Here is a 113,771-nt window from a genome sequence, read left to right on the forward strand (position 1 = left end):
GCCTCGCTCAGCCCGGACTGGCACGCGGCAGCCTCTCCCTCGGCAGTCAGACGCAGCCGCCCGGCGGCACTCGAGCTCCGGCCAGCCACCCGCACAGGCTCCGGCCGGGTCCCGAGCTCCCGCCCAGCAGCAGGAGTCCCCGCCTGGCCCCTGCCCGCCTGGCCCCTGCCCGGACGCCAGCCGCTGTGCGGCCCTTTGCAGCAGGGGGGCGGGACGAGGGCACGCCGGGGCCGGCAGCGGCGCGGCGGAGGCCCCGGACCGGGTGGCGCTCCACAGGAGGAGGAGGAGGAGGAGGAGGAGGAGGAGGCGCCGCCGGCAGCCAGCCCAGCCCACCCAGCAGGGGGGCCCGGCAGGCAGGGGTGGGGGGGGGGGGGCCTGGAGCGGAGAGGTCAGGACCGGCCGCCTGAGGAAGCGCCGCCTCGCGCCCGGCCTCCCCCGCGAAGGCGCCTCCTCTTCTGCCGGGCCGGCCTTTGCCCACCTGCCCGGCCCGGCCCGGCCTCCCCCGTGGCTCTGGGGCTGCGCGCGGACAGCCAATGAGCGGGGCGGGCGGAGGCCTCCCGCCCCGGCGCTCGCCCACTTTGCCCCGCAGCCCCGTCTCGGAGGTGCTGCAGGCTCCTGCTTACGCTGCTGTGCCGCGGCGGCGGAGGCGGCGGCCGGGCGAGGGCAGCGATGTCCGGGCGGGGCGGGCGCGCGGGGCGTCCGGCCGGCGGGCAGGAGGCGGGCAGCGGGCAGCGGCGCCGGAGCAGAGGCCAGCAGTGAGGCGCAGCCCGGCCAGCCAGCCAGCAGCAGGCCCCGCCGACCCGGAGCGAGCGAGCGGGCAGCGAGCAGCAGCAGCCAGCCAGCCAGCCAGCCAGCCAGCGAGCGAGGCAGGCGGGCCGGCCCGGCGGGGCTGGCGGCGATGCGGAGGGCCACGCGGTGACGGACCAGCCAGGGCCCCGACGCACCGCAGCGCCCACGGGCGGGAGGGCGGGCGGGAGGGCCGCTGATGCCGGCGCGGCCTGGTGCGCGGCGGGCGGGCGGGCGGGCCATGCTGAGCGGCGGGGCGGCGGCGGCGGCGCAGCACGATGCCCGGGCCGGGCGAAGCCGCTAGCAGCGCGGCGTGCGGAGGCTGGGGGCGCCTGGGCGGGCGGAGGGGGCCGGGCCGCCGGGCCAGCGATGGCGGCGCCGCCGTTGCTGCTGCTGCTGCTGCTGCTGCCGGGCCGGGGGGGCGGCGGCGGCGGAGGTAGGTAGCGGTCCCGGGGAGGGGGCGCGGCCAGGCGCCGCCGCCGCCCGCCCTGGGCGCGGCAGGCTACCACGCCGGCCCCAGAGCGCGCGCCGGGGCGCGGATGCCCCCCAGCCAGGCCGAGAAGCCCGTTGCCGACGGCGAGGCGGCCCAGCGCTGGCGCCGCTCGCTGGCCTCGCGCCTCTTCCTGACCGTGCTGCTGTCGGACCAGCTGTGGCTGTGCGCGGGGGCCCAGCTGCGCGCCAAGGACCGGAGCTTAGGCGGCGGCGGCGGCGGAGGAGGAGGCGGAGGAGGAGGCGGCGGCGGCGGAGACGACCCCTGCCCGGCCCCGCTGGGCGCGCCCGCCTGCAGCCCGCCGGCCCCGCCGCCCTCCGCCGTGCCTCTGCCCTCCGCCGCCCGCCTGTGGGAGCGGCACCTGGCCACCTTCCGCCTGGCCTTCTGCGACGGCTACACGCTGTGGGACCTGCTGCGGGGCATGGCCGGCCCGGAGAGCCTCGACTGCAGCCTGGACGCCCTGCTGGGCGAGTGGCGGGCGGCGCGCGGAGGCGGCGGCGGAGAGGCCTGCAGCGGCTGCCTGGAGGCTTACCAGAGGCTGGACCACCACGCTCAGGAAAAATACCAGGAGTTCGACCTCTTGCTGGACAGGGTACACGGGCGAGGAGCTACTTCCGTCCCCGGCTCCTGCCTGGGGCCGGCTGCAAGGTAGGGCCTCCTCTGCCACCACCCACCCTGCTGGCTTGGCGCAAGGCGGCATCTGGCAATGCACCTGGACAGAGCCTCGCCCACCCACTCCGTCCACAGGCCCCCACCTGCAGCTTGGCCAGGCTCCCTCCATGAAGCACGTGTGCAGGCAAGCCCGGCCTGGCAACTGGCCTGGGTGTAGCAACAAGGCAGGTTGCATAAGCGCCGCCTCTGGCGCCAGGCCCTAGCAATGGCTGGGCGAGCATGGCTGGAGGAGAGGTGGGGGGGAGGGGGGGGCTAAAGAAACCTCCCCACCAGAGGGAGCTCCTCTTTTAGTCAGGCCGGTGAGGCAGGCCAAGCAGGGTAATATGGGCGTAGGCAAGGCTTGTGGTAGAAGCAGGACCGAGGAGGTGGGCTCTATGGGCCTCTGGTCCTGTTAGCCAACCAGGTGATGCTCAGCATGTGCAGTGTCCATTTTCTGACCAAGGCCCCATCTGCATCTGTGGAAGTAAATTGCTTTTATTCTGCTGGCCACAAAGAATTCTTGGAATTCTAGTTTGGGATGTTGGGATTTTTTTCTTACAAATTCTATGGGGCAGGAAGGGAAATGTCTGGGGCCAAACTGGTTGCAATGGATCTTCCCAGCACTTTCACTTTCCAGCACTTTCCCCACTTCAGATCAGGGCTGTGGTGTGTTTACAGGTTAATTCTTCCAGTACTGTGTCATTTCACCAACCAGAACCAGTCTGTGGTGTGGATATGTCCTGCCAAAAAGAGTCAGAAAAAATGTTGCTGGTTCACATCTTTATTGCATAGCCTGAGCATGAGGCGCTTCAGGTGCAGAGAACTTCCAAGGAGGTGCCAGGATGGCACGGGCAGGACTTTTGTGAAGTCCTAGCACGAAGCGTCACATCCAGCCTCTAACTAGGGACCATGTGATCAGTTACTGGGCCAGGGCCTCAACCCTGACAGTTAGCAGGGGACTTTCCTTGTGACTGACCATTCACATTGTTCCCAGGAGGAGGTGTTACTGTTGCTGTGCAGGGATAGGATGAGCACACACTGCAAACGCTGGGGACATTTCTGCTCTATGCATATGGTGCTTGGTGGCCATTTCTTTCTTCTCAATGTGTGTGTGGGGGGTGGGGGTGGGGGAGAACAGGTTCAAAAATCCAACAGCAGAGTACCTTGATTGGTACCATTGAAAAGCACAAATAATAAATCCTAGTCCTTGCTGTTTAAATTAATTATGGGCCAACATAATTGTTCGCAATTTTTTCCTGCTTCTAAGCTAGAAAATGGAATCTTAGAACTCTGGGGGGAAAAGTAGTTTTAAGAAGATTTTCCGAGTTGCCTTAGTATAAGTTAGACCTGGGGTCATGTTACCAGCAGCTGAATTCACCATTGTATCACATTGTTTTCACTGCTAACCCTGTGTTGGTCTAAGGTGAGGGGGGGGGGGTGGGACTTGGGTGCCTGATGCTAGTGAGGCCATGGTACAACACCACAAAAAATCTATGGAGAAAAGTCTGTTGTAAGTCTTTTCTTGTCTGAAGTCTTGATGTGTGTCCATTACGCGCAGTCATTCATGTTATGAGGAAGTTGGAAACACTGCACCATTTCAGTGTCTTATCCCAAGGAGCTGTGGGGTGGGAATATGCATGTTACAATGTATTTTTACAGAAATGTGATTAGTCCCCACGCTCAGTAGCATGCTAGCCTGTAAAGGTGTGCCAGGCATGAGCATGTATATAGTCTTCAGTAGCAGTCACAAACAATCGTGGCATCTTAATGATGATGGAGTTTCTTATGCTGGTTTTAGTGGGGCAGCAGAGCCTGCTTTGTCAAATGCATGAAATGTTATGAGAGGCAACACGATGCAGTGGTTCAGGTGTCAAATTATGGCCTGGGAAACCCAGGTGTGACTCCCCTCTCAGCTGTGGAAACTTTGCTGTGTCACAGTCTCTCAGCCCTGACCCTGGCTAGTATTTGGATGGGAAAACCAAGGAGAATATCAGGGTCCTGAGGCAGGCAATGACCCCTGAAGGTCTCTTGCCTTGAAATCCCTGCTGGGGGTGCCATGTTTTGACTCCATGGCAAAAAAGCCATATTTTTTAAAACAAAAAGTTTTCTGGAGCCGTGCAATCACACTATTTCTGTCAATGCTGGAATATTGTCCTCTTCCTCACAACAGTACAGAGGAGAAGGAGATGGTGAAAGGCTGCGTGGAATCTCAGTTGCAAGTGTGAATTGAGCAACAATTGCACCAGCAACTAGATCTGCACAGAAGAATTGTTTGTGTGGAATCAACCAAGAAGATAATGACCTCCTTGGCTGCACTGGGCCTCATTTTGCGTGCTGTGAGGTCTCCATCACGCCCATCACACTTCACTGCACCTGGAGTGTGCAAGGTGAGATATAGCTCAGCTCAGGACTTCCACACGCACCCCTTCACTGCCCCCACCGGCCTGCTGCAGGCTACCACAGTCTGTGTGAGCCATCAGGTTACAGATGTGCAAGGCAGGCTAGTCTGGAAAGAGAAACTGTGCACTTTTTCTTGTATGGAAGTGCTCTCTGCCATCTCACCAGTTTTGTGTCTAGACTTGAACTCCAATAAAACAGTCTATTCTGTGTGCATCATCTTGCTCCCTGGTTGTCATCCTCAGTATCTACAGAGTGGAGGTTTGGCCGGTTTGAGGAGGAGGAGGAGGAGGAGGAGTTTGGATTTATATCCCCCCTTTCTCTCCTATAGGAGACTCAAAGGGGCTGACAATCTCCTTGCCCTTCCCCCCTCACAACAAACACCCTGTGAGGTGGGTGGGGCTGAGAGAGCTCTGAAAATCTGTGACTAGCCCAAGGTCACCCAGCTGGCGTGTGTGGGAGTGCACAGGCTAATCTGAATTCCCCAGATAAGCCTCCACAGCTCAAGTGGCAGAGCTGGGAATCAGAATGCACCTGCTCTTAGCCACTATGCCGCTGCTTTTACTGGTGTTGTTAGGAGCAAAGATAGATTAAAAAGTGAGGCCCTTGCAGACATTTGGATGGAGAGGTGTGGGTAAGAGAGAGAAATAGAAATAGTGATGTGGACTGAATCTTTGCTTGCCTGTGGCCAGTGTCCACCGTAATTATTCTTTCTGGTGAAGATTTTAGCAACTACTTGCTAATAGTTGTTCTTCTTTGGTGTCATTCTGCAGGCTTTCTGAACGTTCAGTTTTGTCTCATGTGGCTTATAGAAAGGGCATGGCATGACTGGGGGGATGGCGTGGCTGGCAATGCAACGCTGTGCTGTGCTGACGACGTGCAGCTCTGCTTCTCCTGTTCATTAGAGTCTGGTGCCACCAGGAGCATCAGTTAGGACTAGAGATTGGGGGGGGGGGGGGAAGTTTTAGAAAAATTGAAATATATGCAGTTCTTGCTGTCCTGTCAAACCTAAACTAATTTTACTGCTATAACAACATAAAATGTATTATTTATACCGTATATACTCGTGTATAAGTCGACCCGTGTATAAGTCGAGGCTCCTAATTTTACCACCAAAAACTGGGAAAACTTATTGACTCGTGTATAAGTCTAGGGTGGTAACTCCAAAGCAGGTGGGAGAAGGGAAGAGCCGGGGTGCCCGCTCCCCACCGGATCACTCTCCCTGCCGCCTCCTGGATCCCCACAGCCGCCCCAACCCTTGGCTGCTCTGGTGTTTCGCTGCTTGTAAGCAAGAAAACGCCAGACAGAGCATTTGTCTGCTTTTGGAGTTTCCTTGCTTGCAAGCACAAGGAAACCCAAAAAGAGCTTGCAAGCAAGGAAACCCAAAAAGCAGACAACTGCTTTGTCTGGCATTTCCTTGCTTGCAAAGAAGGAAACGGCAGAGCAGGCGGCGGCAGGGAAGAGCCAGGGCCACCCATGACGCCGGGCGCAAGCCTGTGGGGCGCTCAGCAGGCTCCTGCCCACCGTCCTTCCCCTTACTCACTCAGCCACTCATCTTTTCCTTTCCGGCTCTGAGGCTTGGCTTTTCCTCTCCCCGGCCGCTCTGAGGCTTGGCTCCAGGGAAGCTGCTGCTCGGGCAGGGTGTCTCTATCATTCTCTTAAAAGGGCACTGCTTAAGCAATCTTTGGAGCTTTGCCCTTTTAAGAGAATGATAGAGACACCCTGCCCGAGCATCAACTTCCCTGGAGCCAAGCCTCATTGCTGGCGGGGAAAGGAAAAGATAAGTGGGTGAGTGAGGGGAATGATGGGCGGCGGCAGGCGGTGGTGGGTGGGTGGCTTGCATATAAGTCGAGGAGGGGTTCTTCAGCACAAAAACTGCGCTGAAAAAGTCGACTTATACACGAGTATATACGGTAACATAGTAGGCATATAAAACAGTAATATTTGATGCCATGGAAGTACAAAGTTCAAAAGGTCTTAGTTTTCTACAAGCAAAAATGCAAATCTAGTACTGGAGGGAAAATGCAAACTACTGTAGCCCAGCTCCCATAATTTTTGCTGTATGGAAATTAGAAAAAATAGGTGTCAAACAGAAAATACAAACTTTGAGGTAACTTACTTAAAATATATTATTTGGTCAGAGAAAGAGTCTCACAAAGGTTCAGTAGTAGTATTTGCACATCTAAATATAGTTCTGGTTAGGTGTTGTCTTTATTCTTCTGTGGCTACTAGTTAGGGAGCTCAGTTCTGAAGAAAACTTTCAGAGTTTTCTTTTGAGCAGGGTCTGCGTAATCTCCTTTGATCTTTTTTCTTTTATCAGGTTAGGGTAATAAGCTATTTGTTACCCTGTCTGTGGACATATGTATCACAGTGGTTTGAGAGAGATGTAAAAAGTTAAGAGAGAAAGAGGTGAAAAGATAGTTAAGAGCAGGGACAGTTCTTTTAGCTGACCTCCCTTCCTTCCCTTTTTCCCACCCATTAGCATCTTGTGACCCCCCCCCCCCCCCCCGCTAGATACATATCATAAATGATAACATCATGTGGGACCCATGATCAGGGTGCCATTATTGTGTTTTAATAATTACATGTTTTACTTATCTCTATATATGTTATTTATGGTTTTAATTGCATATGAGAGCTGCATATGTCTACAGCATGCCCATCTTTTTGTTAGAAGTACACTTATTGTGCAAGAGAAAATATTTCATAGGTGGGTTTTTTTTGGTAGTTCTCGAAACCTCCTATTTTTCCATCAGAAAAATAGGGGGAAAGGCCTTTTTCCAGAATTTTTTTTGGGGGGTGGGGGGGCGAGATAGTTTTGTCTCTAGTTATAACACAACACTACCAGGAATTATAGCCTTTAAGGGTATGGCTCTGCTGTGGATGGGGCTGATATTATATAGGGCAGTGATGGCGAACCTTTTTGAGACCAAGTGCCCAAATTGCAACCCAAACCCCACTTATTTATCGTAAAGTGCCAACACGGCAATTTAACCTGAATACTGAGGTTTTAATATAGGAAAAAACGGTTGGCTCCAAGGTGCGCGTTACTTGGGAGTAAGCTTGGTGGTAGTCGGTGGCTTTGCTTTGAAGCAACTGTGCAATGCTTCAAATGGGTGAATCACAACCCTAGGAGGGTTTACTCAGAAGCACACCCCATTGCCAGCAACCAAGCTTACTCCCAGGTAAGGATCATGCTTTCATTCTTCCCATGAAAATCAGTAGGGTTTAACAGCGCTTAACACTGCTTCCCCAAAACTAGGTCTTAGTGTAATTATTTCAGGGAAATTATTAGCATTAAACCTATTATCACATGACAAACTCTGTGCACGCGTGTCCACAGAGAGGGCTCTGAGTGCCACCTGTTTTATTTTCGGGGAAGCACGGTAATAAGAATTTCTCTAAATACATCTGGAGCAAGAAACTTGCCAGAGAAGCAGTTTGTTTTTATTGCATTTGTTCTAATCGCTTGTTCTTGAGCAGCGAGAATTAATCCTTCAGTTTCTTTTTTTAGTGTTCCAGATGTTAACCATTGCCATGTTTTGGCAACGTCCACTTTTCCACTTTAGCTACATATTGACCATGTAATGCTTTATTTGCCAGTTTTCTGTTCTTTCTTTTACAGTTCTACTTCGGTATTCCTTTTTGTAGCTGATACCTTTATTAAGTTCAGATTTTTTACTTCTTTCAGGGCTGGTTGTTGACTGCCCTTGATGCAATCTGCCAGAGCATACTTTTCTTCTTCTACAGTTTGTGTTACTTGCAGTAATCCTCTGCTGCCAATTTTGCGGTGCAGATATAATCAATCAGTGTCACTACGAGGATGTAAAGCATAGTGGATCGTCATCTATTTTGTGGTTTTTCTGTCCAAAATGTCTAAATCAGCTTGTCCAGTCAATGATGCCAGCAGTGTAACGAATTACAGGTATAGCCCAGGTGTTTATGGTTTTGATAGTGTTTCCACCATTTAATTTTGTCTTTAATGTTTTTCTTTCTTCTTCTTCTTCTTCTTCTTCTTCTTCTTCTTCTTCTTCTTCTTCTTATTATTATTATTATTATTATTATTATTATTATTATTATTATTATTATTATTGTAGATTCTGATATTCGAATTTTTCTGCTGAACACAGTCTTCACTTCCCTGTGCTTGAAGTTATCCAGTTGCAAAATGCCCAGGTATTTATAAGCTGCCTCCTGGTTGCACTTGATGAGTTGGCCTTCAGGCATTTCAATCCCAACAGTCTCAGTGATCTTGCCTCTCTATATTGCCACAGTAGCATACTTTTCCAGGCCAAACTCCATTGAAATATCTGTGCTGAATATTTGGACTGTTCAATAGTGACTGTGTTTGATTTCCCATACAGTTTCAAATCATCCATGTACAGCAAATGTGAGATTTTTTCCGAGTCTTTGGCTATTTGATAGCCCAACTTCTGTTTTCTCTAAAATTACTGTTAGTGGGATCGTGGCAATGATAAACAGTAAAGGTGATAGTGAATCACCTTGGAAAATTCCTCGCTTAATGTTGACTGTTCTGAAGTTTTCATTTCCGACTGTTCAGTTTTCCACTGTCTCATCGCTTTTTCAGTGAATACGCGAATGTTTTTACTGATGACAGTCGTTTCCAAGCATGTCATGATCCAGCTATGTGGCAGTGAGTCAGATGCCTTCTTGTAATCGATCCAGACCATATGCAAATTTGTTCTTCGATTCTTGCAGTTCTCCGTTATCATTTTGTCTATCAGGAGTCGATCTTTTGTACCCCTGCTCCTTCTTTTGTTCCCTTTTTGCTCCACTGGCAGGTTGCTATTTGCTTCCAAGTAGTCCATGATATTATCTGCTATTACTACGGTGAGCAGTTTGAGCATCGTGGGTAAACATGTTGTTGGCCTGTAGTTTCCAGGTGTTGTTCCTTTGGCTGGATCTTTTTGAATCAAGTATTTCTTCCCAGTTGTTAGGCATTCATCGATTTCACTATTTTGCATGACTTCATTGAACTGCTTGGCCATTGTCAGATGCAAACTGGTTAGGCATTTGAGCCAGAAGCCATGCAATTGATCATGTCCTGGTGCCGTCCAGTTTTTCACCTTCTTGCTTCGATTTATTATCATATCAGTTGTTATTTCCAGTTCTTGCCAAAATCTTTTTGGCCAACATCTTTCTCAAAATCTTTTATCCATTGTGCCTTCCTGTTGTAATCCTTCTCGTTTTCCCAAAGATCTTTTCAAAACTGAAGTATTGCATTTTTCTCTGTTTTTTTGCTTTCAACATTGATCTTTGTGTTGAGGCTTTGGTAGAAATGTCTTTGGTCTGATCGAAATTGCTGATTTTGTCTGTACTGGACGTTTCTTGCTTCATATCTTTCAATTTTTCTTGCTGTGGCTGTTATTGGTTGTTCGGTGATCTCCAGTGCTTATTCAATTGTTCTAGTGTCTAATTCTTTCATGATCTTGCCATTCTTTAATCTTTGACCTGACCTGGCCACTATGATCCATGCTACAGTCACCTCCAGGTTAGACTATTGTAAGTTGCTTTATGCGGGCCTGCCCTTGCAGTTGATTCAGAAGCTGAAACTGGTCCAACATGCAGCAGCCCAGCTACTCATGGGTGATTCGGTCAGGGACCACATCTCCCCCGTGCTGAGTCGCCTGCATTGGCTCCCAGTGGAGTTCCGGATCACTTTCAAGGTGTTGGTATTAACCTTTAAGGCCCTTTGTGGCCTGTGGTCCTCCTATCTGTGAGACCGTCTTACCCAGAGGTTCTCAACCCTTTAATACAGTTCCTCATGTTGTGGTGACCCCCAACCCTAACATTTATCCATTTTACAGATGGAGAACACTGATGCAGAGAGTCTTAGGTGACCCCTGTGAAAGGGTTGTTCAACCCCCAAAGGGGTCCTGACCCCCAGGTTGAGAACCACTGGTCTTACCCCATATGCCCCTACTTGGCCTCTGTACTCTGCAGAGGTGAACTTACTGGTGGTCCCCCACCCCTCCATGATGCGACTAGCCTCCACCGGGGCCAGGTCTTTTACTGCCCCGGCCCCAGCCTAGTGGAACGCTCTTCCTCCAGCTATTCAGGCCCTGTGCGATCTACATGAGTTCCACAGGGCCTGTAAAACAGAGCTGTTCCACCGGGCCTTTGGGGGAGCTGGTCACTGATTGTCCACTCTCCCTCTTCCCCCGCTGCAATATCCTTTCATACCATTCAGCCGATTGTTATACCTGTGTCAGCCCCTCCCGGCAGGAAGCATAAGGGCTCTGGGAAGCCACCTAAAATTTGGGGGTTTATCCGGATTAGATTTTAATGTATTTATTTAAGTTATGCATTCATTTTATTGTATTACCATTGTTGTTTTTTGTTGTAAACATCCCAGAGCCCTTTGGGGATGGGGCAGTATAACAACAACAACAACAACAACAACAACAACAACAACAACAACAACAACAACAATAATAATAATAAGAAGAAGAAAAACAAGAAAACTGATGACAATCCACTACTCATTACACCCGCGTAGTGATGTTGACAGACTTTACCTACCCAGAAAATCAGGAGGTAGAGGGCTTCTGCAAGTGAAACAAACGGTGGAAGAAGAGAAACATGCACTGGCAGATTATGTGAAAAACAGTGAAGAACCAACACTGATGGAAGTCAACAGCAGAAAACTGCTCAAAGTGCAAAAGACAAAGAGTGAATACCGTAAAAATACACTGCAAAGCAGAAGAGAAAACTGGCAAAAGAAGGCTCTCCATGGACAGTTCCTAGAAAAAATTGAGGACAAAATTGACAAGGAAAAAACCTGGTTGTGGCTCACAAATGGAACTTTGAAAAAGGAGACTGAGAGCTTGATTCTTGCAGCCCAAGAACAAGCAATTCGAACAAACGCCATCAAAGCCAGAATTGAAAAGTCAACTACAGATCCCAAGTGCAGACTCTGCAAGGAAGCAGACGAAACAATAGATCACATACTTAGCTGCTGCAAGAAGATCGCGCAGACGGACTACAAGCAGAGGCATAATACTGTTGCTCAGATGATTCACTGGAACTTGTGCCACAACTACCATCTGCCTGTGACAAAGAACTGGTGGAATCACAAACCTGAAAAGGTCACTGAAAATGAACACGTAAAACTACTCTGGGACTTCCGAATTCAGACTGACAAAGTTTTGGAACACAATACTCCTGACCTCACGATTGTGGAAAAAAAGAAAGTGTGGATAGTTGATGTTGCAATTCCTGGTGACAGCAGGATTGATGAGAAGCAACTGGAAAAACTTACATGATACGAGGATTTAAGGATTGAACTACAAAGACTCTGGCACAAACCAGTAAAGGTGGTCCCAGTGGTGATCGGCACACTGGGTGCAGTGCCTAAAGATCTTGAACGGCACTTAAAAACAATTGGCGCTGACAAAATCACCATATGTCAGCTGCAAAAGGCCACCCTGCTCGGCTCTGCACGCATTATTCGTCGATACATCACACAGTCCTAGATGCTTGGGAAGTGTCCGACGTGTGATGTAATACAAAATCCAGCATATTGATCTTGCTTGCTGTGTATAACTGTTTTGTATCAATATAATAATAATAATAATAATAATAATAATAATAATAATAATAATAATAATAATAATAATAATCAAAAGCAGAGATTGAGTCACTACTGAACACAGTGAGAGTCTTTAGCACTGACATTGCAATGGATTTTGGACTTGACAAGTGTGCAACTTTGGAACTCAGTAAAGGTAAACTTGCAACATGCGAGGGTATGAATATGCCAAATGCCATAGAAATAAAGAGCCTACCAGTGAATGAAAGCTACAAATACTTGGGGATACTGCAAGCAGAGAACATCAAGCATGCAGAAGTCAAAGGCGCAATTAGGAAGGAATATCTTAGAAGGGTAAGAAAAATTTTGAAATCAAAGTTAAATGGAGGAAATACAATAAAGGCAATTAATACTTGGGCGGTGCCTGTAGTATGCTACACTGCTGGCATAATTAACTGGACACAAGCCGAATTGGACATCCTGGACAGAAAAACAAGGAAAATTATGACCATCAATCGAGCACTGCATCCAAGAAGTGATGTAGACAGACTCTACCTAGCAAGGTCAGAAGGAGGAAGAGGGCTGCTCCACATCAAGCAATCAGTAGAGGAAGAGAAAAGAGGCCTGACAGAATACATCCAAGAAAGTCAAGAGCCAGCATTGAAAGAAGTCCACAAGGCTGAGATGCTGAAAGCCAAAGAATCAAAAGAGTATAGAGTCCAACAGTTTAAAACACGAAAGGAGCAGTGGCTAAACAAGCCACTCCATGGGCAGTACTTTAAGAACATTGAAGGGAAAGTTGACAGCAAGAAAACATGGGAGTGGCTCAGAAGGGGAACTCTAAAGAAGGAAACTGAAGGCCTGATTTTTGCTGCCCAGGAGCAAGCATTAAGGACAAATGCAATAAAGACACGAATTGAAAAGTCCTACAATGACCCAAAGTGCCGTCTCTGCAAAGAGGGTGATGAAACCGTGGAGCACATCATCTGCTGTTGTAAGAAAATAGCCCAAACTGACTATCTCGAACGTCACAATAGGCTAGCAGCAATGGTGCACTGGAACCTTTGCAAAAAGTACGGCCTGCCCTGTAGCAAGACCTGGTACGAGCACAAGCCAGAGAAGATCACAGAAAATGAAGAAGCAAAAATACTCTGGGACTTTAGAATACAGACAGACAGACACCTGGCACACAACACCCCAGACATAACAGTGGTAGAGAAAAAACATGTTTGGATCATAGATGTTGCTGTGCCAGTTGACAGCAGGATAGAGGACAAAGAGCTGGAAAAGATCACAAAATACAAGGACCTACAAATTGAAGTCGAACGATTGTGGCAAAAAAGAACAACAGTAATCCCACTAGTAGTCGTTGCTCTAGGAGGAATCCCAAGAAATCTTGAAAAACATCTGGAAAGCCTAAACTTGGACAGAACATCAGTCCACATGCTGCAGAAAGCAGCACTTCTAGGAACTGCACATATTCTACGCAAATACCTCTAATATCCTAGGTCCTTGGGAAGGACTCGATATTCAGAGATGAATTCCAGACACTTGTGCTGTGCTGTAATGTGTATAATAATAATAATAATAATAATAATAATAATAATAATAATAATAATAATAATAATAATAATAATAATAATAATAATAATAATAATAAATGTGCCATTCAGCTCCGCAATGACCTTAACAGCCACACCCCACAGACCAGTATTCCACCTTGACTGCGAATCTGCACAGGGACTTTTTGGCTCAGGAATGGGACAAAACTCAAGCACAGACTGTCCAGTAGAATGATTTAGAGAGGGTGACAAACTTATCCTGAACTTACTTCCATTTGTCTGGGGGTTATTGCAGAGCAATGGAAGGAGGGGTCAAGGATTTAGGAACCAAGTTGAGGCAGAGTCCTTTTTAAGTGGCTGTCACCGACCATGAGGTGCCTCAGCTCCAAACTAGCTCTTTCTCACATTTCTTGGGAAAATGGAAGGGGGGACTAACATCAGAATAAAGGGGATAGCAAAAGCCAGGTTCACCAGAACTGGCTCTGTCAAGCTGGATGCTTCTACGCCTATCCGTAAACGCTACTGATCAACAATACAGAGTCCATTTATTGCTTCAGGGATTGAGACCTATCACCTAACCAATTACAAGAGAACCTAATATGCATGGCCCCCTAGAATAATTACAGTCTACTTCCAGCAGCTGCAGGGATTGCCAGGATACAAACCGAATCTTGTCCCCTTGCGATACAAGCATGGCTCACTGATGATGCTAGTGGCCATGTGTGGGCAGCTGAACAAGGCGATTTTGGTGGTGAAGGAAAAACCTCCCAACTCATGGCAATTGCCACTAAATGCAAACGCACAGAAACTCACACACACAGGCTTTGCGGTTTCTCTTTACAAAGCATTTTTTTGTGCCTGTGCTATGGAATAGGTGCATGTCTGCACGAATACACCAAAATCTGTTATCTGAAGTGGTGGGAAGTCTCTCCCTTTTAGTGTGGGGAATTAGCATGAGCAGACTCTTGGCTTTGCAAAAGGCGGGCAATTATGCGTAGAGAAGCAGCTTTTCACAGAAAAACTCGAAGAAGAGTAGATGAAAGTTTAACATTTTTTATTTAGGGTCAATGTGGGTACACAAGCACACCATCAAAGCAGCAGAACACACATGCAGTCCTAGGATAAAAGGCAGTTGTGAAGGGAATACATGAGGAATAAATGGGGAGGGTCAGTAAAAGTTATAGTCACCTGGTCTTGGAGCGGAATGGTCCGATGAGCAGAACTGAGTGACCTGCGCTGTGGAACAGTATCACAGACAGAGAATTGTCCAGAGATACTGAATATTGGGAGAATGGGCTTATAGGATGCGGCATTGTGTTTAGAAACTGGACAGTCAACCTTAGAAACAAAAGCCTGGTTGATAACTTTTAGGTTCTGGTTACATGTCAACGGGACCCTTCAAGTTATTTATATCTTATGATAACAGAATCCAAATTTTCCAACTGCCTCACATTAATTACAAACAAAATTGAGGAAATTAGCATTTCTATTGAATCCTTGGGTATGTTTCCCATTCTGAAGCCTATAACAGTTTGAAAGAAAGATTATGAGAAACAGAATCTCAAAACCTATTTGCAGCGGCATCCAAAACATGTTCACCACTTAGCTCCTCAGTACCATTTAAACGGAGATGCATAGCACTGTATACATTCCTGGCCGCTTCCGGGATATGGGGCACAGTCCTTCAGTGGATTGTCTCGTTTCTCCAGGATCAGAGTCAGCAAGTGTGGTGCAAGGACCAAGCCTCCCGGAGGTGCTCGCTTCATTGCGGTGTGCCCCAGGTGGCACTATTATCCCCGCTGTTTAACATCTATATGCGACCCCTTGCTCAGTTGGTATGGAGCTTTGGGCTGGTCTGTCACCAGTATGCTGATGACACTCAGCTCATTCTGTGGATGGAGGGGGGAGCGGTCGCTGCCCCTGCAGCTCTGCAGCACTGTTTGGAGGCAGTTGCTAGTTGGTTGCAGCAGAGCAGGTTAAAACTGAATCCATCGAAGACGGAGATCCTTTGGCTTGGCCGCGAGGGGGAGGCTGGGAATTTTCAGACGCCGGTGTGGGAGGAGGTCTCATTGGCACCAACCTCCTCCGTCCGCAGCCTTGGGGTCCACCTGGATTCGTCTCTTTCAATGGAGACCCAGGTGGCCCATGTGACTCGGGTTGTGTTTTTCCATCTTCGTCAGGCCCGGCAGTTGACTCCCTTCCTCTCCCAAGCAGACCTTGCTGCTGTGATCCATGCAACGGTCACCTCCAGGCTAGACTATTGTAACGCAGGCCTTCCCTTGTGTTTGATTCGGTGGTTAAAACTGGTCCAACATGCGGCGGCTCGCTTATTCACAGGGGTTGCCTTTCAAGACCATATGCAGCCTGTGTTATGCTGCCTGCATTGGCTTCCAGTTGAGTTCTGAATCACTTTCAAGGTGTGGGTTTGGAAGTCATCCAAAGTAGATGCCTGGCCTCTAGAAATAGTGTCTTCAGGTTATGTGATAGAGTTCGCATCCCTTCCACCCAGCCGGTTTCTGTTGTCCCCCTCTCCTTAAACCCAGAAAAAAGAACAGGGAGCAGATTTACCAACCTTCAAGTCCCCCTCATGGCTCCAGGGCTTCCCTTCCCCGCCAAACCATCAGAGAAAATAAAAGAGCGAATCCCACTTGGCAGACCAAGGCAGCTCTTAAAAAACCTAGGCTGAGTCCAGCCCTTGGAGCAGACGATTCCTCTGACTCAGAACCACACAGCAGAGAGGAGGGGGGAGTCTTATCAGACACTGAGGATCTCAAAGAGATCCAGGTTACAGAACAGGGCAGAATTTTTTGGATCAGTTCGACCAAACAGATTTCCTCCGATGCAAGTATGATTGGATGGGGCACAATGCTGGAGGGCGTTCCCATACAGGGGATATGGTCCAAGACGGGGTCCCAATTTCATATCAACGTATTGGAGTTGAGGGCAATTCGACTAGCACTACAGCATTTTCAACACCAATTACAAGGGTCTCACATTCTAGTACGGACGGACAATGTTGCCGCCAAGACATATCTGAACAGACTGGGTAGCTCAAAATCCAAGATGCTTCAAAGGGAAGCTGTTCTTTTTTTCGGTGGGCGGAGACGCAGGTACTGTCTATTATGCGGCCTGGGACCCTCGTACCTTCGGGACCGCATTACCCCATATGTCCCTGCTCGGCCTCTGCGTTTGGCAGAAGCCAATTTGCTGGTGGTCCCTGGCCCCTCAATGATGCGGCTGGCCTTTATGGCTCTGGCCCCGGCCTGGTGGAACACTCTTCCTCCAACTGTCTGGGCCCTGTGGGATCTTGGTGAATTCCGCAGGGCCTGTAAGTTGTTCCACCGGGCCTTTGGAGAGACCAGCTGTTGAGGAAGGGCCCCCTCCTGTTCTTATTACACCAGGGGTTCCTTAGCATCAATTGGACCCACTGTCTCTCCTCTTTGGGTGGGGTTTTTAAATTAAGAATTTCGCTGGACGCCATTTTATTGTACTAACTGTTGTTTTAATGGATTTTTAGTTTTTATAGTTTCTAGTAGATGGCGCGTGTGCATTATTATCTGTAAATTATTTATTGTATGTAGCTATCTGCTCCACCTGTTTTTTGGAGTTTGGGTTTTGTTTGTATTTTGTGGGGAAACTTTGGGCTGTACATCGCCCTGAGCCCTTTTGGGATAGGGCGGCATATAAAACTAAATCATACATACATACATACATACATACATACATACATACATACATACATACATTCTTGAACTGTGACAGGATTTCAGATACTCAAAAGATCTTATACTTGCTAAATAACCCTGATTTTGTAGTTTGTGAATTGGTGGTCAAGTTTTTACTAGAAATTATGCACCCTAAAGGATAGTTCTGCTTTTTAACTTCGTTGTGTCACTCTGTTATTAAGAGATTCTTTGTTATCATTCTCTTTCTTGATTGTTTTAAATCTGGTTTTTGTTTTTTGTTTTTCCTGTATTTTCTCTGTATTGTCTTATATGCCAATAAAGGTTTGGTGCTGCTGGCTTATTATAGGGAAAAATGGACCCTTGGGGTTATGTAGAGTGATTTTTAATCTCCCTAAACAAAGAAAGGTTCTGCCTTTCCTGGGAAGGACAAGGGACAGACATTAACCTTAATGATTGGGCCATCGATCTAATTGGTTGAGACATCAGCCTGATGTTTCCAGACTCGGGAGTGTCTCTAAGGGGGAAGCCAGCTGATGAAATTACAGTTATGAAACAATTAGCACTAAAGCCTGCTGTAAGGTAAGAAATACAATGGGCATAGATTAGATGGGTGTGAGGGCAGAATGTAAGGAACTTTCAGAAGAACTTGAAACAAAAGTAACTTTAAGCAGTTCGTTTATTCCAAAGCTTCTTGCAGTCTCCAATACCACCCAGCTTATGCGAGAACTGGCCCCCCTCAAAAGCAGCTAGCCTTAGCCTGCTTTTACGAGACAAAAACACAGCCCCTCCTCCCATGCATAGTTCTCAAGCTCAGTTTCACACAGGAAAGCAAGAAAAGCAAAAGTGGCATTGAAGCATAGATGATAAGCAATACAAGGTCATTTCCCTGGGCAAGCAGCCCGAGACGGCTGGATGAGCGGGCTAGCCCCCACTCTTACATGCTGCCTCCTCTAAGAAAGCCCCCTCCCCCCCAGGTTTGCGAGGAAAAGCTTTATGAAAAGCCGCGATTAAAGGGGGGCATCTATATTTTCCACATAGATCCACTGATTATGCCCCGAGGGATATCCCACCCAGGAGACCAAATCCGGGCCATTGCAGCGATTTCTGCGAACAAAGCGAGAGTCCAGAAACAGCGTACCGATCTCAAACATTAATGCTTGTGGGCCACTCAATCTATCACCGGGCGGAGAGCCTCCATTGGGCGTGCCAGACATCTGGAAGCGGGGAGCCTGCTTGGAGCAAACTAGAGTGAAAAGACAAGATGAATGTTACTAAAAGGGTTAGAGCCAATTTCCAAGCCAGCGGTGCACCCTGTTAATGACTTGGGAGAATTCTAAAAGGCCCTATAAATTTCTTTGCCTAGCTTGGAATATTTGTGCACATCTCTGCAAGTTTTTACGGTAGACAGATAAAACCCAGAAGCTACCACTCTGTAAAGGGAAATCAGCCCTATGTTTTGTCGTGGGGCTTGCATCTTTTGAGCTTCTTGTACCTGAGAGAAGGGAGGTGGAGACCATACCTTTCCAGCCCAACCCTCCGCCAGAGACTTGATCCAGTCTCCAAATTCTGGGGGTTGCAATAGTAGAGTCGGGGAGCTCCAGGTAAAGGGGGAAGCGAGCGACCCGGGGATGCAATGCAATTTCCCCAAAAGGTTGTTTTATTGGTACTACTGTGTACGCATTATTGTAAGCATATTCCATGGCGAAGAGGAGCAGCTCGACCCAAATTGTTTTTTGATGGTAGTGATTTGGTGTAGCAGCGTAGGTATTGTTCCAGTGTTCTGTTGGTCCATCTGATTCTACAGCGTCTTTGCACGTGGTAGAGGGCGGCAACATTGCCGAAGGTGGTCCTAGGAATGTCCGTTAAAGAAACGCCTTCAAAATTTTAGAAATGAATTAGAGGGGCCCCTATCTGAGAAATTACTCTCTCGGAGCGCGGAATGCACCAAGCGATATACGATGTTTGGATGGAACAACTTAGCTGGTTTAGCGCGCCCGGACCGGGATATGGTTGGACAAAGAGACCCGAGAATGAGCCTGTTTTGAAAAAAGGTCTACTACTACCCATAGTGCCAGTTATTCCCATGAGCTCTCAGAGCAGGTATCCGCTTTATAAAAGTCCATGGATATGATCTGCCAGGGTCTACCAGCAGCTGGAGGGATGGGGTGCAGTAGTCCATGAGGGTTTCCCGGGGATTCCCTTGAGAAGCTTCCACGCGACGTGGGACACCCACCCTTATGTAAAGGAATTCCATAGAAGCAAGAAATAAAAGGCTTTTTTTGGATAAAAGTCCATTTATTATTGAGACATCTTAGAAAGCTCAAGTATATTAACGAGTGGCAGGAATGATGACTTCCCGCTTGCCATGGAAGCACAGTGTGGGGTTATAACACCCATTCACCCCATCCCCCCTTCCATAGCCTTCCCCGCTATGGAGACGGGAGGTCCCTCATCTCCCCGCTGCAGATGATAAAGGTCTCCTCACTGAAGAAGCTGAAGCTATTACATCGCCGGGCTGTGGAGATGCACTCAAGCGCTGTTACTTCTACCACCATCAACAATACCATTGAATCCTTTTACCTCACACTGTTCCCTTAAAGCAGTTAAAGACCCTCCCCAGGTTTATGTCGAAAGGCGATTGCGGAAAGCGAGAAAATAAGGGTGGGGCTGGGGGGTCAATATTTCTCGAATAAAACCCCATTGATTATACCCAGAGGAATATCCCACTCCAAGGGCTACAAATATTGCAAGCGTTTCTGCGATTAAAGCGAGGAGTCCAGAATAAGCGTCAATTCTTTCGTGAAAAGTGCTTGCGGACCACTGGCAGGCCAAGTCAATGTGGAACAGGGCCTCTCCGGTAGTGCGTGCCGAACGCATGAGGCGGGGACGCCGGAGCCTTGGAGCAAAAGCTGCTGGAATGGAAGACAGGATGGAATGTTACTTACGAAAGAGTTAGGCCAAATCCCCTGTTGCGAGCAGTGACATCATGTAATCACTTTAGTAATCTGAAAAGGTCCCACAAATCTCTTGCCAAGTTTGGAGTATTTATACGCGTCTCTGAGATTTTTGTAGATAACAATATACACCTTGCAGGAGCCTACAACGCGAGAGGAAAATCAAATCCGGCGGTGTTTATCCGCTTTCGCAGTTTTGGGAGTCCACTTTGCTTACATTTGTAAGGCCGGTCTGGACCGTTTTCCATCCCCTCGAAGCTAGGGATGAAATCCAACTGTTGAAACTCTGGGGGGGTCCAAAGCTGCTACTTGGTGAAGTTGTGGCAATGGGTGGAAAGGGCGATGAACCTGTGACAATTTCCCAATTTCAAGAGTTTTCTTTTGTACTACTATGAACTGCATTAAGTTGTAGAAGCTTACTCTGCAAACGGAATAAGCCCCGCGACCATAATTGTCTCGGTGGTAGTTGGTGCAACAAACGAAATACTCGCTCCAGGGTTCTGTTAGTTCTCTCCGTCGCGCCGTCCTTTGAGCGTAGGTAGAAGCTGGCGGCGAAGCGGCTTCTTTCTTACTTGCACCGGAGCAGGATGAATTGGGACGCGGTGGAACCACCTTAATGGGGGGCGGAATGGAAGGCGGTAAATATGTTGAATGAACAGCGTGCCAACAGAATGGAGGATGGGCACATGGAATAAAATAAAGGCTTGTTTAGAAAATAAGTCTACCACCCATAAAGCCGTGTTGCATGACTTCCGGGCAAATCTGTAATAAAATCATGGAGATGACTGAGGCGGGAGGCCACCGGGAGGTTTACGCGCCCATGAGACTTTCCCAGGATGGAGTTTGGCTTCTGCACAAACTGAGCAGGCGTACTCTGCAAAGCGGAATAAGCTCGCACCAATTGTCTTGGTGGTAGTTGGTGTAACAACGTAAATACTGCTCTAGGGTTCTGTTAAGTTTCTCTCCCGTCTCGCCGTCACTTTGAGCGTGGTAAGAGCTGGCGGCGGCGAAGGGAAAACCCCAACAACCCAAAACGCTTTCCAGAACTTTGAGATGAATTGGGGCCCTTGATGGAGACATTCCTGTAATAAGAAGGCCCGGAATGGAAGGCGGTAAATATGTTGAATGAACTGGCAGTGCCAGCAGGCCGGAGGGATGGGCAGCACATGGAATAAAATGGGCTTGTTTAGAAAATAAGTCCACCACCACCCATAAAACGTGTTGCCATGACTTTAAGACAAATGTAATAAAATCCATGGAGAGGACTTCCCAAGGGCGGGGAGGCCACGGGAGAAGGTTGCAACAGCCATGGGAGGCTTTCAGGATAGGTTTGGCTTCTGCACAAACTGAGCAGCCCTTAATGTATGCCTCAATGATAACTGCGCGTGCGGCATACCAAGGCTTACGTGAGGCTAAATGCAGAGTTTTTTAAAAGCCAGCCAAGCGGGCATGCGTGGCAAGCTTCAAGAACCTGCTGCTTGAGGAGGAGACGCATTACCAACAGTCCCCTCGTAAAATATTCTCAAAGCGCAATTGAAGTCACTTTCTTCGCTGAAGGCTGCGTGCAGCCGCCTCTTCGAGTTCCGCGGGAAAGGAGGCGAAGGCTAGGAATGGGGGGTGGAGGAGAATGACGTTTGAGATCGGGTGACAGCCCAACCCAGCAGGAGAACAGTCTTGTGAATGTCTGCGTGGAGCAGCTCCACCCCTCCCGAATTGAAGCTGACTGGCGTCAACCCGGTTATTGAGTTTCCAGGGAAAAATGGACTGTAAAGAAGCGAGAAAATGCGGTACTTGAAGTTGTTTGCGAACATCTTGAGGGGTGGAAAAAGGCTGCCAAGTTTTATGATCCGACCAAACCTGAAAGTTTGGCTTCCCTCCAGCCAGTGGCGCCAAAGTGGAAGTGCCACTTTGATGGCATAGTCTCTTTATCTCCCACAGTCCAGTTGAGTTCGCCCTTAATGTATGCCTCAATGTCTTCGCGTGCGGCGCCACAGAACTGCAGTGACTTTAAATGCAAGAGTTTTTTAAAAGCCAAAATGTCCAGCCAAGACGTCGTGGCGAAGCTTCAGAACCTGCGAGGAGGGAGGCACATACCAACAGTCCCCTCAGCAAACTCCATTCTCAAAGCATAGTGGTGGGAGTCGCTTCGCTGAAGGCTCGTGCAGCCCGCCTCTTCCCGAGTTCCGCGGGAAAAGGAAGCCGGAAGGCTAGATGAAGTGTGGAGGGAGGCGAGCACGTTGAGATCGGGTGACAGCCAGCTAACTGGGAAAGGAACAGTCGTAGCGGAATGTCACCGTGAGCAGCTCCACCTCGGGTAGTAGCGGGCCGCGTCAGCCAGTTTATTATTGGTTTCAGGAAAAAAATGGACTTAGCAAAAGAGAAGCGAAGAAATGCATTGCTTGAAGTTGCGAACAGGGGTGGAAAGAGCTGCCAAGTTTTTTATGATCGACCAAACCTGAAGGGTGTTTCTCCCCTCCAGCCAGTGAAAACAAGTGGAAGTACCCACTTTGATGGCCTTGATCTCTTTATCTCCCACAGTCCAGTTGAGTTCAGCGCACAGAGGGAATTTCTTAGATTAAATAAGCACCGGAACCAACCTACCATCTTTATTTTTGTTTTTTTTTTTCTACAGCAGGGCTGCCCAAATTCGTGCTTTGTCCGAGTATCCCGCGTGAACCACAAGCGGAGATCTAGGTCAAAAGGGTGCTTTAGGATGAGTTGAAATTAGTAAAGAAAAAAAGCAGACTTTAAGAGCTGAAAGGCTGTTTGACCTCTCCTCAGACCGGAAAAGGGAGATATTGCGGGCTTAGCGGACAGTGGATCTTTACCCTTAGATGCGTAAAAGGTCTGTGAGGAGGAGGAATCCAGTTCAGCGAATTGGAATATGCCAAAGTCCCGATAGAAATTAACAAAACCAGAAAAGATTGGAGTTCACTGCGGTTGAGATTTGGGTAGAGACGGGCCATTGGAGGACTTCGTCCAATTTATGACAGGATCCATTTTCAAGCCCTCGAGGCGAGATCCGGTAACCAAATATTGGTCAATGGAGGGTCTGGTGAAAACTGCATTTTGAGAGTTTGGCAAAGAGTTGTCGGGAGCAGAAAGCGTTTCCGTATCTCGAACCAATGTCTCCATGCCTTCTTCCATGGTTTTGTGAGTAGAATTAAAAGCGTCATCTAAGTATACCACAACTCCAGCATGGTACGTAAATCATTGAAGAACCCACGTTGATAAGGACCATAAAGCCCGGGGGCTGCACTTAACCGAATGGCATTATTAAGTATTTCAAACTGTCCAAACTTGGCATTAAAAGCATGATCAAGTGTTCATAGCCTTCAGCAATTCTGACTCTGTAATGTAGCTTCTCTCGCAAGTCCAATTTAGTAAAATGCGTCCTTTGCGAGAGTGCATCTAAAGTTATTGATCAAGGCAAAAAGGATATTTATTATTGGACAGAGGAGACGGCGTTGGGAACCTAAATAATCTGTGCAAGACCGTGGGGGACCCATCTTTCTTTTACAAACAAAAGCAGGAACTTGGCGTGTGTGTGTTTGGTAGCCCACGCCCATTATGAACCAGCTTGGGCAAAAGGTTCTTGTCCAAGAGGTACGGAGTTCCTTCTCCTCATTAGGACTCATCACGATAGATTCTACCTTTGGGTAGTTGCCCTGGTTGTATAACAATTTTGCAGTCCAGTGTCTGTGGGGTGGCAACTGATGATCGCATTCTGCTCCTGAAAAACTCTGGCTAGATAAACTTGATATGCAGGTGGGATGCCAGTAAGATTCGAGAACAATCGCTGAAGAAACCCAGGGGAGAGGTGTGTCGGGAGAAGTTGGGTTTTCCCCAGTTCATGTGATGTTCACCGCAGGGAGGGTCAGTAAATTCTAAAGATCCGTTCTTTCCAATGAACTTTAGTTCATGTAGCAGTAACCAAGGCATGCCCAAAACTATGGCCGTTGTTTGGCCACTGGTGCCAAGATAAAACTAATTTTTACTCCCAATGGTGGTATAGAGGAGGAGAACCCGGCTGTGTTTTGCCTGGGCGGTCCTCATACCGTTCCCAAGGGGAGCTGCCGTCAATTGGGTGAATGAAGTATGTACAATGGAAGGCTTACGGCCAGGGGAATTTAATGGTCCAGACCCTGGCTCCTCTGCCACCTGGGGCGCATTAAGCAGTGGGAACGGCCAGAATCCCTGGGGCAGAGGAGGCTATGATCGCGGAATTAATGTTGTTTACTGGCCGGGGTTGGCCAGAAATGCTTGAGACGAGTAATGGGAAGCGCTGCACCTTCACTCACAGCGTCAGAAGTGGACCTACATGTCCGTAGAGGCCGGAAGAAGGCAAACAATGCTTCCCCTCCTCTGTGTTGTTGTTATGCAGGTGTCTCGCTTGCCTTGATGAGCCCAGCTTTAAACCGAACCGTGTTGGCGGCTGACCCTGACACCTGCGTGACGTAGCTTTGGCAGATGGGATGTAGCGGAGCTGGAAGCGGTTAGTTTTGTTTCTTAACCCAGGACAGTTGGCGGCTAGATGGCCTGGCCCTCCATAGTAAGGAACACAATCCCAGTCGGCGTGGCGTTCGAGGTAATGGTTTATTAGGGGCAGCTGGGGCTTGACTTAGTGGAGTGGTTACAATGGTAGTGGGTTTTGAAGGTAGGCTGACTACCCGGCCTGGCGATATTCCCAAGCGAAGGCATACCTGGGATCCCAACTGGATCCAATCTGCAATAGATCACGAGGGACCCGAATTAAAAGCACCGTTTCCGCGCAGCTTACCCGTCCACAGCATCCGAGTATTAAGTATTTCATCGCATTTCATCGTTCAGGCCACTCAGGAGGAAGTCGAGGGCAGCAGCCGCGCCCGCGCCGCGAAATTCCGCAGGCAGAATTCTGCAAGCAAGCAGGTGAGTGATTTGCCTTGCTGCTGGATAGATTTGATGGTACTGGATAGCTTCATTCACGGCGCCTGGATCTTGGAAGCTAGCTCTTAAAGAACTTGGAGGAATCTGCGGGCACCGTCGCGAGAGTCTTCATCCTGCAAATCTAGAAGATTCCGCGAACACCAGTTGATGCGACTGCTTTGCATCCATCCAGGGCGAACCCGATGTCCACAGATATTACATGCACCGGCTCAGACGGTATAAATCATCGCAGATGCTTCCAAATGGGCATTGAGTTGCAAAATGAAGTAAGGGGAAGTTTGGAAGCCGGTCCCAGCTAAAGCGGGCTGCACAGTATCGGGGGCCGATAGTAGCCCGTTCAACGGCTCTTGAATTGCCTGCTGGGGTGGTGGATTTATAGCAGGGTTGGGCAGGATTGGGCAGGCAGCTGTTGTTATTGCCGGAAGTCGGAATGCAAGGTGCTGGCGGTGCCACTGGCGTTTGGGTGGCAGGACCCGAAGATCACGCATTAACCCTGGCACTTTTGGCGTGATCATCGAAATAACAGCATAGACTCCAGCAGGGGTTCCTGGTCTGGTCTGCTGCCTCCTTAGCTCCCTCTCCAAGCGCAATATCCAGCTCCTCTCCTTGGCGGGTCAATGCATCCTGAATTAGCATATGCAAAGCAGCTTTCTCGTTCAACATTTAAAGCTAGTTAAATTACGTTTAAGACTTCGAGTGAGCTTCACTTTCGCGTGCGCGGAAGGGCCTGAAGGAAACGCTTTGGCGTTACCGTTGTATAAAATCCAGTCTGGAGTGTTCCAGGACTTTATCATGGACTGACAGATTCTGGGCATATTAATAGATTAAGGAAGCGCATCTTTGGCAGCGGTCCAGCAACTTTCGAGCTGGACTTCTTTGCGTTTACCCCCGTTCCGATCCCTCTGCAGAGTTTTAACGCTCTGCTGCTGCAACTGTGCCCGTTCACTCCTCCCACTAGCTGGCGTTCTGCGGGTCCCATGCTTCTTGGGCATCTTCGCGGTCGCCCCTACTTCCTCATCAGGTCTCCTTGAAGGGAGAGGAACAGATCGATACAGGAGTGCAGGCTTTCAACCGGGGACTCTTCTTTCATCTGGAAAGCGAGAGACGCTTCAGCGGGACACAGTAACCGCCCGTAGCCACCGGTGGCTCCAGGCACCTCGGAATCGCGATTAGCTTCGCCGGGAATCTGGGGATCCGGTTAGGGAAGAATCACGGATACCTCCACTCCCAATTAGAGTTTAGTCGGTGTCGCTTTGGGCGGAATTTCGATGCGCACTGTGCTGCGGTGGTTCCTTAGGGGAATATGCACCAAAATCTGAGTCCAGGAACCGGTTCAATGGATTTACAGGTTTGCACGCGCGAAGGTGGTCAGGCCGTCTTCTTCCATGACAGGTTACATCAGGGTTTGTAATCCCTTACAGGGTAGAAGATCCGAATCCGATCAGGTATTTTTTCGATCCATAGACGGGCGCTTTAAGCGGCTCATGGAAGTCCCCACCAATTGATAGGAATTAAATCCGATCCTCGATTTCCAGCCGTGAATTAAAGGAAGACTTCGTGCTGATCGAGAGGGCGAGAAAGGAACCACCAGCGAGGCCGTTCTCCTGCGGTGCCTCCAGATCCAGAAGGGAAAGGTCGGAACCCTCTTTGGGGGCTACGCGCACCTTCGCGAAAGCTTATTCAACCTCCATGTCAAGACGCCGCAGAGGTCCACTGCACTAGGAATATAGATGTATTAGGATTCATGCCACAATGTAAAGAGAAGTTCCATAGAAGCAGAAATAAAAGGCTTTTGGGAGTAAAAGTCCATTTTATTAAAGACATCTTAGAAAGCTCAAGTATTACATGCAGTTGCAGGAATGACACGAGCGCCATAAGAAGCACAGGTTATAACACCATTCACCCCATCCCCCTTCCTGCTTCCCATGGGAGCGGAGTCCTCATCTCCAGCGCAGAGATAAGGTCTCCTTCCGACTGGAAGCTATTTATCGCCGGGCTGTATGGAATGCACTCAAGGTTACTTCACCATCAACACCATTGAATCCTTTACACCTTAATGTAAGCCTCAATATCCTTGCGCTTGGCGCCACCAAAATTACCCACCTAAGTAGGTGTAGAGGGTTTCCAAAAGCCAAAATGGACCGGCTTGGCGAAGAGCATCATGCACCGACCATCAGGAACTTGTTCTGCGGAGGGGAAGAAACGACGCGTACCAACCAGTTTCCCCCGCCTCCAAACCCCGCTTTGCAGCTGCCAATAGGGGATCCGACTCCCCCCTATGGCGGAATGTCCTGTTGCCCGCCTCCTCTAGCGCTGGCGGAGGAGCGGCGAAACCCGTCCGGAATATCCAGGGGTGCAGGGGGGATGGCCCGGGGAAGGCAGTGGTGGTTGGGATCAGCGTGACCGCCAGCCCCAACTGGGAGGGAGAAAAGGATAGTCCGAGGGGGTGTTATTCACGCATGAGGAGGTGTCCATCCCGCCGGCTGGCCGAGGACAAAGGCATCAGCCAATTTTGGTTTGCTGTTGCCGGGGAAAAAATGGACCCGTAAAAGCAAACCTAGAGAAGAAATCATTTAGCGCCAGCTGTTTAGCTGACATTTTAAATTATGGGGTAGACAAAGGCAACTTTAAGTTCTTATGATCTGACCATACCTGAAGCGGGGTGGCAGCCCCCCTCTCCAGCCAGTGCCGCCAAGTCCGAAAAGGAGCCTCTTTAATGGCAGACCGTTTCGCCTTGTCCCCACCAGTCCAGTTCGAGATTCCAGGCCCAGAAAGTTTTTTTGACAAGTAAGCACATGGAACAAGTTTATTTGCTTTATTTTTTTTCTGCAAGAGGGCAGCTCCTAGAGGCCTTGTCGAGCGTCGACATGTGCACTATGAAAGGCAAGTCGAGGGATCCGGGATTGCTTTAGAATGGGCTCCATTGAGTAGAAAGCGCAATCTTAAAGAGCTTGAAAGGCGGATTAGCAGTCCCTCCATCCAGGGAATGGAAATCCGGGTTTTAGATGCTTGAGGACCTTTTCCTTTGCAGTGCGCCAATAATAGATCTGTCAGCGGCAGCGTAACTGAGCAAACTGGGGAATAAAGTCTCGATAGAAATTGGCGAAAGCCCAGGAAAGATTGAAGTTCCTTACGGCCCAGTGGTAGGGGCGGGACCAGTCAGCGACCGCTGCCACTTTGGCAGGGTCCATCTCCAGCCCCTCGAGGCGGAAGATGCGATAGCCCAAATAGTCCAGGGAAGTCTGGTGGAGCGCACATGTTAGACAACTTGACAAACAGAGGGAATTATCGGAGTAGCCGTTGCAACACAGCCTATGACCAACCGTTCATGCTCTTCCACGTTTGTGAACTCCATATCAGCACATCATCCAAATATACTACTACTGCCCTTTGAATAAAGTCTTGTAGGACATCATTGATTAAAGCCATGCCGCGAAAGCCCTGGCGGCTCCGGCTAATCAGAATGGCATTACACAGTATTCGGATTTGTCGAATTTAGTATTAAAAAAGCTGTTAAGTGTTCATATACCCTTCAGCAATTGATTCTTACTTTCGGTATTATGTAAGCCTACAGCGTGAAAGTCAATTTAGTAAAAAAATTCGGTCGTCCGTTCCCAAAAGCATCTAGCAAATCTTTGATTAATGGCAAGAGGGTACATTTGTTGGAAAGAGAGAGGCGACATTTAACCCCGATGAGTCGGTTGCAAAGCGCAGGGAACCGTCCTTCTTTTTGACAAACAAGACCCGGAGCCCGGCGATGGGTGCTTTTGGTTGCCGCCGAATGAAACCCCTAATAGCCAAATTTTTTATCCAAAGGAAAGCACGGAGCTCCCTTTTGTTCAGCGGGGGGACTCATCCGATAAATTGCTTCCCTTTCGGCAGATTGTGCTGGGACTAAGAAGGATCTTGCAATGTGTATTATTGTCTCTATGGGGGGGAAGCTGATCGCATTCTCGATTCTTCAAAAGCCAGAGCCAGATCCCAGTATTGTTTTGGGATCCCGCCAGTTCAGGGCTCGGGCGAGTTCTAAGGGCCAGTAAATTTTGTGAGATTGGGGTATTAACTAGGAGAAACAAATGCGTCAGAGCGGCTCCCCCTCATTCATATGTCCCCACCACGATTGGATCCGTGAATCCGGACGATCGCGTTGCCCCCAGAAAATGGTAGGCTGCGTGGGATAGAAGCCAAAGAGCATGCCCTAGGACGATGGGATGTTTGGCAACGGGAATGCCAAAAATGAAACCTGCGTCTCTCTCCCAGTGAGTTCGGCACAACATAAAAGACACTGGTTGGGTTCTGAACCGAGCCGGACCCTCTCCGTTCCCAAAGAGGCTGCCATCCATCTGTGTAAAAGGGGATGGAGGCTTGACTAATGCTATACGTTCGAGACCTAAATTGTTCTGCTACCTGAGGTCTCCATTAAACGAGTGCGCAGCTTAACCTGGAGTCCACTAAAGCCGGGCTAAAAATATGGGGGTGCTTACGCTGCCAATTGGAGAGGCGTTAAAAGTGGTCATAAGGTTTATGGGGGGCCCCCCTTCACTCACCGCATCTGGCGCCGTCTTTTTAAGTCAGCTGGACCACAGGAAGGATAGGCTTACTCCTCCAAAGTCGTTGTCCCTCAGCTGTCATCTATGGAGTCTGTACATCATCAGCCAAAAGCTGCGGGCAGCCGCTTGAACTTCCGCCGAGATGGCCCGATTTACGGGGGGCCTAGCTATATGGATTTCGAGCGCAGGGACAGGAGCCAGCTGGATTTCTGTGCCGGACTGTTGGCTGCCAGGTGACCTGGAGGCCCCCCACAATACGAACGCATAAACCAAGACTGACGGCCGCGATCGGATGTAGACTTCGGTCTGGTGGGAGGAGTCCGTTCGCGTTTTTTTTTTTGTGGAAGCGACGGACTGTTGCCGGCTTTGCCGTTGCTTTGGTTGAGTGGGGTTTTCCCTGTCTTAGGAAGCGGTTGAGAAAGGATGCAATGTAATTCCCTGTTGTAATCCATTCAGCTTAATGGTTTTGGGGCTGGCCCACCATATCTGCCGGAGTGCAGATCTCAGGATCAATGCGCGTCGTGAAAGTATTAAGCATTTCATCACGTTCGAGGCCAGTCAAGGAAGTTTATTAGCCGCTAAGCAGCGGAACTCCCGCGGCCCGAATTACGGCAAAGGGTCTGTTCCCTTGTTTGATGGTTTTAATAGTACCTTACTGGCCTTGTTTTACGCTTCTTCAGGATCTTGGCGGTAACCTAAGTCCCTGGAGCAAAAGCGGACATTACAGTTTTGGAAGTTCGGGGCTCCCCATTTCATGTCGTTCCACAAACCGATTTCAGCCGGCGTCTCCATGCTTACACCGACCCGTATATCCACGTACTTTTCTTACGGAGGCGGTAGAGATCATCAGAATTCGAGCGTAATGGCATCCAATTTCAGCTTATGAAGTAGGGCAGCGGAAGCGAGTACCATCGAAAGCGGGCGGAATAGGAAGTGGCATTGGGTGGCCTCTGCCAGCAACCGGAGCTGCTTGGGGCGCCAGGAACGCGGAGCAGGTGCGTCTGGGAGGTGGTTGGACATTACATGAAACGAGAGGCAGCGGTGGCGGCGGCAGGGGAAGAATTCTTTGCTGTGGCGGGGGGGCTCCCAGCGGCGCCCCAACTGGAAAGGTTGAGGAAGGGGGGTGGCGTGGTCGAGCAGCTCCGTCGAGTCCTGGTGGCTGTTGCGGCGGTTGCTCTGACAATCGCACGTCAGTTAGGCGGCTTCGCTTTTCTGCCAAATCCCTCTCCGGCGCACCAAGCGTCTCCCGTTCTTGCCGTTGAACCTCTCGCGTTCCTGTCGAATTTGCAGGGCAGCTTCGACTTCCCCCTGAGTCTGAAGCGTATGCGCGCCAGCGCGTTGGCGATTCGAGGTCCTGTTTGGTGTGGTCCAAAACCATCGCGGGAGACGTTCGAGATCGCCTTCAGGAATTGTTCTCGAAGCATTTTCTTTCTCCTGGGCTATTTCAGCGTCGCGTTCGCGGCCCGAAACTGTTCCGTTCAATTCCAAGCCTCCACGTTTTCCAATTCCAGAGCCTCCAGTTCCGCCGCTTTCGAGGGCACTCGGCGTTCCAACTCCCAGTCCTGTTTGCGCTCTGAAAGCTGGGAGCTGGCGTTGATCCTCCCAATCGATCTGGTTCCACGTCCGAACCCTGCTGCCCGAATCTTGAGTGGGTCCGGCGGTTGTCCCCAAGAAACTCATTAGGTCGGGAATTAGGTAGTGGGCGCGGGCATCCTCTGCAAAAGATCAATCTGCGTTAGGACCCTCCAGGGAAATCAAAGAGAGCTCTCTACCGATTGTCGGGCCCCAGCGTAGTCTTCGGTAGCGCCCCGGTACTTTACCAGCTGGTGCACAGGTGGGGGTTGAAATATTGTTTCAAATGTTTGCTCCAAGCACGATTCTTGCCGGTATCCACGTGGATGGCTGGAAACTCCAATTTCCTCCTAACCCGTGCATTTTATTATTGGTTTTGTAATCCCACATGGGTGGTGGGTGGTGATGTTGCCTTTCTATGGGGGAGCACGATCCATTCGAACACTCCCTCCACCAGAAGAGTCGAAAAATTCCTGGCAAGCACCTCCGAGGCGTTCGGCCGAAACCGATGCGTCGAGACCTCAATGGGGCTTCCTCCATCCGGCTCTTTCAGTTGGAGAAAGGCTACACTTCGGCTGAGCCGAGGCCTGGAGAGGGTCACCAGGGAACTTGGTTCCGTTGGCTCCTCCACAGGGACCGTCGAAAGCGCGGCAGAGAGGGAGCCCTCTTTGGGGGCTACCACAGTCTCTTCGTACTCATCGTTTAGCGGCCCCTTGAATGGCAACCTCTGCATGTTGAAAGACACCAGAGATTCACAGAGTAGTTGAGTGTGAAGACTCAAACTCATACCAAACGTGGGTGGTGATTTAGGAGTTCTCGCATAATGTAAGGAACTTTCAGAAGAACTTGAAACGAAAGTAACTTTAAGCAGTTCGTTTATTCCAAAGCTTCAACATTCTCAATACACGCCATGCGAGAACTGGCCCCCCTCAGCTACCCTTGTTGTTTTTACAGACGAAAACACAGCCCCTCCTCCCATGCATAGTTCTCAAGCTCAGTTTCACACAGGAAAGCAAGAAAAGCAAAAGTAAGCATTGACATAGATGATAAGCAATACAAGGTCATTTCCCTGGGCAAGCAGCCCGAGACGGCTGGATGAGCGGGCTAGCCCCCACTCTTACACAGGCCCATTGTGGGGGAGATGCAAGGGGCCCTAGCAAAGGGTCAAAGAGGAAGCATCCCCCCCACAATGGGTTGTAGTAGGGCTGTAGGTGGGCAGAGGAATGGGAGGGCTGGTGGTAGGCTCAGCAGGGCAGCTGGGGTACAGGTACTGCTGTCCCACCAATCCACCTTTGTGGGGTGGGCGACAGGCAGGGGGGTGGTTGCTGTGGGTGGGGAGGAGGCAGGAAGGGCTTTGTAAGGTAAAAGGGGGACACCACCCTGACTGGGGAACACCGACACAGACAGAAAGAAACACTGGACCAGATTTAAATGAACAAAACTGAAAATGTTTATTTATGGCTTGAAAGAGGCTTCTCTGGTGATTTGAGAGGTTTCAAAAGCTTGTCGGTTACAGAATAAGTTTGTCTTAAGCTTAGCGGTTGCAGAAGGAAAAACTTATTTCTTGAGATGTTATTCAACAGTTACACACCACTGAGATCACACGCGGGTGTCACTTCTCTTGAAAGAGGTTCTAAACTTAAGCTTTCTCACGAAGAGGTTTCCAAATTACTTCAGCTTCCCTTACACAAAAGGTTTTGCTTTGAGTTGTTACCTCACAGACACGAGATGGTCTCTGTTCCACACACCCCTTTCTCGTTCCTATACCCCAAGTCTAAGTCTGGTAGGACTGGCACACACTAGCCCCCTACCCTCTCAGTCCCCTACTCGGGCCTAAAATGCCCCCTTTCGGACTGGACTTCTGGTGACTGGGTTTAGAACAGGGGACGGACAGACTCTATGTCTGGGCAGGCTAGCTGCCAGGCACCTGAGCGGCGGTTCACACCCCACCAAGACTCAGGGCCTTCCACACACTCCCGCAAGCTTCCTCAGCCTGAGTCAGAACTCCTTCTCTGTCAGAGCTGACAGACCGCCCCACTCTGCTCTGCTCTCTGACAGCCTCCGATCAGCACTGAACTCCACTCTCCGTGCTGTAAGCCCACTGGCTCCCCCTAGCTTTTGCCCAACGTTACTGGACCTTTTCCACCCAATCAGGTCGGTTCTCTACTTGTGGAGCCTTTTTCTCTTTTTCTGGCTGTTGCTAAGGCCTTCTCCCTTTGGCCTGCTGTACACCAGCCCTTCAGGGTGGGGCAAGTTCGTTACAGGCTTGTTTGGAGCCATGGTGGTTAATGTGGGTGGGGGGAGGGCAGGGAGGGCTTTTTTGTGGTCAGGGAAGGTTTCTGGGGGTTGGGGGAGGTGGGGAGGGCTTGTTTAGGGGTATAGATGGTTCCTGAGGGTGGGGGAAGGCCAGGGGGGCTTGTTTGGGGCCAGGGAGGGTTGCTGGGGGTGGAGGGGAAGGGCGAGAGGGCTTGTTGGCCCGCAGATCTCTTGATCCGTGGGCCAGGGAGGGTTGCTGGGCTGGGTGGAACGGAGGAGGTGGGGAAAGAAGGCAATGGGGCTTCTGCTTCAGGGCAGGGGTGGAAATGTTGCACACTATCAATGGGACTTAAGTGTACTAATAACAATTAACAATAATCAAAAAACAATGCCAGACCTTCTTTTTCTTCCTTTTTCTACAGACATACCCCCAAAAAACTTTTCTGTTGTTTTTAATCTCTCTGGCAAGCCTCAGCTCATTCTAAGCTTTAGCTTTTGTGACTTTCTCTCTACACATCCTTGCTATTTGTTTGAATTCCTCTTTGGTGATTTCCCCCCTTTTCCATTTCTTCTACATGTCCTTTTTCAATCTCAGCTCAGCTGAAAGTTCTTTAGACAGCCATCCTGGTTTCCTTAGACATTTCCCATTTTCCCTCCTCATTGGAACTGTTTGAAATTGTGCTGTCAAGATCTTAGTTTTGAGAAACTCCCATCCATCATGCACTCCCTTCTCTTTTAGTATTTTTAACCATGGGGTCACACCCGTCTGCTTTCTTAAAGCCTAGGATTTGTGTCTGGTTACACTTAGTATCCCCTTTCCATTGTATAACTAACTCCAGGAGAACATGATCACTCCCACCTAATGATCCTACCACTTCCACTCCGCTAATTAGGTCATCATTATTGGTTAGAAGCAGATATAAAACAGCCGTTCCCCTTGTTGCTTCTTCCACCTTCTGGACAATGAAATTGTCTGCAAGTGAGAAATTTGTTGGACCTAATCATCTTGGCAGAGTTTGACTCCCAAAAAATATCAGGATAATTGAAATCTCCCATTACTACTACTTTTTTCCTTTCTGAAAGTTTGGTCATCTGTTCCAAGAATGCATCATCCATCTCTTCACTGGCATGGGGGTCTATGACTCACCAGAAGCCCCACCTCTGAGACACCTGAGACTCACCAGAAGCCCCACCTCTGAGCCAGGACTAAGAAAAACCCTCACACACACAAAAGCCTTCCCAAGCCCTCAAAAAGCAAACACACAATCCCTCCAAAAATGCACACAGTTAAAAATTTGTATTAAGAATACCCCCACCACCACCACCACCAAAAAAAAGCACAGCTCATCTTTTGGTTTCTGCCTGCTCCTTTTCTGCTGCCTCCCAGAGTTCAGGGTGTTTGCTTCTGCCTTGATAAGAGTGAGTCTTGTTCCGTTTCAGCTTCAGGTTGTTCTATCTTTGGCACCTGGCCACAGCCTTAAAACATTGATTCAGAATGAAGATGGATGCATCTGGAAGCTTCAATAATGAAATGACAACACTCAGTCCCAAAGCTCCAGACAAGCTAATTGAGCAGCCTCACAATCTGATCCAGGAGGGCTCTTCTTAGTTTGTAGAAGAAAGGAACCACCTTGTGATCAGAGTCTGCCAATTGGCTCGTGCTTGACCATAGAAAGACTTTCTGGGTATACAGGATGAAATTTGTGTAGTAAGGCCTGTTTTAATTGGTTTATTCAGTTCTGGCGGTAGCTGCTGGGTGGGGTGGGGGGTGTCCTTGTTTTTTGCTCCAGAGATCAACTACTTTAGATAAAGCTGGAAGATTAACTTGTCTGCTTTGTGCTGTTGAGTGGCCTCTCATGATGAATCTGTCCTTGAGATGCATCCAACTCTGTTGCATCAAATCCTGCAGTGTACACAGTATCTCTGGTAACAAATTGCTCAGTTTTGCTCATGTGTTGACACACATCCGAGCAAAAGTGCTTGTGTAAATTGAAGCTGTACATGTGCTTTTGTAAAACATTTTCCTGTAGGATTCGTTAGGAGGGAAAAGACATAACCTCTTTCAGAAAGAGGAGCTTGCCTTGCTATTTTTGTCATTGGAGGGGATGCTGCGTATAAGTGTGCTGTGCAGCTTGGTGACTGCTGTGAGAGCGCCATGTGACGTGCAGCTTGGTCACCTGGAAGAGAGCGCCGTGTGATGACGAGCACTGGACCAGCAGTGGCCGGTTCCACCTTGCTGTTTGCTTGGGGGTGGTGTTTCTGGAGAGGGGAGGAAAGGAGAGACATCCATGTGGACCGTGAACTGTTTGTTCAGGTCTGGATGCTTGAGAATCGGTTCAGTTGTGAAAGCCTGCTTTAAACTTTCGGATGCTTATTGGCAGCATTCACTCCAATCCAATTTGGCTCCTGGCTTCCCTCACCCTGGGCCCTTCGCTTTGGTGCGAAGAAGGTTAGTCAAGGGAAGGGCTGTTTTGGTGAAATCACATAGGAAATCGCGGTAGAAGTCCCGCTCATGGCACCATCGGTTGACCTCTCCAGGCCTTGCTCAAATTGCCAGGACTCCCACCAGTCACAGGCCATGAGGAGTCCTTCTTCAAAATCTCAGCCTCGCCGTCTTGGGGCACCCATCAGCCAGGATTCCTGGAGCCCCAGGGTGCGGTAGCCTTGCTCCCAGCCATAGGCCATAGCCGGGTTTTGGTCTGATGGCCCAGTCTGGTCTGGCTGGTCAGCCCCATCGTTGGTGTCCAAACCAACAATGGGGAATATCACCAAGTTAGATGTTGTTCCCACTTTGACCCAGTCATAGTGATAGTAGGCCTGGGCATAAGTTCAGCAATCCAGTAGATCTGGCTTAATGTTAGTTCCTGGTACAGGGATCAATAACTTGGACTCTGGATATGAAATCAGAATTCTTTATTGGCCTGTCAGCAGATACTCCAACAGCAAGAAGCCAGATCTAGGGGTCCTGGCTTCTTGCAAACAAATTTATTCTGTTCAGTTTCCCGCTCAACCCTCCCTCCCCCATCTTCTTACAGATTAGTAGAACAACAAGGTGTGAAATGCTTTGTTATGGAATACGGAGTATAGTCCTTCGCCCAGAGCCTCTTCCCTCCCCCCTTCTGGAGGCCCTCAGCGAGGCCGCCTACTTAGCTATGTTACCAAGCACAGTGATTAAGAACAAAAGGCCCCTTAACATATGACAGATAGGTGTATGAAAGGATGCTTCCCCCTAGTGTGGTGCCAGGAAGGGTGGGAGCCATGCCTGACAGAGAGGCAGGGCAGGGCCAACCTTTGCCCTGCTGACTTGGTTGGGGGTGGAACTGGCAAGGAGGGGGTGGAGTTGCCTCTTTGCTCTCCAGCTGGCTTTTCAGCTCTCCATGAGATTTGTCGGGGTCTTAATGGCAAGAGGTTTGTCGTTGTTGGCTCTTTCCCCAGAATGTTTTGGCCGGTGGTGTGCCCTTGGGTCAAATGGTTCCCAGTCATTGAAGGGTTATCACATTCTTCATCTGAGTCTGAGAATTAGCTGTTTATCCAAGGCTGGAGAGGTGATTTGCTGGTTGCCCCAATGGCCATCGGCTCATGATACCGTGTTTCCCCGAAAATAAGATCGTGTCTTATATTAATTTTTGCTCCCAAAGATGCGCTATGTCTTATTTTCAGGGGATGTCTTATTTTTCTGTGCTCTGTTCGTCGGGCATGCTTCCAAACAGAAACTTTGCTACGTCTTACTTTCGGGGGATGCCTTATATTTCGCACTTCAGCAAAACCTCGACTACGTCTTATTTTCAGGGGATGTCTTATATTCGGGGAAACAGGGTACATGAGGTTTCTTCATCTGCTAGTTCCTCCAATATCCAGCAGAGGGTGGTAGCACATCCCCAAGTCCTGTTATTTTCAATCTTTCTGATCCATGTTGAAAATCCCTCACCCATCCTGATTCCCACAACCCTGAGAAAGAAACTGAATTTTCAGACAGAAGAGCAGCAGGTGAGAGTGGAAATTCAAAATAGGGAAGAAGTGTTACTCTTGTTCTCAAAAACATTTGGTGGGCAAAAGGAGACTTCTGAGTACATCATTAAGGGATTTGGTCAATACCTTGGTGCAGAGTGGAATGGGGTGAGAGAGGAGGAAGATATACTCAGAGAAAACAAAAGGGAATTTCCAAATAAGGATGAAGGTTGGGAAAAATATATGAAATATTGCAATGAAGGTGTGGTTGAGGGATGAAAAGATAAGCAACCCATTGAAAGACCTCATTTCTAAGTGAGTTCTTGATGACGGTTGCAGTGTCATTAAATAAGCACATTTAATTATTTCATGTGAAGGCTCTCGTCAAAAAAAACATGAGGGATGCTAGGCCAGAAAAGGAAAGGGAGAGGAGGGAATCCTATCTAGTGTGTTCATAGGCTGCCATAACCAAGAGAGATTGCAGGCTGGCTGAGGCAGAGGGTGTATCTCCATGGAAATTCCATGCGCAGCAGCAGCCTTTGGGAGGATTGTATTTGATTGTAAAATGAGCTATTCTGGCCAGTCTCCACCAGGCAGGGGCGCACGCACGCACGCACACACACACCCCAACTCTTGCACCTCCTGATGCTTTGAAAAATACCTCTAGACAAAGAAGTGCTCAGAATAATGATCAAATTATGAGACTTCTGACTGATCCCAAAAGTTGGAAATAATTCCCTTTGGACATGGGACCCAGGGGCATTCTCCAGATCAGTAAACACACATGGAGAAAGCAATAACTGGAGAAGGCAAAGTTGTTACCGCTGTTGCTCGGTTAACAATAAGTGATTTCACCTCAGCAACTTAATGAGGCGCAGGAAGCCGGCGTTCTTCAAAGCAAAGGATTTTATTTGGAAGTGATGGTCACAGCTCGGGCAGGAGAATCGCGCCCTTGCAACCCAGTGCAAGAACTTTTATTCCCAAACTTCAAAGGGGCAAAGGGGCAGGGAAAAGGGGAGGAGAGGGGGCAAGTTTCTCGCCAAACACCAATAAGAAAACAAACAAGATACAGTTACAATTTCTGAATGGGATTACCAAATCCCGCTGTCAAACGTCTTCCCACGAGATCTCGCAATGGTGCTGAAGGGAAAGCAGATAAGGTCCATTCATAAAATCCAGGTGGGCTCGCTACCGCACCCAGCTATTTTCCTTTATCAGATGGCTGTTTCCTTCAGTAATACCCTGAGGCTCCCGCCTCACTTCGTTGCCACAAAGAAAAGTTCAAACTGTCCAATGGCAGTCCCTGCACGTCTTCCAACAGCTGGGGACCTTTGGGTGCCGGCAACAGATTTGATTTGCAAGTCCAAAGAGGGTCTTTGTTAAGGAGTCGGCTGGGCGTTGGTCTAAGCTGCATTCCAGAGCCAACTGTCTTGTCCCTTAATATCGAACCTTTCAGGCCACTGCTTTGGCCATCAGACACAAATTTCAAAAATAACATTTCTAAACTTAAACGTTAGGGAAACCTTAAAGGGATAAACACATATACTTATAGGCAAGACTTTCCTAAACCTAACAATAACAGAACCTTAAACTTAACTGGAGAATCTAGTCAAACTAAAATCCTAAACAGCGGGCACATCATAAACTCAACTAAAGAGGGGCTTTTATTACATCCTAGAATGGCATAAACAAGAGGGAAACCATATAGCATTGGTACAATCATACATAAGCGTTCTCTATGAGCCTTATGGAGGCTTCTGAACCACACAAGTCTCCGCGTCCAGGCATGGAGCCAGTGTAGCCAGGCAACCTGACTTAGGAAAATATTTTGTTTATTTTCCTGATGGTAACAAAGTGCTCTATGCAGTGTGAGGCAGGACTTCCAGAAAACTGGTTTAGCATGAGTATGTTGTATTATTTTATTTTATCATTTCCAATGCTATTTTTTATTGTTCAAATGTTTAAAAATTTTAATGTGTTGCACCTTGGGGACCCTGTTTTGTTGGAAAGGTAGAATCAAAATGGTTTAAACAAACAAAAAATCAGTGTGGCACAGCTGTTAAGAGCAATGGACTCTAATCTGGAGAATTGGGTTTGATTTCCTCTTCCTCTACATGAAGCCTGCTGGGTGACCCTGAGCCAGTCACAGTTCTCTCAGGACGCTCTCAGCCACACGCGACTGTTGTGGGGTGGGAAGGGGGAGTAAATGGGAGGCAATTGTAAATCACTTTGAGAAAAGTAAGGCATAAAACTAACTCTTCTTCTTTAATAAATAAAATCAATCAGTAAATACAAGGCATTTGAGACTGGAAAAGGGGCATTGCAGGAATGGCCCAGGCTAACCCAGTCTCATTAGGTTTTGGAAGCTAAGCAGAGTTGGCCTCAGTTAAGTACTTGGATGGGAGACCAAAGTCCACAATCACTATGCAGAGGCAGACAAACCATCCCTCTCTATTTCTTGAAAACACTACGAGGTCACCATTGTTAGTTTCTGACTAAACTTTCAGAAAGGAGAAGTAATCGTAACGGGAAATTTCAGTTATCCTGATATTTGTTGGGAGTCAAACTCTGCCAAGACTATCAGGTTCAACAAATTCCTCGCTTGCCTTACAGACAGTTTCATGGCCCAAAAGGTAGAAGAGGCAACAAGGGGATCAGCTATTTTAGTTGTGCTCCTAACCAACAATGATCACCTGGTTAATGGGGTGGAAGCGGTAGGCTCCTTAGGTGAGGGTGACCATCTTCTCCTGGAGTTTGTTAAACAGTGGAAAGGAGATGCCAAGCATAGTCAGACATACTTTCTAGACTTTAAGAAAGCAGATTTCAGTAAACTTAGGAACTTTGTGGGTGTGATCCAGTAGTTAAGAATACTGAAAGAGAAGGCAGTGCATGATGGATAGGTGCTTCTTAAAGGTGAGATCTTAAGGCACAAATTCAAATAGTTTCAATGGGGGGCAAAAAATTGGAGATATCTAAGGAAACCAGGAGGGATGTCTAAAGATCTTTCAACTGAGCTGAGATTTAGAAGGGACATGTACAAGAAATGGAAAAAGTGGGAAATCACCAAAGAGGAATTCAAACAAATAGTGAGGACATGTAGGGAGAAAGTCACAAAAGCTAACGCTCAGAATGAGCTCAGGCTTGCCAGAGAGGTTAAAAACAATAAACAAAATACTAACATGGGACAGAGAAAAGACAGAACTACTCAACATCTTTTGCCTCAGTCTTGCCTAAAATGAAAACAGTACTCACTCATGGGGAAATGGAACAGAAGATACAAAAGGGGAAATTCAGCAGAGAATAAATAAAAAGGAATATCTGACTACTTTAAATGAATTCAAATCTCCAGGGTCTGATGAACTGCATCCCAGGGTATTAAAAGAACTGGCCGAAGTAATCTCAGAACCACTTGCTGTAATCTTTGAGAACTCCTGGAGGACAGAAGAAGTCCCAGCAGACAGCAGAAGGGCTAATTGTTGCCCCATCTTCAAAAGGGGGGGGGGTCCAAAAAATTACCAGCTAACATCAATTCTAGGAAAGATTCTAGAGCAGATCATTAAATAGTCTGTAAGCACTTAGAAGGGAATACTTTCCCTCCCACCCTCGATCTATTCCCCCGCCCCTATTTTCTAATTCTCCTCACTATCTCCTCTGTGCATTCTGGTACTTGTACTTCCAATTTAAAAAGTCCCCTTCCAGGCAGCAGCAAAAAGGTGAATGAACACCTTTGTTACCTAGAAAGCTCCACGTTGCCATGTCTCTGTTTCCATAGAACTGGTGTGAGAATTACATCAGTGTTTGTGATAGAGAAGCTAAAAAGCAGGTAGACCCTTGTGTGTTAGGAACCAATGGAGGGCAAGGAAGGTGGATAGGAGGCAGGTCTTGAGCTGTCAGTCACCGTTTGGATGTTGGGGGAGGGGGAGTGAACAGCTCGGAGCGGATCAGCCGCCATCGCCACTGGGGTTTGGGCGGGAGGGACTGCCCCCTGCCATTTTAGGGCAGGAGCCACGGCCGCCTGTCTTCTCTGCTTGGTGCCAAAGCCCCGAGGAAAAGCTTCTCTGCCTCCATGGCCAGTGGGCTCCTCAGCAGAGGCCAGAGGGAGCCGCAGTACAAGGACAAAAGAACCGCATGTGGCTCCAGAGCCTTGGGTTGCAGACCCCTGTTCTAGTCCATCGCCCTGTACAGCATGGAAAAATCACATCCACATCCCCCCTCCCCTGTGCTGAGTCCAGAGAAAGGCATCCTTAGTCGAGAAATGGAGAAGGTGAGCTATTCCGTAAATGTGCCCAAGGCCCAACGCCTGTACCACTGACCTAATGTTTGTGCCATCATTGGTCACCTTGAAGTTCACGGAGCTGTCCCCACCTACCCACCCCACTAACTGCTTCTCATTGGCAACAGAGATGTTGTCTGCTGAGGTCACGGAGCAGAGCCTGGCAGTAGCTGACCCAGTGGCCCTTGTTGTGACTAATGCTGACTCCCTACCCCCACCCAGAATGTGGTCTGGTTGCCACCGGTACACCGTCAGCAGCAGGTACTCATGATGCACCTGAGAGCGGATCCAGATGTCAGATGTCAATTGCATGCTTCTTCCACAAGAGTGGGGCGACTGTGCCTTCAAATAGTCCCTGCCAGCCTTATACAACAAGGGCAACACATTCCTGCTCAGCATGATGAGAGTTCGGATTGTGTGTCAGGGCTGGGCATCCTGGAGCAGCCTGTGGGAGCCAACATCTTCCTTTATGAAAAGGGGTGCCCACATAGAGCTATCATCTCACCAGTCAGATGAGTGACCCCAGAGCCACCCCCACCAGAGGTGCTTGATGTCACTTCCCACCAGAAGTGGCCACAGAACGACTCGTCTCTTGGTTCACGGGTGGCTGCCTGGGCATTCCTCCAGCCTCTCCTTCCCCTGCTGAAGAAACACCCTCTGGGGGTGCTTATTCAGATAGTGTCTGAGGATGCTGGTTGCAAGAGGAGCCAGGCCTGTCTGTCTCTCCACTGATCCAGGCTCTACAGATCAGGCACTTCCAAGAGGAACAGAATTACTGCCCCCCCCCCCCCCGCCAGGTAACAACAACAATAATCCTTTCTACATCTCAAGTCCCCTATACATCTCAAAAGCAAAAAAAAAAAAAGGGGGGGGGGGAAGTAACCTACAGAAAGTGAAGCCAAAAGGGAAAAAATGTATGTAACAACCAAAAAAAGTAAATTAAGCAGCCAAGCTCCCACCACCAGACCCACCCTCCAAAAGAAAAAATCAGCAAAAGATATGAATGACTTTTAAAAAATAATTTTTATCAAGCAGAACGCCCCCTCCCCTCCACACTCACACATGCACACAGAAAAGTTCAAAAAAGTTGGGGAAACAGCTTCAATCGTAATAGAGTCCAAAACAAAGAACCTACTGGAAAAACAGAAGGAAACAAAAGGTACCATAAAAACCTCTCATTGTAATTGAGTCCAGCTGCCTCCAGGATTTGCTTGTATGCTCTTAGTCATGTTCAGAATAATTTAGAAGAAAACTGCCAATGGAACAACTCCTGTGATTGGGCAGAAAGTACTGTTCCCCCTAACGTTCAATCCTATTTGCCATGACAACTGCCTCCCCCCCCCCCCAATTAATTGGGAAACCTGCAAATGAGGGCAAGTTGTTGGATTCCATATTTGGAGCCAAACAATCCTGTAAAACAGCTGATGTGAGTGGAAAAACAGTGCAGCTTCCACTAATGCGCTATTTGACTGTGAGAAATGCCTCATCCCTCCACTCGCCTGTTTCTATTGAAACCTCCAAAGGTGAGGGAACGGGCAACCTTGGAGAGATTTAACAGCCCCTAGTCGACATTCCTAAATAAACTCAATTTTTCTGGATTTGTTTGGGATCAGGATAATTGACTAACATTGGAGATTCTCTATTGGGTCTTTTTTTAGCTGAAAAATTACCCCCCAAATACTGGCAAGGCATACCAGAATGCACATCCCTAATGACACTGCTTCTGGTCACACTGGAAATGGTCTCATTGCATTACTGGTGAGGAAGGACCCCTCACTGTCCTCCACATGGAAATACTGATGCAGTAGCCTTGAGTGAGAAGCTGGAAAGTACGCAGGCCCCAGGACTTATGACCCCAAGGTAACCTGAGTTTCAGGAATCTGCATTTGAAGCTTTCCTCATTTAAGTCTGTGTCTCCAGGCTACCAAAGAGTGTGACTTTTTGATTTTGCTTCTTTTGTACCTGGCCTTTGGTTTAGGTCTGGTGCTTTCACTAAGTTTGTCCTGTTGTCTTGATAGTTTGGAATGTTTCTGTCAATGGGTATTAGCAAAAGAGAGAAATGAAACCCTCACAAGAACAAACAGCAGGGAAAGGTCCTGTCTTCATTGTTAGCATCCAGCATACCGCTAGTAAGAGACTACTAGGCCTGCTCCTGGACTCATCTAGCGAAGAAATCCTCCTGCTATTTAAAGCACAATTTCTCTTAACAGAAAAATGGAACCCCTAAATTTCAAACGGTTGGCTGCTATTGTTGTGATCTGCTCAGCTTATAGCAGAGTTGTCCACATGCTAAAACATGTCAATGCTTTCTCGTAACAGAAAGTTTGAGGTAGTCAAATGAACAGCCAATAAAATCTAAAATACTGAAAATAATTAAGCATCACTATGGCGTACTGGAGAGTTCCCTGGAAACATTGGAGGCTACCTCCTTCAAAGGAAGGATCTTATAAGAGCATTAATCTACTCAGTAGCTGCCCAAAGGGCCTGTCAGGAAGAGCCTTCCGGACATCAAAGAGGGCTCTGTACTCTGTTATCTTAAGGGACCCTCACTTTACTTTCGGGTTCCCACCATCCCCTTGATTTGCAACATCTAGCAAAATAGGAGTTCCCAAGTGCCTGGCTTTATCTCCTAACACTGGCCTTGAGAACCAAACAGCTGTAACCTTCCTGTCTTGTTTTGCTCTGCTTTTGATATGGGGTGTGAAGGTGGCAGGAGGGAGAACTTGGGTATAAAAGGTTGTACCCAAAGACAGTACTTTAGAACTGGCTTCTTTAGCCATTCCGTTGTCTGTCAATAAAGGCTTCTGATTTCAAATCCAGAATTGTGTATTGGACTACTGATCCAGGGTTTGACAGGACCAAACTTCCACAAGGACTGAGTTAACCTAAACCAAAGGAAAGTTCATAAAGGAAAATATGTATTGAAAACCAGTGGATCAAGAAAAAAATATTTTAGCATATTTGCTGTAGTTTCTGTAGTTTGCTGAAGAAGACCCAGAAGATCATTTACCAAATTAAAACCGAGCCTAGGTCTCCAGCCAGTAGGGATGTGCACTCAGATGTAACCAAGCCAAATATATATTTTCAAAAACACCTTATTGATATTTTTAACAATGTATTTGGGTCTTCAAAATACATGTAGGATTTTTTTGGGATACTAAAAATGGGTCCTGAAAAATCCCATAAATATTTGGGATTAACAGAAATTCAGAAGAGTTGGTATTTGCAGATTCCCTGCATTGTTTTCCCCTCTTGTTTCCACCCCCCACCCCCCTCGCTACCGTGTTTTTGTATCTCTCAGTGTTTTGTTTTGTTGCTGAGCTCCCCAGTGCCAGCCTGGCAGAGGTTCCCAACCATGTTCTCAACAGTTCTTGTTTTCCTGCATCCGCAATTCATGAGGCATGTTCTGTCCAAATTCTCAAAGAGACTTGCCTTCAAAAAGTGATGGCAGGCTGTGTGTGTGGTGGGGTGGATGAAGGAAACTGCTCTCCTGCACAGACTATAAGTGAGAAATGTCAAGTACAGCACTGGAAAACTTTATCCAGACCACTGTCTTAGGAAAATAGAGTTAAACATGTTATGCATAATGATCACAACAGAGGTCAGGAGCTGGTTTTCTTGTGCTGTGATGACTTGTGGTGAGCAAGAAGTCCCCAGTTCAGATCTCAGCTGTTTAGATGGCATTTCAAGCCACAAACATTTTGATGTCTACCAACAATTGGGGGGTAATAATTTTCAGTTACCTTTCTGTGTTCCGGTGAAGCAGTTTGAATACTGAATGGTATATTGTTAAAGCTGTGAAACTGGAACACATTTGCCCTTCAGGAAGACAATTTTTCATTTCACGAAGAAAGCACAGGACAAAGGGCTTTTCCAAGCAATGTCTTGTTAGTGAACACTCACACATGCACAGTGCACCTGTCAGGATCGAAGCCTGGTGATTGAGGAACACTCCTATGTATCTGATGGAACCTGATTGATATGTAAAGGACCTTTCTCTCTCTCTCTCTCTCTCTCGTTCTTCCTTTATTTCCTTTCTCTAACATTTATAGCTTTGACACTGATTGTAAATAACTCAGCAAATGACTCTGAGGAGCCTCTCTGCCTTGGAAAAACAGGATGTGCCTGTTGGCCTGAGTGGGGGAGGCGAGGCAGGTGGCTGAATCTATCCCAGCCTTGAGACGCCTGTCTCAACTCTCTTCACACTTTCTTTGGGAATTCAGGAGTGGGGACTGGGCAAGGATAAAGGGTCCCAGGAAAGCCAGGGCGCCCAGAACTTGATATTATGCAGCTAGGTATTATGCAGCCTTTCCTTAAACACTACTAATCAAGAATCCAGAGTCTGTTTATTGCTTGAAGGTCCAAGACCTAACAGCACCTTTTCGAGAAAGCTAGGTGATTGAGTCCCTATTTCACTTGAAATATTTTTAGTGATTATCCTTACTTTAGGCAACCTCGCTGGTTCTAAACATTTCAGAAGACTGCCATGTGTCTAAGATCCTCTGTTACAGGACATGACTTGTTCATATCTTGCCTCTGTCTTGAATCCACAAGGTGATCTTAAGCAGCCCTATTCCTCATCTGCAGCCAGGGCAGAACAATATTGACTGAAGAAAACAGTTGAGATCACAGTACACCAGTTAAGAGAAGTGCTTAGAATTCTCTGCAGAATTCTCTGCAGAATTCTCTGCAGAATTCTCTGCAGGTACAAATGTCCACTGCTGTTTTTAATAAAGGCATAAATACTTGCTTCCAAACAACAAAACCTCCAGGTAGTTTGACCTATATTGATAAACTGCCTGTCATCATTAGTCTTGCATCTTTCTGCATTTTTTTCAACAGTAGCAGTGCTTTGTGGCATCACTGACTGGTTTGTGTCTTAGTTCAGCCATTCACTGATCCACACACTGTTCTACTGGAGGCGGAGGACTTCTTGATGGGTGTTTTCCAACCCGTTCTCAGGGAGGCAGAAACTTAAAACTTGTTACTTCCTGTGAACTGCTTGGTCCTCACCCATCCTGATCCCCAGTTACTTTCCTGCCTCATTAGGGAGAGCAGCATCCTTACCAGGCTCTTCAAGTTCTTGGGATTCTTCAACTTTCTTTAACTTCTTCAGCTCACTTTAATATACTTTAATCCTTCCTATAGCTCTGTCCTCCTCCCACCCTCCTCTCCTCTCTGTCTCCACCTGTCCCCAACCCCCTCTCCACCTAGGAACCCCAGGGAATGGAAGCCTTGCAAGGCAGGGGATTCTCCCGCCCAAAGGCTTGCCTTTATGACCGCCCACTCTTTTTCTCCAGAGAGAAAGGCTTGCCTTTATGGCCGTCTGCTCCTCTGCAGAGCGCACCAGGGTAGCCTCCAAGGAGGTAGCCTCCAAGGGTGCGGGCCGGGACTTACAGGCCCCCACCCAGTGAAAGCCCAGCATTGGAGGAGGGAGCGAGGGGAGTGCAGACAGCTGACGCCAGCTACCGCAGGGGCGCACCTGGCGGCGATCGCACCCGGGCCTCTTCCTCCAGGCGCACTCCCAACCCTCGACATCAACATTTGTCAGGCATTACAAACTACACTCCTTGGCATCCTCTGAAGCCACTTTTAGTAGACGAGTGCTGGAACATATCATCAGAAACTGATCTGACCCACCCGTTTTGGGGACTTCTCTGGGAGATCCCATCAAGATGTCCTCCGTCTCCAGTAGAACAGTCCATTGGTTACTTACCAAGAAGGGGGCTTCTAATGGAATGATAGGAGGATATCTTGGCCCTCCCTGAATCAGCATTAGTCTCAGATTATCCATTCCAGACTCATTACGAGATCTGTGTTCTAATCAGGTTCTATTTAAGTTCTAGGTTTCACACTAAATGTTACCAATTCCTGTTCGGGACTTTCTTATGTCGCTTCCTAGTTTCTGTGACAGAGCCAAAAAAGCTTCTCACTGCTGTGACAGTTGTCTACTGGGGATCAGGATGGGTGACCAAGCAGTTCACAGCAAGTGATAAGTTTTAAGTTCCTGCCTCCCTAAGAACGGGTTGGAAAACACCCATCAAGATGTCCTCCTATCCTTCCACTGGATGTCCTCCATCCTTCTACTGGATGTGGGAGGCATCTTGATGGGTGTTTCCCAACCGGATCTCAGGGAGGCAGGACTTAACCAAAGTTGTCACTTCCTGCGGTCCGAGTGGGCGTCACCTTTCTTCTCCAGTATTCTTTCCTGCCTAACAGGCAGTGCAGCACTCTTCTGAGCTCTGCTTGCAGAATTCCTTTTCCTTCTTCCCTTGTCTGTTAATACTTCGTGTTCGTCTATTGTAAGTCTTGTCTGGGGCGGAGTGTGTTGTTTGGGGATTTCTTCCTCCCCAACAGGGTACGGAAGTTTGTCTTCCCCCTCCCCCCTTCCCCCGCAGGCTCCTCCAAGCGGCTATGGCACACTGGGGAAACGCCAGCCGCTTTTCTCCCGAGAGGGAGACCTTTTCCCAGTCCTCCGCAGAGAGGACCAGGGCAGCTCACAAGGCGCGCACACTCGCGCCGGAGAACAACGCGGCCAATCAACCCCACTCTAGTGCGGGAAAACCAACGGAGCCGATCGCAAAAAAGCCGCGAAAAGACTTGCACTCCCTCCGAGGCCCATGCGCGAAGAAAGAGGCGAAAGCAAGCGCATGCTGATGTCAGCTGACCTGCTGGCCGCCAGAGGGGACTCTCCAACAGCAGCACCTGGCGCCAGAGGAGACCCGCAAGGAAATATGGCTCCTCCGACCGCCCGCAGCTTTACCCGAACGAGCACAGAACTGAGGGAAGACCTCAGAGCCCTGTTGCATCGCAGACTGGTGCCAATGACCCGGAGAGGGCTGCAATGAGCGCAGGAGAGGAGGAGACGATGGATGACAACGACGGGGCCTCCCAGCCTCCCAGGCAAGATCAAGACGGGGGGGAGGGCAACCCACAGCACCCACCTTACCAGGGGGTTGGCAGCAGGCCTCTGCCCAGGAGTTGATGGATCTTTTTAAAAAATCCATGAGGGAAGAGATCAGATCCTACCATAAGCAATTCCATAGGCGAGGCAGATCCCCCTCCACCTCTCCTTCCCCTTCACCACCCAGATCTTCACGATCCAGCACCCGCAACAGGGACCCCCTTACCTTCCCAGGGGAAGAAGGGGTTATTGAGGGAGAATGTGTGAAATCAGACCACTTCTTGGACCCTGAAGAGGCTACCCCTGAGGTGGGGAACTAGCCCCTAGATTTTTCAAAACGGAGGACATCACCTTACTCATATCTAAGGCAATTACTGCCCTTGATTTGAAAGATTAAGAGGACGCCATTGACCCCTCCTCATCATCCTCCCTCCCCTCCAAGCCCATCAAGGGTTGCCCCAAAGGGGATAAAAAGATTTTTCCACAAGGGGAGCCTACCAAGGACTTCCTCCCCATCCCGGAATACTTTGAAAAACGCGCCAGGAAAGAGTGGGCAAACCCCTCTGCTAGCAAAGGGTTCCCCTCCAGTTTCAAAAAATTGTACGCCTCTCCAGATTACATCCAAAGCCTCATAACCAGTCCTCTAGTGGATGCCCCCATAGCAGCACTCCAGTTGGGAGGACTCGTCTCCCAGGATGGTGATGGCAACATAAGGGACTCCTTAGATAAATGCATAGATGTGGTCTCTAAGAGGCTCCATGAGGTCCTAGCCATGGCCTTCAAAATCCTGGCATCCTCGGCCACCATGGCCAGGGCGGGCATCATGTGGCTTCGCAAACTCCTGGATATGATTCCAACCTCCCAACAAGGAGTTAGAGAAGGAGTAGAGCGCATCTTACTGACTGTCTCCTTCCTGGCAGACTCTAACTTCGATGCATTCATTTCAGTTGCTCGTGCCATGGCCATGGCTTCGGTTCCCAGGCGGCTTGCCTGGCTTCACTCCTGGCAGGGAGCCCAGCACTCCAGACAACTGGTATCCGGCTTTTCCTTCCAGAGGCGGCATTAACTTCTTTTACGACCGGGGAACTGGAAGAGGATCCTAAAAAGAGTATAGACCAGAAGGACAAAAGAAGGCCATGCCAAAATACTATAGATCGGAGTCCAACTTAGCCTCAAAGTCTGGCACCACCTTTAGATTCCCACAGAACACTTGCCCAGAGAACACCTAGAGATGGCAGATGCTGGCTTAACCTCAGCAGGGGAGTTCCATAGCAAGAGGACAAACCAAGGGGCAACTTCAATCAGCCCTTTCGATCCACCAAAGCCAGATAGGACCAAAGAACTTCGTAATGACAGAAATTCCCATAACTCCAACAAAGCCTGACTACATCACCCACCAATGCCGAAGGCGCCTTCAGGAATTCCAGGACCGAGTGGCTACGGGCGAACATGCGAATGCTTGGACCAAAGAGGTCCATCCAATGGGGCTACTCCGCTTAGAGTTCAACCAAGTACCTCCCACCCTGCGCTTTCATGCCTTCCCAATCAACTCCAATCTGGCCAAAGCCAAACGGACACAGGAAGCCATCCAACATCTTCTGACCATCAGAGCGATAGAGCCGGTACCTCATGCAGAGAGAGGCTCTAGAGTGTTCTCTCACTTCTTTACCGTTCCCAAAAGAAACGGAGATTGGAGGGCCATTCTAAACCTTCAGTTCATCAACCGCCACACCAAACTGCAACACTTCAGGATGGAAACCCTCCGCTCCATCGTGGAACACCTAAGACCAGGGGATTACTTGACCTCCCTGGACCTAACCGAGGCCTACCTACACATCCCCATAAAACACTCACATCGCCAGTTCCTACGCTTCGCAGTGGGAGAACAGCAATTCCAGTTCTGCGCTCTTCCATTTGGACTCTCCACCTCTCCAAGAGTTTTCTCCAAGGTCCTCCAGGCCCCCATCGTGCTTCTCCGCCAACAGACCATCCACGTCCACCCATACTTGGACGACATCCTCGTCAGGTCCACTTCCCGGCAGCAAGCAGAATGGGACGTCGCCCAAACTCAGTCAGTTCTCCGTCGTCATGGATTCTTAATCAACGTTCCCAAAAGTCATACAACCCCATCCCAAAGGATGGAACATCTCGGAGCAATCATCGACACATCTCTAAATACCTTATTCATACCCTTGGAGAAGATCAGCAAAATGAGGAGTTCAGTGAACCTGATCATTTCAGCCAAAAAGTCATCCCTACTCCACCTGGCCAGTGTCCTCGGTACCATGGTGTCAGTGTTCGACATGCTCCAGTGGGGCAGACTCCATGCACGCCCCCTACAGGTCTTCCTTCATCCTTTCCAGTACCAAATAATGAAGAAGGAGGATCGATACCTGACCCTTCCATGCCAACTCAAAGCCAATCTCAAGTGGTGGACGGTAAAACGCAACCTCTCCAGAGGAAAAGTCTATCTACACCTAAAGCGTATAGAAATCTTCACAGACGCGAGTCTACTCGGCTGGGGAGCCACAGCGAACAACCAGTTCATCCAAGGGCACTGGTCTCAACAGCAAGCCAAACTTCCCATCAGTCTCCTGGAGACCAGAGCGATATACCTGGCCCTTCAACACTTCCTCCCAATGATCAAGAACTCTCACGTACTGATACGCACGGACAACGTGTCAGCCAAAGCATACCTGAACAACCAGGGAGGTTCCAGGTCTTCCCTCCTTCACCAGGAAGCGACGAAAATTCTGTGCTGGTCAGAACAACATCGACTGTCGCTCACTGGAGAACACATACAGGGGAGCCTCAACGTCTCGGCGGACTGGCTGAGCCGTCAAACCATCCAGGAGGCCGAATGGCAGCTCAATCCGTCCATATTCCGGATGATCACACAACACTTCGGTCAACCACAACTGGACCTGTTCGCTTCAAAAAACAACCGCCAGGTTCCGGCCTTCATATCCAGATTCTACCATCCAGAAACCATGGGAGTAGACGCTCTGTCGGAATCCTGGCCCAAAGCACTTCTGTATGCCTTCCCACCTACTCCAATTCTTCCCAAGGTACTCCGGAAGATCATAGCGGAGAAGGCATCGGTGATTCTGGTGGCACCATTCTGGCCACGACGTCCGTGGCTGTCTTCCATTCTGGACCTCTCAGTAACCACAGGTCTGACTCTCCCGACCCCGAGAGACATGTTGATCCAAGGTCCCATATGCCACCCCAAACCTCAGTGGTTCAAGCTAACCGCATGGCTGTTGAACGGAGATTGTTAACAGAGAAGGGCTACTCGGATCAGGTGGCCACCACCCTCTTGGCGTCACGTCGCAACTCCACTAACAAGATCTACAACTCCTCTTGGAAGATCCTCACCAGATGGTGCAAAAGGAAGGCCATCGATCCTGAAAAACCCAGCATTCCTCAAATCCTCTGCTTCCTCCAAGAGGGATTCGAGCAAGGATTACGAAGCGCCACTCTTAGGAGACAGGTCGCGGCTCTGACCACCATCTGCCGTTCAGGCCGCATACATCCACTATCTCGCCATCCTGACGTCATCCGTTTCCTAAAAGGAGTGACGCAACTACAACCACCCACCGTTCATTGCTTCCCTACCTGGCGACTGCACCTGGTACTTTCAGCACTCACTAAATCCCCTTTTGAGCCGGTTCAAACGATCCACCTCAAGTGGCTTCGCATGAAGGCCCTGTTCCTTATAACCATCACCTCAGCCAGATGGGTTTCGGAACTTCATGCCTTGTCAGTGGAAAAAGAACTTTGTATTTTTCATAGGGATAGGGTTGTTCTTAAACCAGACCCCACCTTCGTTCCTAAGGTCAACTCCCAGTTCCACACCTCACAGGACATTGTGGTTCCCAATTTCTGCCCCAACCCTTCACATCCCAAAGAGAGGTTATGGCATAACCTGGATGTGCGTAGAGCCTTAAAAGCATTCCTAATACGTACTGAACCTATCCGCAAGTCCAACTCAATGTTCATCAACGTATCCACTCCGAATCTGGGCCACCCGATGTCCAAGGCAGCCATCAGCCGTACCATCAAGGGCTGCATCGTAGAGGCGTACAAGGCCTCCAACCAGCCGGTTCCTCATGGGATAGTGGCCCACTCCACGCGCAGTGCAGTGACTAACGCAGCCCTTAGAACTCAGACCTCAGTATCAGACATTTGCAGAGTGGCCACCTGGTCCTCTGTTTCCTCCTTCGTAAGACACTATAAAATACACTCCACGGCAGCTTCAGAAGCTGTGTTTGGCAGGAGAGTATTGGAACACATCATTGGAGACTGATCCTGACCCACCCGTTTTGGGACACTGCTGTGGGAGGTCCCATCAAGATGCCTCCCACATCCAGTAGAACAACCCATTGGTTACTCACCGAGAAGAGGTCTTCTGCTGGATTAAGGGAGGCATCTTGGCCCTCCCGGGATCATCATTAGTCTCCAATTCTTCCACGCTCTCCTTGTCACACTACTTGTACCTTAAGTTGGCTGAATAGCCCCAGCATTCCCAAAGTTCTAATAGTTCAGTTTTGGGTTCTTCTAGTTGTCACCGTTATAATAATTGTTATGTTGTCTTGTTGTTACTTCCTCTTGTGGATCAATGTACATGTTACTTCCGAGGAAAGCTTTCACTGCTTGGACAGGTGTCTACTGGAGAAGAAAGGTGACGCCCACTCGGACCGCAGGAAGTGACAACTTTGGTTAAGTCCTGCCTCCCTGAGATCCGGTTGGGAAACACCCATCAAGATGCCTCCCTTAATCCAGCAGAAGACCCCTTCTCGGTGAGTAACCAATGGGTCGTTCTCAGTAAGTAACCAATGGACTGTTCTCAGACAGGAGTGCTGGTGTTTTCATTTCAAGGACTCAGGAGTGAAAAGGCCAACAGTCACGTAGAGACACATTTGGCTGATACAATCCAATGGCATGATGCTTGTCTTGTCTCTACTTGCTTTTTGGCCTCACAGCTCCTGAGTGCTCTAGATCTTATGGACAGTATTTGTAAATAGTTCGTTGAAAACACAGACTGGTCCCAGATTGATCCCACCAACTCAGTAACTTGGAGTTATAAAAGGGAACTCACAACAAATGTTCCTAAAATGCTTTTTCTTTGCAATTGAATACGTTTATGAGCAGGTCTTGAAGCCTTCCTGAGAATATTGGCCTCCACTATGGAGATACATCTGGGGACACTGTGGCCCTTCCCACACAGCTCATTCAGAACGAGTGTAACTCTACGCGTAAGAAGCTCACCCATTTAGGAAGCAGCACAAACACTGCAGCTCCTTTGCACTTTTTTTCCCTTCCCAGAATGCATGTGTAGCCACCTCTATTCAGATTAGCCTGTACACTCCCACACACGCCAGCTGGGTGACCTTGGGCTAGTCACAGCTTCTCAGAGCTCTCTCAGCCCCACCTACCTCACAGGGTGTTTGTTGTGAGCGGGGAAGGGCAAGGAGATTGTCAGCCCCTTTGAGTCTCCTGCAGGAGAGAAAGGGGGGATATAAATCCAAACTCTTCTTCTTCTTCTTCTTCTTCTTCTATGGGACCTCTGTGGCAACACAGTACTCTGCAAGAAAAGAAAAAAAATGATTCCCCCACCCCTTCCTGTGTTTGGGACTTTGGAATGGTGGAGAGCCAGAGATTCCCTCCCCCCCCCCCACAACCAAGAATCTCCCCCATCTAGAGAATCCACTCAAATGGTGGATGGAAGGGGGGGGGGGAATTGGACGCTTCCTGCTGCCGTAGTTCGCACAGGCAAACAGGAAGCATTTGAAACCCGGAATACAGGAACAAGATTGCTTGTTTAACGGTCTTCATTCAACTTGGGTTGGTCTGTCTACAACAGACCTGTGTGAACCTCTATCCCCAAAATGGGTCTTTTGCCTCCTTATCCCGTTTCAGAGTGGCTGTGCAGAATCTCTCTATGAGCATCTGTGCAGAGTGACAAAGTACCACATACACACTATCTCTCTTCTGCAGTCATTTTTGGCTCTTCCTAATTTGGAGCAAGGTCTGCCGGGATGCAGAAATCTGTTGCTAATGCCAGGAATTCTGAAATAAAAACATATGAACTAATTAAAAAAGCATTGAGCCACCTTATGTACATCTGCTGCTCAATCAGCTGAGAGTTACTTCTTTGATCATATTCAAAAGAATAATCTATATACATATAAAAAGCGAACAGTGTTTTTGTTGATGATAGCATAACTCAGTAACTGCTGGGCCAATTCCTCTGAAAATTCCCAGCCACTATAGTCAGCCAGGCGAGAGTGTTTTTAGATGTTCACATACCTGAAATTTCACACCTGGCCCAGGTAAAATGCCTTTTTCCTGGCGCTCCCTGGTGAAGGACATGCAGCTGCCTGTGTGTAACTGTCACCCTTAGAATATTTGTGCTGCTTAGAATGTTCACTCAGATGGCCAGATATGAGCAGTGGAAACAGTACATAGGCAGTAACTCGAGTGGAAGTGAAACACATACACACACACACACAGACACACGAGGGAGAGGGAAGGGAGGGGGAGGGGTGGCATGCAAGGGAAGAGAAGTGAGAGAGGGAAGACAGTGAGGGGTGGCATGCAAGGGAGGGGAGGCAGGGGGCCCAGCATCTTGATATGATCCACCCACCCTATCGGAGGGAAGGGAGGGAGGGGGAGGGGTGGCATGCAAGGGACGGGAGGGAGGGGCCAGGCACCCTAGATTCCGTGAATACTGCGGTTACAGTTAAGAAAACCAGGCACGCATTACTCAGGAGTAAGCTCAGTATAGCAACTGTGACATACTTTGAATGGCTGCATCGCGCCCCTCAGAGGGTTTCCTCAGAAGCGACACCCATTGCCACCAACCAAACTTACTCCCAGGTAAAGGATCATGACCAGCCAGCCTAGATATGTGGGAGGTGTGCCTTTCCATTCCCACCCCCCGCCCCCCAGGAATGCGGGCATACACATCACTGACATCGCACAGTATCAGGCTGCGTGTTTGCATGAGCATGTACTGCTGGCCTCTGCAATTGATTTGCTGCTACTGTTCTTTTCCCATTTCACCACAATAAGCCACAACAACACGTGGCCGGGCCCCGCTAGTCATATTTATAGTTTTACAACAGCCCGTATGTTTAATTCAATCCATGTTCCCTTATTGTATCTGCCTGGGGGCTGAAACAGACTCACCACTTTTACTTTCCATTCTCTTCCTTTATTCTGAATCCTCAGGAAAGGGTGTGCAGATTTAATACAATGGGGTCCCTTACTTCTCAGAGCCCTCACCATACGTTCGTGGCAATCCTTTCCAATAATAAGGTCTGCCAGGTAGACCTGTACTCATTACTGCCATTTTGGGGACATAGCAAAGGCCATCTAGCAAGTTTGGAGTTATGCTGAAAGTTCATCCCAGATCTCATGTAAATGTGACAGAGTTTGAGGAAGCCACTGTACGTGCCACTGGACATGTTTTGAGCTTTTTCTTTTTAATGCTAGCCAACCACATGGTTTGGAAAAAAACACTTGTCTGTTCAGCCAGGTGACCAGACATATTAATAGTTCCAGCTGCCCGGAATTGTGGCCTCAAATAACCAGTACTCTTTGAAAACTAGAGCTGACCTCACCCACACAGATGCAGCCTTCATCTTCAGAACATCCCTTTTAGCAGCTCCTCTGAACTTGGCCATATCACACAACTTCTCTACAGGTAGACTCCCCTGTGAAATATGAAGTCTCACTTCCCTGTTGGCTGTGAGTGCATGTAGGAGAGCATGGAGCTTTTGAGGCTGGAACTCTGAGAGGCAGAATGCCTAATTTGAAGCAGATTTAGCATCACACACCCTCTTTTGAATCACTCCTACTTCACACATGATGCACTTCGAACATCCTTCTGCAAACAGTACAAAACTCCAGGGAAGATCACCAAGTCTGACAGTGGCAAATGTGTGTTTAGTATGCGTTTGTGTTGCTTGCTGTCATCTTACACAACTATGGCAACTTCTACAACATTCCTTTTGCTTTTAATGGTTTCCATTGGATAGTTAGAGTACCTATGCTTTTTAGAAGTAACTCACACTGTGTCTAGGATTACAACCCATTAATGCTCCCCATAAACAAACAAGGCCTGAGAATGGAGGAAAATGTTATATTTGGGGTTGTCTCACCTGATTGCCTTCAGCACCTTTGTAGATGGCCTTCAGTACACTGGACACAGTCAATTGGGGGGGGGGGGGGGGGCTGGGGCAGTGGCCATCTGCAATCAACTGAAACTACAGTTCTTCTGGTAAGAAGACAGAAAACTGAGCTGGGAAATCTCTGTTTTGTTCTTAGTTAAGGCCCATTAGCAAAGTTACCCTATGACTGCATTTCACTGCTCTGTATACGTGGTGTTGTCATGGACTCTGTAGTGTTTCTACAACTTAGCGGTATGCACTTGCCATTGTTGTTCTTCAAATACGTCACGTTGGTCTTGGTGCAGCCCTTCTCAGCAGTCCTCAAACAACCCTGGACAGGAATTTCTCAGAGATGTATTAGAAGATCTCTTCAGAGTTACTGCTGAATATTCTTCTCCAGGGGTGGTAATCCAGTAAAACCTTGGGGGGGGGGGGGTTTACCTTTGGGGTTGGGAATTCCAGATCCTGCAGACAGCCCTCTCTCCCACTTGCAGAGCTGGTTCTGACTTGGTGAGGTGGGTTTCCTGCCAAGATTGGGGAACTAATCTCTGCAAACAACCCCTCTTCCCTGCTTGCCCACCCAGGAAACTGCTTGGCGACCAGGGAGGCTGTGAGCTAGGCTGCCTGCAGAGATTGGAGCTCTGATATCTGCAAACAATCCCCCCTCCCTGTTTTCAAACCTGCAGAGGTGACCAGCAGGGCTACCTCAGTTCAGGAGCCCTCTCAATCTCAGCAGGCATTCCTCCTCCCTGCAGCCTCACACAGTGGCATTCAGGTTTTTTTTTTGGGGGGGGACTTATATTTTGGGGGTTGTCTTTAGAAACCTGAAAAGTGTTGGAAAAGCCAATTCAGTGCCTCCGCTTTTTCAGCTTTTCTGATATTTTTCAGGCTTTTTAAAGCTGATTCCGAAAAATATTGAAAAAGTTGCTCACCCCATTCTTCTTTCACCAGGTGTCGAGGAGATCCAGAACCTCCTTCTGGTTCTGGGATTCAACTCACCAGATGGCATGAAACATTGCACAGAAATATCACCTAATGGTGCAAACAGAATGCGCACTTATTTATTTATTTATTCATTCATTTATTCATTTATTGGGCTTGTATACCGCCCTCCCCCAAAGGGCTCAGGGCAATTCACAACATAATTATATAAATACAATCAAATATATAGAGTCCAAACGTCTTAATACCCCTCCCCATTAAAATACAGCGCTCAGTTACATTATTAAAAAAAACAGATGGCATCCGACAGTTTAAAACTCCCCGGGGGGGGCAGCAGGACTCGCGCTGTCAGGGTGGGGGGCGCTCATCAGCGGCTGGCCTCCCCAAAAGCCCGGTGGAACAGCTCAGTCTTACAGGCCCTGCGGAACTCCTTGAAGTCCCGCAGGGCCCGGACTGCTGGAGGGAGAGCGTTCCACCAGGCAGGGGCCAGAGCCATAAAAGCTCTGGCCCAAGTGGAAGTCAGCCGCATCATGGAGGGGCCGGGGACCACCAGCAGGTTGGCCTCTGGTGAGCGCAGGGGCCGAATTGGAACATATGGGGTCAGACGGTTCCGCAGGTACAAGGGTCCCAGACCGCATAAGGCCTTAAAGGTTAATACCAACACCTTGAAGACGATTCGGAACTCAACTGGGAGCCAATGCAGGCGGTGCAACACAGGTGAGATATGATCTCTGATGGCACCTCCTGTGAGCAGGCAAGCCACCGAATGTTGGACCAGTTTTAATTTCCAAATCAGGCGCAAGGAAAGGCCCGCATAGAGCAAGTTGCAATAGTCTAATCTGGAGGTGACCGTTGCATGGATCACAGTGGCTAGATCCGCTTGGGAGAGGAAGGGGGCCAGTCACCGGGCCTGACATAGATGGAAAAACGCAACCTGGGTTACATGGGCCACCTGGGTCTCCATTGAAAGAGATGAATCCAGGTGGACCCCCAGGCTGCGAACGGAAGGGGTCAGTGCCAATGAGGCCCCTTCACACACCGGCGGCTGAAAGCCCCCACCCACCCCTTTGCGGCCCAGCCAGAGTCTTCGCCGGATTCAGTTTTAACCTGCTCTGTTTCAACCAACCAGCAACCGCCTCCAAACAATGCTGGAGAGCCGCAGGGGCGGCGGCCGCTCCCCTCTCCATCAACAGAATGAGCTGAGTGTCATCAGCATATTGATGGCACGTCAGCCCAAAGCTCCATACCAGTTGAGCAAGGGGTCGCATATAGATGTTGAATAACAGCGGGGACAACAGCGCCCCCTGAGGCACACCACAATATAGCGGGCACCTCTGGGAGGCTTGGTCCCGCAACCACACTTGCTGACTGTGATCCCGGAGAAACGTGCCCCACACTCTGGAAGCAGCCAGGTGGTGGGTCAAATGACCGTGGTCGACCACATCAAACGCTGCGGTAAGATCCAATAATACCAGCAGCGTCAATCCGCCTCGGTCAAGCTGCATACGGAGCATATCTGTGATGGCAACGAGAACAGTCTCCGTCCCATGCCCAGCACGGAAGCCGGACTGGAAGGGATCGAAAGCTGATGTGTCCTCCAGAAAGCCCTGAAGCTGCTCCAACACCACTCTCAATTACCTTCCCCAGAAATGAAAGGTTAGAGACGGGGCGGTAATTGGCCGGATCACCAGGATCTAACGATGGTCTTTTCAAGAGTGGGCGGACCACTTCCTCCTTCAACCCACCTGGAAAAACTCCTTGCTCAAGGGAGCTATTGATGATGTTCAACAGGTGGGGCCACAGCTCCGCCAGGCATGCTTTGATAAGCCAGGAGGGGCACGGATCCAGAGGACACGTAGTAGTACTAAAAGCAGCCAGGACCTTGTCAACAGCGGTTTCAGAGAGCAGGGAAAACTGGGCCAAACACGGGCCAGAAGACGGCAAGGGAGCCTCTAATTCACTAATTGTCATTAAGGTGGCAGGAAGGTCCTGGCGGAGCGACGCGACTTTATCTGCAAAAAAGCTCATAAATGTCTCACAGCCAACAGCCAATTGATAATTTGTAGAACCCTCAGATGAGGTGAGAGACCGAATAATACTAAATAATTGGGCTGGGCGAGAGCTAGCAGATGCGAGAGAGGAAGAGAAGAATGTCCTCTTCGCCTCCTTTGTCGCCATCTCATAGGCCTTCATAAACGTCCTATAAGATCCTCATGCAGCCTCGTCATGAGACTTTCTCCACACTCACTCTAGCCGCCTAAGCTCCCGCTTCATATGGCATAGCTCCTCGGTGTACCACGGGACCAACCGAAACCGGGGGCGCAGAGGGCGTTGGGGGTAATAACCTCGATGGCGTGAGAGAGCCGGGTATTCCAGTCCTCTACCTGCCCATCAAGGGTGCCAATGGGTTCAGGAACCTGCAGAGCATTCAGGAATCCAATAGGATCCATAAGTCTCCACAGGCAGGCATAAATCTGCCCGTTGCCTAGACAGGGGTATTGTGGCATGTCCATCCGAACCTTTAGGGCATAATGGTCAGACCATGGCACTCTATCAATAGAGGATATGACCACATCAACACCTGACCCAAAGACCAAATCCAGAGTGTGACCGGCCTCATGAATGGGGCCAGAACTTACCAAGGAGAGGCCCATGGACATTGAAATCCCCCAAGACAATAAGTCTGGGGGGGAAAGCTAACCTTGTTTTTGTTAATGGAAGTATAACTCAGTAACTGCTGGGCCAATTCCTCTGAAAATTCCCAGCCACTATAGTCAGCCAGGCGAGAGTGTTTTTAGATGTTCACATACCTGAAACTTCACACCTGGCCCAGGTAAAACGCCTTTTTCCTGGCGCTCCCTGGTGAAGGACATGCAGCTGCCTGTGTGTAACTGTCACCCTTAGAATGTTCGTGCTGCTTAGAATGTTCACTCAGCTGGCCAGATATGAGCAGTGAAAACAGTACATAGGCAGTAACTCGAGTGGAAGTGAAACACATACACACACATACACACGAGGGAGAGGGAAGGGAGGGAGAGGGAGGGGTGGCATGCAACGGAAGAGAGGGAGGGAGGGAGAGGAAAGGGACGGAGGGGGAGGCATGCAAGGGAAGAGAGGGAGGGAGAGGAAAGGGACGGAGGGGGAGGCATGCAAGGGAAGAGAAGTAAGAGACGGGAGGCAGTGAGGGGTGGCATGCAAGGGAGGGGAGGCAGGGGTCCCAGCATCTTGATATGACCCACCCACCCTAGTGGAGGGAAAGGGAAGGGAGGGAGGGGGAGGGGTGGCATGCAAGGGAAGAGAAGTGAGGGAGGGAAGAGAGTGAGGGGCGACATGCAAGGGACGGGAGGGAGGGGCCAGGCACCCTAGATTCCCTGAATACTGCGATTACAATTAAGAAAACCAGGCACGCAAAAATAGGACGGGTGCAGCGTAAGTGCTTTTGGTTGCTCTGCGAATGAAGCCCCGGGTCAGATTTTTATCCAAGAAGGCACGCAATTCAGTTTCCTCAGTTGGACTCATCCTGTAAATCCGTCCCTTGGGGAGTTTGGCCCCCGGAACAGGTTAATTTTACAGTCCGTATCCCTATGAGGCGGCAGCTGGTCGCACTCCCCTTCCTCAAAAACTCTGGAAAGGTCCCAGTATGCCTTGGGCACCCCGGGTAATTCAGGCGAGGGGGTGACTTCCAAGACGGAGGGAGCGTCTGGCGGGGAGGGCGGGTCTCCCTTGTGCATATGGTCCCCACATGGTCCCCACGTGGGGATCCGTAAAACGCACAGTGCATGGGGACCAACAGATGGTGGGGTCATGATCCACCAACCACGACATGCCCAACACAATGGGATGTCGAGCCACTAGAGCCAAAATAAAACTGCATTTCTCCCAATGTTCAGCACAGCGCAGGAGAACAGGTTCAGTTTTAAAACGAGCAGGACCTTCCCCCCCACCCCGCATGGACTGCCATCCATTTGGGTAAATGGGATGGGTTTCGCTAAGGGGATGCGAATTAAGCCCTCAGCTATTTGGGGGCGCATGAGGCAATGGGAACATCCACTAGAGCTCGAGCAATAATACGGGTGTTTTTAGCTGAGTTGGATAGAGAGGTCATAAGAGCATCTTCCGGAGGGTTTGTTTGTTTGTTTGTTTGTTTGTTTGTTTGTTTATTTATTTATTCGATTTTTAAACCGCCCCATCCCCTAGGGGCTCTGGGCAGTGTACAGTATCCACAGATGCACAGTCAATTAAAAGTCAGTATAGACATACAATACTAAGTCCTTTAAAATCCATTTAAAATCCATTTAAAACAGCGGGCAATATAACGATAACAAGTATCCTAACATCTAATTCATTAAGATCACCCCAACAAAAGAAAGGGAGAGGTGCCAGGCTCCTCTCTAAGAGGATAATAAAGATGGTAAAGTGCATAGATGGTAAGTGCAGAAAACAAGGGGGGGAGGGGAGGGAGGGGGCGCCACTCAGCGGCTGGATACTCCAAAGGCCCGGCGGAACAACTCGGTCTTACAGGCCCTGCGGAATTCACCAAGGTCCCACAGGGCCCGGAAAGTTGGAGGAAGAGTGTTCCACCAGGCCGGGGCCAGGGCTGTAAAGTCCTGGCCCGTGTGGAGGCCAGCCGCATCATCGAGGGGCCAGGAACCACCAGCAAATTGGCCTCTGCTGAGCGCAGAGGCCGAGTAGGGGCATATGGGGTAATGCGGTCTCTCAGGTGCGCAGGGTCCCAGGCAGCGTAAGGCCTTAAAGCGAGTCAAAACCCACACCTGAAGATGATTCGGAATTCCACTGGGAGCCAATGCAGCTGGCGTAACACAGGTTGAATGCTTGATCGCGGAAGGCGCTTCTGTGAGCAGACGCGGCGCTGCATGTTGGACCAGTTTCAGTTTCCGAATCCAGACGCAAGCGTGGAAGCGCCCGCATAGATGCCAGTTACAATGAGTCAAGTCTGGAGGTGACCGTTGCATGTATCACAGTGGCCAGGTCTGCCTGAGAGAGGAAGGGGGCCAGCCACCGGGCCTGCCGAAGATGGAAAAACGCGATGGTCATCGGGTTAAGCAAAGGGCCACTGGGTCTCCATTGAAAGAGAGCGAATCCAGGTGGACCCCAGACTGCGGACAGAGGGGGCCGGGCGCCAAAATGGCCCCTCCCACTCCGGCGGCTGGAAATCCCCGGCCTTCCCCTCTTGCTGCCCAGCCAAAGGATCTCCGTCTTCGGACATGGATTCAGTTTCAGCCTGCTCTGCTGCAACCAACCAGCGACCGCCTCAGCCCAAACAATGCTGTAGAACTGCAGGGGCCGTGATGCTTACCTCCATCAACAGGAGCCGAGCTGGAGCCTGTCATCAGCATTACTGGTGACGTAGGAATCAGCCTAAAGCTCCCGCGACCAGCTGAGCAAGTGGTCGATATAGATGTTAGAATAATAGCGGGGGGGGATAGCAGCTTCCCTGAGGTACAAATTTCACCACATTGAAGCGGGCACTTCCGTGGAGGCTTGATCCCGCACCACACTTGCTGGCAACGGGTCCCGGAGAAACGAGGGCAATCCACTGGAAGGACAGTGCCCATCGTATCCCGGAAGCTTAGCCAGGCGGTAGGTCAAAAGGTCATCATGATCGACCATATCAAACGCTGCGGTAAGATCTAACAAAACCAGCAGCGCCCGATCCGCCCTGATCAAGCTGCATACAGAGCTGTATTCGTGACGGGCGACAAGAATCTGTCTCCGTCCCGTGCCCAGCTTTCACGGAAGCCGGACTGGAAGAGGTTGGAAGGCCAATGTGTCATCCAGGAAGCCCCTGAAGCTGCTCCAACACCACTCTCAATTACCTTCCCAGAAATGAGAAGATTCGAGATGGGTATGGTGGAATTGGCCAGATCCCCCGGATCTAAAAGATGGTCTTTTTCAAGACTGGGCGGACCGCTGCCTCCTTCAACCCATCGGCGGGAAAAACTCCCTTGTTCAAGGGAGCTATTGATGATGTTCAACAAGATGGGGAGTGCGTGAATCTCCGCCCGGCAGGTTTTAATAAGCCAGGAGGGAGACGGATCCAGAGGACAGGTAGTAGGTCTAACAGCAGCTAGAACCCTGTCAATCCGCGTGACTCGGAGAGCAGGGAGAACTGGAGCCACAACAAGGGCCAGAAGACGGCAAGGGAGCCTCCAGTTCGCTCATTGTAGTCAAAGTGGAGGGAAGATCCTGGCGGAGCGACAAGATTTTGTCTGCAAAAAAGCTCATAAATGCCTCACAGCTGATAGCTAATTGATGATTTACAGAACCTTCTGATAAGGAGGTTAGGGACCGAATTATACGGAACAATTGTGCTGGGCGTGAGCTAGCAGATGCGGGAGAGGAGGAGAAGAAACTTCTCTTCGCCTCCTTCGTCGCCATCTCATGGAAACTTTCATGTTGCGTCCTAGTACAAGATGTTGCGCGCGCTCCGTCACGAGATTTCCTCCACACTCGCTCTAGCCGTCCAGAAGTGCCCGTTTCATATGGATGAGCTCCTCCGTATACCACGGAGCTCGCCGAGAATGGGGATGTAGAGGGCGCCGGGGAGCAACAACCTCGATGGCATCGGAAAGCCGGGAGTACCAGTCATCCACCTGCTCATCGAGTGTGCCAGCAGGGGCAGGATCCCGCAGAGCATTCAGGAAACCAAGTGGATCCATAAGTCTCCGCGGGCGGGCATAAATCAGCCCGTCGCCTAGACAGGAGTGTTGCAGCAAGTCCACCCGAACCTGCAAGGCATAATGGTCGGACCATGGCACTCTGTCAACAGAGGATACGACCGTATCAATCCCCAGCCCGAAGACCAAATCTAGCCTGTGACCGGCTTCATGGGTGGGGCCAGAATCTACTAAGGAGAGGCCCAGCGTCGCCATGGATGACACTAGGTCCGCAGCAGCTGCACAAGAGGCGGTGTCGATATGGACATTGAAGTCGCCCAAGACAATAAGTCTAGGGTACCGCAATGCCCGGTCTGCCACCACCTCCAGCAGCTGCGGCAGGCTGTCTCCTGGTGTGCTAGGCGACCGGTACACCAGGAGAACAGCCAACCTCTCCGAGGCCAACCACTCAAGGCCGACACATTCCATGCCAGGGATCTCTGGGACTGGGGCAGCCCTGAAGGGAATAGAATCACGGATGAACATTGCCACCCCACCCCCCCGGCCCCGGGTTCGTGACCGGTGGAGGCACGTGAAACCTGGGGGCGCAACCTCACCCAAGGCGACGGTTTCACCTTCACGCACCCAGGTTTCGGTGACACAGGCCAGGTCCATCTGCTGGGCTCCGAGAAAATCTCGGAGTATAGCGGTTTTGTTATTAATGGACCTGGCATTAATCAACACCAGGGACGAAGCGGAGTATTCCTGGGCCCTGCCATCCTCGTTCTTTATTTATTTTATTTATTTATTTATTTTTTGAACTTATATACCGCCCCATCCCCAAGGGGCTCTGGGCGGTGTACAACATTAAAAAGACAATATAAGCAATTAAAACATTTAAAAGCAGCGAAAACCATAAGATATTTCCAATAATATAATAAACTACAGTAAAATAGATGGCGTTCAGCAATCTGCTATTGTTATTCTGTCCCTTCCCTAAAGGGGGAAACAGTATCCCATATTCCGATCTAAAAATCCCTCCCCCTTCCAAAAGGGAGGAGTGGCGAGTCTAAGATGACAACTGACCCCGGTATCAGAGCCGGGGGCAAAGGGGCACCATCAACGGCTGGTTCCTCCTCTTCAAGATAGGTCGGAGGTCAGAAGGCGAGCGAGCATTTCCATATCTTGCCCACCTTCTATAATCCGGCCGCCGCCTACTGCTGTATTTACCCCGCCCCATTACCACTGGGATTCCCAGCCCCAAAACAGGTGCCCCCATTACCTACTAGTCTCCCACCCTCTAAACAGCCTGACAAACTCTCACAAAGGTGGGTCCAGCCTCACTAATATAATAATACTAACTAATTAACTAACACTAGCCTACCGAGGCTAAAGGGGACCCAGTCTAACTACTCACAAAAACTTAACATTCATACAATGCAGTCTATAACAACTAAACATTCCTATCCTAATACTACTATCTACTGAGTTATAGAACCACACCAAAAATCAGGCACGAAAGGTCAGCAGAGGGCGCTAGATGGTCATAAGAAGGACTGCTGCCACCAGATTCTTATGCGCCTTGCTGAAACAGACCGGATAGTTGTTATACAAGTTCTTACTAAGGGCAGCAATATTGCTATTGCATGGACATAAGCAGCAGGGGGAAAGTGGTGCTATTATACGGACAAGGGCAGCCGGCGTGGGGTCCACGTCACCTAAGTCCGCTGCTCGTAAATGTTCGTCTGAGTCGAAAAAAATCCTAGAAGACCAACAGTGCAGGACAATAACCGGGAGGCTACTGCCACCAGCTACTCCGTATAGGGCCCCAGCAAAGTGCTCTATGTGTCGAATTTGCTCCTTATGACGCAGCGCATTCAGCTCTCTCACAGCTAGCGCGCTACGTCCAAATGGAACACCGATGTTTGTAAATGTTCCTCGTCGCTCTGCTAAGCCTGTAGGCAGATATCGCTGCCTGCGTTGAAGAAATCCAATCTCCCCGCTCCCTTTTGATGTTACGCCCGGTTGCCCAGGAAAGGCAGGCGCTGCCACCGCCGCTTCAAAGCACAAGCCAGGGTTCGCTGTATCAAAGGGAGCACCGGGGTTCTCCTGTTCACGGCTTCTCACCACAGGACCTCGCACAATCTCCGTAATCAATTCTACGCAATTTCCAGGCACTCGATGGAACCAGCACAATCCCGGCCCGGTCCAAACCTGAACTGGAGGCGCAGGGGGAAACTCTGCCACCGCCCCCCTTAGCGTCCTCTCTTCCAAGCCCCCAGTTCGCCGGGGTGTAGGAGGCCAGTGTCATAAAGCGCTGCGGGGCGGGTCAGGACAGTTGCCACTACAGTCACCGGCCCAAACCCGAGCTGGAGGTACGGGGGGCATCACTGCCACCGACCCCCCTAATGTCCTCTCTTCCAAGCCCCCAATTTGCCGAGACACGGGAAGCCAGTGCCGTGGAGCGCTGCGAGGTGGATTAAGACAGGTGCCACTACCAGGCCAGCCCAGGGGATACGAGGAAGGAGCAAGGCGAGGCAAGCGGGCATTAAAAAATATAAAAAACGCCAACCCGAACATGCCGCCGCCGCCCCAACTCACGACCCGACCGCCAGCCGTTTATGTCTCCGTTTCCCTCTGTTTCCGACTGTTAATCAGCCACCGCTACCGAAGGTGAGCAGAGGATTCTCTTCCAAGCTGACTCCGGAGGGGATCTCAAAATTATAGGTTTTTAAAAGCTGTTAAGAAAGTTGTTAAAAAGTTTGTTCAACGTGTTATGAATTTTTCAATTTAATTAATCCCAATCAATACTCACAAACAGTCCAGTAGGCAATCAAGTAGCTTTTATTGTCACATCTATAGAAGTGGAGGATAACCGCACCCTTGGGCGTTGGTCATCCTGAAGATCTGTGTGCAGCAACAGCTTAATTTAAAGGCCCCCTACTCTGTCACTCTGGCCAATCAGGATTTACCACATGTACATCCAGCCGGACCCAGAGGCTCCCATTCTCCTAACAAGGCAGAAGCATGCATTGTTCACGTGTTCTAGCACCCACCCCACAAGCTATGCCATGCCTTTTTCACATGGCATCCCACCCCTAAAACTCCCCAAAAGTCCTATAATGAGCACTTCCCTTTCTATTCTGCCAGCTTGGCAGTTTGGTTAAGCAATATAGCTGATTCATACTGTTCCCGTATGCTGAACACGAGTTTACTGAAATAACTCTTCTTTTCATATCTTACACCCCCACAGGTTTCCGTTCACTTCCCTTTCTTGCCCCGTTACTATGCTGGCCCTACTGGCCCCCTCCCTCCCTCTTTATTGCTTAAGCACAGCCTCAGCATTTTTCTCTAATTATACCCTTGAACCAAAGTTGCAGACCTGTTGCAGGCCTGCGGCCTAGCAGCAAAGCACATAGCCATATCCTGCATTTTGTATACCTCACCACTTTCTGAATGCTGATCCATAACAATCCCTCCTTTTCTTTTGATCAAACAAATGGTGAGGTATCACTTAACTCTAATTCTCATAGCTATCGTCGGATAGTATTTCATACACAGTGGAGTTTTCTAACAGCAGAGAGGCGTAGGAACCCTCGCCTCGTGTTTCTTCCTTGGGCATTTCCACTCTCACAGCCATGGCTAACTCAGTGGAGACCTGAGTACGGGTGGGGACACAGTGACTGAGCAAAGGTAGGCATTGAATACAACAGCAAATCATCAACCCTATTGCCAGCACCCCGATTATTCCAATGATAAGATTTTTCACCCAACCCCAGTCTGGCAGCCAACTGGTCAGCCAATTCCACCATCCTGTGTCTTCTTCATAGGTGTCATGTACTGCTTTAGCTATGGCATGCAACTTATGAATATTTGTTTCAATCTGCCCTGTTCTGTTGATATAGTGGCAGCAAGTTGTGTTTAACCAAAAGCACAAGCCCCCCTTGGCACTCAATAAATAATCCAGAGCAATTCCATATTGAAAAGACACTTTAGCTAAGGAATCGATTTCTATTTCTAGGTTCTTGGTACTGTCCGCTGTTTCATTAGCTAGGGCTTCTAATTGTGTTGACAGTACTCGTAACTGTTTGACGTTCCATCCCACCCCTATCATTGGCCACGTAATTGCTACAAATCGTTCTCCTTCAGTGAGGTAGGTGTCTTGGGGATCATAACCCAGGGAGGGATCTACAGCCCTTCTCGTTCTCCATTGTATCTGCCTCTCCCAGGCCTTTTTTGGTTGTTCCTTGGGGTAATAGGTCATTCCACCCGGTCCGATGGTTCCCAGAGAACATGTCCCCGCCCAGAGAGGGGGAAGTATCTTGAGGGCCTGCCTCCCACAAATCCAATATATTCCTGAGGGGAGCGCGAATATATATAGACCTATCTCATACCTGATTTGCAGATGGACCATATTGAATGGGGTTACCAGGTTATCAAACAATAAAAGTGCGCCTGGAAACTTTTCAAGTCCACTAGAGCAGTTAAAAGCAGGATCACTTTTAAGCCATGGGTTATCCCTACATATCCGCCCGTCCTGGGACAAAATCAGGGTTCTTTCACACGAGGGGTAATCACCTAATTCTATAGCTGAACCAGGGGCTGCCCCTGGTAGAGGAGGGGGTGGCTGACCCAGGGTCCACCTGGGCTCCCTGCGAGGAACCTGCGGCGCGGCCCTGGGTTTCCATAACCAGGTGGGTCCCCACATAATCTCATCAAACACATCTTTGTCATGCCCTGTCAGGTTGGTTATGGAGGGTGACACACCGCGTTTGAGACTATTATATTCCTCATCTGTTATTGGCCTTCCTCGCATCTGCTCTATGATATGCCTGAAATTTGGATCTTCTGTTGGCGTAACTACATGGCTTCTCAGTATCTTGGTCCTTTCTTCAGCCTCTCTAACCTCTTCTTCCATAATTCGCTCCTTCTCTTTGGTATATGAATGCCATTGGATGCATAGGGGAGCCTTTGGCCAACTCCACGGGCGTGTGAGTACGACTAAGTTTGGGTCCCGAAACCCTCTGGCTGCTTTCCCAGGGATTTGAGAGGGGCTCGTTGCTCCGGTACAATAGGTGTTATTCCAGGCCTCTAAGGACAGGGCTGAGGAGGGTAGTAGAGGCCACCCTCCTGATCCCGTGGCCGGACCATGGCTACACAACCAGCATTCAGACACATTCAGGGCCCGACTGGTGTTCTGGGCCAAGAGGTGGAACTGATTGCGGTGCCATCCGGCCTGAGTCTGGTGTACCTGTAAGTAGTAACTCAGTAAGGATATTACGGCCCACATTGTCATTCTCAGCTCCCTGGTTTTCTTGTTGCAGCTCAGGCGTTGTCAGTTCTCTTTCTCTTTCTAAAGATCGGTATGGTCTCCCGATAATGTGGCAACCACAATACTGTCGATGCCAAAAATCGTGACTGAGGGATTGGTAGTAGGTGCAAATCCAATTGTAACTGAGTCTAGCTGGTCTCCTATACCACCAGGCCCTCACGAGTCGCTTCCCCGGTCGTTGCTGGTAATAAGCGACGACAGCTGCAGGTAGGGTAGCTACCTCGGCTTCAGGTTGTCTTCTTGCAACTAGCACCTTTCCCCACCTGTGCTCTGCAGTGCGATACTCCCACCTCTGCCACTCAAAAAGTGCACACAAGGGTCCGGTTGCATACAATTTAGGACCACAACCGAAAAGAGTGGGATTTTCAAAGTGTTCAGCTAGATTTTGGTATCGTTGTACACACGACCACTCGATGTCATCGTCACTGAGCCAAATTGGATAGGTTTGCATGGGAATTGATTAATTCTACGGCTCTCTCAAGTTGTTCTCTATATTGAATATGGGTACTGTGGCAAAAACAAGGAACAAAATATCTCCACGAGGGATGCTTAAACAACTGGCCCCAACTACACGGCTGATTGAATAATAACTGCCCAGGCAGCAAGGTTCTCCACTCCCTTACCCGGTTTCTAGCAGTCAACCCTTGATAATAAGCAACTACGAAAATCTTTTCCTTTAAGTGTGCTGTCCTTTTTGCTTCTGGTCTGACAAATGCATGTATCTTTCCCCAACAATGATCCTCCTCTCTATATTCCCACCTCTGCCAAACCCAATCCCTACAAAAACAACTTCCTTCCTCCACTAAAACAGGCCCAAAGGGGAAACAAAGTGTATTTTCAAATACATTCGCAAAGTGTCCAAACCGATGCTCAGGTGTCCATGCTGGGTTGTCTCTTTGCAGACAACGATTCCGGAGTGCCTGCGAAAGTGGCAAAGTCATATAGTTCAGGACGCAGGCAACAGTGGAGCAGGTTTAGCTCGGGTGTGATGGGTCCAACCTTTCTCTTCCGTCCGAACTGCTGTTTCTGTCACCAGGAGGACGAGGAAGGGTCCTTCCCACTGAGGCCTCAATGGTTCGGTCCTCCAGCGACGAATGAAGACCCAATCGCCAGGCTGGAACGAGTGCACAGCAACCTCGAGTGGTGGGGTTTGATGGACCAACCCTTGCTTCCTGTTAGCAGATAAAATTGAGAAGAGTGCCAGCACATATTTCCGCAAAAAGGCATCTTTAATCTCATGTACTGCTCCTGCAGGCTTGTCAGGAGCCACATCCCATATAGAAAACCCATACAACATCTCGAAGGGGGAGAGGGCTAGTCCTGTTCTGGGTTTTGTTCTAATGTTGAAAAGTGCTAAAGGCAGGACTTTAGTCCAAGGCAAGCGGCTTTGCAGCATCAACTTTTTAATCATAGTTTTCAAAGTCGCATTCATCTTTTCTGTCTGACCTGAACTTTGGGGGTGCCAGGGTGTATGTAGGTCCCAATGAATGCCCAATTGCTCCATTACCATCTGGAGTACCTTTTCGGTAAAATGAGGGCCGCGGTCCGAATTTAATCGCTCGATTATAGAGAACCGAGGGCAAATGTGTTCTAAAATCAGTTTACATACCACCCCCGCTGTGGCCCTGGCTGTAGGGAAGGCTTCTACCCATCCCGTTAATTTGTCCGTGAATACCAAACAGTGCTTCAATTTCCCTATAGGTGGCATGTCTATAAAATCTAACTGAACATCCTGGAAGGGATGAACAGCCAGCGGACGGCCTCCAGAAGGCCTTGGAGCAGCTCCCTTTTTGTTTATCCTTGCGCAAATATGGCAGCCAGACGTGATCCATTTTGATAGGGTCCACACTCTTTTGCTGACATATTTCTGCAAGAATGCTTCTACCAGAGCTTGAACGCCCCAGTGACCTCCATCATGTAAGGATTTTAGTACTTCCCTGGCCATTCCCTCCGGGAGCCACACCCTGCCATCCGGCAATACAAGTTGGTTCTGTTCCCACTGAGCCCCCTGTTTCACCGCACATTCCTCTTCTTTCTGGGTATATTTTAGGGAAGTGTCCACCTCTTTCCCTACCGGTATCATGGTGGCTAAAAGACATTCAGGTGGTTCCTTCTGTATGGCTGCCTGTTTGGCAGCCTCATCGGCATACCTGTTTCCCACTGCCTCCAGGGATACCCCCTTTTGGTGACCTTTAACATGTATTATGGCTATCTGAGCAGGACCTTGAAGGGCCTTTAACACATCTGAGACCAATTTTACATGTGCCACAGTCTTCCCCCTTGCATTAAGAAGTCCTCTTTCATTCCAGATTTTCCCAAACACGTGAGTTACCCCACACACATACTTCGAATCTGTGAATATGTTCACTTTTAATCCTTCTGCTAATTCTAAAGCCCGTTTTAGGGCGAACAGTTCGGCAGTTTGGGCAGAGTAAGAAGGGGGGAGCCCTCCCGATTCTATTTCTTGCCCCCCTTCTTCTATAATGGCATAACCACTCTTTCGGCAACCATTGATTACCCTAGATGAACCGTCTATGAACCAATTGACAGCCTCTGCTTGAGGTGTTTCCTCCAAATCCTCCCTTGGTTTTGTTTGTAGCTGTATTATATCGATACAATCATGTTCCATAGCCATTTGTTGGTTCATAGAGGGTGGCAGGCCAGCTATTGGTCCCATATTCTGTTCGGTTGTAATGACTAAGTCAGACTGTTCCAACAATTGAGCCTCGATGTGCAAAAGTCTAGAGTCGGTCATCCACTGCCGGGCGGCATGAGTCAACACAGCCCTAACTTGATGAGGGGTGTGTACAATCACCGCCGCATTGACAAGGAGTTTCTGAGTCATTCCCACTGCCATAGCTACTGCTGCGCATGCCTGGAGGCAGGGGGGCCACCCCCTCACAACAGGGTCAAGAAATTTAGAGAAATAGGCAACGGGTTGATCCACCCCTCCCTTCTTCTGTACAACTGCTGCCACCATGTGGCCTTCTCTTACGATAACAAACAGGTGCAAAGGTTTGTTTAAATCCGGTAACCCTAATGCCGGAGCACTTAAAAGTGCTTGTTGGAGGTTTCTAAATGCTTTTATCTCATGCTTTTTCCACTCTAGCCTGTCAGGCTGTTCGTTCTTCAACTTAGCTGTCAGGGGTGTAGTGAAAACTGCAAAATCCGGAAGCCAAGTTCGGCAGTAATTTACCGTGCCTAGAAATCCTCTCAACTGTCGTTTGGTTTGCGGGAGAGACAGATTTTGGATTCCTGCCACTCTCTCGGGGTCTATAAGCTTCTGTCCTTCTTTTAGGAGATGGCCCACATATTTCACCTGGGATTGGCAAAACTGTATTTTCTTTTCTGATACTCTCAGACCCTTGTCAGCCAAGAAATTAAGCAGTCGAATGGAGGAAGCCCTCAAGCCTTTTGCCTCTTTTCCACTTAGCAAGAGATCATCAACATACTGAACCAATGCGGTCCCCGGGGAGGGGTCCCATTCGTTCAGTACCTGGGCCATTATCTCTCCGAAAATGGTGGGGGATTCACAATAGCCTTGAGGCAAGACATTCCATTCCAGTCGAGTAATCAATCCTGTGTAAGGGTGTGGCCATTGAAAAGCGAACAATGGTTTGGCCGACTGGTCCAGGGGCACACAAAAGAATGCCGAGGTCAAGTCTATTACCGTGTAAAGGACATGACCTCCTGGAATTTTTGTCAATAATTGGTAAGGGTCTTGAACGATTGGAGTTCTTTGGATCACTATCTTATTAATTTCCCTCAGATCCTGCACCATGCGGTAAGACCCATCTGGCTTACGAACTGGAAGAATGGGAGTGCAATAGGGGGAGGTGGATTCGCTAATTAAACCATCATCATAAAGTCCTTTTATGACTGGTTCTAAACCCTTCTGGGACTCCTTGGGAACTGGATATTGCTTGACATACACAGGTCGATCATGTTTAATTGCGACAGTCACTGGAGTGATATTTAGCAGTCCAGGATTACCGGGGGCTGCCCAGACCTGGGGGTTGATCTGTTCTTTATCAACTTCTGTCAACATTCCCAAACGGGCTATACACTGATCATTCTTTAATTGGATAACCATCCCCAATTTGGCCTGCAAGTCTCTACCCATCAAGTTTATTCCGCTAGTTGGCATCCAAAGGAAATCATGCATGCAAAGGAGTTTTTCGTCATTTGCACGCACGGGGAGGGGTGCCAAGATAGGGACTTCCAAGGGGATCCCTTGTACTCCTATCACCTTGCTACGGCCCCCAGTTTCTTTCATGTGGGGGACCTTTTCACATAACGTTGACCTTGTGGCACCCGTGTCTACAAGAAAGGTTATAGGGTGTCTGTCCTGTCCTACCTCTAGGGTTAACAAGGGTTCCTGCGAGGCAGGTCCACAGTACAGAAACCCCCGACCCCTTCAATCATCCTCTTCCAGCTGCATTGCCTGGCGGAAGGTATCCAGTTGCCCCCTACCTCTATTCTCTGGGTTGTGACTACACTCTCGTCCCCAGTGCCCAGGCTGTTTACAGATCCTGCAGACATCACGGGGCAGCGGAGGGCCACTCCCTCTTACTGCTGTACCCCAATTTTGCCCGGTCGTCATGGGGGAAGCCATCCTCCGACCCCCAGACCCGAAATGGCTGTCTCGTTGATCTGCCCTATTGTTCCAGTTCGGCCCCACAGGCCTATCTGACCTGAACCCTCCTGGTCTAGCTACCATGGGTCCTCCTACCCTCTCTTGTCCAGACCCCCCTGGTTTGTTTCCCCACCGGGGCACTCTGTCTACCCTGTCTTGTTGTTTGTTATTCCTTATTATTTCTTGTACTGTTTGCACCATGAGATTAATTTTCTTCTTTTCCTGGAGCTCGTCACGACGCACAATAACCTTTTGTGCCTCGTTAACCAGCTCCTGGAGAGGTTTTTCCATCAGACCTTCAATCTTTTGCAGCTTCTTCCTGATATCTTCATGAGCTCCCCCTATAAACCTCAATTTCAGTATGGCTGCATTCGCTTCCGCCTCTGGGTCTAACCCTGCAAATTTTTTCATGCTGTCTTTCAGTCTAAGCATATAATCCCAGGGTGTCTCGTCCTTTCGTTGGGGGGCCCCGAAAGCTTTGGCAATGTTGACAGAATGTGGGATGGTTTTAATTAAGCCCTGGAAGACCCTCTTTCTAAAGTCTACACATCGGGTTCGGCCCGCTTGAATTTGCAAGTTCCAATCCTGGTTTGTCGGGGTAACCAAAGGAATTTCATTCTTGGATTCATCCTCTGTTCTATTACCATCCTCTCCCCTCCAGGTTTTCCGGGCCTCTTCCACCGCTTGGTTAGTCACCTCTATATTGGTGAGCTGTTGCAATATGTGCAGCAGTTCTGTGGGTGTGAAGACAGAGGGTCCCAAAGAATCCTCAAGCGCTTTAATAAAACCCTCTGGGTCTTCATTAAATTTTGGGAGATGGGACTTCATTTCACGTATTTCTATGGAAGTGAGGGGAACCTCAACATAGCCTATTAATCCCTGGCCCTGTGGCACCTGCCTCAGAGGGGCCAACAGCGCTGACTCGTTTTGTTTCTCTCCTTCCCCCCTCTCTCCCTCTGTCAACAATGCTGTTTTCTTGTTTTTCGCTCCCCATTCTTCCTCCCTTCGTTTTAGATCCCTAAGCTCTGCTGACATTTTCTTAATTTCTATCTGATATTCTTCTGCTGCCTTATCGAAAGGGGATCTTTCAGGGGCCGCGGCCACACCCCGTCCAGCGGCCCCAGCGTCTGTATGCACCGGTGCCGTTGGGGAGGGCCTGCCCCCCGACCCTCGAGGCCCCAATTGTAAGGATTGTCTCCTGGCCTGGGGTCTATAAGGGGGTGGGAGACAATCAAGAGGGTCCCATTTCTTCGTTTTTGCGTTCCATATTTTATCCTCCGAGGATTCCTGTAGTTCTCTAGCCGCATACAGCCTACACAACCCAGCTTTGCACTTATTCTGCAACACGAACCCATACCTCCAGGTATCTGCGTAGGGCAACCCTGAATCTTGTCCAAGTAGGGGCTCCAAATCCAGCAAACCTACTACATACATATACATTTCTTTACATAGTTCCTTATCGCATGAGCCAAACATCGGCCATCTCCTGCCTGACTGTAGTTCATAAGTGGGCCAAACATTTGTACATAGTTTTACCATCATTTCTTTTTTAAGGACCTCTGTGCCCCCTAGACTGTCCCATTGTTGGAGGACCTGGCCCAATGGGCTAGTATCAGGGATTAGTATTGGTTTCCCATCATTTCTGTTCAGTGTTCCAGATCCAACAACAATCCGACTGCCTTTTTCTCCGTCATCTCCTTGCTTAATCTTCCCCAATTTGTTTCCCATTATAAAGGATGCAACTCACCCAATCCGCAGACGTCTGGACTTTTGATTGTAGCCGGCTTGCTAGTTGATGCCACTGTAATTTGGGGTTCTTTGACGTGGAGAAACGGAGAAGCAACGAGAGGGGAGTGGGCCGAACAAAGGTCGTCCGGGGTGCACCGCCCTATTCCCTCTCGAGCAACCCCTTTTTCTCTTCGGTCAAAAAGGGGGCAATGCCCCGGTGCCCAAAAAGGACACTCGAGAAGCCCTCTCCTCTTTATTGAGAGGGTCCCTGTTCGGGCGCCAATTGGCTTCCTCGGGAGGTTGGCTTCCTCGGGAGCCGCCGTGGACAACCCCACTGCCGAGAAGTCATCCTCTTCAATTTCAGGTTCCTCCAGCTCCTCTACTGCCAGGGCCTTGGATGTTCTCTGTTCGGGGAGCGACTTGCGAGGTGGCTTAGCAGTGGGTTTCTTTGCTGGGGAGCCAGAGGTGGATTTGGGATTCTTCAGGCAGGTGGCAGCTATGTGACCTGGTTCACCACAATACAGAATCCTAGGCGCCGGCCAGAAGTCGATTTGGGCGCCGCTGCATTACCGGGCGGCTTCTTCGGAGGGGCCCCGGTCTGCTTACTTGGGGAAGTTTTCACTGGTGCTCCCTTTGAACGGGTGAGCCGGCCCGCAACGATGCTGCCCACCTCGATCCACTCAGCTATGGTTTGGGGTTCATTATGCATGACAGCCCATTTACGGATTTCAGGATCCACTGCTTCATAAAAATATTCGCACTTCATACGATTGGGCCAATCAGGTATTTTACTGGCCACTGCTCGAAACTGGCGTGCGAAGTCGGCAAACGGGCGATTCCCTTGCTTAATGGTTTTAAGGGTTTTTCTGGCTTTTTCCACCACATCTTTATCCTCAAAACGGAGGCGAAGACCTTGAAGCAATTCAGCTACCGCTGAATGTAACGAACCAGTAAAGTCCAGACCAAAAGTAACCATTGAAGTTCTTTATTGAGCTGGCATTCTTAGTCAATCACAGGCAATGCGGGAACTGAGCCCCCCCAGAACCAACAGCCGCTTTTACGGGGTCTATCCCAGTTCCCGCCAAAGCTAACGATAACAAATGCAGGTTCTCATCCACTTCTCCTTGAGACAGTTTTCAGCTCAGTTCACACAGACAAACTATAGCAACAAGATAAGATGCCCAACTGAGTGTACTGCCAACCTTTGCAGAGAACTCCTGCTCAAGGTTAAACAGCGAGCTTACAGGTCCTGGGTGACATCATACTTCAATAACGAATCATAAACCCTGGAAAGCACAGACACTTGGGAACAATGAACAGACAGTTGTGAATTAAAGCAGGGCCCTTGACAGCTTATCCAGAGGGTGGAACTGGAGACTGGAATTCAGCTTCCATTCCCAGCTTAATAGCTAGAAACCTGTCTTTTCTTCCCAAAATGTAACTTCAAAACACTTAGAATCAATAGTAGAATTAAGGCAGAATGCACACTTGGGTAGAAAAAAAGGAGTTTGGATTTATACCCCACCTTTCACTCCTGCAAGGAGTTTCAAAGCAGCTTACAAGTATCTTTTCCTTCCTCTTCCCACAACAGACACCTTGTGAGGCAGGTGGGGCTGAAGGAGTTCCAAAGAACTGTAGCTAGCCCAAGGTCACCCAGCAGGCTTCATGTGGAGGAGCAGGGAAACAAATCCAGTTCACCAGATAAGTGCCACTCGTGTGGAGAAGTGGGAAATCAAACCTGGTTCTCCAGGTTAGAACCCACCACTCTTAACCACTGCATCATGCTGGCCAAGCCAAAAAACAGCAACCCAGTAGTTTACAGCTGAGTACGTCTTTGAGAATTTCTCAGCAAAGCTGGTTTTCCCATGCCTGAATAATCCTCCCCCAAAATGGGTTTTATTTAGGATTTCAGGATAGCTTCTGGTAAAGGTCTCCCCCACCCTTTTGAAGGTTTCCCAGGCATCAAGAGAGAGGGGATGAGGCAGTTGCTTGATATTGTTCTGCTGTGATTCCAGAAGTGCCGCCCCCCCGCCCCCCCGGCTGCCTAACTTTGTTCTGCAGGGCTTCTCTGGGCTGACACTGGTACTGCTGAGTAAGCAAATGTGGCCGCCTTGCTTGAGATTGTTCTGCTGGGCTTCTGAGTCTTGCCACTGGTTCTGTTGCAAAAGTGTGCCCTCCTTACGTAACTTTGTGATGCTGGGCTTCTCTGGGTTGACATTAGTTCTGTTGGACTTGCCATATTGGCCCCGGGTTCTGCTGAGATTCCTGGGATTTATATTGGTTCTATTGGGTTTGTTGTTCTCGCGTTGGAGGCGTTGATCAGTAGTTGCTGCAAGCATACCCCTTTGTTTTTGTCCTGGAGAAAGAAAGACTGACTCTGTGTTGGAAACTGGGTGGATGGGGGTGCCTTTGGCAGACCATAGAATTGGACCCCCCAGACCCAACTTTCTTGAGACTTGATGGTTCTTCCATGGACAGGCACCAGCAGTTGTAGAGCATTTTTGGTACAGCCTCCCCCGCTGCCCGGGATCATTTCCCCATAGGCTGTAATGGAGCTGAATAATATTGGATACGAAGAAAGCCCTGGAAGTGTTTGGAGTCTATTAGCTCCCTGGTTCTTAACTGAGGAGGAGTTGGCTCCCAGATCCTCCTGCTTCAGGAAAGCTCCCGCCCCTCCTGGCTTTCCACAAACTGCAAAAATGAATTCTTCGAGAGGACTTTTCTATGTAGGTAATGGGGCTACACTATAGAAAACAGGCTACAAATTTGCTTGGATAAATGATAAAGGGTGTTGGTATATAAGGGACTCTAGTAAATGCCCTGCCGTCAGATCTCAGAAGCTAAGCAGGGTCAGCGCTGGTGAGTATTTGGAGGGCAATTTCCAAGAAGCACCAGAGTCATGAAGCAGAGGCAGCCAATGGCAAATCAGCTCTGACTATCTCTCACTTTGGAAACACTGTGGGGTTGCCATAAGCCACCTGTGACCTGACAGCGCAAAAAATTATATGCAGTGTGCAGTGTACTGTAAGAAGAAGGATACTATGTAATTGTTGCACTGTTTAATATGTCACATTGGTATTTAAGCTTTGCTTCAGTTCTGTCTTTTAGCTTTCTTTGCAGATTTCTGCAACCCTGCCCCTATTGCATTGTTCATGAAATGTCCCGGTGTGTTGATTATATTGATTGTGTAATCTGCCTTTAGCTTCTGTAGGATGGCGGAATATGAATAAGTTAAACAAGCATAGACAATGAAATTTCACTCTGCGCCCACTCTAGTAGGCCATTCCAGAGCCCCCACCCCCAAAAAGTTCATGGCAGAACGGTCGCTAGATAAATGCTCTTAAAACAGAAAAAGGCTCTCTAGTATCCAAATGTGGCAAGCAGGAAGGGGAGACAGTTTGATAATTATGAGGGACCAAAACAATGAATTGAGCCCCTGGAAGCATTTTTAATCAGCCTCCTAGAAGCTGTCGGTGCAGCTCTGGAACCATGTCTTTCAAGTGACTGTTCCCAACCGGAAGTTGCCACCTCTTGTAGCAACTGATGCTTCCAATACGTCAAATGCAATCTCACATAGAGTTTGTTACAGTGGTTCTACCTGGACTCTGCGGAAGAACGCATCAGCATGGCTGGGCCAGCAGACTCTAAACAAGGGCGCAGCTTACAGGCTAGATCAGTCGCATGTGCAAAGTTTACTCCAGACCATTTATTTTCGTTTCTGTTCGTTATTAGTTTATATTGAGAGGCACGTGAGATGATGAACAGCTGGTCCCTCACCTCTGCTTTGTTTTTCCTGGTGAAATTGAGGCTCCGGTTTCTTTTCCGTGCCTGCTGACCTCCGCCGCTTTCTTCTCGCAGGCTGTCTACAAGGCTTGGCTGTGCTCTGAGTATTTCAACGTGACACAACTGCAGTGTCAACAACGGATTCCATGCAAGCAATACTGCCTGGAGGTGCAGACTCGATGCCCCTTTGTGTTGCCTGACAATGATGAACTGGTCTATGGAGGGCTGCCTGGCTTCATCTGTACAGGTAAGACTCCAAGAGATCATCAGCCTCACCTGCTTGCCTCTCAGGCCTCTTTGAAAACAGGGCTGGGTGCCAGCCAGCCGCTGGAACAGAAAGGGTGCTGCAGGGCCATGCCCTCTATGTGTGCAGTGTAACCCCAAGTCTTTTGAATGAGTCAAGAAGGGTCAGTTGAGCTCAAGTGTCACCTGGCACGGGTAAGGTAGTTCCCAGCTGGCATGAGTCTCCCCTGGTCTAGCGAAGGTGAGACCAGCTGGCACAAAGCTTTCCTGACCCCAGGAGGGTGGTTCTTGGTTGACACATTATATCCCAGTCATTCAGCTAATCCGCAAGCCCGTGGCTGGCTGCAGGGAGGGCTTTCAGGTGGTGCAGGAAGGCCACAGAAACAAACCAAAAACCCCGCCCCGTTCACCTGAAACCCCTTGATAGGGCTAAATGGCCCTTCCCCCAGGATTCCCAGCTGGAAGGGCTGGATGGAGGATAACTACCGTCAGCTTCACCCCTGAAACCATCCCAGGCCACCCCCCTTCCCCCCACACCAGCATCTGCTTGGAAAGCAGCATAGCTCAGCGACAGTACCCACTTCTGGGTTTTACTGTCACGGAGCTGTGGGACACCCAGACACTGGCACACTTGCCCTCTCTGCCTGCAGGGGTGCCAATTATGCCAGTGGAGGGGGGCAAACATGCTGGAGTGGCCCTGCCCCACATTTTAGCAGCGATTCCCCATCCCCCTCTGGATTGGGCTGTTAAACTCTTATTTAAAATAATCTTGAAATGATGAAATAAATAAGAATTGCAAGTGTACAGAGAACATTTGTCAAAGTGATTAAAAGTAAACATGTATACACATCATTTCTTAGTCTTTCTAACCTGGTTGAAAATAAAATGCAATTTCTAAGATTATTACCAGTTTGAGTAGAAAAGATTGGACAGGCTCACAGAAACCCAGATCTCAGCAATTTGAATCTCTCAATTACACCAACGATGCTTATTTCTGACCCCTGTGCAATCACTCTTGTGCTCGTGGTTACCTAGCCATCCCATGGCACTTGTGAATTTCTGGGTTAGCCTACCATTAGTATTTAGTTGCCATCCTAAGCAGCTAGTGAGTACCTGTAGGCTTGTATGCTAAAAGCTAAAAAAAAAGGATACAATCTTCATATATGTTCCTAATAGAATTCAACTTTGAATTGAGATTTCCTAGATAGCAGTGCTTGAACTAATTCCTGGTTGTTCTGTACTGAAGATAAAAATTGTATCTTAAAATGATAACCTAGTTGAAATTAGAATTTCAGAGTTGTATGTAATATTTATTAAATTCTTCTTTTATCTTCTCATCTGGTTGAACCAAATCGCCAGTAACAGTGGGCATTGAGTCAGTTGCAAAATAGGTGACAGGCTTTGCCCTTTTTCAAAATGTTTGGTTTCATATATTATTTGTTTGTTTATATATTAATTTAATGCGTACCCTGCCTTTTGCCTCAGTGGAGCCCTGAAGCAGCTTACATTGTTTACCTCCCCTCCATTTTATCCTCACAACAAGCCTGTGATGTGTTAGACCTCGGATCTGGAAATCACGGAAACTGTAGATTGGTTCTAAAGCCTTTAATTCAGAGCATAGGTCACATCGTCGTAAAAGAGGAATCTGGCGATTCCCGCGCAAACCCCTCACCTATATCCTGTTGCCCCCTCCCACCAAGCCAAACAGCTTCAGCTCCCCCCTACAAACTACAAAGCATTCACTACAAAGCATTGCGAGCCTGAGAACAGTTCACACCTTCCTTTGACAAGAACTGTGTCCAGGATACCCTGGGGCACCGAGGGGAAGACCATTTGGCACTGACAGGCTGTCCTGACATGATGCAGGTTACCCTGAGAGAGGTCAGCCATCGCGTTTCCATGGTGCAAATGGGCATTCAAGCCCAGACCTCTTAACCACTGCACCACACTGGTTCTCTCTCTATTTTATGCCTTGTGACATTTGTCTCTGTATTTCTGCCATAGTCTACACATTTCCTTAAAATGATCAACTTTATGTTTAACAGCTATAGTTCTTGTCTCTTCGTTCAAATCCTTGCTATTCTTTCTGCTTCTAAAAAACTGCTGTAAGCTACTATACTAATAAAAAGATCCTCTTAAAATAGCTTTTAAAGCATCCAGTACCAGACACTTAGGACATATTCTGAAAATTAAATTATAATCTTGAATTTATTTTATTTTATATAGAATTTATTTTATTTAGAATTTATTTTATATATATTATGTAGATTTAAATTTATGTATCCCAGTTTTCTTCCACACTAGGCACTCAACACAGCTTATGAAATAAAATACATGTCTATTATAAAAATCTTTTTTTTAAGTTTTATTTATTTTGCACATATGGACTACAGAAAAAGAGAAAGAAAAAGTCAAAATCTGGTCCCCCTAATAATAAAACACACACACATACACATCCCTACACATATATATGGTGACCTCCAGCTACCTCACTATGGATCTGAATGCGAATCTAGTTTCATGCTTATGCATTTTTTAACTTTTAGTCCTTCTTGTAAAACTACTTTAGTCCAATATGCTGTTTTCGTTTAAGTCTTGAATCCTGCCATTTCTCTATTTGTATATGTTTTCCATAAGTAGTCCGCAAAGGATTTCCAATTTTTAAGAAAATTGTCAATATTCTTGTCTCTTTTAAACAGCGTCAACCTAGCCATCTCTGCATATTCTGTGGCTTTCAAAATCCAGTCTTGTTTTGTTGGAATATTATTGTCCCTCCATCTATATGCCTATAATATCCTTGCTATAGTTGTCATGTACATAAAAAGTGTTCTGTATTGATCAGGAATACCTTCCCTTATCAACCCCTCAAAAATGCCTGAGTTTTTTTTCCAATTGTTATTTTCAAAATCTTTTGCATTTCTTTTAAAATCATATCCCATGTTCACCACATATGAAAAAGAACCCTCCTGTTGTTGACATTTCCACCATTTGTTCCTCACACATTTTTCAGTGTTTAATACCATCTGTTCATCATCTTATAATAATTTTCTTTCAAGATATAACAAATTTCAGATCTTTTTCCCATAATCTTTCTTATTGTTCCATGTGCATGCTTCTCCCCACATTATTAGCCCTTTTTGCAGTCATCCATTTTATCCCCTCTTCCTCAGTATCCCGCTTTAATAACATCTTAAACATTTTAGTAATCAATTTATCATAATTTGTACATAGATTACTTTCAAATACTATCATCTGAGTAACAAAACCTGTATTTTTGTTGTCCGCTTTAAATGTCTCTAGTAATTGATAGTAATGGAACCAGTTTTTGTGATATTTGTCCCCTCAATGATCAAGTTATTTGCAAAGTGGGCCTGTAATATCCTGACCCTGATAGAGTTGGACTTAAACTGAACAATGCAATCTCTTGGTAACTTCTTTTGTTTGACGTAAATTGAATTTATGCAGAAGGCTCTGTCAATTTCCCCTTCCATTATCTCAGGTTTTACATCTACTAACTGAGCCAGCTGTATGGTAAGTAACTGTTCAATATTCTGTTCCTCCACTTCTGGTTTTGATCTGAGACGTAAAGAATTTTCTCTTTGCCTATATTCCAACATAGTAATGTGGTCTTGGAGTCTTCCAAATGCAGAACCTTTTGATCCAACCCATCTAATCTGTTCTTGATTCCTTTTACATCCTCTGTAATGTTCTTGGTGGTGACATTAATTAAATTTACTTTCTCGTTTACTTCCATGAAGGATGCTGTATTTCCTTCGAATAAATCATGCAGTTTAAACATCTCATTAGGTCTGCATTACTTATTTTATCAGGGTTCTGCCACCCATCTGGCCCTACTAAGTGACTTACAGAGTTCCTCCTGTTTTTCCCTTGGTAGGGTCCTGCTTATTGGCCATAGTTTAAAACTCACAAACAGCACTTTCTCAAAACTAAAATACATTTCTCACCACAGTCTTTTCTCTAGTCACAGACACTTCCATGTTTGTAATCCTGTTGTAGAAGTTTTAGGTCTTAAGGTCAAAGAAGGGCTCTTCCCCCTCTTTTCTTAAAGTGATTCAGATTTATGATGTGAGGAACACCAGATCCTGCATTTGTCCTCCTCTTCTCAGATTCTTACAGTCCCTTATCTCTTCCTTTCATAAATGTTTTGATTTACCAGCCAATCAAATCCTTCAATTCTCATAAGTTTCAATAAGCATTTATCTTATTTTAATCTCTCCACTTTAAGTTTAAGTAAAATTAAGTAAACCTTCTAGAGCAGGGGTCTGCAAGCTGCGGCTCTCCAGATCTTCATGTACTACAATTCCCATCAGCCCCTGCCAGCATGGCAAATTGGCTGTGCTGACAGGGGTTGGTGGGATTTGTAGTCCATGAAGTTCTGGAGAGCCGCAGCTTGCAGAGCCCTGCTCTAGTGTCTTTTTGCTTCCAAACTTTGTATTAAGATCCTTTGCTTTTTTTGATTGGGAAAAAAAGAAACTTACAGTTATTGCAGGTTCCTTAAGAGACATTGTTATGAGACTGCAGCTTAGAACAGACACTTCCCTTCTCCAGGAAGCTAAAGATTCAGGACTAGGTATACCTGATTCACTAGTTACACGCAATCAATAGAAAAAGCCTTCCAGCCACAGGCAATGATAATGGAGCGCCAGATGTGGCCTTGGCGCTGACCAGCGAGATGCCAGGCCAGGCGGGAGCCAGAACTGACATGTAACTTCTTATTTGGAAATCCACATATGATGAATCTTGGTAGAAGAAATCTAGTTTGAAGCAGCTTGATTCCTTTCGGTTCCACAACCTGGTTTAGCCAAGACGGTGATCCCACTTCCAGGTTTCACTCTAGGGCAAAAAGAAGCATCCTCTGACACTTTCTTCTCCTGAGGAAACCTTAGGAGATACGTGGTTGATCTCTCAAACCTGATAAACCCCCAGCTGGGTCTCTCTGCTTTCACAGAGGCAGACTCCACGCGGGCCAAAAACAGTGCCCCTGGAATGGTAGAAACACTGTTCTAGGGGCGCTGTTTGCACGGCTTCCGCCTCCACAACGAGGCAGCGCTGTGCCTCCCCCACACACACACTGGGGCGGAATCACTGTTTCCCTGCCTCGCCCAATGAGTGAGGCTTTTGGGAAACTGCATTTCCCTGCTGGCGCCGTGGGAACGGCACCGGGTTAGAGGCTCTGCCTTTCGGCACTTCCATTTTCCCCCACACTTACCTTCTGTCCCTGCCCTTCTGAGGGTCGGAGGGCAGCATGGGCATGCCTTCCTGTCCCCGTGGAGCTCCTCAGGGAGAGGGGGTCAGTGTGGGGAAAGAAAACGGAGGTGCCTCTGTGTGGAGGCACCCCTGCTGGCCTCTCTGGGGCTGCTTGCACCTCAGCATGTGAACGGCTCCAGGGCTCCACCAGCATTATATATGCCGGTGGGATGCCGCTGTAGGGGCCCATGCAGAATCCTCCAGAGAGCTGCAGTGTCTTTAATCCCCCATTGGAAATCTATCATGCCAATCTAAACAAAAACCACACAGCCAAATTGGCTTCTAGTACAGACTACTGGAATGAGTCACACTCAGCCACTGCAAGTCCCAAGTTAAGAGGCAAGGTCTAAAAGCCCTCTGGATTTTACCATTCAGCTTGAACCAAAGGCCTCTTGCCAACTCCAGCCTTGAAGTTGCCTGCAAAAAGAGGAGGAGGGGCAGATCCTCAGCCTGGCCTTCTTCAGCAGCTCTGATGTTCCCAGCTGCTGCTAACCCTTTTGGGCAGCCCAGGCCTCAAATTACATGACAACTCCCCAAATTTCTTCAGGTTCTTGTAACAATAAAAAGCTTAATTCGCAGATTCTTTTTATCCTCATGCCAGGGGGCACATTCAGCTGTTTCCTGTTGTTCCATCTGAACTTAAATTATAATCAGTTCTAAAATAAGCTTTTTATCATGTGGAAAACATTTATCTCATAGAAGGTCTACAAATTGTCAGCTCTGGAAATTATTTTGTTCAACCAACAGAGTTGATATATATTCTGGTGCTAGATTCACAATAGTAACTAATGGTACATTATCATAAACCAGTGAGATTGGATTTCTGGTCTGGACGGCTGCTGCCACAAGTCCCTGATCCATCTAGGGACAAGACACCCGATTTTAACCCCCCCCCCCCCAAGAACTCGAGGGAAGCTTTCTTAACTTCAAGGCCTTTAAGGCCCTTTACGGCCTGGGGCTCTCATACCTGCGAGACCGCCTTACCCCATATGTCCCGAGTTGACCTCTCCGCTCGGCAGAGGCGAATTTACTGGTGGTCCCTTGTCCCTCTATGATGCAGCTAGCCTCTACCAGGGCTTTTACGGCCCTGGCCCCTGCCTGGTGGAACGCTCTTCCTCCATCTGTTAGGGCCCTGCGGGACTTTGGGGAGTTCCGTAGGGCCTGTAAAACTGAGCTGTTCCTCCGGGCCTTTGGTGAGGCTGGCCGCTGAATCCGCCCCCTGTTTGTTGTTTCTATCGTTCCATATGTCATTTGCTGATTGAATATCGGCCAGACATCATCTACTTATTTTAATTATAGAAGATTATTACTGCTAATGTCTTAATGTTTTAATTTATTTATTGTTTTAATTGAAATCATATGTTGTATTGTGTTCGATTGTTTTGTGAACCGCCCTGAGCCCTTCGGGGGTAGGGCGGTTTATTAAATTGAATTAATAACAACAACAACAACAACAACAACAACAACAACTCTCACCAGGAAGAGTTAAATTGACATAAAGAAGGGAGAATTTTTGCCAGTGCACCCAAGTGGGAAACCGGGTTGATAGACCCTCCAAACCAACAACAGGCATTAAGAAAAAGGGAAGGCACAGCTGGTACAGAAGACCAAGGAAATTACGCCATAAAATAAACAAAACATATTTTGAGGTCCTACAGAAACTAATTGAAAATTTGCACTTCAAGACAAAAGCATTGAAACAAAGAAAAGGTGACTTACCGTGCCCTGTTGCTGAAAACATTGACTGGAGCATGTACATACAGCAGAAATGAAAGAGGGCTCGTGATCGTCTTGTTATACTCCCGGTCCAGGAAAGAAAACGAATCAGCCTTACAGCAACTCCCATTGCATGAAGCTGAGAAACAAAAGGTAAAACATCTAACTTTTGCTGGAAATACTGAAAACAAATATGAAGTGGTGGCATGATGCCAAACTTCTTATATAATTAGACGCAATGCATTCTTGGGAGTTCCGCTAGAGCCTTAAACTTACTTCCTGCTGTGCGCATGAAGTAAATAACAGCTAACAAGATTACACCACACCAAAGCATCGCGAGAAGTACCTGAATTAAAGAATCACGAGACCCTGTCCAGCTGCCGGTACAGGAGGTATTCTTTAAACTGAACTTTACCAATCGTAAGTGAAATAACTTTAAAAACAAGCTAAAGAAAGAAAGAAAATAGAAATCTCCTGTACTAAAAACCACAATGTCCAACGCTAGAAAAACTTCAAATGCAGAACTAAGACAACTAAAATTCCAAACCACCATTGAACTGGCTACACCAGAGAAACAAAATGAAAGCGGCAGCAAGGTAGAACAAATGCTAGAAATGTTATTAAATTACCCAAAAGACACTCAGAATCAACTGGCTGAAATTAAACAAGAACTGGGGCAGATTAAAAAGCCAAAAGCATCCCTAACTCAATGAATCCCTTCTGATTCTGAAGAAATCAAGAAAGTGGAAGGCAAGATGGATGTTTTACAATGTCAGGTAGACCTCCAAGGAGAAACCCAGCCATGATTGAGCTGAAACTGAAAGAAAACTTCCTGAGATTCAGAGGGATTCCTGAACAGGACAATGAGGATATAATAGATAGGATGGCAAAACGTCTAGCCCCAGTCTGGAACATTGACCCACAGGAAGCAAAGAAAAAAATAGATCAAGCCTTCAGAATGAATTCCAGGGTGGCGAAGGAAAGAAGATTGCCAAGAGAAGTCATTGTGAAATTTGTTTGCAAATACTACTGGGATCTTATCTTGAGAGCACAATCAAAACAAAAACTCCCAAGCAGATGGTAAAGACCTTGTAATACGAGGAAAAAGAAGGACTATGACAATTTGACATTGCTGCTGAGATCCCAGGGAATAATTTTCAGATGGCTGGTTCCCAAAGGAGTGTCCTTTAAACATGATGAGAAGCAGTACAACATTACAGACCCGCATTGCGCACAAGACTTTTTGAAGAAATTTGGAACATCTCAGAAATGTATTGGACAATAGATGTGGTTTACAAGGTAATTGATTATGTTATGTAAGATCTATAGTCTTAATGTGAATGGTTTAAATGTGGCATGTAAACGAAAGGATATCTTCCATTATTTAAAAAAAGAAAATAATTTAATTACCTGTCTACAGGAGACCCACATAAAGAAAGAAAGAAGATGAACTGGAGGATGGGGCGGTATAAAAGTTTAATAAATAAATAAAAAATAAATAAAACATCTCATAGAAAACTTAAATTAAGGTAAATTATTTCACACAAGCTTCACACACACAAAAAAGAGGGGTGGCTTTATATATTAAAGACATACTCCAACCTAGGGAGGTGTTAAAGGATAAAGAGGGGAGATTTTTAGGGATAGAGGTATCCCTCTTTTGTCTTTGTCATAGTTCTCGGCCTATATGCCCCAAATGAAAATAAAAGTATATTTTATAGAAAGTGAACTGAAAAAATTGCTCCATTCCCAGAAAAAGATTGGATAATCCTTGGGGATTTTAATGGTGTTGTAAAATCTAAAATAGATACGTTTTCCCACAAGACCAAAAATAAAAAAGAAGCCATGCAAATGAAGGAAATGAAAACAAATTACCAAACTCTTTTTTTAACAGCTGGAGATGTATGGAGAGAAAAAGAAGGGAATGCTAAAGAATTCACATATTATTCAGCCAGGCATCATATTCCTTTTCACGCATAGGTATGACTTGGGCTACAAAAAGTTTATACATTAAAACAAGAAATATTAATATAAAACCAAGAAGTATATCTGACCACAATGCAATAAGTTGGGAAATTATACTAAATGAAAGTTAAAAGGAATGAAAATGAAAAGACTGGGCTTTATTAAATTCTGGTGCAAAGTCGAAATTGGTAAAAGATTAAATGAATATTGGGAAATAAACATCGGCTCTGTTACAGATTATAATACCTTATGGGATGCCCACAAAGCAGTAATGAGAGGCTACATGACTAGCAAAGAGATTGAGTTAACAAAGGGGGGGGGACAACAAGAGATAGAGGCCCTTTCTGCATGGGGCCAAAAACAGCGGCCCAGGAACGGAAAAACACTGGTCAACTGGCCGTCCTGTGCGGCTCCGAGTGGTGTGAAGGCGCCGCTTTCCCATCCCCCCTCCACTCACCCCATCCTCCAGCATCAGTCTGGAGGGCAGCTGAGACTCGCCCACGCTGCCCTCCGACCCCTGGAGGGCAGAATGGGCAGATCCCTGCAGCCCTCCAGACTGATGCTGGAGGATGGGGTGAGTGGGGGGGACGCATGCGGAGCCGCCTCTTCTGCGCCGGCCTCTGCGGGGGCCGCTCACACGCTCCCGTGTGAACGGCCTCCTCCCTTATGCCGGTGGAGAGGCGCCCTTTCCGCCATGCGGAAAGGGCCAGAAATAGAAATTAACAGGCTAGAGAAAGAGTTAACTAAAAATTCAAGTAAACAAAAGAAGATAGAAAGACAAATTAAAATTTTAAAACAACAATTAGATGTTCTACTTACTGATCGAATTGCCAAGAACTTAACCTACCTGAAACATACCGTATATACTCGTGTATAAGCCGACCCGTGTATAAGCCGAGGCACCTAATCAGAACTGACCAAATTTATCTGGACTGGAAGGAAACCAAGAATCAAATATAAAAACACGATTGACGCAAAACTTAGAAAGGGTTTATCGGTACCAGATTTGAGACTATATCACGATGCAGCAGCACATGTGTATTAAGGAATGGATATTACTAAAAAGTAATTTTCTACCAAAATTGGAAGGTTTCAATCCGAATAAAGGCTGGCATAGTTATCTTTGGACTAACAGCCCTGGGTAAAGGAGGAGGAGATATGATATTTAAAAACCACACCATTAGGAAATGCTCTACTAAAAATATGGTTGAAATACAAGAAAATATTCTATAGTAAGATTCCCCCCTCTCTAGAATAGAAGCACTCCAGATAATATAAATTTTAAAATGTTGGTTAGCATATAATGAGATATTATGGTGGAAAGATAATAACCCTGAATTTAAGTCTAGAATATTAATAAAAGCAGAAGATTACCAATATCAATGGTTTACTTAATTCCAAGTAAGAGACAACTTTATAAAATACCAAAAGATTAGGGGAATGTCAAAAAATTACAATGAATGTGGTAAGGGACTGATAGATACATGAAGGACTGATAGAACTAAATACCGTATATACTTGTGTATAAGTTGACCCAAGTATAAGTCGAGGCACCCAATTTTACCATAAAAAACTGGGAAAACTTATTGACTCATGTATAAGTCAGGGGTGGGAAATGCAGCAGCTACTGGTAAATTTCCAAAATAAAAATAGATACAAAAAAAATTACTTTAATTTAATGGACCCTCAAATGTGTAGCCCCCATGTTCTATTAGCTCCCATTGGAAACAATGGGGGATGGGGCACCCCCTTTGGGAGTCCATAACTTTTGACCTCCTGAACCAAACCTCACCAAACTTGGGTAGTATCATCAGGAGAGCCTCTCAAACAATCCTTGAAATTTTGGTGCTGCTAGCCTCAAAACTGCGCCCCCTGCAGGCCAAAAACTGTATATACTTGGGTATGACCCGCATATAAGTCAAGGGAGATTTTTTCAGCATAAAAAATGTGCTGAAAAATTTGACTTATACACGAGTATATATGGTAAGTTGTATCAAATTTTGCTGAAACAAAGTGCAGAAACTGAAACAGTGAAAAATGCAATGATTAAATGGGCAGAAAATACAGCCAGGACAATAAACTTAGAGCAATACTGACATTTGGGAGAATAACATATAGATTTTTTACAGAACATATCTGTCACTAATAAAACTCTCAAAATGTCAAAAAGGATACTTACCTCATTGTTGGAAGTGCAAAAAAGACTCTGGTACCTTTTTTCATATGTGATGGTCCTGCGAAAAAATTAAATCGTATTGGAATACAATATACGAACAAATTCATAAATAGTAAGGATTAAATTTTTAAAGACATCTTTAACTTACCTATTAAGCCCCATGCTTGAAGGGGAAAGAAAACTGAAGCCACATTTACATCTGTTTTTATACATGATTATAGCAGCAAGGATCCAACTAGTGAAGCACAGGAGGTCTGAAAACTTACCATCTTTGGAAGACTGGAAGACGAAGGTTCGGTATTTTGCCACCATGGACAGACTTTCACATCAATTGAAACATTTACCAGCAGACGATTATTCATCAAGGTGGCAATTGTGGTTCACATACATTTCAAAGATGGATGAAATTAAAATACACCCGAAAGGGTATTAATGTTAAATCTCAACAACCATTATATCTTTGTTGTAAGAACGTAAGAACATAAGAACTAGCCTGCTGGATCAGACCAGAGTCCATCTAGTCCAGCACTCTGCTACTCGCAGTGGCCCACCAGGTGCCTTTGGGAGCTCACCTGCAGGATATGAAAGCAATGACCTTCTGCTGCTGCTGCTGCTGCTCCCGAGCACCTGGTCTGCTAAGGCATTTGCAATCTGAGATCAAGGAGGATCAAGATTGGTAGCCATAGATCGACTTCTCCATAAATCTGTCCAAGCCCTTTTTAAAGCTATCCAGGTTAGTGGCCATCACCACCTCCTGTGCCAGCAGTAAGATTAGCTTTAGTTCATTATTCACTGTCACATATTAAGAAAGTTATCAAATAATACAGATATGTGCTTGTCTCTGTTTTCCTTTTTATATTCAGTATTGTATTTAGATAGGATTATGACTCTACCTTTTTCTATTAACTAACGCCCTTTCTGCACGGAGGTGGAAGGGCTTGGGTCGGCGTTTCTGACGCCAACCCGACGACGCTGCGACCGATCACATGGATGGTCCTAGAAAGAACCAGGAAGACGGTGCCGTCGCCCGGTCGACTCACCTGCTCTCCGGCCCTCCGGCGCGTCGCCGGGGCCTGGGGACACGCCTCCCCTGCCCTGCGCGCCTGCTTCCGTGTTGCAGAGCGGTATCCCCAGGCAGCGATCGCCGGCTGAAAGCATGAAAGGCAGGGAGATGCGAGGCCGGAAGCCGCTGCTGTTCGCACGGCAGTGGCTTCCAGCCGGCATTTTCAGAAAAGTGCGCTTCCCAGCGCACTCTGAAAACGCCGGCTCGGCGCCGGGCGGGAGTAGGCTGCTGCAAAGCTCGCCGCTCTGCAGCAAACGGTGGCCTGGGGATGGCGTTTTTGCCGTTCCCAGGCTGCCATATTCCGCCCGTGCGGAAACGGCCTAAGTGTTTAGTGCAAAGTAAGTATAAACTACAATATATACTTATTGTTGGAAATTCTGTAGGGGAAATCTGGGGAAGGGTTTCTGAGATGGGATGGGGGTGTTTGATTTTAACCCTACAGTGATCTTTGTCTGTTAATGTTAGTTGGTTGATTAGCTTAGTAGGGACTGTATTTTGTATTAATATATAAGCTATATCTTTTCCTTTTCTATAGCCTTTTTCTATTTGATAAGTTAAAATTGGAAAATTAAACTGATGAATAACATAAAATGTTTTCTAAGCTATTTAAATCAATAAGGTTATGAGATATGTGAATCACTCTATGCAATGTATTCAAACTATTTTCTTTTCTGTTTGTTTTGTATATTTGTTTTTTAAACCAATAAAATTATTTTTAAAAAATTTATTAACCATTGAGATTAACAATGTCCCCTTTTTGCTCTGTTATTTGCTTTCTCAGTTGAAAAATTTGCATTAATTATGAAAAAGAGCAAGTGTAACTCCTGTTTAATTAAAAGAAAGATTTGTATTGTCGAAGGCTTTCACGGCCGGAATCACTTGGGTGCTGTGTGGTTTCCGGGCTGTATGGCCGTGTTCTAGCAGCATTCTCTCCTGACGTTTCGCCTGCGTCTGTGGCTGGCATCTTCAGAGGATCTGATGTTGGGAAAGCAAGTGGAATATATATCTGTTGGAGTGTCCAGGGTGGGTGGGGAAACCTTGTCTGTGAGTAACAAAGGTGGCAACCAGGTCAATAGTTGAGGGCATCTGAATAGAAGTATGAGTAACAATGAAGACTATAGCCTGGGAGTAACCCTGTAGATAGCAAGGTCACTGGTGGGCGCATCTGAATAGAAGTATCCTGGCCTTTTGTTCTTTTTTCTATTGTCATCCTGCGTTTTTGTGGTGCTGGTTTGACACAGTCTTGACCCTAGTATTTTTCATCTCTGGTAGCCAATTTCTGTTCATTTTCCGTTTTTCTTCCTTCCTGTTAAAATTGTCCATGTGCTTATGGATTTCAATGGCTTCTCTGTGTAGTCTGACGTAGTGGCTTTCAGAGTGGTCCAGAATTTCTGTTTTTTCAAATAATATTCTATGTCCAGGTTGGTTTATCATGTGTTCTGCTATTACTGATTTTTCTGGCTGAAATAGTCTGCAGTGCCTTTCGTGTTCTTTGATACGTGTCTGTGCGCTGCGTTTGGTGGTTCCTATGTAGACTTGTCCACAGCTGCATGGTATGCGATAGACTCCTGCAGTAGCTAAAGGATCCCTCTTATCCTTTGCTGAACGTAGCATCTGTTGAATTTTCTTAGTGGGTCTGTAGATTGTTTGTAGGTTGTGCTTCTTCATCAGTTTTCCTATGCGATCAGTGGTTCCCTTGATGTATGGTAAGAACACCTTCCCTCTAGATCAGGGGTAGGGAACCTGCGGCTCTCCAGATGTTCAGGAACTACAATTCCCATCAGCTCCTTTCAGCATGGCCAATTGATGGGAATTGTAGTTCCTGAACATCTGGAGAGCCGCAGGTTCCCTACCCCTGCTCTAGATGGCTCTTTATCTTTGTTCATGTGGCTTGTTCTTGGTCTTGCAGCCCTTCTGATTTCTGTATTAGAGTAACCATTAGCCTGTAGAGCCCTGTTTAGGTGATTCAATTCATCTTGTAGGAGGTGAGGTTCACAGATTCTGTTTGCGCGATGTACCAAAGTTTTTATGGTGCTCCTTTTTTGCCCTGGATGGTGATTGGAGTTTTTGTGTAGATATCTGTCTGTGTGAGTAGGTTTTCTGTATACCGTGTGTCCCAATTGCTGGCTTGGTTTGTGGATGACTAAAACATCTAAAAATGGCAGTTTTCCTTCATTTTCTTTCTCCATAGTAAATTGGATGTTTGGGTGGATCTTGTTGATATGGTCCAGGAACTTGTTTAGTTCTTCTTCTCCGTGGCTCCAAATGGTGAATGTGTCATCCACATAACGGAACCATATGGTGGGCTTTTTTGGTGCTGTTTTCAGGGCTTGTTTCTCAAAATGTTCCATATAAAAATTAGCTATTACAGGGCTCAGAGGGCTACCCATGGCTACCCCATCTTTCTGTTCCTAGTATTCATTATCCCAGATACTGGAAGTAGCTGGTAGTGAGACAATGTTGAAACAGGGCTGTGATGTCTTTTGGGAATTTCTGGTTAATGAGTGTCATGGTGTCTGCTATGGGGACCTTGGTGAATAGGGACACCACATCAAAACTGATCAGTTTGTCATTGGAGTTGAGTTTGAGTTTGCTGATTTTTTCAATGAAGTGAGTTGAGTCCTTAATGTAATGTGTAGTAAGTCCAATATGGATTTGCAGTTGTGTGGCCAGAAACTTTGCCAAATCATATGTAGGAGACCCAATTGCACTCACAATAGGTCTGAGTGGAGTGGAGTCCTTGTGGATTTTTGGGAGTCCATAGAGTCTAGGAGGGTGAGCTTCAGATTTGCAGAGACGTTTGCGAATGATTGGATCAATTGAGGAGTTTTTAATCAAGGTGTTGGTTTTCCTGGTGATTTTGTTGGTTGGGTCCTGTTTTAACTTTTTGTATGTTGTGGGGTCCAAAAGTTTTCTGATTTTTTCTTTGTATTGGTCTGTTTCCATGATAACCGTGGCATTACCTTTATCTGCTGGTAGAATGATGATTTCTGAATCAGAATTGAGATCTTTGATGGCTTTTCTTTCTTTCCTTGTTATGTTACTGGAGGGAAGTTTTGCCTTTCTCAGAATCCTTGCTGTTTCCCCTCTTACTTCCTCCGCTTCTTCCTCAGGGAGATGATAAATCGCTGATTCAGATTGTTTTCAATTGAGAACTGAGGGAGTTTGTGTCATTGATAGTGTGATTCCACCTTGTGACACTTCACATTAATGGAAATAACAGTAAACAAACTTCAAATTTGTTCTTTCTTTTTTTCACAAGAAATACAGAACAATCAAATATGTAAAACAATAATAAACATATGAAAGTTTAGGCCTGTTGTACTCAAGCAGCCCAGCAGGGTTCAGTCTTTTCTTGCGTCTGTCTAGCTAGTCCCTTAAAGATTAATGGCCCTGCAGCTCAGCCCTGCCCTGCCCTGCCGATTTGTCTGTTCTTTCTCTGCAGGAGTTCCAATGTAGCCCTAGAATATTAATACATAGTTTTACAAGTCTGGAGTCCTTCTGGGGTAAGCTGCCTACAGCTTCAGGCCCTACAATCACTCAGGAAAGATGCATATAATTTCCACTGCAAACATTCAAAACTAAATATCAAAATACAGACTAATAACCAATAAATAGCACAATTCCCCCTTCCAGTAACCAGTATAAGAAATTATCATACCTACAATATTAGCATGTAGTTTTACAAGGCTGGAGTCCTTCTGAGATAAGTTACCTGTAGCTTAGACCCCTCCCATCACCCTGTGCCTTTTCTTCCTTGTATGAAACACCCCAATTCTTCAGCCCCCCCCCCCCCCCACACACACAACAACAGACTTAGGGTTACATTCTCCCCTACCAAATGGCAGGACTGCAACTCCCAACATGCACTGATTCCCGTCTTTTCCCGAAAAGTGCAGGAAAACAAACTGAGAAGTTACATTCCACCAGAGCTTCAGAGCCAATGGGAGACCAGGAGCTGGGAGGAGGGGAAGAGTTGATTGGTTGCTGTCTGTCTTTGTAAATAGTTTAAATACTGGAACTGAGGACAAGAATCCTCAGTTCCAGCACCCTGTAGTTAGGGTGACATAAATCAATAAAGTTCCTTTTCTAAAGTTAGCTTTGTCTGAGTGTGTTCAGCCTTACATTAAACTATATTGGAGGATCTATGAAAATTAATAAATACTACTACTACTACTACCACTGCTACTACTACTACTGCCACTGCCACTACCACTACCACTACTACTACTACTACTACTACTACTACTACTACTACTACTACTACTACTACGGCTGGCTTCCACTCGGGCCAGAGCCTTTACAGCTCTGGCCCCCGCCTGGTGGAACGCTCTCCCACCAGCTGTTCGGGCTCTGCGGGATCTGGTTGAGTTCCGCAGGGCCTGTAAGACAGAGCTGTTCCACCGGGCCTTTGGGGAGCCTAGCCGTTGATAGGGGCCCCCTCCCTCTCCTCCTCTCCTCCCTCTCCTTTATTATAACATCAAGTGGATCCACCGCCTCATCCCCCCTCTGGGGCTCTGGGTAAACTGAAGCTGGCGCCATCTTGTTTTAATGTTAGTTTAATGCTAAGTTTAATAATGTTGTATTTTTAATAAGATAGGGTTTATTATTAGAGCCATATTAACTTATATTTATTGGATTTTAATTTATTATTGTGCTCTGTTATATGTTGTTCACCGCCCTGAGCCCTTCGGGGGAGGGCGGTCTATAAACCCAATAAATACTCAGGGGTGTAACGAGGCAGCCCTGGGGAAACTGTAGCCCTGGGCAAAACCTGAGTTGGATGCCCCCCCATGGGCTGCCACTCCACCATGACCAAATTTTTTTTGCACCAGGACATTGGTGCCTGCAGGGGGTGCATTTTTAGACATATCAGCACCAATATTTCAGCATGTCGTCAGGAGACTGTCCTTATGCTACTCCCCAAGTTTGGTGAGGTTTGGTTCAAGGAGTCCAAAGTTATGGACTCCCAAAGGGGGTGCCTCATCCCCCACTGTTTTCAATGGGAGCTAATAGGAGATAGGGGCTACAGTTTTAAGGGTCCATAACTTTGCCCCCCCCCCCCCCCGAACCAAACTGCACCAAACTTGGGGGGTGCCATCATCTCCAGATGATACCCTGAAATGTTGGTGCCGATACATCCAAAAATGCAACCCCTGCAGGAACATCCTAGAAATTTGCCCAAGAATCTTTGTTCTGCATTGAGTTTTCTGCATTGCTGTGTCAATGGGGGTTGCAGGCTGTGGGGGGCACATTTCTGAAGGCACAGTCTCAAAACTTTCAGGGTCTCATCAGGAGACTGCCCTAATGATATCCCCCAAGTTTTGTGCAGTTTGGTTCAGGGGGGCCAAAGTTATGGACCCTCAAAACTGTAGCCCCCATCTCCTATTAGCTCCCATTGGAAACAGTGGGGGATGAGGCACCCCCTTTGGGAGTCCATAACTTTGGACTCCCTGAACCAAACCTCACCAAACTTGGGGGGTAGCATAAAGACAATCTCCTGATGATACGCTGAAATGTTGGTGCCGCTAGCCTAAAAACTGCGCCCCCTGCAGGCCAGGAATGGAAAACCACTAAAATACCCAAAAACGAACCCAGCATTTTGATGCCCCCCACAAGATGATGCCCTGGGCAGCTGCCCACCTTGCCCAATGGGCATTACGCCAGTGTAAATACTACTACTACTACTACTACTACTACTACTACTACTACTACTACTACTAATAATAATAATAATAATAATAATAATAATAATAATAATAATAATAATAAATGTCACCCTGACAGAGGTAATATATTTAAAATTTAGTAACAAAGTCTTTGAACTTTCTAGGAAGCTTTCTGATTCTGCCTGTTCTCCTAGGCAAAGCTGTTGAAGAATGTGATGTAAACTCAGCTGTGCTTCCCATTTGCTCATTGTCTCCATTAATAAAACTGACATACAAATCCGCAGAGTTAATCTTCAGATGTGTATTCTGTACCAAATCACCTTTTACACTTGTAGTTTGAGAATCACTAAGCATTGTTTTTGGTGAGTCAAACCCAGCTGGTGAATATTCTTCAGCTTCTGGATTGAGAGATGAGGGTGCTGCAAACATCTTTGGCCAAAAAAAAAAATCTGTTTCTGTTCCACTTTCAGGTGTCCAACTTCATCATGTATTCTTTGCAGTGTGTGAACTCTGTGTATGGAACCGCCAGTTGACTAACAATTTTACCTTTTCTCTGTACCATTCCGTTGAGCACTCCATCTCTCAGATGTAACCGGTTCATGCTTTCAACAATAACCAAACTTTAGAGTTATTCCTTCTCTCTTTCCCTGCAAGGGGGATTACCATTCTCCAGTAACTGAACAATCTGCACCAGATGCCAAGGTGTCTATGGAGTTTCTTCCACTCGTTATGATGAAGCCCTGGTAGACTAGGACCCATTATACATGGAACACTTTCCTTGGGGCTCCTTACTGTGCAGTGGGATTGTAGGAGGGTCTCTGTTTACATGCGAGGATGCACCCCACTGCGTTTTGCATGGTTTGCCTGCTGAACTCTCCTGGATCTCAGTTCTAACTTTTTTCCTGGTTCTCTTAACTCCACCCATCAACGCACTCTTAATGGCACATATCTCAACATGCTTCATAACCACAAGATGGTTGGCTTTGTTGAAGCCCTTTAAATTATTGTAATATCAATATTGCTATTATTTCAGTTATGTCGATATTGTAGCCCCTTTCCAAAAATAATCCCCCACCCCAAATGAAAGAGGCAAAGCAGTTTCCTGCACCACAGTCTGCTGAAGAAGGGGACCATGTCCTAGAAATAATATTCTGTCCCCTCCCCCCCACACACATACACTTCCTGCCCCTGCTGCTGTCTTATTCTTTGGAATAAGTTGCAATTTTAAGCTGGTAAAATGGATTCTGTTGTGAATTTAGGAAATTTTTGCGTTGCCTCTCCTCAGGCCTACTTGAGACTGTTTTCTGGTATCTTAAGATCAGCATCCCAAATGTCTGTGATATTTTCTTTCTATTCTTGACCTTGAATGTGCCATAAAGTTGAGGGTGAAGATGTGTCCAGGCAGTCAAACATCTGGTGAGCATTTGCCAGAAGGTTTAACTCTAATGTTAATCAAATTAGCTGTTTAAAAACAATGCCATACTTATACAGAATGTATTCTTATTTTTGCCATCAGAACGCATCGTCTTTTGTGTTCAGGTGCAATGTCAGAATGAAGATGGTCTTTCTTTTTATCTCCTTACTATCTGTCACTAACTTTTATCCAGTCCAGTAATGTTTTAAGATGACTTCTCACATTCCGAAACTGATGCATCTGGTCAATATATCCCTGAGAGCCAACCTATATGCATAAAGTGACTTCAGACCATCAGCTCTGCCTAGTTCAGGGGTCCCCAATATAGTACCTGTTGGCATCATGGCACCTGCCAACACCTTTCCTGGTGCCCATCAAGTGTTTTTTAGGAACTGGTGCTTTTGCCCAACAAGGCTTCTAATCGACTATTCAAGATCTGATTGCCTGTGCAGGCTTCTTTGAATGTTGCTTTGGCAGCAGCTGCCACCACGACATGAGGATCTGCACTGTGCGACTGAAGGTAAACTGTGGCAATAGTTTCGTGACTGACTCCACCTCCCGCAGCAGTCATTGTGCCGTTGTGCCCCCCATTCCATGTCAGAATTCCAAATGTGCTGCAGGCTCAAAAGAGTTGGGGAACTCTGGCCTAGTGGCAGATGCTGAAGTTAAAAAATCTGAAACATGAGATTTTCTCAGCTTCTTTTAGAATACCTCTTAGTTGTAAATTGCATTTTTATCATATTTGAAACCTTCTCAAAGCTAACTCTAATTTTTTACATCTCAGGTTCTGATTTTAGTTCTCAAGTATCTTATTATATGCCTTTGATACTTTAAATCACTTTGAGTCATTACTCCTTTCAGGAAAGCAGTGTATGTGTATATTCAGTAGCTAAATGATACAGCTTGGTTTGGATATACTAATTTGTTCCTGCAACTTACTGAAATTTAAAAAGAAAGAACCACAGAATCATAGAATTGGAGGAGACCACAAAGTCCGACCCCCTGCCATGCAGAAATACACCATCAAAGCACCTTTGACAGATGACCATCCAGCCTTTGTTTACAAACCTCCAAGGAAGGAGACTCCACCACTCTCCAAGGCAGCGTATTCCACTGTCAAACAGCCCTTACTGTCAGGAAGTTTTTCCTAATTTTTAGATCACTATTGTTTCCCTCCCCCACAAAACTCAGTTTAAAGCCCTCCTGATCAGGTCTGTGAGCCTCCTAGCAAAAATGTTCCTACCTGCAGTTGTGAGGTACAATCCATCCCTTGCCAGTAGTTCATCTTCATAAAACTGCAGACAAAACATTCTAGGCGGCACCACCGGCAAAGCCATTTGTTCACTATTCTTCTTTCCCTCCCTGGACTGTATCCTTGAAGCTAGGATTAAGGGGGGGGGGGGCAACAGTAATCTCATTGTGGGGGTCTATTACAGATTGCCAAGCCAGACTGAAGATGGGTTATGAATTATTTAAGGGCAACTCCTCCTCCCCCCACAAAAAAACAGAGCTTACCTTTTGCTCCTTATTCTGCTCCCTTCTGCTACTTCTCACAGATTGTGGTGTGCACCACTGCCTCTCAGAGGTTGCTCAAAATAGCTGGATGATAGTTAAATAGATCTGGCAACTCACCAGAAGCCCTGCCTCTCAAAAGCCTGAGGCAAGCACATGGTCAAAAACAAAGAAAACCCTCACACAAACAAAAGACTTCCCAAGCCCTCCAAAAACACAACTGCAGGTCCTCAAAAATGCACAAAGACTTGTATTTAAAGATTTAAGGCAACCCCCCCTCCAAAAAAACCCCCCAGAGTTCACCTTTTGCTCTCTGTTCTGGTTCTTTCTGCTGCTTCTCAGAGATTATGGTGCATGCTGCTGCCTCTCAGAGATTGCTCGGAGGTGAATGTCTGACTTGCATCTTTAGTCAAGCCCATGTTCACTGAGCTCCAGGAACTGAGATTGAGAAACCTTGGCCCCCGGTCAAATCTCTCTTACCTTCTACTCTCCTCTGAAAGACTGGTTCTTACTGATAAAATTTTGTGCACCACTAGGCCTCTCAGAGAGTGCTCAAAAGAGCTGAATGGCAGCTAAGTAGAGCTGGTGACTCACCAGAAGCCCCCCCCCCTCTCGGAACCCTGAGCCAAGCACATGCCCCCCCCCAAAACAAAGAAAAAAGCCCACACAAGTGAAAGCCCTTCCAAGCTCTCAAAAAGAATACATTAATCATTAACTATATTCAGACTATATCAGGGGGGAAGACAACATGGATAGCCTGATTTCATCAGCTCTCAGAAGCTGAGCTGAACTGATACTTGGATGGGAGACCACCAAGGAAGACTGTGCAACGTAAGGCGATGGCTAATCATCTCTGCTTCTCACTTGCCTCAAAAGCCCCTTGCTATGACTTGATGGCACATATTCAGATATTAATTATATCATCTTAATAGAATGTGATTAAAACTTGTTTTACCGACACCATAAATGGGACCTAACTTGTCGTGCCCCTGGACTGTTCAGTAATGAGACTCTGTATTTAGATAATTTCTTTATTATGAAACAGCATCAGGGGAAACTACTGCCAGAGCTAAAATTTACAGGCCAAAGCATCCCCTTGGACCCCAACCATAACAGTCCACCCTATTTTGTCATATTTACTTTGCTGTATTAGGATTCAGACTCATTATATTTATTTCCAACCTTTTTGAGGTATGAAAGGCTATGGATATTGCACTAGTTGTGTCTTTCTGTAGAGCAGGAAAGGGTTGGGTTAGTAGGAAGAAGGATTCTTAGTGTCACGACCCCATCCCCCCACTAGGATCTTGCCATATGAGCCCAGGAGAATCTGGGAGACTGTGGCCCCTAACAATCCCTTGCTTTTTGTTGAGTTTGCTTTGCTCACAGATTATGGTTCCTCTTCCTAGCCAGACAGCACCCGGACCCTTATCAGAGTCCCCACCTTGGAGAAGCTTCATGGCCTGGAATGCTTTCGCTTTTGGCAAGATCTTGTTAGTAGAAGAGGAGGAGGAGGAGGAGGAGGAGGAGGAGGAGGAGGAGGAGGAGGAGGAGGAGGAGGAGGAGGAGGAGGAGGAGGAGGAGGAGGAGGAGGAGGAGGAGGAGGAAGAGGAGGAGGAGGAGGAAGAAGAAAAGTTTGGATTTATATCCCCCCTTTCTGTCCTGGAAGGAAACTCAAAGGGGCTTACAATCTCCTTTCCCTCCCCCCCCCCACAACAACAAACACCCTGTGAGGTGGGGCTGAGAGAGCTCCAAAGAATTGTGACTAGCCCAAGGTCAGCCAGCTGGCATGTGTTGGAGTGCACAAGCTAATCTGGTTCACCAGATAAGCCTCCACAGCTCAAGTGGCAGAGCGGGGAATCAAACCCAGTTCTCCAGAGTACACCTGCTCTTCACCACTACACCACACTGACTAGAGTGAGGGGGTACATAGCAAGGAATAGTGGCTGCCGCTTAATGGGAAACTGTGAGCAAAGAAGTTATGGAGTGTGCCTGTTCGTTTACTCTGATGCAAAAATCCATCCATGACAGTGAACCTGAGTCTGGTTATTGGGAGGAGGTCGACAGTCACAACACTTGCATGGCTTTAGGCTAATACAACTGATCTGGCTTCACTTCATAAGTGGTGTAATTCTGGGTGCAGACCCTTAGAGAACCCCACAGTTTACTTCTGTGTGAAAATATGAAATGTATTCCATCATTTTTCTTCCCATTTTAGAATTAAGTTTTATCTTACCATCAGAGTGATTTTGTGAGTGAGCAGCTCAATATGGTGGGCTGAAATAAACGTTGTTGGTCTTTAAAGTCCAGGGATGCAATGCTACTGGAGGTCTTTTGTTTTATTTTGTGACCACAGGCTAACATGGCTACCCTCCTCAACCATCAGTGTGGTTGATGCCTGCAGTTCCTGTAGGTTGTCCTGATGACCACTGCCAGCACAAGAGTCTCAGCAGAATCAGCAGGGAGGAAGAGCAGGCATCCAGTGTCATTCCTCTGAGTCCTTTGGGGGAACCAACCGATCTGCTACACACCTCCTACCCCGCCCGCCCTTTCCATTTGAATGGCTGAAACCTGTTTAAAAATGCCCATGTCCCTAATCGCCTTTTTTCCTTGATACCACTGAGAAGACCCCTAACTTTTCTGCAGGACGGCTCTACACCTTCTCTTTTCTGTTGTGTTTTGCCAGGGTTGCTAGAGAACCAATTTCCCAGTGCAGAAGCAAAGTGCTGTGATGTGCAGTGGGACTCCTGTGACCGCCAGCCGGACAGCAGCTCCAACGCCTCCACCAAGTCCACGGAATCAGAGTCATTCCACAAGCAGCACCATGACACTCCCCTTCACCAGCAACAGCAGCATCACTACCATCTCTACTACCATCACCACCAGCACCACCAGCCCCACCCATCACTGCTGCCCGTTTCTGCAGGGTCTCGCCTCAGCAACAGCAAGATCCGGCTGTGCGTCCTTGTCCTTATGCTTCTCCACACCATGGTGTCCTTCTCAACGGTGCACAGCAGTGGGGCCATAACCAGTGGGGGGCTGAGTGTGGAGGTCCTTCCCATGGATGAGAGCCTGGCAAGAGACGAGTGAGTGAGCGAGCCAGAGGGGAAAGTGAACCTGCAAGCAGAATGCCTGCTCCTTCCCATCACGGGTGGGGGAGCACATGCTATTCCTCCAATTGGAGGCACGGGATTGGGGGTGATGCACACAAACCCACCCCCACATGGAGCCCCCCTCACGGAGCAGTTCATCACAGGCCCCTCCTGTGATGAAGAGTCTGGTGTGCACAGGGGTGTGGCGGTTCAATCTTGAGAAGGGTTTGGTTAGTCACAGGCCTTAAGCTAACTGTTCTCAGCTTAAAGGCCCAGGGATGTAATGCAAACAGATCCTGTGGAAGCAGAAAGGGGAGAGGTGGGAGAGGTAAATGCTCTCGTGGCCACACGTGGAATGTGCCATTTCAGCACGAAAAGTAATGATCTATTTCGTCAAATGGGTAGCTTGCCCTTGGGAACGAGGGAAACTGCTTGGCAGAGACCCTTCTCCCTCGCAGTGGATCAGCTGAGCCCACACTAGTCATGCTGAAGAAGTGCTCTCCTTTCTTCCTCCTCCCCATGTTTAAGGCTAGAATCCTTCCCCCGCCCCCCACACAAGCAGATGACTCCCAAACATGCCTTTCCACTCTCTAGTCCAAGTCAGGGCTCCTGATGGGAATATCCTTCCACGACGGTGACACTGGTTTTTGTGTTTCCAGAAGGGCTTGTTTTCTGAGGTTGGCTGCATTAACCTCCCTGTCATTCGAGATGCTGCAAACGGCTATTGCAGTCTATACCTCACCCTGAGTCAACGTGCTGATGAATGCTTCACTTTGCCAAATGGTTTAAGTGGGAGTAAGTCTGTTACTGAAGAAGCATGAAGCTTCATGGGAAGTCTCCTAGTCATGGGACTAATGTGACGAAACAGTCCTTATCTCAGACAGTGGACTGCTGCTCCCCCCCCCAAAAGGATTTTTTTCTCTTAATTTTTAACACTGATTGTGCCCATACCCACCTATGCACCAATTCCCTAGATGCCTTGTGGGGTTTTGTTTCTATTTGGAGTGCACATGTGTGTTTCCACAGCCCTTCAGTAAATTAGGAGTCCCATTCCTTTTTCTTTTGGGGTATGCATGCATCACAATCGGGCCCCTGCCTTTGTGTCAATTCAGAACTGCGGGTCTTTTCAATTAATTCCCCTGACTCAGCCCCAAAAGAAGGAAACGTGCAAAGATTAGTGCCAAGACCTCAAAGAACAAAGAATGAGGATTGAATCCATCCTAAAGAATTTCAGATGGATTTGTAACTGGTTTAAATATCAGGGACACCCTGGAACACATATACTTTCATGAGGATGCCGAGAATTCTACACCCACGCACCTCCTAAGAGATTTTCCAGCATGCAGGTTGTGCTGTCTTTTGGAATATGCAAGCCTAGCAAACAGAAGACTGGCAGGAGATCCCGCTCCTGTATACACATATTCTGTGGGACCCTGTGTCACCTGGGTGTAGAGATGTCTGAGATGCTGTATCCAACAAAAGCCTTGGCCAGGATTGTGTCCTTCCCACACCCCAAGCAGTCCCCTTGATAGGGTCCCAAAGGAGGTGGGGGCTCAAAAAGTCTCACAGCTGGAGACATGGAATCTTTTTCACAGGCCAGTAAGGTGTGGTTAAGGCTTCGGGAAGCTCAAACACCTGCCAGTTCAGCTGAACCCCATTTGCAATCAATCGATGGATTGACCTGCTGCTTAAAACCTGTTCAGGTGTATTTGCTGGAACAAGCTACTTGCAGCCAGCAGAAGCCAATAACAGACTGATGAAAGATCTATTGGGAATCAAATTCTGATCTTATGGGAGTTCTTTTTGGTGGGGGGGGGGGGCTCCCAGCTGATTACCTGGAAGGTAGTTTTCTTTTTCTTTTTATCACCTTTCACCCTGGAAATTTTGTTGCTCGGAGGTCCCTGCTTAGCTGCAGCCGCTTCTGGGCAGAAGTGCTGAGTAGTCTTCTTTAGTGCCGTCTGACATCTTGGACAGCAGCATCTGCCTCCAAAGTTAGCCAGGATGGGTTCCTCCTTGAGCTCATTCACTATTGATTAGGGATGTCATTCCTTCCATAGGCACTGGCCATTCAACCCCAACTCTGTCTCTTTGCAGAGGGCCTTTTCTCTAGTAGAGTCTAGCTTCCCATGCATTTTATTTGTGGAGGGCTGTCCTGTTTTCTTTACCCCTGTCTTCCTGAATATTTATTTCCTGTTGCAATTTGTATCTGCTCTAGGCTGCTGGTAGCATTACTGGGTTGAGGGTGTGTCCAGAAGAAACTTCTTGTATTGCTGGTTCCATCATTTAATGCTGAACAGGAAATGCAAGGAGCAAGCCCACAAAAAGCCCACGTTGCGGTGCAGGATTTTCCCCATCCCCGTTTGCTGTTTGGCCTCTTTCGCCTGCCCTCCTCCTCCCCCCAGGGCAGATCAGCCAGGAGTTCGGGCCAGGCCCCGTGTGGTTGGCAGCCACTGAACCAGCAGCACTCTTGACGCACAAGAAATCCCCCATCTCTAAGTTTACCATATTATAATTCATGAGGTCAGAGTTAAGTGAAAACTAAATGCAAGCAAAGAAAGGAAGCCAGTAGCTGTTTGAGCCAGGGCAAGAGGACTGCTGAGTGTTCCTGAAGCAGAAATTCCCAGACTGCTGGGTTGTGTGACCATTCTGTAGAGGAATCTCTCACATCTTTGTTGTGCCTGTGCTTCCTTCCTTTCTTCCACTTAGCTTTCTCTGAAGCTGGGCTATCCTGTGAATTGGATGTGATTGGACCTTTGAATTGCTTTGATTCAAAAGCCCAACAGAGGAGATACTTTATGTCTCTGCATGAGTCACTGACTCCTCCGGGTTTGCCTCCATCCAGTTAGGAAGGAGTCCTGGGAGTGGGGGTGGGGGTGGGGGTGGGTTAACACCATCTTCTCACGAGTGCACATTAATTCAGATGCCTGTAACTGTCACAAGGTTGGAAAACCTGACTGCCTGAACACTGGGGTGGTCCCAGGCCCTGGAAGCAGTGGCCAGGGAATTGGGCTGTCAATCACCTGGGAGCCGGTCGGAGGGCTGATCAACTAACAAGGCTTGACCACATCTAGCCCTGTTTCTGTTTCTCAGGCATATTTGACTGGGAGGAGGGAACCCGAATGCTTGTGTCAGCAAAAAACTTTCTGGAGTTTTCACAAGATGTGGAAACACAAGAAAGAGGACAACAATCTGAGAAAAGTTGTTTTTCTTGTTGCTGGTGGCCAAAGGGAGCAGGCAGTCAATATAAACTGGGGCCTTTTGTAAACATTCATCAACAGCTAAAGATTACCTGCCTGGCTCTAGGCCACTTCTTAAATGTAACACCTTTGTATGGGGGGTCAGGCTGACTTGAAGGCACATGGGCTTCTGCTAAATCTCAGTCCAAATCAATGATGGGAGAATAGTTTCAATATGTATATTAATTTTGCTCTTCATATAATTTTAATTCATACAGCATTTATAGTGTTCCAAGTATTAAAGGAAGAAGCTCAAGAGTAACAAGCAATCTAACAAACAATTAAAAATAAAATGTCCTGGAATTCATGGCTCCATAACATGAAAAAGTCGGCCATTTCTATACAAATAAGTGCTCAATAATAAGCATCCATGTAGCTTGTACACTGTTTTTTGATATTGTGGACTCCTGCCATATGCTGAAAATTTAGTTTTGATGTAGAAAAGTTACAGGGCTCTTCCACACAGAGGTTTTGCTCCACCCACCCCCACGACTGCCGTCTGTCAGGTGGATTTTTCCCGTCCCCATGCCAGTGTTCTCTTTCTGTGCCTCTCCTGGTTTTCCTGCATTTTCTCTCAGACCTGAGAAGATCACATTCAAAGTGAGTTTGTGAATGGGAAGGTGAGGATTTTCAGCTCTCCGCAGCCTCATCAGATACAATCCCCCACCCATTTTCTTCTGCATGTCCATCACCTCTGACACCAGCAGGCTTTTAAAAGATCAATAGTAGGTATATTGTTATAGTATCCTGTCACTACAGTGATAAACTCACAATTTTTTAAAGCTAAGAAAAAATCAATAGAGGTAGGTAGTGGGAATTATGGGTGCAAAGAGAGCCAGCGTGGCGTCGTGGTAAAGAGTTGGTACACTCTAATCTGGAGAACTGGGTTTGATTCCCCACTCTGCCACTTGAGCTGTGGAGGCTTATCTGGTGAACCAAATTATCTTGTGCACTCCAACACATGCCAGCTGGGTGACCTTGGGCGAGTCATGACTCTCAGCCCCACCTCCCTCACAGGGTGTTTGTTGTGTGTGTGGGGTGATGGGAAAGGAGATTGTAAGCCCCTTACAGGAGGGGGGGGGTATAAATCCAAACTCTTCTTCTTCAAATGATGTCATGATGAACACACTCCTGTGGACACTCTGCTGAGCACAGTGGAGACCCCAGCAGACAACTGTCCCCTTGGGGAGGAATCCTAGTCTTGTTCTAAAAGAAGTTAGTTGTAACTAGAGTGGAGGTAACTGATTTGGAACAATTTCCAAATCCTCAGATTTCACCACTTCATCAAACTAATTCACGAAAACTTATAAAGAGCCAGAAGTTTTTTGTGCTGTCCGTACACACACCAGGTTCTAAAGTTTCATGATTTTACTATACAAAACTACCAAAATGACCATGTAGCTCCCAAGAACACCAACCAATTTACTAATTTGAATATCAGTTTCAGCTCATGAATTATGGTAAGATACCACTGATAGCATGATATTAATTCAGCCTCTGGATATGTTTGCATAGATGCATTCCCAAATTTCTGTAAGATTCCATTTCAAGAATGCAGAATGATTTTAAAATACACAGTAGTGTTGAATGGGCAAATAAGTATTTTAGAGAATCTTCTATATAGTTTATGTGCTGGGGTGTATAGGCACAGCTAGATGAGAAATTTGGGGGACTGCTCTTCATCTATAGATATTGTCACCTCTTTGTTTCTGCTATGAGAATGGCACCTGACCACAGGGTACAGATTTGTATTTTGTTACATGAGAATCTTTTGATCAGCAGGTGTTTCATAGAGTTGATAAGAATCTGGTTCCAGGTGTGGTATAGGAATCCCTGTACCAGAAAAAAAGGATCTGTAGGTGGATCTGTGTCAAAGGGTCCCAGACCTGAAACATGAAGCTGGGAGGCCAGAGTTGAGGTCAGCCAGCAAAGATCAAAGATGGGGCTGGGTTCATTTCTTGAGTGAATTTACAGTCAAGCCATTGAGGGATGTTGCAAAGATCAAAGCCATGTTATTCTTGTCCCCCACCCCCCAACCAGCATTAGCTATCTTGCCTTTCAGCCCTCCCACCAATAGAGCTGCAGCCAATGGCTGCTTGTCTCAGGGGAAGGGGGATAGCAGAGGCCTCGAATTCCCTCCGCCCACAGTGTCACAACCTTTACCTGGCTCATGTGCAGAAACTCCAGCTCTTCTTGGCCCTTACCTGCCTGGACCATCCTGAGGTTGTTCTGGTGCTCCTTTTCTTTCACCTGTCTGCCCATCTTTAACAGTGGTGGCAGCTCCTACCCCCACCCCTCCACCAGCCACCCCAAAGGAAATGTGTTGTCCCTCCTTGGGGAAAGTATGAATCCCTTCCACCTGGAGGGGTCAAATTTTCTGCAAAGTTGAAGAGCACACACCCCAGGTCTGCAGAAGAATACATCCCTATCTGCACCTGGCTTCATTTTCTGGGTCTGTCTGTCGGTATGGGGGCCAAGCACAGTATCCAATATAAAGAAATGTTGTTGTGCTCTAGTACTGTAGCAACTGCTGCTTTTAAAAGCTGAAAAGGTCCTTTGATAGTGTGTCTGAGGGAGGCAATAGAAGCCACAGAGAATAAGGCTGGGCTGCATTCTTTGCAGAAAAATTATTCCAAACCAGATCTGAGAAAAACATGCCAAGGATGGAGAGACCTAGAGATTGGATAATTAGAGAGCAACAGCATGTGTGGATGCTCAAAAACCAATCAAACAAACCAGTCTGAGTTTGGACGCCAAGACTGAGAAAATCCTCTATGTGGATGGAGCCCTTGAGTGAATTGGTAGACCCAATTGGATTCTTGCAGCTCCTGTACTATGACTAAGGCCCTTTCCGCATGGGCCAAAAACAGCGCCCTAGGGACAGCAAAAACGCCGTCCCTAGGGAGCTTTTCGAATGGGGGGCGCTGCTGCATCGTAGCAGTGCCGCCCTCACTCCCCCCAGTGGCACGAAGCCGCTGTTTCCCAAACCGCTGTTTCCGGCAGCGAACGTACGAATGGCAGCGGCTGGAAGGCGCCATGTCCCCCACACCATCCGTGAAAGCTTACCTTGTCTCCTGGCTTCCGGCTTGTCGCAGAGGCCAGGGGACACGCCCCCCTGGCCTGCGACTCTAGAGCCGTCGCTCCAGCCTGCGGGGGCGTGTCCCCTGGCCTCTGCGACGAGCCGGAAGCCAGGGGACGAGGTAAGCTTTCAGGGACGGCGCAGCCTATGTGAAGGCTGCGCCACCACCTGCTGCCCTCCCGGGACCGTCCATGCAAACGGTCCCACGGGGGTGCGTCAGCATCTTTTACGCCGATTCGCCCCCGCACCATTGCGGTGTGGAAAGGGCCTAAGACATTTCAATGACTATCTGGTAGAAAAATTTCAGTCACTTTGAAAAGGACTCCTGGCCTTCTAGAGGATGAAGCTTGGGTGATGCAGTTAAAATACAAGCTTTTTACTGGCAGAAAAGGTAGGGCAAAGCTGCACTCCTCCTACATCCATAAGGCAGCTAAAAATTTGTCATAGAGCTCAAGAAAAGTGTATCAGACATGATCCCAAAGTTAATGGCTTAACTATTTTGGATTATATTCCCTGTTTCAGCATACCTGTGGATCCCACTCAGCTGAGCTTTACAAGGGACCATATTGAATTGTATTCTCTGGGTTCCCTGGCCTTTGGATAAAACAACAACATTTTCTCTGGATTATTTCTAAATAAGGAGTAATTCTGAAACAGAAGGCACGGGGCTCACTTGGACAACTTCCTCCATTACCACACCTGACACATTTGTTTCCATGCATTTTACAGCCATATGTGAGCAGGTCCAATTCTGTAAGCTTTCAAGAAGTACAAGCCAGGGCATGACCTTGTTGAAATTTCAGCCAGTGGCACTCCAGGCTGTTCCAACTCCATGAATAGGACCAAATAGATGGTTTTTGTCCCTGTGCAAGCTCAAGATAATTATGTGGGAGAGGCTCCAAATATGCTGCTCCAGTGGAGGAGCAAACTAGTCAAATGGGGAAGGAAGAGACCCAGTGAGCCTGGCCAGGAAAGAGGAACACTGGAAGCCATGCTTCCCTCGCCCAGAGAAAACCCTGCTGTTTGGGATTTTCATCTTAAAGTATGTATTAATATTAATGGTTTTATAATGCTTGTTTTATGTTTTTTTCATTCCCTAAAGTCCCATTGAGAGCCTTTAAATAAACATGCCCTACACAGCACAGCCTTGCATTCTAAGCTCAGCCAAATAGGCAGCTGGCAGACATTGTGGGCACAGATCTGAGCACTTTGGGGAAGAGGGTGCTGAGAAGCCTCAATAAGCTGGATTCCAAGTCTGGACAAAGGCTGAACCCAAACTCTTCTGAAGCGCTTGTGAATGAATGGAGGTCCCTGAGTTCAGACCCACCAAAGCTCCTTTTTACAGTACTTGGTGGTGAGGTTAAAAAATAAAGAGGCGTATTGCTACAGCTGACCTTTAAAACATTCTTCCTTCTTCCCAAGAAAGTCAGCTTTCTCTTTCTTTTCAACTTTCTCCTCCCTCTTTTTGCTGGGTCTCTCCCCATCCCCCCGTTACTGTTTTTTCTCTGCCCTTCTTTCCTCTGTCATAAGGAAGCAGAGCTGTGTCCTTCAAAGGAGACAGTTTTCTTATGCCATTTTATACACTGTGCTTCATGTTTAGAACTTTTTTGCACTAGTTCTTATTACATTTATTTTCCAAGATGGTTTGACAAAAAAAGGAAAACAACAAACAAAACAAAACCATGCTATAATTCAGTTGTATGAAAATATTATCCTACTACTCTGTGTGTTTCAATAGTCTCTGTACCTGTAATGCTTTCAGTTCTGTTGTATTTGGGATCAGAGGTTTTCTCTGCTCCTTGTTTAACCCAGTAAAGAAATAAAATGTTAAGAATTGATGATAACTCCTCTCTTGTGTTTTGTGTCAACTCCAAAGTCTTCATTTGGGCAGAGATGCTGGCAACACAGGCTGGGCTTGCAAACAACCTCCCAAGCATCACCAACCCCCTGGTTTCTAGGGTGTGAATGTCTCCGGAAGATGCATCACTCTGGAAAGGTGACAAGTGCTGTAGTGCAGAGAGAGTGATGCAGATGCAGGCAGAAACCCCCAGCTGGCTTGGAAATCAGTCACGTCAACAGGCTGTGCTTGTGATCCAAAACTGCTGGCGCTGAGCAGAGCCAAAAGAGCAGGAGTCCTGCCCATCAGTTGCTCAGGAGAGAGCAAGGGGCGGAAGGCGGAGCAGGAAAGGTCCGTGTGTCCTCCTCAGAGGCTTTTTGCCAGCTTCAGCTGCATGCAGGCACACAGACGCTCACTCCTCTGCCCCAAGTGTTACGTGCAGCAATTCAGTTCTCCCATCTGGCAGCTTCTTCCACTGGGCTGGCACCTGATTATTATCTCTGTAGTGTTTTGGCCCAGGAGATTCTATCTGCACAGCTACTTTTACACACAGACACACACACACACACACCCTTGCAAATAAGCCAGCCTATTTGAATACCAGCTGTCTGGCTGCTTCCCTTTGCCCAACTATGAGGTGTCAGAGGTATGTGTGGGAGGATTCATGAAGAATCCTCCACTATTATACTTTAATTGCTGTCTGTTGAGGTAACCAGAGGTCAGGCTGTCCCAACTTCTTTGTGGGCTCAATACATTATCACTTCACATCACAGCAGGATCCAGTGGCCAGGGGGAAATGTCTGGGTGCCACTGAAAGGAAACTGGCTGTAGCACTTCAATGATGTCTGTCAAAGGAGAATCTCTTTTCCCTGACTCCCACCTCCACCAGTCCGTGAGCCGTGGCCCAGTTTGAGCACGGGAATCATTTGACTTTGCCTGGCACTTTGAATGAATGGTGTGGTTTGCCTTGTTCCCTTGTTTGCCACTGACATCAGCACCAGAAAGACGGCACTCTGAATTCCACACTGTACTAGGAAGCTTCCTTGTTCCCCAGATCCTTCCTCTTGTTTATCTTCTCCTGAAATTGTGGTGTTGTTCCTTTTATTATTTCCTTGGATGTCTCTTGCAAAACCCTTGGCAGGCTGCTTTATGCCTTTGGGCACAACTGGCAAGAGGTCGGCACAGCTGCCTCACTTGCTGTAGCACGAGGCCCACAAAGGTGAAGGTGCAGTGGGAATTCAGCAGATACACTTCCAAGAACCACAAAACTTCTGGGGCCTCAGGCAGGGCAGGACACTTTTGTCGGGGGAGGAGGTACAACACCCCTCTGTGTTATAATTGCTTCTCTTCAGCCCTTTGGTAGCTGTTTTTGAAAAGAATGTACTGAGGATTGATAAGTATTCTGAGTATGTGAACATGTCTAAATTCCTGATGGAACCCCAAAGCAAAGCCTGTGCCAGGCCCAGTACACAGAAGGGAACACGAGAGATCCCAAGAAGAGAGCCATTTGGGGCATTGGGAATGTGATGGTCAGGTCGTTCATGTCTGGAAGGAAGTTCTAATGGGCAAACCTTACTATGTTTCTGTCCCTGGTAAGCATTAAACCAGAACAGCATCCTAGGCAGCCTGTGAGGAGCATTTGGGAAGCAGGCATTCAAGGAGCTTCAGAGCAATCTGGACACCATTCTTGGAATCCCTTCCTTAGTGAACACCAATCAGCCTGAGCTGAGCAGCACCATCTGTTTAAATTTTGCTTGTATTAAGTCATTAAAGGCAGAGTTT

At 47.7% G+C, this 113,771-nt stretch overlaps 1 protein-coding gene across 1 annotated transcript; it reads left to right on the top strand.

Annotated features, from left to right (window-relative positions):
• The first annotated feature begins 533 nt into the window (after positions 1–533).
• On the top strand, positions 534–108,023 carry LOC125425202 (translation initiation factor IF-2-like). Its single transcript, XM_048482763.1, has 4 exons — positions 534–866; positions 1,091–1,924; positions 79,798–79,969; positions 103,432–108,023. Exons 1-4 carry the CDS (start codon positions 534–536, stop codon positions 103,833–103,835), a joined length of 1,743 nt encoding a protein of 580 aa, XP_048338720.1. The 3' UTR covers positions 103,836–108,023.
• The last annotated feature ends 5,748 nt before the right edge of the window (positions 108,024–113,771 follow it).

The sequence above is a fragment of the Sphaerodactylus townsendi genome, unplaced genomic scaffold, assembly GCF_021028975.2.
Source record: "Sphaerodactylus townsendi isolate TG3544 unplaced genomic scaffold, MPM_Stown_v2.3 scaffold_21, whole genome shotgun sequence".
Classification (NCBI taxonomy): domain Eukaryota; kingdom Metazoa; phylum Chordata; class Lepidosauria; order Squamata; family Sphaerodactylidae; genus Sphaerodactylus; species Sphaerodactylus townsendi.

Excerpts from the sequence above, each read along its gene's own strand:
- LOC125425202 (XM_048482763.1), top strand. The coding sequence starts at position 534 with ATGAGCGGGGCGGGCGGAGGCCTCCCGCCCCGGCGCTCGCCCACTTTG. Across the intron at positions 1,925-79,797 it reads TGCCTGGGGCCGGCTGCAAG|GCTGTCTACAAGGCTTGGCT; the intron begins GTAGGGCCTCCT and ends TTCTTCTCGCAG. Across the intron at positions 79,970-103,431 it reads GCCTGGCTTCATCTGTACAG|GGTTGCTAGAGAACCAATTT; the intron begins GTAAGACTCCAA and ends GTGTTTTGCCAG.